Source organism: Myodes glareolus, chromosome 17 (assembly GCF_982192425.1).
Source record: "Myodes glareolus chromosome 17, mMyoGla1.1, whole genome shotgun sequence".
Lineage (NCBI taxonomy): Eukaryota > Metazoa > Chordata > Mammalia > Rodentia > Cricetidae > Myodes > Myodes glareolus.
The window spans coordinates 40,548,311-40,666,961 of record NC_142042.1 but is presented as its reverse complement, the minus strand read 5'-3'; the positions used below and the strand labels follow the sequence as shown (position 1 = coordinate 40,666,961).

The 118,651-nt window shown below is 40.9% G+C and overlaps 1 protein-coding gene and 1 pseudogene across 4 annotated transcripts; one reads left to right on the top strand and one right to left on the bottom strand.

Annotated features, from left to right (window-relative positions):
* Window positions 1-21,367: 21,367 nt before the first annotated feature.
* On the bottom strand, window positions 21,368-105,493 carry Agl (amylo-alpha-1,6-glucosidase and 4-alpha-glucanotransferase). Of its 4 annotated transcripts, none has more exons than XM_087897617.1 (34): window positions 105,096-105,493; window positions 79,486-79,635; window positions 67,109-67,319; window positions 65,634-65,800; window positions 64,375-64,578; window positions 62,762-62,943; window positions 62,513-62,624; window positions 61,567-61,690; window positions 60,997-61,099; window positions 60,811-60,908; window positions 59,436-59,575; window positions 57,450-57,637; window positions 55,170-55,293; window positions 54,149-54,312; window positions 53,783-53,884; window positions 53,530-53,685; window positions 53,265-53,415; window positions 51,692-51,816; window positions 51,490-51,602; window positions 51,029-51,163; window positions 49,910-50,040; window positions 45,533-45,669; window positions 45,160-45,293; window positions 44,227-44,402; window positions 39,934-40,036; window positions 37,100-37,325; window positions 36,636-36,747; window positions 32,893-33,028; window positions 30,804-30,916; window positions 29,946-30,157; window positions 28,251-28,348; window positions 24,870-24,957; window positions 24,632-24,765; window positions 21,368-23,162 (listed from the first exon to the last, which is right to left on the bottom strand). In XM_087897617.1, the coding sequence occupies exons 2-34, from the start codon at window positions 79,565-79,567 to the stop codon at window positions 23,045-23,047; spliced, it is 4,599 nt and encodes a 1,532-aa protein (XP_087753743.1). In that variant the 5' UTR covers window positions 79,568-79,635; window positions 105,096-105,493; the 3' UTR covers window positions 21,368-23,044. The 4 variants fall into 4 exon arrangements, with proteins under 4 accessions (XP_087753743.1, XP_048312677.3, XP_085533907.2 ...); XM_048456720.3 differs by lacking the exon at window positions 105,096-105,493 and adding an exon at window positions 80,178-80,326; XM_085677781.2 differs by lacking the exon at window positions 105,096-105,493 and adding an exon at window positions 79,842-80,023.
* LOC148119370 (uncharacterized) lies at window positions 79,828-113,742 on the top strand (annotated as a pseudogene).
* The last annotated feature ends 4,909 nt before the right edge of the window (window positions 113,743-118,651 follow it).

Sequence of the window (118,651 nt, the reverse complement as noted above, 5' to 3'; positions counted from 1 at the left end):
CTGAAAGCCTGGGACCATTGCTCCTGGATAGGAGCTACAGAGGTCTCAGATGGACTGGACTGACACCTGGGCTTGGGATTGCCAGGCTCTTATCACTATCAAGCGAGGACCAGAGATGAGACAGTGGAAGGAAGTGGGAGGAACTTTATTTCAGAGTGAAAATGCATACTTACTGGGTCAGCAGAACTTTGCCTAGGATTCCTGGGCAGCATGCATAGTCATTCTTGTATATGAGGCTGACCTAAAACATCAGTAACCTCCGCTCACCTTCTGTACAATATTTCTTTTCTTTACCCATGAATAGTCAATGACTGCACCCAATTGCTTTCTTATAAGGCAGCTGAAGTTCTAGCCCCTCTTTCAGTTTATTTAAAAAAAAAAGTAATGGATTTATTTAGTCTACGTAGAAGAGTTTTGACTGTGTCTTAGTTAGGATTGTTAGGGTTTCTATTGTTGTGAAGAGACACCATGATCACGACAACTCTTCTTTTTTTTTTTTTGGTCTTTCAAGATAGGGTTTCTCTGTAGCTTTGGAACCTGTCCTGTAACTCCCTCTGTAGACCAGGTTGGCCTAAAACTCACAGAGATTCACCAGTCTCTGCCTCCCCGTTACCGGGATTAAAGGTGTGCACCACCACTGCCTGCACAATGAAAACTCTTATAAAAGAAAACATTTAATTGGGGTGACTCACGTACAGTTCATAAGTTCAGTTCATTATCATCACGGTAGGACATGGTAGCATGCAGGCAGACATGATGCTAGAGAAGTAGCTGAGAGTCCCACATCTTATAGGCAACAAGAAGTGGACTGAGTGTCACATTGAGGTGTTAAATTGGGAGCGTAGCCCCAGCTGGTGGCCTAGGAGTTGCTCTGCTCTGGAATCAAATCCCAGCATGTCAGGCCCTGACTCCTCCCTGGGGCGGGGGGTGGTGTCCAGGATCAGTCCCACAAGGTATTTAAGGGGTCTCCTAGGGAAAGAACACATGATTTTTGGGTCTGCATGGGCTCCCCTGCTATCCTGTTTCACCCACCAGAGAGCGTCATCCTTAATAAAACAATGGGCATTTTGATTTGGTTTGATTCAACCTAATTGGATTTCTGCGCTGGCAGAGCTGCTCTGATTCTTATCGTGAGGGAAGCTTGAACGCAAGAGATCTCAAAGCCCACCCCTACAGTGACGCACTTCCTCCAACAAGGCCACACCTCCTAATAGTGCCACTCCCTTTGGAGGCCATTTTCTTTCAAACCACCACAGACTGCATGTGCGTGTGCATACCATATATTCACCTGGAGCCTGAGCATGTCAGAAAAGAACATCAGATCCCCCAGAACTGGAGTTATGAATGGTTGTGAGCCACCATGCTGGTGCTAGGAACTAAACCCAGGTCCTCTGAAAGAGCAACCAGTGCTCTTAACTGATGAACCATCTCTCCAACCTCTATTTTAAAATTCTTTTAAGGTTTACTTTTAGTGTGCGTGTGCATGTGCGTGTGCGTGTGTGTGTGTGTGTGTGTGTGCAAGTACAGAGGAATGCTGGCTTTTGTCTAACTGCCAGAATTTGGAGAAATGGGTTTCCTTTGGATCTGACACATACAACGAAGAAGGCTGTTGTTGGAAACCTTTCTACACCAGATGCCCACACAAGGAAAGGGATCAGCCTCAGGAACTTGTGAAGCTGGTTTACCTCTGCTGAAGGAGCCATTTCCGTTATCACTGTCAGAAGGGACAAATGGTTATCTATGACATGCTTATTAGCATACCTTACATACTTGTTATACATTTCAGAGTCCATCTGATATCCTGGCTCTTCTCACCTCTCCTACACCCTACACTTCCATAACTCACAGGCTTTCCTCCTCCAAGTGTTATGTGATATTTTGATCATATTCTGACAATAAAACTTTCTTGGAGTCAGAGGGTGGAGCTAGCCACTAGCTGACCAAAACTAACCATAAATGTTTTGGAGGACTAAGGGCAGATAGGAGACAGGAAGTAGTAAGATGGGGCTCTCTCAGTCTTTTGGTGGAGGAATGGAAGAGATAGGAAATCACTGGTGGTTGGTTGCTTCAGTGCTTCTCTGATCTTTCAGTTTCTTACACTGATAACTGACACCTGATTTTTTTTATTGATAAAGAATAATTAGATAAATGCATTACCTGGCACCCCATGTTGGGTACCACTTGAAGGCGGACTTTTCTTTCCCGTCTGTCAGTTCACAGATAACCTATGGAGACCTAATATTAATTACAAATGCTCAACCAATAGCTCAGGCTTGTTACTAGCTAACTCCTACATTTTAAACTAATCCATTTATATTAATCTGCATTCTGTCATGTGGTGCTACCTCTCTTTCATCTTGCACTTCCTGTTTCCTTCCATGTCAGACTAGTGACTCCTCTGATTCCACCCTTCTTTTCCCCAGTGTCCGTAGTCTGTTTTTTCTGCCTAATCTTATCCTGTTCAGCTATTGATCAGTCAGCTTCATTATTAAACCAATCAGTATAATTTACACAATATATAGAAGAATTATTCCACAACACCCAAGCTATTCATTTCAACCCTGCTATTTCAGCTATGGTCTCCCTTGACTTCTCTCTCTGTCTCTGTCTCTGTCTGTCTTTCTTCCTCTCTTGGTCCTCTCTCTGTCATCTCTTGTCATCCCCATACATCAAACACCTACAGTCCTACTGTTATCTCTCAGGTCGAGGCGAGGCTGCAGGCCATGTTCAGTCAACTACTTTCCTTCTCTGCTCAGGACTCTTCCAGACACTTCTGGCTGCTCTCTACATCATATCCACAGAAGCCCTTCCTTTTAGCCATACCTTGGAGAGGTCATGTCATCATTTTATATATCTGGGAATTCCAAACCTTGCCAGTATTAGGGAGGTAAAGTACAAGAGGATCAAGAGTTTAAGGTGAAGTTGAATTCTTAGGAGAATATATGAGAGAAATGTTAGTTTATGATAAAGTTTGCAGTGGTATCAAGTCAACCTTCCCTGTTAACGAAGTTTCAGGCTATAATATAAACCTGGGCTATATGAGACCCTGTCTCAAAAAAAGAATAAAAAGAAGATATATGTTATAAAACCTGTTATTAGTTTGTGGCCCTGCAGCAGCCAGGGTCCATGCTGATGTCCATGGCTTCAGCTGCCAATGAATTCTGAACAGATGCCCAGGGTCAAGTAAGTCACCTGAGTCCATGTTGGTGTCATAGAGCTATGCTGCCACTGCAGTCATGTTGAACTGAGTGGCCTGTACTGCTACCAGGGGCCATGGTGAGACTTGGACCTGAGCTTCAATTGAGGTCCATATCTGGGTTCATGGCCTTGCTATGGCCAGGGTCTGCATTGGTGCCTATGGCTTCTGTCATCACTGAGTATTGTGCCGATTCCAGGGTGTGGACTGCCACCTGAGGCCATGTTGGTGTCTGAGGGTTATGGTGCCACTGAGTTTATACCAATCTGAGTAGCCTGTGCTGCTACCCAGGGTCATGGTGTTATCCAGGCCTGAGTTGCTGCCACGGGCCATGTCTGGGTCTGTGTCATACAGCAGCCAGAATCTAAGTTGACATCCATGGCATCTGTTATCACCAACAGCCATGCAGATACCTGGGGTGTGGTCAAGCAACCACCTAAGACCATGTTGGAGTCTGAGATCCATGCTGCTGCAGGGGCCATACTGATCTGGGTGACCTGAGCGGGTACAGGATCCAAGGTGATGTTTGGGCTAAGGGCTATGTCTGAATCTATGGTACTGTGAAGCTGGGGCCTGTGTTGATGTCTATGACCACAGAGGGTCATAATAACCATGGGTGATAAAATCCAAGGGCCAGTGAGTTGGCCCTGCCTTTTGGTGGCCCTGGGAAAGCTGGCCCTGGTCCTCACTGGACACTGCAGTGAGAAAGTTGGCCCCAACCCTCACAGGAGGACCGGCTCCCTGCACTCAGGAGAGAAGGTCCAACCCTCACCAGGGGCATGGGAGAGCTGACTCTGCACTGTGCCTGATGGGGGCAGCCCCAGTGGCCAGGTCTGACCAGCTCAACAATAGTCCGTGCCCAAATTCAGGACCTTGGGTTGTCCTTCCTAACATGGACCAGACTTTTTGGCTACCAACCAGTTCCCAAATCATGTCACAGAGACTTATTATTAGTTGTGAGTGCTTAGCCTTATCTTAGCTCTTATTTTAATATTCTTTTCTTTATCTACATTTAGTCTCAGGGCCTTTTCTTTTCTTTCTTTCTTTCTGTATATCTTACTTTTCTACTTCTCATGTCTGGTTGGCAGTTGCCTGTCTTCTGGCCCTGGATGTGATCCTCCTCCCTCTTCTCTCTCCTTCTCCTCTCTTCTTTTTGAGGCTAGATTTCTCCTTTTATTTATTCTCTCTGTCCACCAGCCTCACCTATCTCTGCCTAACTAATGGTCATTCAGCTCTTTATTAGACCAATTAAGTATCTTAGGCAGGCAAGGTGAAGCAAATGCAATACATAGTTTCATAATTAAAGAAATGCAACATAAACAAAAGTAACATATCTTTACATCACTAACAAAAGCAGCGGAATGTTACACACCTTTACACAGTTTAATGTTTGGTACACCATAAACGAATGCAACACACTTTTACATAGTTAAATATTCCACAACACTAACGTCTGCCCCATCTATGACCTACTGGAGCGTATGAAGGAGCTGGTCATGTAAAATGATACCTGCAGGATTTGAATGATTTGGTGAAGTCCCAGGTGAGAGGAGTTTCAGTGAGGATACAGGGACGATGGAGTACTAGAAGCCAGAAGCCTTGAAGCAGATCAGACTCCCTGCAATCAACATTTGCAAGTAAAGCTGATTGGCCCAAAGGGCAAGCTGAGTGACACATCAAGGCTCCCAATGCCACTAAGATGAGCGAAGAGGAGTTGGAGAGGTGGGAAAGATGGAGGAGCAAAGTGGCTTTGTTTTGTTTTTAATTTTTAAAAATTTTCTTTTGGGGGCGGATGTTGCAAGGGTAGATATGGAGGGACTGGGAAATGAGAAGAACTGGAGTGCATGATCTGAAATTTCAAAAGAATCAATAAAGAAAGAAAGAAAGGAAGGAAGGAAGGAAGGAAGGAAGGAAGGAAGGAAGGAAGGAAGGAAGATAGATGTAATGAGATCTGGTGTCCTCTTCGGCAGGCAGGCAGGCAGGCAGGCATGCAGGCAGAATACTGCATACATAATAAATAAACAAAGAAAAAGAATTTAGCACTCTTGCAGAGTTTAATTCCCAGCACATGGGTGGAGCAGTTCAAACTTGCATGAAACTTTCTTTAAAGACCTGACAATCCCACTTCTAGGTATTTACTCAAGAGAACTGAAACCTCATAGTTACACAAATCTTGTACTGGAAAGTTTGTGACGATGTTATTCACAACGGCCAACATCTGGAAACAACCTATGATGGTTTGAATAAGAATGTCCCACATAGTTTCACATATTTGAAGGTGTAGTTAGTTAGCAAGGAGTGGAACTGTTTGAAAACAACTGGGATGTAAAGCCCTCAGCTGCTGCACCTGTGCCATGCCTGTTTGCTTCCTGCCATGATAATGGACTAATCCCCTAAAACTGTAAGCAAGTCCCCAGTGAACTATTGCTTTTGAAAGCATTGACTTGGTCATGGTGTCTTTTCATAGCGATAGAGCGGTAACTAAGACACACCCCAAAGGGTGTTCAGAATGTAAATAGATAAGTGAACTGTGATACAACTGTGCAGTGGAATGCTTCATGATTTTATTTAAACAAACCTGAAAAGGGCAAATTTATAGGGGCAAATTGGGGCATGAGTAGTTGTCAAGGGCTATATAATTTTCTGGCTCTTGACTGTAGTAGTGGCTATATAAGCTATGCAGGCATTGAAACTATTAAGGCTGAACTTTGGGTGAATTTCAGTGTGTGTGTGTGTGTGTGTGTGTGTGTGTGTGTGTGTGTGTGTGTGTGTGATAACGTCACTACCAAAACCAATTAACTCATCTTTGTTATTAAAAAATGGATTTTTGTTGTGGCTAACTGTTATTTTGGAGAGTAAAATGAAACAAGTAAGTACAGGACTAGAGTTGTGGTTGACTTTTATTCCAGCCTGGACTACAGAGCTAGTTCTGGGATAGCCAAGGCTATACAAAGAAACTCTGTCTCAAAAAAACCAACCAAACAAACAAAAACAGATGAATAGATAGATAGATAGATAGATAGATAGATAGATAGATAGATAGATAGATGTTACTGCCTTTATGCAGATGAACTCAACAGTTTAAAAGCGAGGATGCCCAGTTTGAGGATACCTTAGGCTGTACAGTACCATCCTCTGCTATATATTGAGGTCCTTTTAAAAAAGGTTCAAGTTTATATTTTTCAAGTAAATCTTTGGTAATTGAGATGTTTAATATTGTTGACTTAGTGAAAACTATGTCTTCTGGCCAACTATGGTGGCTACACTTTAATCCCAACATTCAAGAGGCAGAGACAGGCTGATCTCTATGAGTTTAAGGCCAGCTTGGTCTACAGAGTGAGTTCCAGGCCAACCAAGACTGCAAGTGTGAAACTTTGTTTAAAAAAAATAGAGATAAAAATAAAACAGAAGAAAACTCACTGTTTTCTAAGGTACCCGTTTTAAGTAGAATTTAATCACACATTCAAATTCACTTTTAATATGTTTTAATTTTAATGGGCTGTTTTTCCTCCTAAACTTACATAGACTATGAGTAAAATAAACTAGTACAAGATATTTAAGATTATAGAAATGTAAATTTGTTATTAACAAAAATTGAGTCATTATGCTAGCAATTCCATTGAAGATGTATTTATTTGCTGGGTGGTGGTGGCACACACCTTTAATCCCAGCATTCAGGAGGCAGAGGCAGCAGATCTCTGTGAGTTCGGCCAGCCTGGTCTACAAGAATGAGTTCCAGGACAGGCTCCAAAGCTACAGAGAAATCTCATCTCAAACAACAACAACAACAACAACAAAAGATGTATTTATTTTTATTTTGTGAATACGGTATTTTGCCTGCATGTATGTCTGTGTAGATACCTGATACCTGTGGAAGTGAAAAGAAGGTGTCAGATTCCCTGGAATTGGAGTTACAGATGGTTGTGAGTTACTATGTGGGTGCTGGGAATCGAAACTAGGTCTTCTGTAAGAATACCCTGGGTTGGGGCTGGAGAGATGGCTCAGTGGTTAAGAGCATTGCCTGCTCTTCCAAAGGTCCTGAGTTCAATTCCTGGCAAAATCCTAGCAAAGGATCGTGAAACATGAATTGAAAATTGTAATTTAGAGATGTTCATGGTGACATGTGCCTTTAATCCTAGTACTCAGGAGGCAGAGGCAGGAGGATCTCTGTGAGTTCAAGGCCACCCTGGTCAACAAAGCAAGTTCCAGGAAAAACAAGGGCTGCTACACAGGGAAACCCTGTCTGGGATGTGGGGGAATAATTTAAGTGAGTGTAAACATGTATGTGTGTTGTGGGATACTTAACCACTGTGAAGAGATGTATGGCTGTTATTGGTGTAATAAAAAGCTGAACAGCCAATAGTTCATCATGAGAGATGGGGGGAATTACAGGCAGAGAAACTATTGGGAAGAAAAACATGGAGTCATCAGCCAGACTTGGAGGAAACAGGATGGACAGTATGGACACAAGAGATAGCGAGTCACATGCTAGAACAAACTTATAAAGTTAACAGATGCCTTTTAACCTGCTCAAACATAAAAAAAGCACCTTTAATTGATTTATGGACACTTCACATTCCATACTTCTGCTAAAGTAGATATATATGTCATCTTTAAAAGTTGATGTGTTTTCAGAAAAAAAAAGGAACAAATACCAGTAAAGACAAGCAACTCAAGTGATCCCGCCTCTCAGACTGCCTCTGTTGCAGTTTTCTCAAAATTCTGCATCCAGAGCAACTTCAAAGCTGCTAGCCAAGACGGTCCAGCTTCACAGACTATCCAACCAAGACTTCAGATAAGCTCTACAATTTCCCATCAAACAGAAACTAAACAAAAAACAATACAGCTAGCTCTCCCAGGACTTGACCATCATCCCTATTTTCTTAGGGTCCTCTAAAGACACTATCATCCCCAGACACCAGAAAGCAGTCTAGAAAGCATGACACATACAGTCCAAAGAGGTATGGTGGATGGTTTTTGGTAATTCAGTGGGTTATGAATGTTTGTCATTGTTTAGGGAAGTTGGCTATAAGTTGTTATTGGCTATGGTAAAGAAAAAGGTTGAACAAAGGAAAATAGATTCAGGGATCTCTTTCTGAAGGGAAAAAGGGAGATACAGAAATAATGGGATAAAATAGTGGATTGTTGAGTCTATTTTTGAACTAAAAACAAGTACTAGTTTCAAATATTTTACATTGGCATGGATTTTTGAATATTGATACAAATTTAAGGTTAGTTTTGTTATACTGTTTATACGTTTCTGCTCTTGTTTAAGGCATTGTACATATGCATCTCACTTAACAATGCAATATAAATTTCTTATCCTTAAAAGCTATTTTAGATAATAAAGAAATACAGGCTAGTAGTTAATCATCTAATCATCTATAATAATCAAACTTAGTCATGTTAGGTATGTTTCCAAGGTTAAACAGAGACATATTTTTTATTGTTTTATTATGCTATACATTTTTCTCTGTTCCCCTCTTTTCCTCCCCTTCAACCCTCTCCTGTGATCCATATGCTCCCAATTTACTCAAGAGATCTTGCTTTTTTCCCCATTTTATGTAGAACCATGTATGTCACAGACATATTTTAAATAAATAGATGGTCTTCAAACACTTCAGAGACCTATAGAATATGACATTTAAGATATTTTAATAACATAAGACTTTTCATGGCAGTGAGATATGTCTGCTCCTAGAAGCACCCATTTATTTTAAAAAGGGGTGGGCATCAAAAAATCTCTTTATTAAGCTTGATTTCTTTGTGACAAAGTTAACCACTGGGCGAGAAACTTCCCTTACCTCTCCTGCTGACAGTATGCTATCCAAATTTGACAAGCTGGACACAAAAGAAGCAACTTTGTCAAGAGAAGCTAGAACAGTCCTTCAAAATTCCTGCTTCACAGAAAAGTCTGTCAGATATTCTAGGCCTATAGGCTGACAATAGATAACCCAAAATTTTAGAGGAATCTTAGGTGACTTCCCAGGCAGTCAAATGTCTGTCGTTTATATTTGTTTTGGAAGTTGCTTGCTCTGCACTTCCTGTTTACTCAGGTAATACTATAACCTTCTTAGATCTTTGATGGGGTTAAAGATTAGATAGTTCTAGTTTTCCTTGTTTCCAAATTCAGAAATAAAACTCACAAAAGAAATGTAAGATACATAAAATTGAGAGACATAAAAGCAATTAAGAAAATGTTTTGTTGTGGTCTAAAAGATAGTTTTGGATTGGTAACACAAGTTAGGATAGAAAGTAAAATAGGTACAAAACTTTTGATTCACCAAGACTTTAACTTTTAAAAAAAAACAATTTACCTCTTTTTATAACTCTCTATACTCTTTTCCTTCTCTTTCCCAAGTCAAGTACATTTATCCAACACTGTGACCCTTTTAGAGGTTTTTTGTTTTTTTTGTTTTTTCATCTGGATTTGTCTTTATTGCATCTCTGTAATCCTTTTCTGACCAGGACTACTTCTTAAAATGCTAAGCGTATCTTAAAAACCTAAGCGGCAGCATTGCTAGGGTAAACAAGGACCTGCCTGCTTGTTCTGCCCAGTCCAGCATGGCGGAGTTGTTCGCTGCCTCCAAGAGCCATGTACATTGTCCCATTTTTAGGCACTTAGCAGGTCTATGTTGCCATTAAGCAAGCTGTTGCACTCTGCTCACAGAACCCATCTAAATGCTCCATAGCCAGATCTCCCAAAAAAGTCAGAGTTTGTGCTGGTAACATGGCCCAGAAAGCCACCATTTCAAAAGCACATGGCTTTTTTTTCTGTTACCCACTGAATCAGCAAGACCTCTCTTAAAGGAACCACAGCATGCTACCAGCAAGCAAAGCCCATTTGTGAAAAAAATGCGGCTAAACTTTGGGTTTTTTATTGTCTAGAATCCCTTTCCAAGCCCTCTCAGGTTTTATGTGGATTTAGCTAACACATGTTGGAGTGCCAATTTGTTGCAGAGGCTGCTTGTTTGTTTCCAACTGCTCAGTCCCAAAATTATCACACAGAAATCATATTAGTGGTATATTGTTTTGCCAATAGTTTAAGAGTATTTCTGGCTAACTCATATCTTAAATTAGGCCATCTCCATTAATCTGTGTATCACCACAAGGCTGTGGCTTACTGGGTGAAGTTCCGGCATCTTTCTCTGGCTGAGCTACATGGCTTCTCTCTGACTCTGCCTTCTTTCTCCCAGTATTCAGTTTTCTTTTCCTCTACTCTACCCTATCAGAGGCCAAGGCAGATTCTTTATTCATTAACCAGTGGTATTCACAGCATACAGAGGGGAATCCCACATCACTTATGCAACTCTATAACAAAAAATTTAAATTAGTCTTTTATACATACTTTATTTTTGTGTTCACTGGTATTTTGCCTGTATGTATGTGTGAGAATGTTAAAAACTCTGGAAATAGAGAGACAGACAGGTTTGAGCTGCCATGTGGGTTTTGGAAATTGAACCCCGGCCCTCTGGAAGAGCAACCAGTGCTCTTAAGCATTGGGCCACCTCTTCAGCACCCTAATTTTTTTTAAAAAAATTAATGTTGGAGATTTACCACCATATTAGAGTACTTGCCTAGCATATATAGGGCCTAGATTCAATCCACATCCTTACATATGTACAGTATTTTTCTTTGGGTCACCAGCTCACAAATAGCAGCAGGGAGACTTATTAATTATTAAAGCTCAACCTTAGCTTAGGTTTGTTCCTAATTAATTCTTATAGCTTAAATCAACTCATCCATTTAATCTATCTTCTGTCCCATAACTCATTACCTCATCTCTCTGTACTACCCATCCTGTTTCCTCCGCATCTGGCTAGCTACTCTACTTTTCTTCTTCACAGCATTCTCTCTCTGTCCAGAAATCCTACCTGTCTCTCCTGTCCGGCTAGTGACTGTCTGCTTTTTATTATACCAATCACAGCAATACATTTTTACAGTGCACAAATATCCCACAACATTTCCCCCTTTTGTCTAAGTAAAGAGGGAAAGTTTTAACTCTAACATAGTAAAACTGTATATAATAAAAACAATTATAACGTAAAAATTATATTTACAATGTCAGTTTATCTTATTTAGCAAATTCAGAGAAAAGTCTGCTGGATGCTATGGGCCTGTAGGCTGAAGATGGATGATCCAACAATATAGAAGGACTTTGGGTAACTGTCCAGGCAGCGAGAGGTCTCTGTCAATTCTAGAGTTTTAGAGGTTGCTTACAATGCACTTCCTGTTTACTTAGGTAATATATCCTTCTTGAGTCTTTGACGGAGTTAAAGAATAGATAGTTAAAGTTATAGTTTTTCTTAGTTATAATAAAAGATAAAGTAGATATAAATATTATAACTGTAATTCTTGCTTGATACCTGTTTTGCTATAATTAATTTTAATATGCTAAAGTTAAAACCTTTCTTTTTTATTTGAACAGAAAAGGGGAGGTGATGTGGGAGTCCCCTCTGTATGCTGTGACTACCAATGGTTAATGAATAAAGAATCTGCCTTGGCCTCTGATAGGGTAGAGTTGAGCTAGGCAGGAAAAAGAAAACTGAATGCTGGGAGGAAGAAGGCGGAGTCAGAGAAAAGCCATGTAGCTCAGCCAGAGACAGACACTGGAACTTTACCCAGTAAGCCACAGCCTTGTGGCGATACACAGATTAATAGAGATGGCTTAATTTAAGATATGAGTTAGCCAGAAATACGCTTAAGCTATTGGCCAAACAGTATTGCAAATGATATGGTTTCTGTGTGATTATTTCGGGGCCAAGCAGTTGGGAACAAACAAGGGGCCTCCTACTACACATAAGAACTGTTAGGATTCTAGCATTATACTGACCCCAGACTCCATCAGCTGGCAGCCTACCCGCATTCAGGCAAATACCTAGCCAGCCCAGGGCCCTGCAACCAAACGTCACTACATCAACTATTGCGTGGATGCATATGGCTCTGCTCAAGCTACCCCACTTTTTGGGGGGGGGGGTTCCAGACAGTTTCTCTGAATTCCTGTTTAACCAGGCTGTTCTGGAACTCACAAAGATCCGCCTGCCTCTGATCTCCCAGTGCTGGGATTAAAAGGTTGTACCACCACCGCCCAGCTAAGCTTTTCCGTTTAAGTAAGCTTACACCTGCCTGTTGGGCCCTTCACTTTCTCCTCCCGGTCAAACCAGTCAAACTTCTATGTGGGTTTATTGAGCTCTGTGATTCATTGCTCTGCAGTCAAACTTCAATGACATTTTCATACAAGTATTTAATGTCCTTTGAGCATATTCCCCTATACTCAGTTTCCCTTTCCCATTATTTCCCTGTAATTCGCAGACTGTTTCGTTTCTATTTTCATGCCATCACTATATATAAAATATCTTAAAATTTGTTCTTAAATTTTGAGATAGAGTTTCTCTAAGTTGCCTGAGCTGGTCTTGAACTTGCCATGTGACTCAGGCAGACCTTGGACCGTGAACCCTTTAATGTGATACAGAGAGGTTATACACTTGGGTCTGCTAATGAATGTTGCCATTTTTGTGACTTTGGGGTGCATATTACTGTAGAAGTTATGAGATATATATCTATATGCTCTGTTAGTTAGCTAAAGACACTTTGTATTATAGTCACATTATATACTGCCTCATTGTCTCTGGATACAAATCACAATATATTTGAGTAAGACCCTTATAAGAAAAACATAGTAGAACATTTTTAAACAAGATATACAAGAGAATAATACTGAGCTAAAGTAAAACGTATCTTAGTTTCATAATGAAGAGGAAGATATAGGAAAAGCCCTGCGTGGACTTAGACAGCTGCAGAAGGTTCATAGAAAAGGAATTTCTTTTTAAAGTTGACTCTAGTTGGATGGTTTTATTCATAATGTGAGGAGTTTTGACATCCACTATTATACCAATGCAAAACTAGGATTGATTTTTCTATTTGTTTAAAGTATAAAACCTTATTTTGGCCAGGTATGGTGGTGGAAACCTTTAATCCTAGAACCTAAGAGAGAGAGGGTGGGTCTCTATGAGTTTGAGGCCAGCCTGGACTGGACTAGGGAATTCCAGACCAACCTGGACTACATAGTGAGAGGGTGTCTACAAAGAATAGTAAATACATAAATCATTTTAAAATCCCTTTAGAGTCTTTGCCTGCATTAAGAAGAAGTTGCAGGAAATGTTTATGACCTGAATAATCTCTCTGCAGGACAAAGTTCCTGTGTATAGACAGCTTCCTGGACTAATGTTGACTTTATCATGCCCTTGATTATTTAAAAAGAAAACGCCTTCCCACTTTGGAAAGAACAAAGGTTCTTTACAGTCATGCTGCCCTCTGTGTACTTTCTAAATCTTTTATTATCATTTGGTTGAACAGGTAGCCAAGTATTTTTTCCTAGTAGCCCATTGCTGACTTATTCATGGGTTCAGGCTGCCTGGTGGCTTCTGGCATCTGGCTCTCCTTCCCAACAGCAAATCTTGTATCACACAAGGTTGGCAATTAAAACTGATTTTTCAGAAGGCATCTGAAAATCCCAAAGACATTCTTTCTTATTAAAAGAAAGTTACTAAAATCATTAGCTTTATTCAGTATGCTACTATTGGTTGCATGCATGTCAAGTCAGGAAAGGGACTTGATTTAGGCTATTACAATGCTACTAATATAAAAAAATTCAGACACTTTATGCTCTACAAGTTATTAGAGATTTGTTAATATCTTGTCCATCCCTGAAATATTTCTGTTTTTCAGAATCCCAGTATCACCTTTGCTTGATAGAAAAACAAAATGGGGGAGAGGTGGGAGCAGAGAAATGTCTCAGCAGTTAAGAGCACTTACTACTCTTGCAAAACCCCTGGGATTTGGCCTTTAACTTCCACACTAAATGGCTTACAACTACCTACAACTCTAACTTAAGTCTAGGGGGGACTCAATACTCTCTTCTGGCCTCTTTGACTAGTATGTATATATATATGTGGCACAAATAAACTCATGTGGGTACACATAGATATAAGTGAAAAAAATAAAGAAAACAAAACAGTGATATGGGCCAAATTTCAGTATCCTTCCTTTAGTTCTGAGAAACAAATCAGGGTTCCACATGCTGGGTAAGTACTTTACCACTGAGATCTGTCTGTCTGTCTGCTCATCCACCTACTTATCCATCCATTCACCTATCAGTCATTTTAAGGGGCCTGATTTTGTACGAAGAACACGCTCTAGTATGAGCTACACTCCAACCCCAGTAATTTTTTTAAACTGGCCTCAACTTTCTTTAATTTAAATCAATCAAACACTTACCTGATATTTAAGTTAGCTTCCTTCCTTCCTTTCTTTTCTCCTCCTCCTCCTCAGTATCCCTGCACCCACAAAACAGCAACTCACTGTTCAATTGTAGGCAAAATAAGCTACCGTATAATATCCCCTGCAATGATTAGCAAACATCCGGGAAGAGAGGACAGAAATCATCCAGGAGTCAGGGAAAGGGGTGGAGTGTTGCAGCAGGCTGCCATTTAGCTTTTCTACATGACAGACCTCAGCAAAACAATCTTCCTACCGTCACACAGTGTTTACTAAGACCAGAAGAATCCTAATAAGGGCAAGGACAGAGAACATATATACTACTTTTATGGAATCTAGTTTTGTCTGTCTATTTTTTTTTTTTTTGAGATAGAGTTTCTCTGTGTAGCTCTGGCTGTCATGAATCACTCCGTAAACCAGGCTGGCCTCGAACTCAGAGATCGCATACCTCTGCCTCCCAAGTACTGGAACTAAAGATGTGTGCCACCACCACCTGACCTGTGTGTGACTTATACTGAGCCCATAGTCATGTTTGTTTTGACACTAAGTGGTACACTGAGTCCAAATTTATATTAATTCTGTACTATATTTAGAATCTAAAATAGCACCCATATGGGTGAGATTTTAGTAAATTCGAATGAATGCAACCTTCTGCAATCATCCACAGCTCCATAAGTATCCCATAACCAACTAATTTCCTCAGCAATCTGGACCTGTATGAGTCATCCTTGATCTGCTGGCACTATCATGGATGTGTCTTCTACATTTCTCTGGGAAAGTCACACATCAGATCCTGCTTCATGTATCTCCCTGGCCAGCTGGAAGCAGCCATATTGTTTGGTTTGGTTCCTCCCATTTTCTCATAGCACATAAAATGATATGATGGGACAGACGGGCAGTGAAGAACGAAAGCTGGCTAGCTAGGCTAACTTGTTCTGGGACAATCCATTATTTGGACTTCACTATGTTGTTGAGGATGACCACAAAATCCTGGGCTTACATGGTCCACATGCTTTAGACTACCAAGTAGCTGGGACTATAGGAGAGTTTCTCTACACCTAACTGAACAAAGTATTTTGAACTCAGAATAACTTTAAGATTTTCTGAAAGTTTCCCTGGAAAATCTCAAAGAATTTGTTTGCTCTCCTCATCATGATGTTATTTAGGTTCATTTGATAAGTTTCAGAGAAAAGATTGTCAAATGAATGATGTTTATCAGTCTTTATATAATTTTTGGGTGTATGTTATTTATAGAAACGTGACAAAGAGTGTAAAAAGTTCCCAAAAATCTGACATCTGAGTCTAACATTACTGATCATAGTGTTAATGATCTTAAAACACCAGGTAGCAGACATAAGCGGGTCCCCTCATCAATCTATTATGATGGACTCTCGTCAGGTTTTTACCCATCATTGTTTTAAGTCTTTGGTCACCTGCACACAGTGAATCTGTTTTGCAATTTTTGTCCCCCAAAGCTCCTGCAAGCACCTATAACCCCAAGGGCTTCCTTTGCAAGCGATTCCTGGAAAAGTTTCTGGGAAGGACAGTCTCCAGACTCTAAGGACCAGACCTTCCAAAATTCCAGTGGAGGTAAGTGATGTGGGACTCCCCTCTGTATGCTGTGAATACTATTGGTTAATAAAGAATCTGCTTTGGGCCTAATGGAGCACAGAATAGGGAAAGGTGGAAATTCCAAGCAGATAGAGGAGGAAAGAAGGCAGAGTCAAGGAGACACCATGTAGTTGCTGCAGAAGACAGACCCCCGGAACCTTGCCAGTAAACCACGAGCCTTGTGATAAAACATAAAATAATAGAAATGGGTTAATTTAACATGCAAGAGCTAGCCAGGAATATGCTAGAGTCATTGGCCAAACAGTATTGCAAATAATATAGTTTCTATGTGATTATTTCAGGTCTGGGCAGCCAGGAAACAACAAGCAGTAACCACCTACAGGTAAGAATTGTGTCAGAACCATTAAACCAGGAGCAAGCAGAGCAAGAACACGAGAACCCGTGATGTGAGGAAAAGGATGGTGTTTTAGGTTTGCAGTGTCACTATCCTTGTTTCTAGATGTAATGAAATCCTTTCCTCTCTTTTCCCTATCAGTTTCTCAGTTTATTTTCTGCTGGTATGCCAGAACACCTGAGGTTCAGTAAATTATTATTATTATTTATTATTATTTTGGTTTCTTTTGAGACAGGATTTCTTTGATATAGTCCTGCTGTCCTGGACCTTACTCTGTAGATGAAGCTGACCCAGAACCCAGACATTAACTGCCCTTTTCTGCCTCCCGAGTGCCTGGATTAAATGCATGCACCACCCTTGAGGTTCAAGATTCGGCTCTAGGCTGAGTAAATGATAAACAACAGAGATTTAACATAGCTCACTCTTCCAGAGGTTGGAAAGTCCAAGATAGATGGGATGCCATGGTGACAACCTTCTCCAATTAGGGTTCTTTAAGAAAAACAGAAGCAACTGGACTTGATGGCAAATGGCTTCAATCCCAGCACTTGGGAGGTAGAGACAGAGGATCTCTGTGTTTGAGGTCAGCCTGGTCTAAAGAGTGAGTTCCAGGACAGCCAGGGCTGTCTCAAAAGAGAGAGAGAGAGAGAGAGAGAGAGAGAGAGAGAGAGAGAGAGAGAGAGAGAGAGAGAAGTAATGGTCTCATGGGAGGGGGTTTATTGTGTGAATTGGCTCACATGATCATGCAGGGTGAGAAGCCCCCCAACATGTTATTTGCAAACTGGAGAGGCACAGAAGTGAAAGTGACTGACCTGGCTGAGCCTAAGTCTGCGAGCCTCAGAAGGAGGGAAGTTGCTGCTGCTGTGTATCACTGCAGTCCTGAAACTTACTCTTTAGACCAGGCTGGCCGCAAACCTCTGTATATCTGCCTGCTATAGATCTGCTCTGTAATCCGATTACTGTGATTAAAGGCATGCGCCGCCACAGTCCTGTTTACAAATGTGTTATTGGTAAATCCTGATATGAACACACACACACACACACACACACACACACATCCTTGATGTGAATCTGCTTTTACAGTTTTTAGAAAAAATACATTTTCCTAGAAAAGACATGGCAGCCATTTGTGACTGTTAGATTCTTTTGTTTTGTTTTTCTGTTTTTTTTGTTTTTTTTTTTTGGTTTTGTTTTGTTTTTCAAGACAAGATTTTTCTGCAGCTTTGAAGCCTGTCGTGGAACTTGCTCTTGTAGACCAGGCTGGTCTTGAACTCATAGAGATCCTCCTGCCTCTGTTTCCCAGGTGCTGGGATTAAAGGTATGTGCCATCACTACCCAGCCTTATATCTTGTTTTATAAAGCTTGATACCATAATTCTTCCAGGAAAGAAGGACCATGCTTACAGACCTCTCTTTGACAGTGATGCTAAGCATTAAAAACAGGACCTCGGGACTGGAAAAATGGCTCCAGAGTTCAGTTCCCCTGCATCCAAGTAGGTGGTTTACAATGATCTCTAACTCCAGCTCTAGGCGATCCAACGCCCTCTTCTGTCCTTCATTGGCTACTGCATTTACACAAACAAATCCATACTCAGACACAATTTAAAAAAATAAAAGTAAAGACTGGAGACATGGCTCAGCAGTTAAAAGCACTGGCTGCTCTTCCAGAGGACCCGGGTTCAATTTTCAGCACTCACATGGCAGTTCACAACTGTCTGTAACTCCAGGTCCAGGGGATCTGATGCCTTCTTCTGGCCTCTGTGAGTACTGACATGCACTTGGTGCAGAGACATCCAGGGAAGGCAAAACACTTATACATAGAATAGAATAATACTTTTTTTTTAGAAAGAAGTTTTTAAAAAGAACATTTTAAACACACACAGGGCTTTTCACATGCTAGGCAAGAGTTCTACCAGTGAGCTACATCCTTTGTCCAAGTCACAGTCTTGAAAAATTCTGTAGCACATGTGCCTGACTACCTGAGTGATTGCGAGATTGGTCAGAAATAAAATGTAAACAATTGCACTCCTTTTCAGCTAGAGGGAGGAGATGAAGCAGGCACGATCCATCAAAATGCTTATGCATCTTACAGTCCTGAGAGCAGAGCTGGCCTTTCCGCATCTCCGATGTAAACATTTTGCAAGCAGGGCAGTACCTCCTTTCTGTTTACTCGGGTTCCTACTCCATAAATTTGAAGGCAATTGTAGTCTTGTCTTTGTGACAAGAATTCTGTTCTCAAGTACTTTTTAACAGACATCCTTATCCAAAGAGACCTAAACAAGCTTAGAAAAACTTCCTATATACTATTGCTACATTTAATAATCTACTGGTTTAAAGAAAACTATTTTTTTTTCATTGTCAGAATTTCAGCATTATCTTTTGTTGAAATACAGGTAGTTTTATTTTGGGTCTTTTTTCTTTCTCGTTTACGTGTGTGCATGTGTGTGTGCTTGTGTGTGTGTTAGGGTTCATGTCGACAGTTCCTGTAGTGAGAAAATACTGCTAGAGATAAGGGTGGGAGGAAGTGGAGAAAGGGAGTCAGGGAAGCAAAGAATAAATCAATGAGAGAAAAGCACAAACCCCAACAGATACCTTTATACCGTATTATCACAGCCAGGGTAGAGGAAGTGAGGTAACCCTTGCCCTGCATAAAGAAGCCGAGATGAATCAGACAGGCTAATTTCAACTACGTTCAAATTGTTTTAAAACAAACCATTTTGGAGCACTCTTTTCACATTATGTCTATTAGAACTAAGCAGCATCTGGGCATAGCAGCGCATGCCCACAATCCCAGCACTTGGAAGGCTAGGGTAGGAGTATCATCATAGGTCTGAAGCCAGATTGGGCTACACAGTGAGTTCCAGAGTTTAACCTTGTCCCCAAATAACAACAGGACAGTTACTTACTTTCAAAGTATGTTAACTTCCATAAATGACTTACCCTGAACATTTGCAGAATTAAGTGCTATATTTGCTAGTGAATTTCCACAGAAAGAACTTGTTTTTTTTTAATTTTTTTTATTTAAGCACACAACCATGCGATCTAACTCCTGGCTGAAATTGTCTAGTGCCAACTCTGAGCAGTGTGCTACCTCTTGGCTATTATGTTTCTTGTTGCCTCTGACTTTCCTGTCAACTTCTATTTGTAAAGTTATCCTAGTGGTTTAACTTCAGACTCCATCAGAATAGGATCTAATGCTTCCCACAACCAGGGGCTGCTGATAACCCATGCGTGCACGGTGGGAGGAAGCCAGAAGGCAAGCCACGGCTGGATCCATGAGCACACGGAGGGAGGAAGCCTGCAGGCACATATTACCATACTGCAATCTTAAGGATCCATGAAAGAGTAATAATTCTGGTTTGTACATCAGGAACTGAATTTTGCCCCAATAATTCGCTAGTTGTGTGACTTAGGGTAGTATTTTCATTTAGAAAGTATATTTAATACCTGTAATACAAACAGTCAGTCACGTAGTAGGAACTTTATATGTTTGTTAAATCTTAATTTCTTTTTCTGATCAACCAGTTTAGTATTAAGATGAACAAAAACTATCACAGAAGTCTTTAACATAAACACTTGGAAGAACCAGGAAGTATAGGAGAAAAAGAGCACAGACAGTCAAGTCCTTAGGTTAGAAGATTAATTACTGTAAATGTTAGTTACTTATGCAATTTGTTTATGGGAGGCACACAATTTTATTAAAAATGTTAATAATTTTGGGGCTGGAAAAACACTTCAGAAAAACTGCTACAAGTATGGAACAAAGAGGAGGGAGTTGGCGAGAGAGGGTGGTGGGAAAAGGTTTTAGCAAATACTAAAATACAGAAAGGAAAACCTAGAGGGTGAGCATTTAGTTCAGTGGTGGAGCACTTTCCAGCAAGCGCAAGGCCCAGGGTTCCATCGCCAGAATGCGGTGGGAGGAGGGCAGAGGCTGGGAGTGAGTGGACAAGGATGGCTACACAGGAGAGTGTAGGTGGGTAACTCCAACAAGCATGATCTAGAGGCGGATGCTATGATTAAAGAGAAACTGAATGTCTGTAGAAGAGATCATCACAAATCACATTCAACACGTGATTTTGGAATACAGTAATTCGGGGGAGACTGAGCACCACACTTGATGCAGTGGTACCGGATGTGGCTTCGGGACACGCAGAGGCCTAAGAGGAAACAGAAGCAAACTTGCTGACTTACTGAGACACTAAACTTGCAAGGGATAGATGGGATCACATGAGACCTGATTCAAGAAATGTAAAAGCTTTGTAAGTTAGACACCCATCCCACCCAAAATAACGAAACCAAATATATTAGAAAAAAGCATTATAATGGCAACGTACCAATATTCCCTTATCATCCAGGATCGACAGAAACAGAAAATAGCGGCAAAAACCAACTATGAGAACTCTGAATTCACTAAACGGGTGCACGGAGGATTTCAGTAAGTAAATGCAGCAAGGTTGACTGATCCATTTAGGATGACTTGAGAATTATAGATTCTTAGGTTAGCACTTTTAATTTAAAAATAAAGATACACAACCTGTAGTTTAGAAAAATGAAGAAACACTAAGCAAGGCAAAGCCAGGATGGGGAAGCTTTGGTTACTAGATATTATTCTATGTGTTTATATTGCTATATAACTGAAAGTGGAAAATGGCTTTGGATTTTTCAGAAAGTAAGTGTTCACGTCATATCCATAAGCTACTGTATTGGTAAAATGTAGATAAACTCACCATATTCAAGACCTATGAAAGGAGTAGTGCTGACAGACTCACGGATACATGGAAAGCTGACTTCACTCCTAATCTTGACAGGACTATGCTACTAAATCTCCCAAGGCTCCAACTCCCTCTCTTCTCTCTGTTCCTCTCACATCCTGGGTATCACCCACTGCTGACAGGGAGAAGTAATTGGTAAATGATGGAGGAGCAAAGAGAGTCATTTATAAAAGACTTTTATTTTGTCACACAGACATAAACACTTGCTCACAGACAGAGTATTTAAGACACAGTAGTAATCATTACCACAGGTGACAACACTCATTAAGATGACAGGCCTCACGTCTCCTCAGTCATCTCTGAAGACTCACTAAGATGTCACAGCGTACTGGTTAAACTGAGACGTTTACTTTTCATTGAGGAGAGTAAGATTGATTTGGATTAAGTGAAAACCCAAGGCACAGACTGTTTGTGAAATGTAAGATAAAAACAACACTTTGAAGCATCCTGCAGGGATGAAGTGCTGTACCTTCTACAGTTACCCTTCTACAGTCTAAAAGCAGCTTTTGAAATCCTGTGGCTGGGATAACGCAGAAGACACATTCAGGGACTTTCAGATGGACCATGCCAAACACAATCATGTTCTTTCATTAATAATCCTCAATAGGAGCACTGTACCCTAAACATTTTCTGAGGTGGGTTGTGACCCTATTGTAGATAACCTAATATGGCTATATTTTAAAACCTTCCTCTTTTTCCTCTCCCTCTCTCCCCTCCCTTTTCCCTGATGGTTTTGAGGATCTCAGGGCTTTAACACATGCTAGGCAGGCACTCTGCCACTAAGCTTCATCTCTAGGCAATTTTCCCCTGTAAAATTTTCATAAATATGCCCAGTAATTTCCATTTTGAAAATGTAAACTATCTCATAATGGGAAACTGGAACCAGTTATGACTATAACTTTACAGAACTGTTTATGTCCTAATGCTCTTTCATATATCCAATTAATCTTTAATTAATTTAATACAAATAGGTTATGTTAATGATAGTTAACTTTAATTTTATTATGTTAAAAACATAACTTATCAATGAAAAATAAAGCACATTTTGATGCTCTGTGCTCTATTTATGAACACATACTGTAGGTGAAAACTCCTATCATTCCATATGCATAAAGCATTTACTAATGTGCACTGATTACATTATGCAAGCATTAAGGATGCTGTCACGAATGCCAGGCCATTAGTGAAGCACCACCTATGGAGTGCCAATACACAGCAGGACAGGAGAGCCTCTCTCCATGTGTGCACTTCCACACTCGTACAAACTGCAGATGGCGCTCTTCTCATTTCCTCGTCCACTCTGAAGCACACTTTCTGAATGCAACAGAAGCCACCCTCTATGGGAAATGATCATTTTTTTTCCTTTGATTCAAATCAAAGGAATGTAAAAAAAAAAAAATAGTCTGGGGTGTAGCCCAGTTGGCAGAGTACTTATTAAAATAGCATAAGGCCCTGGGTGTTGTCTCCAGTATTGCATACACTAGGGGTGATGGCATACATGGTACTCTTTAAGAAAATGGTCAAAAAAAAAAACCCCAAAAACCAAAACCACAAACAAAAAGGAAAACCACTAAGTTTTTGTTTGGTTTGGTTTTTGGTTTTTCAAGACAGGGTTTCTCTATGTAGCCCTAGCTATCCTGGAACTTGCTGTACAGACCAGGCTGGCCTTGAACTCACAGAGACCTGCCTGCCTCTGCCTCCCAAGTGCTGGGATTAAAGGCGTGCGCCACCACTGCCTGGCTATGAATGAGATTTTTAAAATGAGTGGCACTTACATTTCATTATGACTTTGCATTCAATGATGTCAGTGCTCACACACTTAGTGTCTATGAGACACCTAGAGATCATAGATGGTCTCAAGAACAGCAGCCATTGACCACGCTTGTGTCTCACAACTGAAAGGACAGTACTGGCCATTCTCATTGGTGAGTTCTGGAAGTCCTTTCCATGGGGATCTGAAAAAGAAAAAAAAAGAAAAGCATTTTATGAGGCATAATTTAATGCGTATGAGCAAAGTAGGCAAAGTCCTGATGATTTTTGCTTTTTTCTTTAAAAGCAATCATTTCATCATTTGTTACAAAATAAAGCAATATTCTAAGGGTATATATATACAAAGAATTTAGATTAAAAACTATCCTTTGATATATTCTATTTTGTGATTTAATACTAGCAAATATAAATGAATATTTCATCATTGCTATTTGTTTTTGTTTGTTCGTTTGTTTGTTTGTTTGTTTGAGCTAGGGTCTTGCTGTGTGACCCTTGTTGGCTGGGAACTTGTTATGTAGCGAGGCTGGCCTTGAAATTGCTCCTCTCTGCCTTCCAAGTGCTGGAAACAAAGATGTGTTTCACTAGGCTCAGCTGCATGATTAAAATTTAAAAAAACTGCCATTCCAGAAAATCTATAAATACATATGTAATATCCTCTCAAGCATAATTTTAATCTCGTTTGTGCTCTGAGACACGGTCTTATTAGCTCATGTGGCTCTGAACTCATGCTCTCCCTGTGTTGTTTTGCCATGTGCTGAGATCACAGGCTGATGCCTCCAGGCTGGCAGTAATTTCAGTCTTTCAGAGTAAGTTCATGACTCACACTGTAAATATATAAGTGTATTATGTGTGAATTTGATAGAACTAGAAAACTAAAGGAAGTAATACAGAGACAGCAAGAGTTATAATTAGGAAAATACCAATTAGTTCCATATTCTATGATAACAAGCCAACTGATTACATATTTACCCTAATACTGTACTTTATGCAGTATCTCAACACTGACAGCAACCCCACGAGATAAATGCTATCCCTACATGTACAGAGAGAAGACGGACGTGACGTGACTAGTGACAATTCCCAGTAGCACTACATGGGCTGCTAGTGCATCTCATGATGCTCATGTGAGAGGCAGTGTAGGCCACTTACACATTTAGTCTAAGCATGCAGAAGGAGACACACATATGTCTAGACGTAGAGAAATGCAGGTAGACTTTGGCTGAGTGTATGCCATCTCAGAAAAATACACAGCACTGACACTGTTTAATTCACTAATCATCAGGATAAAGAATATAAGAAATATCACTTGAAATAACAGTAAGATACAAACTGATATTTTAAGGATAATGAAAACTATGACTTGGTAAATGAAACATCTGAAAAGGTCCAACCTGGATACTTAAGTACTTTATGTATCCTAATCACATCCAAATTATCAGTTTTCTTGATAATAATAATAATAATAATACTATTCCACAAGTACAGACCATAAAACATAATATCCTCAAGTTAAAACCAAAATAGTTAAGGGAGTAAAAATTACATGGTTGAATTAAGATGCAGATGCACACAGCATGCAGAAGTGAATTCTGAGAAAGCCTTGTTTACCTGATATCTGATACACTATCTGGACATTAGTCATGCAATAACTTACCTCTCAAGATGAACATAATGTCTGGAAAGGACATTTTTAACCAAAACTACAGTCTTCGCAGCAGTCTCTGGGCCCATCAGTTTGGAAAAATACAACTTTGCACGAAGAAAATACCCAATAGGCCATAGCCACTCCTAAATTATGATTTAAAAAGAAAGAAAAAAAGAATTGTGATATCGAAATTTATTTCAAAACCAACTTAAATTGAAAACTTTGAAAAGAGAAACGAAATTCTTACAGGTCCTTGGTGGTAATTGAAACCTCTAGCAAGATTGTAGTTGTCATTGTCTAAGGCATTATCATAAACTCCACAGTAAACCATATCACTGCAAAATGATTGGAGTTTGAGGTCAGTAAAAGGTCAGGCATCATAGAGGAGCATCAGAATTTCAACAGTAAAGGCAAGAAAAATAATCATTTTCTCTCCCAATCTATAGCGTGAGTTTGCTCAGCATCAGTACATTACTTAACACAAAATTAGTATATGTGAGTACAGAGGACTTTATAATGTGCTCAGGAAAGATTAACAGAGAAGTCAGGTGTCCTTAAGCTTTCTTTCATATTTAGAGCCCAGATAATAACTTACTTACAGTTGAAGGTCATGACACTAGAGAAGGGAGCATAGAAAGGGAGGAAGGAAAGAAAAAGGAAGATAACAGCATATATGTGATGTGGGAGCAGAAGGAGGGCCATAAAGTGGGAGGAAGAACAGGTGGCCAGGAAATGGGAGAGGGGTGTCACAGAATTATGTATGAAAAATGTCACAGTCACAGCTATTACTTTGTATGCTAATTTTAGAAAATTAATAAAAAATATTAAAGTGGCTTGTCTTCAAGGAGATAGTCTATAGTTTAACCATTTCACTAGGCTTTTAATATGTGTAACACTGGGCAGTGGTGGCCTTTAATCCCAGCACTTGGAGGCAGAAACAGGTGATCTCTGTGAGTTCAAGGCCAGTCTGGTCTACAGAGCAAGTTCCAGGATAGCCAGGGTTGTTACACAGAGAAACCCTGTCTCGAACCCCCCCCAAAAAAAGTGTATAACAATTAAAATACCCATACAGTTATTTGAATCAGTAAAACATCATTAAAGACAACGTTTCACTGATTGTAGAGCAGAAAGCCACTTATTTATTTATGTAAACTATTTATCTTGTGGTGCCTATTGATCAACCCTAAGGCCTTATCTATGCTAGGCAAACATCCCACCACTTAGCTACATCCTTAGTCCACATAAGGTTATATTTTAAACTTCTCTATGAAGCTATTTTAAAACTTAAATTAGCATACTGTCAAGTTATAAATAACAATTGAATATACATACTGCTAAAATATATAGAATTTATAACACAGTTATACACTTAACAGTGTTACAAACATTGCCAACAAATGAGCTATGCATATTGAAATTTAATTAAATTGTAATTTTAAAATCCTGTTTAGTGATACAAAATGGCCACAAGTGCTTTTAACCTAACTTTTAGTTCTGATCAGAAGGTTTTCTGTTTGTTTTTCGGGAACAGGAGTTTGAAACAGGGTCTCACTGTGTGGTCCTGGCTGACCTGGAACTTTCTCAATAGACCAGGCTAGCTTTGAATTCACAGCGATCTTCCTGTATATGTACACCTGGCAAGTTTTTAATCTGCTCTGAATATGTAAGCATGCGGAAAATGGCAAATATTAGCATATAAAATGTTGCACCTATCAAAATGAAATGAAGCCACGCATGGTGGCATGTCTCTAACTCTGGGACTTGGGAGTTGAGACAGGAAAATCAGTAATTCAAGGTTGGCTTCAGCTGTGTATGATTCTATCTCAAAAAAAAAAAAAACAACCAAAAAGAGCCTGGCGTGGTGGTGCACACCTTTAATTCCAGCACTCGGTATGCAGAGGCAGGCAGATCTCTAAGTTCCAGGTCAGCCAGGAATACACAGTAGAAATCAGTATACAGTAAAGTAGAAACCCCAGGACCAGCTGTTGAGTGCTCTGGCTTGTGCATGCGTGTGTACATGAATGTGTGTGTGTGTGTGTGTGTGTGTGCACATGCAAGACTCATATACAAAAAAAACCCCCAGCAAAACACCAAACCCCCAAAACTAAGGTCACTAGAAATTTAATTTATAAAAGTAAATACATTTGCATATACAAATTGGAAAATAAAAACAAAATTATTTACTAATTTAAGTAAAAAGAACGGTGTAATTATACAGAAAGATTGCTGGTAAAGAACACAATTAAGCTCTCTCCTACCATCACTGCAAATGAACAGATAGTGCACAGTATCTGAAATAGCACAAACAGTTCCAGTTCAGCAGGATGGAGGAGCTGTTGGCAAAGAAACACAGAGACGTCTCTGAGGGCCTGGGTTCACATGGTGGTCACAACTGTCTGTAACTCCAGTTCCAGGGGATTCCACGCCCTCATACCAGACATGAATGTGGCATAGGCACACAGACATATATAAAGGCAAAACACTCATACACATTAAAAAAAAAAAGATGGCCTTTAGTTGTGGGGCGTGGTACTGGGGACACAGCCCAGGGTCTTGCTGGGGCAAGCGTGTGCTCTACCACTGAGCTACAAACTCCCAGCAGCTCTTCCCTGCCCCGGTACAGGCTCTCCTGTAGCCAGGCTGGTCTCAACTGGTCAGACAGTAGAAGATGATGGTGAACTCCCAATTCTCCTGTTTCAGCTTTCTAGGTGCCGGGTACAGGATGTGCCATCTTGCTGGCTATTTATAAAATTATTTATTTTTGTCATCCTGAGAATTGAACTTGTGGAACTCTTTTGTGAGAGTGGGTGCTGGGGACTGAATCCAGGCCCCTCCTACATGCCAGGTTAATGTCTGCCAGTGACCTACATCCCTATGAAGTTGGTTTTTTTTGGTTTTTTCTTTTTCTCATTGTTTCTTCTTTCTAGACAAACTTGCTTTTATTCCCTTTTAGACAAACGTAGGTAGCTTGAACTCATGTGCCAAACTGGCAGGGAATAATCAGCAATTTTCCTGGTAAAGTACCATGGTGTCATGGTACTGAGCTTCCATCCTCAGGTTTCATTCTGTTGCTGTTTTGTTTCTGAGACAGGGCTTGGCTAGCGGTCCAGACTGCCTTTGAACTTGTGATCACCCTGCTTCAGATTCCCCAGTGCTAGGACTCAGACGTGAGGCACCAAGTCTTAGTCTTTCACACAAATTCTCCTAGATTTGTGACTATATGGATACAAAATGTACAAAAATAAGTAGAAATGACCTGAGTAATAGATAAGATGAGAACATTGCTTGATTCTTGGACAAAGGGATTTAAAGTAACTTCTTTTTCTTTATACACTGTTGGTACTTTTCAACATCCACAATAATCATGTAGTACTTTTATAGTCAGAAAAGAAATAAAAACTATTCATGATATTACTTTAATATTTTTAAATCTTTTAAGTTAATTGGTGAATATAGGAGAAACCAGAGGCACATTTAACACCCACACACAATAAAGTGGCACATGTTTTCAGATGTTTGAATGCGATTTTGAGAAGTTATTTATAAACAAGTACAGAATGGCTAATGCTAATCTATGTGGATTAAAGACGATATCAACAACTTTCTTAATACTTATGTTCCAACTTACTCTGGATCTAAAGTTTTCATGCCAAGGGGACCAAGCAATTTTTTTTCTGCAATTTCCAAGGCTTTCCAAGCTTTTTCTGCAGTAAACAGTTCAGGGGCCTAATGAAGAAGGTAAAACAAGCAAAGAAAAAACCAAGCATTTTAATATCACAGAAAAATGAGCTCTTACCTATATACATTAAGTATAAACTTTGAAAAGAAAGAAAAAAGTTTAAGGCTATGGTGTGGTCAGAATTTGAGGGTGGATACCAAGCAAATCTAACCTGAGGAGGCTGAGCCCAAATTGCCTTTGTCAGCCTGAGAAGCTGGGAAAGCTCAGAGTGACCATTCCCTCGGAGCATCGCAAGAAGGAGTAACCAGATCATAAAGTAACCAGAGCTCCCATAAAGGCAGAGCTCACCTTGGCCCATCACTTTATTTATAGACCTGCAGAAGCACCCTGCAGAAGCACCCTGTAAGAGTACTTGAACTGCCGGGCAGTGGAGGTGCACGCCTTTAATCCCAGCACTTGGGAGGCAGAGGCAGGCGGATCTCTGTGAGTTTGAGGCCAGCTTGGTCTACAGAGTGAGTTCCAGGACAACCAAGCTGTTACATAGAGAAACCTTGTCTTGAAAAACTGAGGGAAAAAAGAAAAAAGGAAAGAAAAAGAAAAAAACCTTAAACCTTTTCCCTCTCTTGGCCATAATGAATTTAGAACTTGTACTCCAACAGTGTAAGCACTTTCTTGTGTTATGCGGAAGGGAAAAACATTTTGCATCCACTTTAATAGTGAAATGAACTGAAAAATGAACCAAACCAAAGCTACCTCTGTGCAAGCTTGCACTTCTGTACCACTATACTTAGTACTATTCTGCTTAGCAATCTTTTTGACAAAGTTACACAGCTAGGGAAGCATGGATAAACACAAAGCTTTCCTGGTCTGCTGATCTTAAGGGTTCAGCTTTAGACTGAGATTTAACATCAAAACAGTCAAGAATTCTTAGCTAGGTGGATGGAGAGATGGCTCAGTAGTTAAGAGCCCTTCTAAAGGACACAAGTTTGATTACCAGCACCCACATAGTAATTCAAAATAGTCTATTATGCCAGGCTTGGGGATCTGATGCCCTCTTCTGGCCTCTGGGGGTACTGCATGTACATGGTGCACAGATATACAGTGGGCAAAACACCTCCTACACAAAATAATAAAATAATTAAACAAATTACTATAATAATTTATAATAACAATAATATATAATACCAAATACATAAATAAAATAAATAATTTAAAACAGTCTTATCTAATAGAACTAATTAGAGAAGAATGCAAAGGAGACCAAAAGTGAACATAAGCTGCCTGTGCACAGCTTTCTGCCTGGTGCACCAGCTTGTGTAACACAAATGCCCACAGCCTTCAGGGGTGAGGGCTGAGGCTAACGGAAGCAGCCTAAGTCATTCAGTGTGTGGCACAGGACCAAGTACTGTAGTATACACAAACTAGCAAACATTTTGTTTCTCATCATCCATTGTTTTCTATTTTTGACACTAAATGTTATAGATTAGAGATAATATGCCTACTTAATTCCTGAAACTATATAAAATTATCCAGAAAGCAATAACTTTTCATGGCTAAGTGGAGCTGAAAACCAAACAGGAAAAAAAAATCCCACAGTATAGGTATGATAACATTTTTGAAATTTGAAAGTAACACATCGCTTACCACAACCATTGCTATGGTAAAATTAGGCCTGAGTTGATAGTCACACCAAGGACTTGACGCTCCATAGCTATCCTTGTAGATGCCGCGCTTGTGAACCAGATTCGGATGCTTCTCATTAGGATCTGAAGGGTCTTCAGAAACATGAAACAGCTTTTCAAAGTTGTTCTGTATTTTTCTGTTCCACTCATCATATGAAACTGTTACAACTTTTCCTGAAAAGCAATAAGACATGGCAATTGTAGACATTAAAGTATTTCAAATATTATTGCTAAAAACCTCATATTTAGCTTACTTGTGAAACAAATTATCTATGTTTTGGAAAATGTGGCTATTTTGGATGAAAGTATGTTATAAGTTCAAAGACCAGGTACCTCTCCTAAAAAGAATGTAAAGGGCTCAGGAATAACTTCATATTCATCACACGTTGAACATTTCATATGCATTGAATTAAAAATACAATTGACTTTACCTAATTCTTTTTACTTTTTAGAAAGTTTAAAGTTGTGTGAGTAGCTCAAACGTTATTTCTATTGTAGACTGTTCAGAGAACGTAACTTGCTCACAAAGTTAGGGCAGAGAGAAGTGCAATGAGGCCAGCACGATGCTGCCTTCCTCTGTCAGTTTAGGGGTGCTGTGGGAATGGCGTTAGTAACCAACTTCATCATAATTTCCATATCGGTAAATTAATGACTTTTCTTGCTTCTTAAAATTTTGGGTCTTCAGTCCGATGATGGAAACAAAGGTTAGTACCTTGTGTGCTCCTTGTAAAACAGGCCACCTTACCATGCCTGCTCACACTGATTTCACGGTAACAAAGGTTACTACCTTGTGTGGTTCTTGTAAAATAGGCCATCTTACCATGCCTTCTCACGCTGACTTCATGGTAAGGGAAGATATTTTTCTTGGACAATTCCAGCAACCAACGAACAGCAGATTTACACATGCCAACGATTTCTACAGCAGATCCATCTCTAAAATTAAAAAGAATTTATTCTATGTTAAACTTATTTAACTATTATTTAAAGGGGCATTCAGTAAGTAATTTTGGGTTGGGGATGTAACTCAGTGGTAGAAGGTTTGTCTAGCATTAAGGAAGTCTCTGGGGGTAACACAGAACTAAACCAAACCACCATGAACAAATGTTGGTGAACAATGCATCATATAAGCAACTATCTGTCCCCACCTCTTCACTTTATAAGTAATACATATTACATCATATAAGAAACCTCTTCCCTTACTATTTTCGCACTGATTATGTTCCTAACATTAAAAACATTTATATTTTTATTTTGTGTATACACGTGTGTCTCTATGGGTATGTGCACATATGCAGATGCCCACAGAGTCTGTAAGTTTGTTGGATCTCATGGAACTGCTGTTACATTAGGTTGTAAGCCTCCTGCCCTGAGTGCTGGGAAATGAACTTGAGGAACCGCAGGCAGCTCTCTTCCCAGCTTAGCTGTCTCACCAGTCCCTCCCTCCTAACATTTATTTATTAGTTTTGAGACAGGGTCTTTCTATTTAGTCTGGCTGATCTGTCTGAAGACAAATCTTTTATATAAAAATGGCTTATGGGCTGGAGAGATGGCTCATTAATTAAAAGCAAATATTTCTCTTTTGCCCAACCCTGGTTCGGTTCCCAGCACCCACAGTGAGCAGCTCTAAAGTGCCTGTAACTCCAGTTCTGGAGAATCAGATGCCCTCTTCTGGCTTCCAAGGGCACCTGCACACACATGCACCTTCCCACACAGACACATCAGTTTTTATTTTAAAAAAGTAGAAAATAGCTTCTGAGCTTCACTCAGTATGGAAAAAAAACTTCTGATATTCGTTAACAACTTTTGAAACCATAAGTGAAAACCCCCTTAAATAACAAAGTTAGAGATAAAAGGTTCAGAAAATAAAAAAGCTTTTTTTTTTTTTTTTTAAGACAGCCCTAACTGTCCTAGAACTAGTTATATAGACCAGGCTGGCCTTGAATTCACAGAGGTCTGCTTGCCTCTGCCTCCTGAGTACAGGACTACAGGCATGTGACACCACCATCTGGTAATAAAAGACACGTTTTTGCTTTTTGAGACATGTTTTCTCTATGTAGCCATGGCTGTCCTAGACCTCACTCTGTAGACCAGGCTGGCCTCAAATCCACAGAGATCTGCCTGCTTCTCCCTCCCAAGTGCCGGGATTTAAAAGTATGAGCCACCATTGCCCATCTAAAAAAACATTTTTAAAAGATCAATTTCAACTAGTTGTTTTTCATACTTGTAAAGATAGGCATAATAAAATCTTAACATTGTATGAAGTTCAGATTAAGAAATGTCTTAGCCAGGACTAGTGAGACAGCTCAGCAGGTCAAGGCCCTTGCTGCCAAGTCTGATGATGAGAACCACATGGTGGGGAGAGCAAACCGACTCCCAAAAGTTGTCCTCTGACCTCCACGCGTGTGCTGTGGCGTGAACAGACACACACGTGCCCCCTTCACTCCACAAATAATTGTAACAATTTCTTTAAAGAATTATTTTTGTGATTTATTTAACTTTATTTTATGTGCATTGGTGTAAAGGTGTCAGATTCCCTGAAACTGGATTTACAGATAGTCAGGAGCTGCCATGTAGGTGCTGGGAATTGAACCCGGGTCCTCTGGAAGAGCCATCTCTCCAGTCTCCAGCCCTGTAACTTTTTTTTTTAATTTAAAGAAAATATCTTAACCAATAGGATGATGAATTATAAAATGTTTGAGATTCTTGTAGAGGTGCAAAAATCCTGAGATCTCCTGGAGGAGAGACCAAGAGGGCTGCTAATCTGTACGATGGGGAAAGGAAGGGAGGCTCTGGAATGATTTAACGCGGACACCATGGTGAGTAACAAAAGATTCCGTGAGTAAGGGTGTGTGCAAAAGGAACTGGAATCACAAGAGCATCACTGCAGAAGCATCCAAAATGAGCTCTACCTTGGGGTGGCTGGGATTCCTCTGTTCCTAGCCTGGTCGCTCTCTCCCATCTTATCCATCCATGTGCCACAGTTGAAGCGATTCCCTCCATAGACAAATCCCGTTTCTTCATCAACCCCTATAGTTATATTGAAACCTAAAAAATAAAAATAAACACGTATTAAACAGTCATGATGGCAGAGGTTTGTAACCTGGGCACTCAGGAGGCAGAGGCAGGCGTGTCTGAACACGGCCATGACATGTGGGGAGCTGTGACAGAGGCTCCAAGAGAAAGGCGGAGCCTGTTACCTCAGTGTATCTTGTTCTCTGGGTTGTTCTGGATGTGATTTTGTGCCTCCCATGACAAACATGTACATTCAGTGTATGAGACATGTTTATTCTTGTTGGATGTCAGAACACAGCTACAGAACCCTGGTGAAAGGACGTGCTGAGTGCTGTACCGGTGTGCCTGATTCTGCACATGGCCTCTGCCTTGCTGTCATGCTTTCCCAGACATAATCTATGGAATGCACCGGGAAATTGTGTTTAAACTGGTCTGTCCTGAGAACGTTCTGAAAAGGGGCAGTTCTGCTCATCTTAGTAGGAGCTTACTGATGGTTGTTTACATGTTTTTCTGAACTCAAGCCTTCTCGGGTCATTGCTTTCTTTGTTACATTTGCGTATAAAAACACACTGAAACTGAAATACGGTGTCTACAGCATTACACTGTAGTCCACCCCATTCTTTCAGGTCCTCAGATCCCTGGTTAAATAGAAGAGTTTTGTACAGGTCAACGGAAGTCAACACAGGAGGATCACATAAGTTTGAAGTTGGCTTATACAGTGAGCTTGAGGCTAGGTGAGCCTACACAATGAGACTCTTTAAAAAACAAAACAAGCAAAAAAAAAACCCAAAGAAACTAAAAATCATTAAGTTTTATAATAATAAATACATATAAATTTTATTTCTCCTTCAAGAAAACACACGTGTACATGATGTTCATTCTAAAGCACTGCTTACATTAGCAAAATCATAAGTCATCACTCAGTGGAGGGATGGCTTAGCGTGTGCACACTAGGAAATCATAAGTCATCACTCGATGGAGGGATGGTTTAGTGTGTGTGCACTAGGAAATGCTCTGTCCTTTAAATAACAAACAGGATATATATGGAACAAACAGATGAGTTCCTAAGACAAAATGGTTTAGGGAAGAAGTTACAAAAGGTTACACATAAAAAACCTTTTTAAAATTAGGTATAGTGGCACATGCCTTTAATCTCAGCACTCGGGAGATAGGGACAGACAGATCTCTGTGAGTTTCAAGACCATCCTGGTCTACACAGTGAGTTCCAGGACAGTCAGGACTACACAGAGAACTTATCTGAAAAAGAAACAATCAATCAACCAAACAAACAAAACCCAAAACTAAAACAATTAAACAAACAAACAAAACAAAAAAGGCAATATAGTAAAATATTAATATATTTCATTTCAATGCCCAATGCAAAGGAAAAAATATTTTGTTTACTTAAAGTTGAAATGTTTCACAACAACAACAACAAAACCCTAAAACGTCTTAGACATAACTATAAAAACATTCTTTGGAAACTAATCTTGTTTCCATTGACTTCTCTTAGAGAAGGATAAAAATGTATCAGGGACTGCTACCAAATAACTTGGATAAATATATATTACTACTATACATAATAAATCACCATGAGTGAGGTTAGTCTGGTCTACATAGCAACTTTTAGCTAAGGCTTCATAAAAGATCCTATCTTGATCAGTCAAAAAAAGTTACATACTGAGTATTCAATTTTATATAATATTTTCAAAGCTAGGAATATGGCAGAGACTCTTAATCCCAGCACTCAGGAGGTTGAGGCAGATAATCACTGTGAGTTCAAGACTAGCCTGGTCTACATGTAAGTCCCAGGACACCCAGTCTTAAAACAATAAACAAACAATGAATTTATAAATATGGTCAAAACACTGACAGTGTAGGGAGGCAGAGATTAATTATAAGACCTAGGTGGAGGGGAACCATGTGGAATAGGGAAAAATGTTAGTGATGATGGACTAGGTCTACATCTTTATATGGTAGTGGTTTCAGGAACCCACAGCCCAACATGAGTTAATATGAGAACTGGTGGAAATTAATGAGGTCTACAATCTAGTTAGTAGCATCATACCACATTTCTTGATTCTGATAGATTACTTCAGTTATACTAAGATGGGGGAAGGGTTTGCTGTACCCTATCTATCATTTTCACAACTTTTTTTTATCAATCTGCAATTCTTTTAAAATTACAATTAAAAACACAGAAATCATACTTAGAAGACTAAAGTAAATATACACCAAAATCATCAAAACCATTCCCAAAGTGAGTAGGGACGAAGGGAAATGAGATAATCAGCCTCGTGCCGGCTGGCCTTAGGGCAAATGAGTTAAGAAAGTGTAACTACTTTAAGATACTACACAAATGCAGCACTGGAGAGGTGCTGGGGCCAGCCTGGTCTACACAGAGGCAACCATGGGTGACATCCTTCCTTTGCCACCCAGAAGCTCTGAGAAGCCAACTTTCCAGTCCTCTCATTTTGTAAAAATTAAGAGTAATGTAATATATTCTTTTACTTAAAAAATTAATTCAGGCATTTGTATCTGTAGAGTGTATGTCTCCCCATGTGTATGCTAGTGCATACACACATACGCAAGTGTGTGCAGGCCCAAGGTTGATGTCAAATCTTCCTTGCTTCCTCTTCTAAACATTTGCAAGTCAGGGTCTCTCAATCAGACCGAGCTCCCCAGTGTGATGCTGGTCTCACTAGCTGCCTTACTTGTTCAGAGATACCGTCCCTCTGCCTTCGGAGGCTGGAATACCATCAAGCTCACCTGGCATTTACATAGGTTCTAGAGATCTGAACTCCAATTTTTTCACTTGTTCTCCATGCATTTTAACTGGTGAACTTTCTCTCAAGTCCAATGTAATTCATTACGAATGTTTTCAGGAGTTAAGTAGGAATAATATTGGTAAAGACATCATTATAGTGACTGGCATATAACAATTCACAGAACTATAATTTTTTTCTTCCTTCTTCTGTTTATTATTTATTTATTTTGCTTTGCAAGGGGGTTCCTCTCTATAGCCCTGGTTGATCTGAAACTTACTCTGTAGCTCAGCCTTCTGAGGGCTGAGACAGGCATGCCTCACCACACTGGACTTCCTGTTTACATTTTTGAGATAAGGTTTCACTATGGAGCCCAGGATAGCCTTGAACTCACGACAGACAAGCCTCTACCTCTTGTGCTGGATGACAGGCGTAAGCCTGTATACCTGGCAGAAAAAGTAATACTAACATTGTGATTATAAACTATAACACCAGGAGCTGGAGAGATGGCCCAGCAGTTACAAATACTTGTTGCTCTTGTGGAGGACCCCGATTCCATGGCCAGTGGTTCCCTACCATTCCTAGCTCCAGTTCCAGGGGCTCTGATGCTCTCTTCTGACCCTGAAGGCAACAGACATGTACATGGCACATACACTTGCAGGTAAAAAGCTCACATACACATACATAAAATAAATTATAAAAGCCAATATTATCTTGAAAATTGACTGACAAAAGATATAAACTTTTTTCTTTAGCTTGGAGAGATCAGAAAGAGTGTTTGACTTTCTCAGGCAAAACTTCAGGAATTTGTAAAGCAACTGCAAGGTTTAATTCGACAGCATCGGTAAGTCTTAACTATGGAGTGGACTACATACCCTCGTCCTTCATGTTCCGATCTATCTGGGGGCCGGCATTCCTCTCTCGGAACTGAAGGCCCTGCATATGCCTTTGCATAGCTTCCTGTATTACTTCAAACAATGGCTGATCCTGTTGGAGACAGCAAGAATGCGCCCTCTGTTAGAAATGGATTCTACTCTTATTTTCCCCTAAGTCCCTCAAGTCTAGTACTATGTATGTATTACTAGATAAATACTCCCCCTTGAGGAGGAGGTAAGGATCAGGTGGGGCTGGGAAAGCAGCAGCCCCTGTGCTCCCAGGCTGCCTGTGTTTAAGCAGGGAGCAAGTCTTATCTCTGTGACTTCTCACAGTGTCAACATTAAATAAAGAGTCATATTCAGCTTTTCTTGATTTCTGAATTCTCATGACTTGGATTCTTAATATTTTACGTTAAAAATAAAGTCACATTTCATTAAAAATTATTTTAAGAAATGCTCTTTACCAGTGTACCAGCAGGCAAAGGTGCAGAATCGTCCGTGGGATACATTCTAGAAACTGGACATTTGAGGATGTCTAGACCATTTGGAACCATCTTACAATAGTCCTGAATACACTGCAGCCACCACCATACGGCATCCCGACAGTTGTACCTGGCGTAAGTTCCTTCACCCAGGAGGTTAGGAATGAGGCCATGCCTCAGGGTACCAGCAAATGCTAAAATAATATTCCTAAAACAACAGAAATAAATGGATCATTCGAGATGAAAACACTCATAAAATTGAAGGGAAAAACAGTCACTTTTCCAGGGGTCTGGGGGATGCCCGAGCTCCCGGCGTATCTTTTCTCTCAGTTTTTCATCTTTGGAGTCAGTGCCCAGTTGGGAGTTTATAAGGGCTGCCATAGCTTTAGCTTCTATTTTTTAAAAAAAGATGTACTTATTTTTGTTACCTTTGTATGAGTGTTTATCTGTGTGTGCATATGTGTACTATGTGTATGGAGCCCGTGGAGGTGAGAAGTGTGATGGATCCCTGGAACTGGAGTTACAGATGGTTGTGAGCTGCTATGTGGGTACTGGAAACTGAATTCTTCGAGAGCACTGAGTGCCATTAGTCACTGAGCCATGTCTCTAGCCCCCAATTTCTGTGTTTGAAGTCTGTTATTTTCATATAAAAGTAATTCTCTAATATGCAGTTTATTACTTTAAATAGTAGGTATCAAGAACAGAGTAAATACATAAGAAAACAAATGGACAGAAACTGGCCTTAAATCTATAATTCATCCCAATACACAGCAAGTACAAGTCAGAAGAGCTCTGTGAGCCCCAGGCCATCTGGTCTACACACTGAGTTATAGGCTATTTAGGGCTACATGGTAAGGGCCTGCTTTAAAACAAAACAAAACAAACAAACAAAAAAAACCCAAATCAAACAAAACCCCAAACAACAACAGCAAAAGCCAACTATAACCCACATTAATAACTGATAGATGGCAGTTTATCTTCCATGGTATTATTCCAGTACAAATATGAAGTTGGCTTGTGAGATGGAGTGCACCTAGGAACACCTTGTATCTAGCATGTGAGGTCTAACTAGCAAAGGTCACTGAATAAGGTTAGGCCTTATTGTGTCTCAGTTTAATACTTATCTCCCTCCCCACCTCTTGTTTTGTTTTTTGAGACAGTGTTTCTCTGTGTAGCCCTGGTTGTCCTGGAACTCACTCTGTAGACCAGGATGGCCTCCAATTCAGAGATCCACCTTCCTCTGTCTCCCCAGTGCTGGGATTAAAGGCTTGTGCTACCACTACATGGCTAACACTTATCTTTCAATAGTGCCTTAGGAAGCTTTTATTCTAGTTTTGTTTATAGGCCACAGAAAAAGTGGTGGACCATAGTATGACGATGTATGACTAGATAGCAGAATGCAAAACGAAGAGACAGAAATCTGTAACAGCACACAGTGATGCCTGAGGATGGGGCAGCTACAGCAATGATTAAAAAGCCCCCAACTGTCATGGAGCGTTTGCCATGTGGCAGAGAGATTTTTGGGTCCTTTAACTGCATCCATCATCTAGCAGAGCACGGTGAATATGCTGACTATTCCACAGAAAGGACAAAGGGAGGATTGCATTTGTCAGCGGGCGATATGAACAGCATCAGAAGTTCTCCACGCCACAGGCAAAGGTCTTTGCCACTGTGTTTTGCTGAATTCTGGTTCTTTATACCTAACTCCTAAGCCATTTACTTAGGGGATCTAATAGGTAATCAAACAGCCCTCCAAATTAAATTTACAGAAATTTTACTAATTTATGTGTATGGTATTTTGTTTGCATGTATGTCAGCCTTCCTGGTGCAATGCTAGCTGAGGCCAGAGGTGTCAGATCCCCTGGAAATGGAGTTACAGATGGTTGTAAGCTGCCATGTGCTTGCTAAGAATCAAACACAGATCCTCTTAAGTACTGAACCATCTCTCCAGTTTCCCCAATTTTTAATATTATTATTATTATTATTAGTGTGTGTGTGTGTGCGCGCACGCGCGCATGTGTGTGTGTGCATGTTTGTGTGCATATTTGTGCCGCAGTATATGTGCTGAGGTCTGAGGACAACTTTGTGAAGTCATTTATTTACCTTTATGTGGGTTCCGGGAATTGAAGTCAGGTCACCAAGTTTGCATGGCCACCACCTTTACATATCAAGCACCTTGACCCACTAAGCCATCTTGCTAGCTCCCCAATTTATTGTTTGTTTGTCTTGAGACAGCATCTCATTAAGTATTTCTGGCTGACCTGAAACTTTCTATGAATACTACTAGGCTGGCTTTGAACTTATAAGAGATCTACCTGCCTCTGCCTCCCTTGTGCTGGTATTAAAGGTGTGTGCCACCATATCCAGCTAACATTACTCTTTTATGAAGGAAGAAAACGGTTCTATTTTTTTTTAGATAAATTCACAAATACTGAAGAAGATCTGACCTATCATGGAATCTAGTGACCTTAAAGTTGTTTTTCCCTTTGAAATTCGCTAAACTTATTAAACAAGAATATGAACTAGGACTTTCAAATTGGGAGCCTGTGAGATGGCTCAGTGGGTAAAGGTGCTTGCTGCCAAACCTAACGCTGAATTGGGTTTCTGGAACCCACATGGTAGAAGGAGAGAAAAACTCCAGCAAGCTGTCTTCTGAACTCCACATGTGCACCTTGGCATGCCTGTGATTGCACACATATAAATGTACACAAAATAAAAAAAACACCTAAGGAAAACATACTTCTCAAATGTTGACAGTAGATGGGTAAGAGGGAACATGGAGCGGCAAACAGCATGCGGTTTGCAGAGGCTCTTACCGGGCTTCTAAGTAGCGTCCAGTGACCAGCAGCATCCCCCGGAGTGCAATGAAAGTATCCCTCCCCCAGCAGCGGAATAGACCAGAAGAGAAGTGGGGCAAGCCTGGCAAAAGACAACAGAGTGATGTGCCAATCAGAACATTATGTTTGATCCCATGAACTCCATCAACACACACTTTAGGTTTACAGAAAAGGGCAAATTAGAAGGAGCCTGTGAACCTTCGAAAATCCTCTACAGTGAAATATATGTCTGCACTTAACGTCAGCTTTATGGGATGAGATTTTATGATCATATCAGAATCTGAAGGGCACCTGTGACCCAAGGGGGATTAAAGGCACTGTTTAGCAGGAGTTCTACAGTTCAGTGACATCCAAGCCCTGAGAACCAGAAGTACAGGTGGGCTGTTAGCTGAACAGATTTTAATTTGTCTTTTAAATTATAAGCTTAAAATTAGAGATTAAATATTTAACATATAAAATGACACAGTATAATTAAACACATACTTTAAAAGATTCTGCCCTGATTCTAAGGGCAATAAATAAATATTAACGAATCAATCCCACACCAGTTATGTTTTAAGGGGTTATTTATTTGGCGGGGGGGTAAAACTTACATACACCATAAACCGTCAGGAAGGGAGCCTAGTAGCTGGAGCAGGAGCCGGGAGCAGCAGCCGAGACCGAGCACCGGAACCAAGAGCCGGAACCAAGAAAGACCTTATCCGGAACTGCTTCTCTTTTTAAAAGAGAAATATACCACGCCCCAGTGGGCTGGTATTTCAGCAGCTATTGGCTGACGGAGCGGAAGTCGCTCCCCGCTGCACTGTGGGCTCCTGCTTCAGTGATTATTGGTTGAGGCAGCGGAAGTTACTCCCACAACACCTCCCCCTTTTGTTTAAGTAAGAGAGTTCTAAGCCTACTACGAAATTATATACAGTAAGTACAAACCTACACAATTATATACAATAAATACAAATATCCTATTTTAACTAGCTTAAGTCTTATATAAGAAATAACTTGGCCACGTCATAAAAGGAAAGTAATTACGTTTATATAATCTTTAATCCCATCAAAGATCTGAGAAGGGAAATAATGTTACCTAAGTAATTAGGAAGTGCAATCAAACTTCCAGAACATGTAACAAATCACAGAGACAACTGGCTACCTGGGCAAACACCCAAAATCACGTTTGCAGCGTTGAAGCAACCAACTTTGGCTAAGGCCTAACGTAACTGACATACCATTTTCAAAGGCAAGGAACTTTTTAAAACTATCTTATCCTGTCTTGGCAGGATATGACAGTCCTGTTTTATCCATTTACGGATACTCTGTAACTCTGTTAGTAGTTGAGGCATGGGCATTTCTTTACCCAAAGGCCAGTTCTACCAAGAAGAAAGGCTCCAGGTGGAGTGTCTTTGGTGCTCAACATTCTCTCGGGAATAGATCAGTGTTGCCAGGAAGGATTGTGTCTCCCTACCACAGAACTCTGAGTTAGATTAAAGGCCGTTTTCTGTAGCTCTTTGAAGAGGTTGAAGATTATCTATCTATACTGAATATAATCTCTATGTATCTAAAGAACCTGATTAGTCTAATTATAAATGACAAACTTAGATGACTATTGATCTATATTATTCTCAATATCTATCTAACTTAAAGACTGAAATAGTAAACAACTGTGCAATAAATGGGGACAATATGACCTCCAAATATAAACAATGTGCAAGTATACATTGTAATATGGTAAATATATATATCAATACATAAACAATATATAAGTATCTTAATCAAAGGTAGAAGTGTACAATGCAATATGGTAAAATATACATATATCAATACAATATATATATATGTCAATACATAAAAATGTTTTAAACAGAGGTAGAAGCATGTATGTATAAAATAGTCAACATAATTTAACTTTGTATCAATATATAAGAATCAATACCAATACATTTGTCAAAAACAATAACTCACAAGTACAAAGCTATTATCCCATAATCCAATTATCCTTTTTTTTAGTTCAATGATATTTAATTAAATGTTTATTAATTTATTTACAGTGAAAGTTTATCACCAAATTTCACATTATTTTATAACAGATTGATAGTGCTATACTTATCTCACACAATATATATGTATATAGCTATATATAACTAGATATATAAGCTAGATATATAGCATACATGCCATATAACTATATATAGGTATACACACAATATATAGCATATGGTTATATAATAGTTATATAAATATATAGCATTGTTATATAGCTATATACAGCTATATATAACATATAACATATACTATATGACTATATAAATATAGTTAATGTATTTATATAGTATATGACATATAAGGTATATACAATAATTATACATAAAGAAATAATTTTAAGTTTTGTGCTTTCATATAAACAATTACTTAAGATAGAATCAAGGACCTTACATATTACTAACTTGAATATTTCAAGTAAGATAAAACAATTAAAGGCACCATTAGACATATTTTTTATGTTGTCTCCAAAATGATGTACAAAATGTCTTCAAATACACTAAGAATTATTTAATGGACACAGAGTTGCAATTCTGTCACTTATTACAATGTCAGAAGCTAGGACATCAGCACAGCAGACTTCCTGTGGCGCAAATGTGTGCAAACTCAAGAGTGAGTCTGGATTAAAACGTCTTAAAATACCAGCACTCCACTGATGTTTAAAGTTAAAAGTGAGCGGGGCATCATGGTGCAAGCGTCTAATCCTAAACCTTAGGAGGGGCAGAGAGGCGTATCCCCAGTTTGAGGACAGTCTGGGCTACACAGTAAAATTCTGTCTCAACAAGAACTATAAAAAGAACTATAAAAGTGTTTCAACAAGAAAATCTTAGCACTTATATGGAGAAATGTTTGCTACTTTTTGGTCCTCTGTGAGTATACAATTTATAGATCAAGTATTTGGGGGGTTATATCTATGTTGTCAATTACCATAAATGTTAATTACATTTTTTCTGCAATACTCTTATAAAAGAAGGTGTTCCCATTGTAGAATGAATGTCACCAAAACCTACTGGCAAATCTGCATATCATTTTACTTTTTTTTTTTATAAATTAGGCAAAATACTCCCTTAAAATATTAGAATGCTAGGATCTATATTTATACGTTATACAGACTACATATAAGTGTTATAAGTTTTACCAATACATGCTTTATAAGTAAATAAATAAATTCTGGGGATATTTAATAGTAGCAGTGCACAATCAAAAAAGTTGAGGTATTATTTTATGTAATAAGCTTTTAAAAAATGGGTTTTAGCTCTGGAGTTTTCCCCATCAGTGTGTTTTTCCCACACTGTTCCAGTTCAATCTCCTGAGCACCTGCTTGAACTCAGGGAATGACAGCTACCAGAACCATCAATCAAATGAAAACCTGAAGCACAATTAGAGAATTAAAATTGACTCTTCATTTTATTTTTAATTAAAAAATATTTTGTGTGATGCTGAGGAAATGAATTTATTAGGGCCTTGGACTTATTGGGTACTACTCTACCCTCTAGCCCTAAAATAGGGTTTTATGATTTTATGATCATGTGAAGGAGACGGTAACTCTGGATACAACAAAGTCTGAGCCAATGAAAAGCCTGAGCCAATGACAATGAAAACTTAAATTTAGCCGAAGGAATCATGTAGACGATATTACTACTTCGCTATATTTTATATATTTCAGTTTAATTTCAAAAGCTGTAAACTTTACACTTCACTTTATCAAAACCCCAAGGAGCAATGAGAGTTCCAAACTTTAATGGCCTCAACTACCTGATACTTTTTAAAACATACTGGAAGTTTATTACAAGAAAAGCCTTTCTTTGGGAATATCTTATTTCTGTGAATGTTTTAAATCTAGCTGCAGGAGATGGTGTCAGTAGATATGGCTAAAAGTACTTGACAAACAAGGAAGATGTAATTTAAAAAAATCATTTAATGTGTTTTGTAATCACAATGTTGGTTTACTTTTAAGAATTAGGAAAGGAACACACAGAAACAGTACTTAATTAAAGATATTTAAAATGACAAGAACCGGAATTTAACAGATACCTGGAGAAGAAAGGATTACTCAACCACCACAAAAACACATGTGAGTTCTTACTACCTAGTTATAACTAAATAGTAAGAATCATTATCGTGAGCGAGCAGCTATTAAGTGAGCAATTTACTAGACAGTGGCATGAAAACCATTGTCCATGCATTCTCCTTGTTGAGCACTACGGGCTTTTACCATTTAGCTGCTTCCAGCGTCCTTACCTGCAGCCAAGGAGACACAGCACTGCTCCTTCTCCTTTGTGATCTCATTTAGCCTGTAGGGCACATCCAGGAGCGAGGGAGAAAGAAGAGGCAGACTAGAGCACTTTCCCACTCCGCACATCTGGACGGAGCCCAGTGAAAGGTGTTTCACGAAGGTTGAACCGTTCTGGACGAAGCTGCGAGCAAGTGGCAAGCGGCAAGCAGAGAGGTCATCTCAGAAACACTACCTTTTAAGCAATCTTTTATACATCCTTTCGCCCACTGATCTTTTTATAGAAATGTGTAAAAGGGTAAAAATACTTTTATGTATATCATTTAACAAGTTAATGAACACATAATATAATTTTGTTTTTTACATATTTTCTCTTACAGGCTCTGTAGACCAGAATTAAATTCCACCCCTGTCCTCCCACCCCCAGCTGGGGACTAGACCCAAGGCCTTATGCTTGCTAGGCAAATGATGCTCTTCTGAGCTAGACACCCAAACATCCCCACCAATTTTTAAAACTGTATTACTGTGTTTGTGTCCATGGTGTATGTGTTTGTGTGTAGGGTGCTTATCTTGTGTGCATGAAGCCCCGAGTTTGATCCTAAGTGCCTTATACACTGGAAGCAGACCCATAATCCCAACATTTGGGAGTAGAGGCTGGAGGATCAGAAGTGTAAGATCATCCTTGCCTCCACAGTGTGTTTCAAGTCTTCAACACATGAGACCCTGTCTCAAAACAAAACAAACCCTACCCAGACTTTACATTTGGTTTTGCATGTTCTGGACTAAAGTATGCTAACACACAGTCCAGCTAAAAAGTTTCTCAGCTCTGAGTCTGTGATAAAGCTCCTTAGCTTTTAGTCTTTTAAAATCAAGTACAAAATACTCTCTCTGTATAGTTTCCACAGAAACACGCCCATTTACTCAAGCTTTGTTGGGTATACCTTGACATCTGCTTCCATGCTACATCCAGCAGAGTGGTGTATGCGCCAATTAATATAGCATCAAAGTAACAGGGGATAAGGTATCGTGGGATCTGCTTCAGGTAGAAGAACATAGCCTGCAACCATTTACCAACCTGTTAGAGAAATAACGTTAAAGGTTAATTTGTTGTGTTTACAGACTAGGTATATTTTAAGAGCTGAATCTACACATGCAACTTTGCCAGTCAGTAACCTATTGATGACCACTCTTTAAAACTGAAAGAGGATCAAGAAAGGAAAATGGTTCAAAGAAACTTAATATTATCTATAGCCGGGTAGTATATAATTCTTAATGGTCCCTCACTTGTTTGGACTAGAATATCATTCTACTTACTTCAGCAATATGTCCTGATCGTGAAATAAGCCGGCCACTAACATAGTCAATCATCCAATCTCCAGACCTCAAATTTTCACAGAATGGATGCCCCAAGTCATTCTTTGGTCTTATTTCTGCCAACACGGACATTAATCCTGAAAATTCAGACATTATTACACTGTTGGCAAAGTCAAAATGTTCCCATTGCTTACTTGTGGTCAGTCTCTGATGATTTGGGGTGAACACAGGCAGACATAACAGCTACGCCCACAATGACACGTGGTATGGCTGGAGATAAGGATGAGGGTCTCTACTGAAGGGTCTACTGCTGCAAGAGCAGCAAAGAGCTTCCCGAGAGTGAGGGCTTCTAGGACAGCACTTATCTATTTATATTCAATAGTAAAACATTCAAAAGCAGTTGGCATGGCTGCTCTACCCTAGAGCATCAAATGAATAAGCCTGGGTATTTCTGTGTTAGCAAGCGATAGACCAATATTTAGGAAAGAATTACAGAAATCACAAAACTGGTTTAAGAGGAAGCAAGACCACCAATGGAGGATGACAATGAAAGAGCTTCAGAAGCAGCTTCTGAAACGTAGCAGGAAGTACTTACAACTAAATAAAATCACCACGTGAGCTATAGACGTGTAATGATTACTAGGAAGACTTCTCCGCTGAGTCTTGGCATCCCTATGAACACTCACAGTAGACTCTGTAACTCTGCTATGGATCAATTATACTTCCATCTACCGTAAAGCTGGACTTGTCTTCAATGACTTCATTTTAACTAAGTTCATTTGGTTAGAATTTATTGAATTTTATAAGATGTGTGGCATATTTTGAAAAATTAAAAACAATAAATTTAAGACGTAGGATTTTTTACACTCAAGGAGTTTGTAGTTCTTCTTGGGAAATGTAACTTTCAAAACAGGGTGGACAATATGGCAGCACAAATACTGTATTATAGACTCTGTTCTTGTCCCAGTACTTTCAGGGAAAAGAATCATTGCTCAGCATTTTCTACTGCTGAGTTTCAGAATGACAATGAAAACTCAGAAAACAGAGCTGACAGAAACCAGTGGGACGCAATGACTTATTTAGGAAGTAACAAGAAGGTAGAAAACTGGCTAGCTGGTTTATAGAAAGCACTCTGTCTTGGAATAGATGGTTAACTATGGAGATTAAAAGGACATGTTATGTCAAAGTGAACACAAGAATCCAAAAATAACTAACTGGCTGTTGAGAATCTGGAGCAGAACCATAAGCAAGATTCCTAGATTCCAAAATAACAGGACACAGAATACTGTAAGCATTGGGGAATGGAATCTTGGTCAAGGCAGAAAAAGGGCAAGACAGTGGCTGGATCTGATTAAACTTATGGCTGTCATTAGCAGTCTGCTAGGAAAATGCTCTGGGCTGCCCAAACTGTTAGCTTATGACAGGAAAAAAATGACTGAGATAAAGTAAAAATAAATCAGATAAGGGCATTTTATTTAAAAAAAATGAGCTGAGTCACTTCATGAGACATATACAATTAGCCAAGAACCAGAAAAAGAACAGGGAAAGCTATTTTTGCCTAAACTGGTAAAATATTTTTTTTAAAAAAATCTACTTTTATTTATGTGTATATGTGCTTCTCTGTGTGTTATGGGATATATGAATGTAATGCCCAGGGAAGCCAGAAAAGGGCATAGGTCACCTGAACTGGAGTTAGAGGTAACCAGGAGCCACCACTGGGTGCTAAGGACTGGATGCTGCTCACAGATCCTCCAGAGGAACAGCAGGAAATGTTCTTCACCTGAGCCATCTCTCCAGCCCTGGCAAATGATTCCCGAGTGCTTTACTTTGAATGAATAGGAGCTGCTTTAATCCTAATCACGACCCCTTACTGTACACGATTATGGTGATAAAACTGAACGTGGAGTTTCTCTACTGCAAGGCTATACAGCCGGTCAGTGTACCAGAGTCTGGCTTTAAAGTCTGGTTGCTTGATTGTTTTTTCTTTTTTTCCCCAAGACAAGGTCTCACTATGCAGCTTTGTCTGTCCTGAAACTCAGCAAGTACACCAGGCTAGCCTTGAATTCACAGAGATCCACCTGCTGGAATTTGTTTAAATTACAGTGAATATATTCATATACACAAAATATACTAACTTCTAGCATAAGATAATATTTTCCAAAGATCAAATAAGAAATACAATAAATAAATGTAAGTGTCAGCCTGAGGACAAAGAAATAACTATGATAAACAATAACTAAGAAAGTCTTTATGATGCTGGGTGTAGTCATAAATGCATGTAATTCCAGCATTTAAGAGTAGAGGTAGGCTCAGGAGTTTAAGGTTATCCTTAAGAAAATAGTGTCTTTGAGGCCAGCCTGGGCTACATGAGACCCTCTCTCCTAAAATAAAACCGAAAAAGGGCTTTATAAAAGACAAAAGAAATGAGGTGAGCTTAAAAATATTTTGGACTTTATTTATTTTTATATTATGTGTATATTTTCCTGAATATAAATATGTACGCAATACATATGCTGTGTGTGTGGAGGCCAGAGGTGGCATCCAATCCTCTGAGACTGGAGTTACAGATAGTTGTAAGCTACCATGTGGGTGCTGGGACTGAATTCAGGTCTACTGGAAGAATAGCCAGTGCTCTTAACCATTGCCTGGGCCCATAAGGAGGTCTTTAAAGAAAGCTCAGTCTTAGTCATGATGGAAATGCAAACTAAAATTACAGTGAAATTCCATCTGATCCCAGTCAGAATGGCTGTCATCATGACAGGGTCAAGGAAATGAACTAGGCAGTAAAAGGCATGCTTGTGCCCATATTTACACAACAATAACAATAAAATTAATTTAAAATAGAAAATAAACAGCAAATGCTGGCAAGGATGTGGGGAGAGGGAATGCTTCACTTACTATTATCAATGGGACTGTAAACTGATAGAGAGTTAATATGAGTATCAGTGTGGAGCCTCCTCAAAACACTAAAGCCAAAACTACTGTATGATCCAAATACATGCTGCTCTTGGGTTCATACTGGAAGGAATCTTAAGTCAGCACGCCACAGAGACGGTATATCCACATGCACTGGAGCACTATGTATAGGAGTCAAGACAGGAAAAGTGGTAGACACAGACAATGGAACTTTGTTCAGCTGTACAGAATGAAATTATGACATTTGAAGAAAAATAGATGGAACCAGAAAGCATCATATTAGGTGAAATAAGTTAAACTCGCACAGAATAGTGCATGCTTCCTCTCACATATAGGTTCTAAGTTAAATTCTCTCTCATTTCTGGATCAGGCTCATCTGGTAGTTCCATAAGCACTCTAGATATTTTAACTATATAGGAAGAACCAAAGATGCAGCAAAAACTTTCCAATTAAATGTTTTATTTACAACGTAGTCTCACGTGACTTTTCTAAAGTAACACAACATGTCTAAAACTCAGTGTCAGGGATACCAATCTAGTTACACAATAAACCAAGATAAGACATATTTATTAAGGTTAATATTTAAGAGACATAATTGTCCTTAAGCAAGGCAGAACTAGCAGTTTTAGTTTACTGACTGAATACTTTGACACATTCTATTTTTAGTATTTTATATGAATGACATCATTATTCATAGTTTTTTTCATCTCTTGAAAACAAGGTCCTCCTTATTGTCCAGGTGGCCTCAAATTCTCAACCATCCTGTTTCAGTCTTCTGAGTAGCTGGGATTACGGTCATGTTCCACCTGGTTTGGCTATTATTAACACTTTTTTGTTTTGTTTTGTTTGAGACAGGGTTTCACTGTATAGCTCTGGTTTGGGACTCACTATGTAGACCAAGCAGGCACTGAATACACAGAGATCCACCTACTTCTGCCTCCCAAGTACAAAAACTATAACCATGCACTAAAGGCAGCTCAGTAGTTAACACCACTTGATGCTCTTGCAGAAGATCTGAGTTCAGTTCCTAGCATCCATGTGACAAAAATCCACTGTGAATCCAATTTTAGGGGATTGAACACCTAGCACCTACATGGCCACATGGCAAAAATTCATTTCTGGGGGATCTAATACCTTCTTCTGCCTTTTGCAGGCAACAGACTTGCACATGTACGCATACACAGACGCAAGCAAAACACTCACACTCTTAAACTAATCTAAAAATTAAATCTAAAATTTTAATCTAAAAATTAAAACATTATTACATGACTGGTTCTATTATTCATATTTTATTGAGGCAGAAATTGGGGTTCAGAAATGTTATGCTACTCACTAGTGGCCGAACAACCAGGAGTCAAGAGTTATAATTTGGACTGAGGTGTCGATATTCTAGGTGTACACTCTTACTTCTATAAAGACGACCACTACAGAAAAACAGCAAAGCTTTATCCTTACACCTACCTTGAAGACCTGCATACTTAAGGGATGACCAGTTTGGTATGTCATAACAACCTCCACCATCTTCTTGTTCTTCTGATTCACATCGGTAAAGTACCTGATTTAGCTCAGCCAAAGTCAATTTAGAGGCAATGCTAAGAATTAGGAAATAAAGGAGATTAATAAATATACGGATTATTTCATTTACTATAAAATAAAAGCAAAAGAAAATCTGTACTATAAATATTAAATGTCTTAGAAATACATCATTCTAGTTCCTATTCTGCTGATATAATAAAACATTCTGACCAAAATCAACTAGGAATAATGTGGTGATTTGAGTAAGAAGGGCCTCATTAGGTATTTGAATACCTAAGTCATCAAGAAGTGGCACGACTTAGAAGGAGAGGGGCTGTGGCCTTGTTGGGGAGGTAGAACCTTGTTGGAGGAAGTATGTCACTGGGGGTGGGCTTTAGGGTTTCAGAAGCTGAAGCCAGGCCCAGTGGTTCTCTCTCTTTCTGCTACCTGTGGATCAACACGTAGAGCTCACAGTTACTTCTACAGCACCATGTCTGCCCGTGTGCTGCCACATTCACCACCATAATGACAATGAGCTAAACTTCTGAAACCTTAAGCAAACCCCCAAATAAATGCTTTCCTTTATAAGAGCTGCTATGGTCATGGTGTCTCTTCACAGCAATAGAACATTGACTAAGGCAATAGTTGAAATTGCATTTTTTAAGTTGCCCAGGTAATTTCATTTACACAACCAGCATTTTCTGTGAATACATATCTTCTTGAATGTACTCCCTCTTCTCTTGTTTTGTTCTATCTCAAGTGAGAAAACTGTCGTGCCCTTGTCTCAGCCTCTTTCCAGAGGTTACTTTGCAGAATGGATTAAACCTTCAAATCCAGAGGAAAGACATATAAGCATGGAAGGTACATGTGTGCACACACACACACACACACATACATGATAAAGTCAGAGACCAAGATGCTAACAGTGGCCGAGGCTGGCATTAACGAGCTGCAGACCACACTTTGAATAGCAAGGAGAAAGCACGTTTAAATCTGCCCAGATCGGGACAGGAGTAGCTCACCATTCTGTTAAAGTGGTAAATCTACAAAATAAGGAATACTTACGAAGCGAAGGGGATTTTTAATATAGGATCTGAGTTGCCAACAGCAAGGCTTCCAGATTTAAAGTGAGGGCTGAACTGGGTCAGGTGATTTCGAAGAATTCCAACAGCGACTTGAGCATGTGGATCAAGACTTACTCTGAATAAAGTTGATAAGAAACAGATAACTTTCAGTTTATTCAAACTTAACAAGGTAAGATAATTTCTCTAGATTATTAAAAAAATGTGTATGTGCCTCTGTGTGTACAAATTGCATGTGTGCAGGTGCCCAGAGAGAGCAGAACACATCGACTCCTCTGGACCTGGAGTTATGGGTGGTTGTGAGCCACCTGACATGGGGGCTGGAAATGAACATGGGTCCCCTACAGTATCAACAGCTCTCTGAACCACTGAGCCATCTCTCTAGGCCCCCAAAACTATTTCCAATATAAGTAGAGTCAACAGTTTGAACTCTAATGAACATACCTGAATATGATAACACTTCCTGGAGACAGATTTTCAAATTCTATTTCCTGAATATATTCATTGGGACCCTTTGTGGCAACGCCAGCTTGTTTGACAATTTTACTTTCATGAAGCTTGGAAAAAAATACAGGAAACACTCTTACTAACTAATTTAAATTTTTTAAAAATATTAACCACAGTAAAAAACCAGAATCCCAAATACCTGGATATGCTCTTTAAGTTCCACTGTCATATTTGGCATTCCATTGATTGAATTCTCATCTTTTTTATAAGGTTTTGTATTCCTCTCAATAGTTCTAGCTTCAAGAACTACTTCTTCAATTTTGCCTAGGAAAATGTAAACAATTTAATGAAAACTATTATAATGCACATGCAAAATTTAATATTAGAGACTTTTCAAAGATCAAATACTCACAGAACAAAAGATGAAATTACAATTTAGTGAACTGAAAAATGGAAATGTTTTGAGAATGCCCAGGATAAACACAAAACCTGAGGTAGCCCTGAATAGCGCCTATGGAGCTGGGAGTATAGGTCAGTGGGACAGTGTATGCTCGGCACAAAGGATACCCTGGGTTTAGCACCCAATACCCAAAAATACTAAATAGACAAAACAAAAACCAAGCACATTAGTAAAGACCTGACCAAATCACTAAACATAAATTTATGAGAATAAAGTAGGTAATGAATATTTAACCCTAAAATTCTTTAGATTGATAACTTTTGTTTTGTTTTTGTTTATTGAGACAGGGTTTCACTTTGTAGCCCAAGCTGTCCTGGAACTCACTCTGTAGACCAGGCTGGCCGATAACTCACAGAGATCCATCTGCCTCTGCCTCCTGAGTGCTGGGATTGAAGGCAATGCACCACCACCACCCGAATAGGCTGAAAAGCCATGGATATTTAGAAACTAGCAAGAAATAAAGAATATGGGCTGGACATGGATGAGTAGATCTGTAATCCTAGCAATTTGGGAGGCTGAGACAGAACAGCACCTGTAAGTCCAGGGCTAGCCTGGTAGGCTTTAGACTATCCTGTATGACTATGGTCTCACACACACACACAGACATGCACACACACAATGTTTTTTTTGAGACTCTTCAATTAACAAGCAGTTGCTACTTATGTAGGAGTATGCTGTGTAATACTATACTATCTAAAATAGTAAGGAGCGAAATGTAGACATTTAGCAAAAAAAAAAAAATCAACCAACAATAAAGGAGGATCTCAGGACCATATAACTGTCAAAGAGAGACAGACTGTATTCTTAGAGGAAGGACTATAGTCCTTGAAGGTTATAAATAATCCTATGTAGGCGGGTAAGAAGACTGCATGGAGAATAGGGAAAATATATACTTGGTTGAATGCCAGATAGATAAAAGGTTAGGATGATAGATGAGGTTGTGAGCAGACTTAATATTTGCCTTTTAAACACGCACACGTGTATATATGCGCATGTAGTACATGTGTATAAGTTATACATACATAAAAATGGAAACACAGACACATGTTACCCACAGTATAAGGAAACGTGTGTGTGTGTGCATATATGAGAAAAAGGAATATATTAAAAAGCAAACAAAAGTATTTCACAACTCAAACAATGTAAATGTTTGGGAATATTTTTCTCCAGGTTTTGTTCCATGCAGTGAAAGTGTCCCCATCTAAGTTCTTTTCTCAACCAGGTTTATGTCAGTGTGTCATATATGACACATAAAGACAATGTGCTAGTGGAACTTGATGCTATAACTCCATCAGTGCTTGGGTTAGGTTACCAGGGATGCACATCTGGGGCACTTCTTTGCTGTAAAACGAAGTCTTGGGGTTCCTGAAAGCAGTCCTGGACACAGCTACGACCGACTGATGGCTGCTCGGCGAGTGCCTTGTCACCGCCACGATGTCTTCATCCACCTGGTCCACGTACACCTACGCGTGGGAGGGAAGCTGGCTCAGAGCCCATCGGGACACAAGGGCTCAGTCAGAAGGTCTTCCTTTGAAACGGAATGTCCAGGGAGAAAGCTCGAAAATCCCACTTCTTACTTGAATGAAACCCTTGGCTCCCAGCTCCTGATGGAGTCTATTGATGGCACATCGGGCTGCAATAATCCCACTCTGGACATTAACGTCTCCTGTATTTGATGGTGACGCCCCAGGATTCCACTTAGTGTAAAATCTCTCTTCTGCGACCACTGAAATCTGAAGAGAGGCCAAGCTCGGTTACACACACATCTTGGTTCCAATGTACGCGTGGATAAAAAGGACCAGTGTTGCTGGCCATGTGGATTAAACACACCTGATGAGGCACCAGCTCATCATAGCCTCTTGTGCTGCCACTAGCACAACATGCCATGGAGACAATCGTGGTACTTGGAAGAGCATCGTAGGCTGACCGGTGCTAGAAAAGAAGAAAGCAAAAGTTCATGTTCTGCCAAATGCACAGTGACACACATTCTCCATTAGCACAGCGAAGCAAAAGAACAAGGACAGATACATTCTGTAAGACACATTTTTTTTTGTTTCAAAACAACAAAACGCTTTAAAATCAAGGTATTTCAATCACTTAAAAAGTATGTGGATATTACTGTCATCAAGCATCAGACAGCTAAATATTGAAACATTTAGCAAAACAAATCAGCATAAGAAACAGGTTGATGCTTACCACAATCGGGCACTCATTATCGTGGGTGATGTCCATGAACAGGGCATGCGCAATAGCTGGCATCAAAGGCCTCAGACAGGGCTGAACAAAGGATCCAACAGGCTCCCCTCCGTATCGGTAAACTAATCTGCCCTCTTCATGGCTGTTATATGCACTCATTGCCTCTGCAGAGCAGCACAAAGCAGTTTAACAATCCCAGTCACTCATAAATGTCCAAGAGGAGGTAAGACTTCTGATCATGACTGATGTTCAAGGCATATCAACACTATCAAAAGTGAGAGCTGAAGAGTTAAGCAAATGTTACCAAGTCCAAGTGACCAATACTTAACTACAATTTAACTGGAGAATCAAGAGTAGAAAAAAATGGGATGCTGATTATATTAAATCTATGGAAAAATATCTAAAAAATGCATCATATAGTAGTTAAAACAGATATGTGTATTTTCAAAATATATAAATATGGTTCTGGTTTTGAGTCAGTAATTATCACCTCTCTCTCTCTCTCTCTCTCTCTCTCTCTCTCTGGCTCACCTTTTCAAATTGATAAATTAATTTTGTGGACATGCTGTGTGTGCACAGGTACCAGCATGTGTACAAGTTGCAGAGGAACTTTCAGGAGCCTGTTCTCTCTCCTGCAGGTCACCTGGCTTGGGGGCAAGCACCTTTACTCACTGAGTCATCTCACCAGCTTCCTTTCCTTTATTTTTTGAGACAGGATCTCAAAAAACATATCCTACACTAGCCTGGAACTTATGTAGCCCAGGCTGGCCTTAAACATGTGGTCCTCTTGCCTCAGCCTCTTAAGTGGTGAGACAATAGGTGTTAAGCCATCACACCTGGCCTCACTGGTCTTTCTATTTGAAATGAAGTATCTCTAGATACTAGACAATTTAACTGTTAAAGGAGACTCAGTTATATTAGGTATTGCATATAAAGCTGTTACACTAAACAAAATGTAATCCTGATCCACTTAAACAAAAGCAAAGCATCTCAGGCCAGAAATGGACTTCGGTGGGCCTACCTCTTATTAAGGAGCTGATGCCCAGTCTAGTCACAAAGATATTGTCCAGCTCTTCGCTTCCTGTGAACAGCTCAGCCACTACATAAAGATTGGGTTGTAATTTTCTAGCAGCATCCAGCATGTACTGTAAAAAGCACAGCCACAAATGTAAAAGAAAGAAGAGAGCAAGACGGAGAGGGAAGGAGGAGACAAGACTAGGTGTGCATTTGACATAAGACAGGTACAAAGCCAAAGAAATGCAGAAGGACGTTCCAAATATAGTTTGATGCACACAGGTGAGGAAGCAAGAGAGCAATCAGCACACGTGGGGACAGGGTTTACAGAGAACAACAGTAAAAAGGAGGATTAGGTTTTGCAGACATAGAGACAGGGGAAGGAAAAAGAAAAAGGAAGATGTTAGTGTCAATAAAAATACAGGTACTGCAATTCTGCCAGTCTTCCCATTTTTTAATTTGTTTTTAATATTTTTAATAAGATTATTAATCTCTGGGTGGCTAAATAAGTCAGAACTGATTATTCTATCTGCTGGTGAATTATTCAGAAAAGGTTAAATTAAACTATCCTGTAGATGACAACAAAGGCCAGCAACTTACCACTTCTACATGAGTGTGTGTGTGTGTAATGCATATGTAACATTATTGCAGGAAACAGATAATAATAGTGGCTAATAAGTAGACTGTTACCAATTTCTTCTTGAAGGTAAAATACCTGCAATTTTATCAGCTAAGAAGTAGAATCCTAGAGGACTTCGCCATTTAAAATTAAATTTGCTATAACATTATAGCAATGTTACAAATATGGTTTTGTTTTGTTTTGTTTTTTCTGTTGCTAAAAGCACAGCTGAAAAAAGTTCTCTGCTTAATTTTCAGAAGTAAATAATGTTCCACCAGCCTGGCTAATGTTTCTTATCAAATTCCTCCAAATTAAAACCATATGAAATTTCTCTTTCTCTCTCTCTCTCTCTCTTTCTCTCTCTCTCTTTCTCTCTCTCTCTTTCTCTCTCTCTCTCTCTCTCTCTCTCTCTCTCTCTCTCCTCTCTCTCTCTCTCTCTCTGTCACACACACACACACACACACACAGAGCATGTGAACTATATAAGTTATTTTTCCTTTTTTGGTTTTTGGAGATAGGACTTCTCTGTGGCTTTGGAACCTGTTCTGGAACTTACTCTGTAGACCAGGCTGGCCTTGAATTCATAGACAGCTCCCTGTCTCTGCCTCCTGAGTGCTGGGATTAAAGGCGCCACTACTGCCTTGCAGTTAATGTTTTTTTATATAAGCATTTTATTTTTATTTTTTTGAGACAGGGTCTCTCTATGCAGCCCTGGCTGTCCTGAAACTCATTCTGTAAATGAGTTTGGGCCTCAGAATCACAGAGATTACCTGCCTCTGCCTTCAAGTACTGGGACTAAAGGCACTAGACACTAAATCGGGTTTATAAGCACATATTTTTATGAACCGTCACTTTAAAAACTATCAAAGAAAAAGATGCATGCAATTAAGCAAATACTGGCATTGCTCAAAAGTCCAAAAAACAGATTATAGTTAGCTCACATTTATGTTTCTTAGGGTGACTGACTAAAATTGAATCAGTGAGGCTCAAAATAGCTTTAATATGCCAAAGTGTTAGTGTTTAAATTCAATTATAAAGGCTAGAGGTATAGCTCAGAATAGAACAGAGCACAGTTCTAAAATGTGCAACGCCCCAAGTACCCCAAAATTAAAAAACAAGCCAAAGTTGAATAATCACTCTAATGTGCAATATGCTATTCAGCTTTACAGTGGCTAATAATATATATTAGATATATAATAATATTGGAACAACCCAAAAGACATCTTAACATTTTACATATTGCCAATAAACAGTTATTATGCATATTATTATATAAAATTATGATCTTTTTTAAATTTAAAAGCTAACTTATTAAACATTTTATAGTCTAGTATTCTATAACAGCTATATCAAAAGATTGTTAGAGGTTGGGCAAGGTGTGCACATCTTCAGTCTCAGCACTAGGGAGGCAGAAGCAGGTGGCTCTCTGAGTTCGAGGCCAGCCTGGTCTACAGAATGAGTTCCAGGACAACCAGGGCTACACAGTGAAATCCTGTCTCAAAAATCAAAACCAAAGTCAGGTTGTTAGAATTAGATAAGCTGTCACTGTGCCAAATATTACCACCAAGTAAAGCAGTGTACCACCAGCAGACTAGACCTATGTGGCAGAACTCCAGGAAGCTAGTAGACGTCACTGCATTTCTTTCAGGGCAAAGGAGTTGTTCGTACCTCAGCCACGTGAAGAGGAGTGGAGTGGCAGTTGTCAAGACGCACTCCCTGGAAATACGTAGCAGTTATCTCAGTGTATTTCTTCATGTGCGCCCACAGATAGGGACAGTCCTCTGGTTTATTCCCATAGCGCAATTTAACACTGTCACCCCAGCAAATAAGTTCTCTCCTTAAATAGACGTCTGAACCTGTTAGAGGAGAACAATTGCCTTCAGTGATGCAAGAAACTGGATGATAACAATTACCTCCAGAAAAAAAAATGCTGTTTTCAAACCGTTATTTCTTCCATAAATAATATTATGGCTAATTTTAAACTTTAATTATGATTTTATCTTATGTGCATAGGTGTTTCACCTGCATGTATGTCTGTGTACCATGTATGTGCTTGGTGCTCTCAGAGGCCAGAGGAGGGTGATTGATTCCCTGGAAGTGGAGTTACAGGTGGTTGTGAGTCTCCAGGGAAATGCTGGGAATTGAACCCAGGTCCTCTGGAAGAGCAGCCAGTGCTCGAAATGCTGAGTCAGTTCTCCAGCCTCCTGGATAAAGTTACATCTAAGACGAGGCTACAGCGCAGAAACAGCACTGACATGTGTAAAAGCCACTGGGTTGAACTCCCAACACTTTGGGGGGAAAAAAGTAAAATGGCCTAGGAGGAAGTTTTAAAATATCAATTTTAACATAACTACTTTGTACAGAATTGCAGCTTCAGAGTCTCCTCTTAAAATGTCAGCTCAGGATGAAAAGCTCGAGTTCTTTGGTTTTGTTTTGTTTTTTGAGACAGGGTTTCTCTGTATTTTTTAAAGCTTGCCCCAGAACTAGCTCTTGTAGACCAGGCTGGCCTTGAACTCCCAGAGATCCACCTGCCTCTGCCTCCTGAGTGCTGGGATTAAAGGCGTGCGCCACCACCACTCGAGTTCTTCTTAAGGAGAAAACAGTAACATCATCCTGCTTTTAAAACTTACTTCTTGTTTTGAGAGAAGATGTTGAGCAAGTTTCTGGAACTCACTCTGTAGACCAGGCTGGCCTTGAACTCACAAAGATCTGCCTGCCTGTCTCCCTAGAACTGGGATTAAAGGTGTACGCTACCACATCCCAAAGTTTCACCCAAATTTTTAAAGCTCCATCTCTACCCTTAAATTATCCTCCCCACTCCCTTATAGCAACAAGCATATTAAAACCATGGTATATAGGAGAATGGCTTTTTCCACTTAGAATTCCCAGAAAAGGGAGAACAGAAAAACCTTAACTCAAAAACTATATCCTATAAAAATAAACACAATTTTTAAATTAACTGCAATGTTACTGAAATACATTTTTAGCCCTGAAATTCTGGGGCATAAAAATACAGCGATGGGTTTCCTGCCAGTGAAGAAGGGAAAGAAAAGCCTCTAAGGGCAAGGAGGATTCTGGGAATAACTGTCCGTCGCTTGCCTTTCCAGTTAACTTAAAGCATCCCTGGCCAATAAGTGAAAACATCTGACAACAATGTAATCTAACAACAGTGTTTTAAACATGCAATGGAGGGGCTGGAGCAATTACTCAGTAGTTAGGAGTCCTGGTCACTATTCCAGAGGACCTAGTTCAACTCCCAGCACCCATATGGAGGCTCACAACGATCTATAAATTCAATCCCAGGGTACCTGATGGCCTCTGTGGGTACTGCACGCATGTAGTACACATACATACCTGTAGGTAAGACATCCATACATATTTTAAAAAACCAATAGAATATTCTGCTCAAATTGAAGCCTATGTAGACTAACATTATATGAAATAGGTACAGAATAGATACTTAGTTTGAGAGGTGGGGGTGAAGGAGGCAGGTTCTCTTTCAATCTGATGCATTTCTGATACCTCTAGCTAAACAGTTTATAAACCATGAACCTATTGTTAAAAACAAACAAACAAAAGCAATAAAACAGACCCCAGTCTGAGCCTTCCACGAGCTCTTGTTTCTTATCTATAGAGAAGTTAAAAGTCAGGGACCTGGCTCAGCAAAATTGCGAAGGGGATCATCGCCCATGACCCATCCATTGTGCGCCATCAGGAAACAAGCTTTATCTGGGTGGTGGATCATGGACTCTTCTGCGGATAAGACCATTTCTTCAAAGGGGAAGGTAAAATACCTAGGAAGACAGAATTTAAAGAAGGTCTACAAGAACAAACTCTCTGAAGAGGATGAGAAGTAACAACATTAAAAATTTAAAGAATTAAAAATAAAAGTTTAAGAAATAACTAACATTAACCTTCACAACTTCATAGACTTATAGGGAAACCATTGAGGTTTTCCTACCCTCTAGCTGTCCAACATATGCTGTGTGTTACTAATGTTATTTTGCCTGAATGCACTAAGTACACTGTGCCTATATTTGATGTCCCATGGAGGACAGAGGAGGACAATGCACCCTCTGGAACTGGAGTTATGGATGCTTCTGCTGTGCAGAAGCTGGGAATTGAACCCAGGTTCTCTGCAAGAGCAGCAAGTTCTCTTTACCTGCTGGGCCATCTCTCTAGCCCGATGCTACATGTTTTTATGTAAGGAGCAGGCACTTGCTCTCTCCAGCTAACACTGAACTGACTGCTGCTAAGTGCTATTCGTAGAGTGCATCTCCAAAAGTTCATGCACGGAATCTTACCTCCTGCCCCTGTTCTTTTGACACAGTTTCACTTTGCAGCACAGGCTGACCCTGAGCTTGGACTTCTATCTCTGCTTCCACACCGCTGGGATTACAGACATGTGCCACCACAGCAGGTGTGGAGCCTTAACTCCTTAAAGTAGTGGTGCTGGGAGATGGAGCTGAGAGACAGGTGTCCTGGTTATGGGCAGGACTCCCTCGTGAGTGGATTAATAGCTTTCTCTTCTGGGTGAGCTCTTCCTCCTGGGGAATTTGCGTGTTTATCATGATGGTGGACCTTCAGAAGCCACCTTACATGTCTGTCTTCTATTTGCACTCACTTGCCAGGCATTTTCCTGACATGAACTGAGAGATCCCAAAGCCCTGGCCAGAAGATGAGCAGATACTGGTTCCATGTTCTCAGACTTTCTGGTCTGTGGACCCTTATCCAAATTAAACTCTATTTCTTTATAAATTACCCAATCTTGGGCATTATGTTTTAGCAACAGAAAACAGACTGACAATAAATATGCAGTACTCTAGAAATATTAGTGTAAATGAATGTAATCTGGTTCAAACTGGTGATAGGTTTTCTAACTAAAGAAAAACAATATGAATGAGTATTAAGCCTATTTCTGAATCAGAACTTGTATTTTAATATAATGTATTGAAGAAAAAGAAACATTTAAGTTGAAAAGTTAAATGTTCTCAGTTTTTAATTATCATTTTAAGAAATAGAGAAATACCTGGTAACTAAAGGATGTTTCCTAGTGATGGGTCCTAGTTTAGGGCCATGGCCAGCCAGTCGTTCATAAAACACGTTTCCCAAAAGACAATTAACTGCCTAGAAAACATTGGATTATGTTACAATGCCAATGAAAACAGCAGGGACTCAGACTCAAAGAAAAGCAGCGACCCAAAACTAGGCGAACCTGCTCCTGATGACAGTTGATGAGGCGGTGCTTCTCGGAGTTCAACTCCTCCAGTCTCCTTCGGAACCAACCGCAGCACTCTTCGACGGCCGCCGGCCCATTGCTAGCACAGAGAGAGCAAAACAAATGTTAGTGCTTTCGGAAAGCTAGTGTCACAGAAATCTTAAATACCCTCATCAGGATCTGAGCCATGACTGAGGAGCTTTGCCAACTGTAAGAGGTCTGACTTACACAGAGAACAGAGGAAAAGGTCAGGTGTTGAGATTGTCACAACACGGCAGGTTACTTCATTTCATTTTTAAAAAATTTTCACATTTGTCTATTTAATATGTAGGGGCTGTGTGCGTGTGTGGGGGTGCACATGCCATAGCATGTTTGTTGTGTGGTCAAAGGACAACTTTCCAGAGCGGTTTTCTTCTATTATGTGGGTGCTGAGGAACAATTTCAAGTCATTAGCAAGCGCCCTTACCTACTGAGTCGTCTCATCAATCCCTGACTTTATTTCATTTTATATGATGGCTTTAATAATCAAGTATTTGTGAGTACCATGACAGGGCAAATACAACATACTCATGTGGTATAAAAGTCGCCAGTGCGATGTTCATATCAACAGCACAGCCCAGCCGTCTGTATTCAGGGTCCTGAATAATCTTAAGATGTTCCTTTGGATCAGACTTAGCTACTCTCCTGTTTTCTGAAATAAATAAATAATGGTATTTTAAAAGTAAACAATGATAGAATGTCACTTTTTCAATTTTTCAGAATATAACTATTCCACAGAAAATAAAACAAAAAGTTAACAAGCACCTTTCCTCCCTCCTTTCTCCTCCTCCTTACATACTCCCCCCATACACAGTGAAGGAACATAAAAGGAACAACTTTTCGAAGAGAGAAACGGAACTCCTTAGTTCAGCTTCACTGTTCACTACCAAAGCCTTATGCCTTTAAAAGTCTCTAGCACACGCTGGCTCAATGAATGTTCTAATGGATGAATGATAAAAACCCTGCAAGTAATCTATCAAAAGCACTAGCAAACAAAATATGTTCAAAACCACGCACTGCCTAGCAGGCGCTAAAAGAAGCAGTTAAACAAAATAATAAATTCATACTGTCAATGAAAAAATAAAACATATAGTTTAGTTTATAGTCTTATTTGTATGTACTAAATAGTAACACAAGACATGTATACACGTTATATAGAAAGTTATAAACTACAGATAAATTCTGTTTTTTCTTGAAAAATAATTAGGAAGAAACTACTAGTTAGTAATTTTAAGATTTGAGAAAGAGAAAATTGGTATCTATCTATGTAATGTGCTTCTCCCTTCCTAGTGCTAAGATTAAAGGCATGCACCACTATGCCAAGAAAAATTGGAGTTTTGTAGTATAAAGAAGCCACAAATACTATATATAAAGATTTAATGATTATGCTAACCAGAGAGAAAGAATCATCCCTTTAAGAGTAACCTTAAATGTCCTAAGAAGCGACAGGGACAATCTAGTTTAAAGCCTTTACCTTGAGTGAGAAGTCTCCTAAACTGCTCAACTGCTTTGTGAACGTCTACCTGGAAAAACTCCCAGAGCTGAATCCTTGGGAAAATGTCCTCCCAGACTATTTTCCGAATGCACTGAAAAATTTCAATGTTAAGAACAACATAAAATGTATCTGACCACATTTCTTTCTCCATATTAAACCAAATTTGACACATGTTCACTTATAATTTGCTCTTTGGAAGTTGGTGGGGGGTCTTCTCCATGCACTTACATCCATGTGTTGATCATTCTCAATCACAGCAGGGACTCCCTTTTCTCTGTACTTCCCATCTGCCACAGCACAGGAGAAATGCCAAAATGCTCGGTCTAGGACCCAGGCAGGTTTCAAGTGTGGAGAATTCACAAGATTATAAGCAGCTTCTGGATGTTCCTGGATCCACTTACTATTAGTAGCTTAAAGAAAAGGGAAGAACACATCTCGTAGTCAGATTGGACTTTACAATCACGATTAGTTATTTTATAAATAATAAATTATCATTTATTTAGAAAGTAACTAATTTACTCAGTGTTTATTTGTACCTATAAAGAATAAACACTTGGATGAAGACAGGACACCTTAGGAACACAGATCTGATAATAAAACTTAAACTAAGCAAGGCCTGGTGGCTTATATTTATTCATTTAGTGAGTTTTTGAGACAGGGTTCCTCTGTGTCATCCTGCCTGGAACTTGCTCTGCAGACCAGGCTGGACTTGAACTCAGAGATCCACCTGCCTTTGATTTCGCAAGCTGGGGTTAAAGGCATGTGCCACCACTGTCTAGCATGAATGATTTTTTAAAATCCAACTGTTTGCCATTACTACTGGAGACTATTACCAATAGTGATGAAATACATATGTCTTCATACTTTCTATAGCTACTTAGGAAAGACTTTATGGAACAGCTACGCCTTAAAACTACACTATCCAGAATTTCCATTGTTGACATATGTAAATCAGTGGTTTCCAGACTTTGCATCCTGCTGAGTGCACAGTAGATCCTTGTAAGGCACATGGGGTTCAAGCGGAAGGCCATGGCAAGTCAAGCTGCCCTGACAGGCACGGGGACAAATATCTCCTTAGAGGACTGCTGTCAGGAAAACAACACATCTATTTGGGAACCCAAACAGTCTAAGTTTACTCTTTTTCATACTTTAGATGTCCAAGGGCACTCTTTAATCATGTAAAAGATTTAACTTTGAGTATCTATCCATATTTTTCTCTTCAATAGTGAAGAATGCTGTTGGTATATTGGGCTTCTGGGAATAGCCTCATAATACAGCCCTTCCGGGCTGCAACTCAATTTGTAGCCCAGGCTTGTCTTGAACTCACAGTAACCCCCGACCTCCACCTCCCAAGAGCTGGGACTACTGGCACACCCTCCACGTTCAGCATTATATTTTTAAGTGTGTGGTAGAGAACAAGGGCTCCTGCTGTACTGAATCCCCTTGTCCGTCTGAAGAGTATTTATATTCAGGTGGAAACATGTCCCATGTCACTCATGCTCACTCTCCTACTTTTACAAGCATCATATGCAAAGTACTTCCATGTTGAATATATGCTCACCTAACACTGCTTTCTTCGAAAGTAAAAAGGCCTTATTCCATAAAGTAGTTTTTAAAATCGAAGGCCTTTCAACTGTCTTTTTAATCTTTAGAATGAACGTTACATAAGGTCTGGGGACATGCCTAAAGTAGCAGATAGCTTGTTTTGTTTAGTGTTTATAAGGTCCAGAGTTGAATTCCTCACATGCAAAATGCTACTACTAACAATAATAATGTAAAATGAAAACATTAATAAATAAAATAAGAATTTAATGTTCACGCCAAAACACTGAATCTCATACCTGTATGATTGTAGACAACATCTGTAATACACAGAATATTCCACTCCCTTTTCAGTTTATCTACTAGCTGCCCGACATCATTCCAGGAGTATCTTTTGTGAGGCCTTGAAAAGTCAGGATTTAATTCCAACTGGTCAGCAAGGGAGTAGCATGACCTAGAAAGTCCAAGAGTCTGCAGCGGGGTGAAGTGAATCATGTTGTAGCCTACAAGTAAGAAAACGGAGACCACTGCATGAGAAGGCAAACACATCAACCTGGAGCTAAGCATGGTGCACACAGGAGCTTTCTTGGCTACTTATCGTCAGTGAGACAAATGTGCCAGTAGAAAAGGAACCAATGACTTGGGACCACAAAAGACTGTCAGCAAATCTACCCAAGGCTTTCAGGCGATCACTGTCCCCATCTACGAGAAGTGGGTTATGACACGGTCTGCTTGGTAACCATCACCACACTGCTAAGCTCTTATCAGAGTCAACAGTAATTGCTGGCAGGACAGAGCTGCATGAACAAAATACCCTACACAAGTGTAACACTTTAAGTGTTCTGTGGGACTTGCGTTCGTAATAGTTACGCCACTGAAACTTTCAGTCCCTTCTTTATAGTAAATTTAGTTCGAAACTAGAATGTTGGTACTATCTTACTTTACTCAAAAGGAAAATTCATTTTATTCTTGGCATGACCAGAAGCATATCCCTTTTATATGGAAAAGGATAACTCCAATTGGCTAATTAAAATTATATATAATAACTAATTTTCCTTCATCTTAACAGCCTTATTACTAGCATTCACGTGCCCCATAAAAATCTTAAAAATGATAATCATTTCACTTCATGACCAAGTGCCACCCTTTGCTAACCTGACCTGAAGCTGCAGGGCGATTGGTAAAGAAAAGTCCCCAGACTATCTTGATACAAAATATATAGCTTTAATAAACAGAAGTAAGACTTACAACAGCTTATACCAGAATCCAACCGATCTGTCCGGACACAAAAGTCAGGCGAAAAGAGAGCTAGCGGAGCGCGTTTGCAAGGTTTATAGGCAGGTTTTTGCCTGAGGGCGGCACGCCCTGAAAACAGAATATGATTGGCTGAACTCCCCTACCACTGACCCACAGAACCTGGCATCTGGAGAAGCTGTGGATTTTAATTTTCTCACTACATCAGTAAGCAAGATTAGAAGGAGAAGGAAAGCCTTTGAGACCTGCATCATAGCAACTATGTCTAGTTTTAAAAAGACAAAGAAAGCAAACTGAACACTACCTGACTCCTTTGCAACCCTTAGTCTGCTTTCCCACTCATCAAAGGGTCCTAAACACTTCGCTAAAAATGTCTGGAGAGTAACACAGTCCAAGGGTAACACGTGATTGTCAGCTCCAACACGTAAAACAGGATCCACGACTATGTAACCTCCGCCACTTTTCTCATTTCTAAGGGAAAATAAACCACAACAGTTTTAATTAGTTGGAGGGAAAAATCATTAATTCAGTTTGACTTTATCTGGAAGGTTAATTGCCCATTTAACCCCCTTCCTCCCTCTCTCCCTCTCTCCCTCTCTCCCTCTCTCCCTCTATCCCTCTCTCCCTCCCTCCCTCTCTCCCTCTCTCTCTTCCTCCCTTCCTTTCATCCCGGGTCCCATGTAGCCCAGGCTGCCTCAAACTTACGATGCAGTGGAGGAAGACCCTGAACTCCAGATCTTCCTGGAGTTTACTTTTAAGTATATAAAGGTATTTTTCCAGGGGCTGGAGAGATGGCTCAGTGGTTAAGAGCACTGCACTGGCTGCTCTTCCAGAGGACTTGAGTTCAATTCCCAGCACCCACAGGGCAGCTCATAGCTGTCTGTTATCCCAGTTCTGGTATACCATAAGCCTTCACACAGACATGCATGTAAGCAAAACACCACTGCACATGAAATAAAAATAAATGGATCGTTTTTTAAAAGTCATTGACAAGTTTGCAATAAAACATATATAATAGGCCTTTTCTTTTCTTTCATTTTTGATTACGTATTCGTGTCTGACAGTGTGACCACTTGAAAGAAGATGCCTATAGAGGCCAGAAGAGGATGATGGATCTCCTGGAGCTGGAGTTACAGAAGGTTGTGAGCCATCTGATGTGAAGGTTGGAAACAAAACTTGGGTTCTCAATGAGAGCAGTTCAAGCTCTTGACCACTGAGCCATCTTTCCAGCCCCAGAACAGGTATTTTCTCTTTCTCAACTACTACTGATATCCACAGAATAGAATATGACATCCAGTAACACTGACTTATCAGAAAATAAATACACTAATGTCTATCAACAACAATATCATTCAAATAAATAGTATCCTCTAGACCGATGGCAGGAAGAGCTTGGAGTTTAACTACAAACAACCTGAATCTGCAATAAGCTACACAGTCACCTCATCAAAACTGAAGAATCACAGCCTAATAGTATCTTAAGAAAGCACTGTAGTTAGGCAGGTGACATACGCTTTTAATCCAAGCACTTGGGGCCGGCAAATCTCTGAGTTTGAGGCCAGCCTGGTCTACAAGAGCGAGTTCCAGGACAACCTGGGAAATACAAAAAACCCTATCTTGAAAAAACAAAAAAGTTAAAAAAAAAATAAAAAAAAGAAAAAACAAAAAAGTAAAGCAATCAAACAAAAAACCCTGTAAAAACTGCACCACCATGGCTTCTCACAGTAACACTTACAGTCAGATGACTTAAGTTGTAGAATACATCAACTCCTGGCTTACCCTTGAAGAAAGTAGTACTGAAAAGAGCCAGACTGCAGCAGGTGAAGTTTACAGTATTTATCGGAATCATCTTCTCTTTCTGTTGGGTTTTCCCAGTCCAACGAACGGAATTTTTCTCGATTAAATGGTTCTCCAGGAAATGGGTAATTCGTATACACAGTAACAGCTTTCCCCTGTAAAGTCGGGCCTAATCGGAACTGTAGTTCAAACCCTAAACAAAAGCATGTGAATAAACCACTTTAATCAACTCACTGAAGGACTCAGTATTCAAACAGGTTTTTTACTTAAAACATTTTATAAAAACTCATAAATTTTCAAGTATTCTTAAGATAAGCTGTCATACCTAATTTATTTTGGAGTGCTTAGCATTTGATTTAGCTGAACTTTGTATTTTAGCACATAGAATATGCACCCAGAGCCATCTCCTTCACAGTGTCCTCTCTTCCGTTCCTCACAATCTGATTTCTAGTCATACATTGAGTACACAGGTTCTTACCTGGCATGTGACCCTAATCCCTCCACCATTCCACTTTGAACCCTAAACTGTCACCCCTCAATCAATACCTACAGGTGGGTATCAGAGATCTCTGCTATTTCACAGACCACAATGAAAAAAAGTCAGTATCTATGCCAGAGAATGAGATTGTATGCAAAACTTGGGAGATGTCATAGGACAGCTGTCCTGCTGCACAGACTGTAGTCTCAGCAAGTACCTGGAAGCATTGCAATGAGTCTCTAAGACCTGCTCAAACAAGTAGTGTGCCAAGGAAGGTCTAACAACAGTCCTTAGGAATGGGAAGTACTAGCTTGTAGTATTTGTTGACTTCCTTACAGAATAACCCCACCATGGATGATCTAAAATTACCAAACACATCAGGGAGCTCAGATTTGGGAAGAGACGTGTGCAGTTGGTTCTTATGAGCCAGCATATTTGCCAGCAATGCACGGCAGCCTATATCCATATATCTCATGATTATTAAAACTTTGTGAATCCCAGAAGCCAAGATATGCCCATGTTTACCAAAGTAAGGCTGTTTCAAGACTTTCATTTTGTGTCACAGATATTTTGTTATAAGGGGGAAAATCACATACATTATAGTTAAAATTACACTTAACTCAAGAAAAAGTTTAGGTTGGTTTATAGTAGGCTTTAAAAATTATTTCTTTTATTTTTGAGATTATAATTATATAATTTAGTCCTTTCTTTCCTCCCTTCAATATACCCCTTCTGGCTCTCTTTCAAATGAATGACTTTTTTCATTGTTGTTACATATGTATACATACAATACATATATACATATTCCTAAAAACATAAACACAGCCTGTCCAGTGTTGGGAGCATAGCACAAAGGTCCTTGAGCCTAAAGATCTCCAGAAAAACCATCAATGTTAAGCATACACATTGTCTTTCCAATGGAAAAGATTAAAAACCTGTTCTTCCATTCAGGAAACTGAGAGTTGGAAGTAATTAACAGTCTAGTGATCTGTGTTATCTGTTGAGTCAGGTCATATCAAGCCCCTACAACTAGGACTGGAGGCGGCTATTAATCCAAATAGCCCTTGTAGCCAGAGGCTCCCCCAAACTCCCACAACCAGGACCAGAGGTGGCTAATAGCCCAAATGACCTCTACATTATCTACTGAGACCAGGCCAGACCCTTGGGCTTTAAGCTAGTACAGGTAGCCTATCTCTAGAATCCATCTTCTTGGAGGAAATGACATGTACCCCAAGTTGAATTTCAATGTAATTATGCTCCTTTGTGCATTGAGGATTGTATTACACCAGGAAGCCTTTTTTTTTTTAAATTGTACTGGGCTAAAATATATTGGGAGTAAATTGTCTGCTACTAGACTCCCCAAAGTCTGATCTAGGTTGATGAAGTCAATCCCCACTGGGTTTTCTCTTATCTCTTCGCATGGTTTGTTTTCATGTCTGACACTTTAACTGGCCGATGCCCAGTTTGCTATTCAGATATACCTAATAGACAGTCCTTAAATGGTTCAGAGATTTGTGGAATACGACATTTAAAGTGTTTAAGCTCCCCATAATAGACAGAATTCCTAGTGGAACCCTTAAGATATCCAAAGAAGATAGATGGGGCATGAGAACTCCACCTGGATTGTGGTGATGCTAACCACTGGGCAAAACTGCCCCAGGCCTCCCTTGTTGCCAGGGCTCTGCTCAAATTGTGGTCATTTTGGGTTGATTGCCCTACTTTGCCTTGTCAAAGTATGGTCAGTCCTCCAAGTTGCTCCTCTACAGAAAAATCTGAGACCTGGGTCTGGCAACCAAAGGCCTATGCTGCTCTGTAGACAGCCAAAGACCTACAACTACTGCCCCCAACAAAACTATGGAGACCACTGGAGCCTAAAGTAACCCATTCAGGTAATGGGTCTCTGTCAATTTAATTGATACCTAGACCACTTCTGAACAGAAACAGAGGAGGAGTGGATGGAGGGTGTGGAGGCAGAAGAGGGAATGAAAGGAGAGGAGGGAGGGGAAACTTAAGTTGGGATGCAAAATAAATAAATAAATAAATAAATAAATAAATAAGTAACCTGAGCATGGGAATGCATGTCTGTAATCCCAGCAATGGAGACAAAGGGCTCCTTGGGGTTTCCTGGCAACCTGGCCTAGCCTTAATGGCAACCCCAGTGCCACCCTAAGTAACAACACCCAAGACTAATCTTGGCTTTCATGTGAACATAAACACCTGCACATAAATGTGCACCTGCACACATGTGGACATGCATACACATATACATACATATACATACACATACAAATATTCTGAATAAAAGTAGTGCAAGTTCATAAGTCTCTGTGCCCCATTTAGGCCACAATTTCAATATCTTCTATTATATCTGGTTTTCTGGAGCAGTGACCTTTGATGCTAATTTGCTTTGGGCTACTATTAACTGGGCTCGCTTAAGATGGAGCAGTTAGCTGCTAAACCTGTTGCTCTGACTGCTCCTACAGCTAATCCCCACCCTTCAATGATTCCCCAGGCTGCCTTATTTCCAGAGATATAACAGTACTGATACTAGGATGATCAATAACCTTAACTTACTAAGAGAAAGACAAAGCTGCCTGTTTGTCACTTTAAATCGGGCTATAAATGATCAATGCTAGCAGAGAAGGTGTGCTGAAAGTGGAGATAGTGAAGATCAGCACATGGCTTGTCAAGCTGTAAGCACAAAGACGTTCTGGAAGGAAATCAGAAGGGCTTTCCCTGTGTAAACACACTGCTGGCTTTCCCTGTAAACACACTGCTGGTGGTCTGCATGAACAACCAACACAGTCACAAAGGCTACTTAAGAGCAAGGCCTTAGCTAGCCCCAATTCTGATAGCCAAGGGGAGCGAGGAAGCTGCAGAGGGTAGTAAAACCTGTCTCATAAGCTTAAAAAAAGGAGTCGCCTCTCTAATATAAAATTCCAAACTGAAACAGCAAATGCCAACGTAGAAGCTGTAGATCTGGTTCAGGTAACTTCTAGAAGTGGTCACTACACGAGATTCAGCACAGCTGAGATAGTCTCCCGTTAGAGCACAATGGCAGCTAGGTCTTCCACAGCTCCACACACAATGCCTAGCTCCAAAATCACAGAGACAGGCTGAATCCTCAACAGTGGGAGTGCAGCTAGCGACTCTCAGGCTCTACGGGACTGAAGTAAATCTACTTTGCCTATGCTCTATCAATAGAACAAGCCTTGGATGACAGTTTATAGTTTTTTTCTCAGAATATTTTATGACCATTTTTGATATCTAAGCACAGAAAAATGAGTCCTTTTAAACTATCATTGCCTATTGACAATGAGCTAGGCCATTCCTCCAAGAGCACTGGAGGGAATATAAAATGAGATTAATGTCATGCTTGTTAATATAACATGCTGTAACATCTACAGCCTGAGGATGAAGGAGTAAAACTGACTTTCACATATTTCTTATTTAAGGAATATAGTTTGTTAGGCTACAGTGACATCAGTAGTGCCATGTCTTTAGATTCTAGATGCCATTAACAGTATTTGTGACTCGTGGGTGATTATAAAAATAAGACCAACGGGAAGATGTTGAGTTTATTCTTACAGGCAACTGTGAGGGAGTTAAGACTTTGCTGGAAAAATTAGATACAGAATTGGAAGTAGTGTCTGGTGATATGACTGAATTGTTACAATTTTAGGATGAAAGTTTAGTGAATGATTCGTTTTAGTTTGGTTTTTGGAGCCAAGGTCTCCCTCTGCAGCCCTGGCTGCCCAAGAACTCCGACCCAGGTCAGGCCGGCCTGAGTGCAGTGATCCTTACTTCTGCTGCTCACTGCTGCCATCACAGCTCTGCCACGGAAACAAAGCAGTCAGCTGATGACGGCGCAGTATGTCGAGAAGATTGATGCCTGTTTTAAAAGGAATTCTACTACGGATAACATGCTATCAAACAGCACCTTTTGAAATCCTTCTGGAAAAAACAGGTCTGGCTGAAATACAGAGTACACAGACAAACGTAAAATACACAGCATAATACTAGGACAAGTGGGGTAAACAAACAGACTGCAAAATGGTTCTGACAGTTTTTACATGTTCCTAGAATTTTACTTGAAAAATAACTAAAATTAAAGTTGTATTAACACTGAGATTTAAAAATAACTGCATGAAGGATTAAAATATAGCTGGATTAAAATATAGCTCACACACCTGTAATCCTAGAACTCAGAGGCTGAGGCAAGAAGATCACAACCTCAAGACCAACCTGGGTACATACGGAATTCAAACCTAGCCTGGGCCACACTGTGAGATCCTTTCTCAAAAACAAAACAAAAGCTCTGTGTGTGCGCGCGCACCTATGAGCCCAGCGTTCAGCAGGCAAAAGGAGAATGATCACCAGAAAGGCAAGGCCTGCCTAGTCAATGTAGTAGGTTCCAGGCTGGCCAGGGCTAAAAATGTCATTAGAAAAACAAAACAAAACGGAATAAAAACTCCATCTCATAGCATGACCCATCTCAATCAATAAATGAAGTAATACTTTCTGATGTTCAAAATTAGAAATATCTACATTTTCTAAGACTAATTAAATTAACCATCAGGAAAAGTAGCAACATCTGGAAGATGTACAAATATCAGAGGTATTGCTGATATTTAAACAACTTGTCTTTTAAGTTTATACAAATATTGCTTTAGTAATTACACAATGATACAGAGAAACTGTAGTACAAAGGTTAAAACTCACCTAAACTCTCTCAAACAGTATTTGGAGCAATGGATTATCAAGAAACTTGAGAAAGAAAAGAAGCATTCTTCAAATACAAATGTTTATCTGTATGTAGTAGACATGTATATTGTCCTTACAGATTATGTAAATTATGAAACACTAAAATAAAGTTCGGTTGCTGGAGCATTTCCAGTCCCCAGTACCAACATGGTGGTTATAACATCCTTTACTCCAGTTCTAGGGGGTCTGGCACCTCTTTTGGCCTCACTGGGGACCAGGCAAGAACAAAGTACACATACACACATGCAGGCAAAACACTCACACATATAGAGACACTATCAAGAAAACAGTATGGCTGAATATTTATTACTTTTTAAAAGTTCACTATTTTTTTAAAGATTTATTTTTAATTATCTTATGAAGTTCTCCTACATATATATTTGTACATTATATGCATTTTTAGTGCCCTCAGAGGTCAGAAGAAGGCATTGGATTCTTGGAACTGGGATTATAGGTGGCTATAATCATGTGTGTGCTGGGAATTGAACCTGGATCTTCTGAAAGAGCACCAAGTGCTCTTAACCTCCGAGACACCACTCCAGCCCCTTTTTGTTTTTCTTTCTTTTTCTTTTTGGATTTTCAAGACAGGGTTTCTCTGTGTAGCCCTGGCTGCCCTGGAACTCACTTTGCAGACCAGGTTGGCCTTGAACTCAGAGATCCACCTGCCTCTGGTAAAGGCATGTGCCACCATGACCAGCTGCCCCCATTTTGAACATAAGTATACATGTATGCGGATATATGCACGTATGAGTACAGGGGTCGCTGGAGTTACAGGCAGTTGTAAGCCACCACCAAAGGTGGGTGCTGGGGACCAAAGTTGGGTCTTTTGTGTGATCACCTCAGTCATTCTCTTCAGCCCCCCAAAGTTCACTAATTTTTAAAGTCTTAATTTAATATTTTGTAACAAGGTAATTAAATATTAAAAATTCTGTTTACTATGGCAATTGGTTTTAATAGCCTCAAATACTTAAAAGAAAAATACATATAAAGGTATCCAAACATAAATTTAAAAGAGAGTTCTTTTGGTTATATATACTAAACTGTGACCTTAATCTTGAATCCCATTCATCTATCATGTAGACTTTTGCTGAAATCTGGGTAGTAAATCTCTATTTTTCTTGACATTTAGCAATTATTTTTACAAGCTGATCTATATTTACACATTAATTGGAAAACCAACTGAAATTTTATTTAGAATAGTAGAAACAGATTAGAAAACTTGTAAAGGTGACAGGTATTCGCGTATACAGATAAAATCATGTAATAACAAAAGGATTTCTAAAGTAAAAAACAGAACACATTGCAATAATAAGGAAAACTGCACCTAGCACAACATGTTCCTACAAATAAAGTTTTATTGGAACATAAGCAGCTATGGCTGCTTTCCTGCTGCAGCACCAGAGTTGATTAGCTACAACAGAAAGTGGAGAGCCACAAAGCACTAAAGCTTCCACACTCCCAACTGTCTGCTCCACAGCTTCAGTTTTATTCAAAAATGAAAGAATGAGTTCTCATGTACGTTTACCTCAGAGGGTCAAACAAAGATTTGTTTTGTTTTTCGGATGATATTTTCTAAGTTTCACATGATGGAAGGATGATCACAACTTCTAAAAAGGACAAATCTCAAATTTCAAACATTTACACTTCATCTACAAGTCAGTCAATTTCGGTCTCCCCTTGTGCCCCCCACCCCGACTTCCCTCTATGTCTTACTACACAGGCCAGGGCAGACCTAGAACTCATTGAGATCCACCTGCCTTTTCCTCCTAAGTGCTGGGACTAAAGGTGCATGCCACCATACCTGGCTAGGTTTGGCAATTTCTAAGAAGTAAAAGATGTCTGTGGCTATTTTTACTCCTGTTATAAAATTTTGGAAAGAGAAATTTCTGATTTTTAATTTAATTTACTTTTTTGTGGGGTTAAGAATGGCATCTAAGGTCTCATGCAGTTGCTCTACTATGAAACCACAACCTAATCTGTATGATTTAAGGCAATATGGCTTGTTTACCTAGTTCAGATAAAGGTGGATTTCAAGGCAAAACACAACAACCAATAACGGAGGCTGGGCTGTGAGCCTCCATTAGACTACAACCTCTCTCCCTTTTCCAAGGATGTCTTTTTGTTTTTTGATTTATCTGATGAATTTAGAACATCAGTGCCAATTCATATGTTACCAAACTGAATTAGTCTTCAAAGAAAGAAAGATGCTATATTTTCTTTCTTTATCCCAGTAAAGGATTAGTAAATATTCCCAAAGCACAAAGCCACTCTAAACTGCTAAGTCAAATCACTGAAACAAAACCGGTTCCTGACAGTACATGAAATACCTCTGCTAAAATTAGCTTAGGTCACAGCAGTACATGGTGTGGCTATCTTGTTCATGTTAATACTAAGAACACTTGGATCAGCCATAGCCCTCTGGTAAGTAGCTAGCTAGGAAGACAAGTGATTAAATTACTACTGTAAACAAAAATTCCCATTAGGGGCTGGGTAGATTTCAATCAAGAAACCTTTGGGGACTGGAAAGCTGACTCAGCAGGTAAAAGCATTTGTTGCATTTGCAGGTGGTCTGGATTCGGCTTCCAGCACCTGTATCAGGCAGCTCACAATTGCCTCTAATTCCAGTTCTAGGGGATCCAATACCCTCTGGTCTTTGGGGGTACGTGAATGCATATGGTAAACATAGACTCAGGCTGGCAAGCAAATATACTTATATAAAGTAAACAATAAATAAATATTTTTAAGGAAATCCTTGTAAATGAACATTGTATTTTATTTGATATTTATTGTTATTGTTTTTGAGACATTGTTTCTCTGTGTGGCCCTGGCTGAGCTGTAACTTAACTCTGTAGATCAGGCTGACCTCGAACTCAGAGATGCACCTGGTTCTGCCTCCTAAGTGCTAGGATTAAAGGTGTACACCACCATGCTCAGCTGAACATTTATTTAAAATCAAACAAAAAATAGTAACAATTAGGTTCACAGGTTGGCCCTGTAAGAGTACTTGACACCCAGGCTTGACAAACCCGAGTTCCCTCATGGAGTACTACTGTGGAAGGTAAGAACCAATTCCTGGAAACCTTCTTCTGACCTCCACACATTTTCATGGCATGAGCAAAAGATGGAAGAAGTAATTTCAGGTCTGAGGAATACCAATTTTGTTCATTTTCTGATACACTATGAGACAAGGAAATCGAAGACTATAATTTGATTAGAATAGACAATTTACTTGACTTTTACTTGAATTTGAAGAATCTATAGAGATGTCAGTATTGAAAATTATAACTGATGCTTAGGATGAAAAAATAAATACAGAGAAGGGTTTGGGGACCAGTCAAGAATGAAAGACCAAATATTGCCAGGTTTTTCCTTTACCCTTGTCACCAACTTCTGTGAGTTTGAACTTTTCTTATCCTGTCTCCGTTTTCAACTCTGATATCATTAAATTCTTATCTTTAATCTTGTTTCCTTTCTTTCTCTTTCTTCCTTTTTGTGTGCAATGTATGTGCAGGCCTATGCACCTGTGAGTGTTGCTGATATAAACTTATGCCATAAATTGATGCTGGGTATCTTCATTTATTCTTCTTTGCCTTATTTTTTAAGATTAAAAAAATTAGGGCTGGAGAGATGGCTCAGAGGTTAAGAGCACTGACTGCTCTTCCAGAGGTCCTGAGTTCAATTCCCAGCAACCACATGGTGGCTCACAACCATCTGTAGTGAGATCTGGTGCCCTCTTCTGGCCAGCAAGTATACAGACAGACAGAATACTGTATATATAATAAATAAATTAATCTTTTTTTAAAAAAAATTAAAGATTATTTTTATTTTGTGTTTATATTATGAGTGCCCAATGCATGTGTGTGCACCATGTGCGGTGCCCACTGAAGCTAGGAGAGGGTGTCAGATACTCTGGCACTAGAGTTATAGGAGGTTGTAAGCCACCATGTGAGTGTAAAAGCAGCAACTGCTGAGATATCTCTCAAGTCATAGCCATCTTATTTTTTGAGAAGGGTCTCTCACTGAACATGGAGCTCACTGATTGGTCAGATTGGCTGGCCAGGAAGTCCCTAGATCACCTGTCTCAGTACCCCTAGTGCTGGGATTACAGGTGCACTAAAGCCAGCTTTTATGGAGCACGGAGATCTTCCTTGTGCTTGTCCAGCAGGCACTCTATCCACTGAGCCACAGCCCAGTTACAATTCTTTAAGGAGGAGAAGGGACAGAGTTTCACTGTGCAGCTCTGGCTGGCCTGGAAATCTATATAGACCAGCCTGGCCTAGACCTTAGAGAGGTCCCCTCACCTCTGTCTCAGCATGTAGACAGGATAGACAGGATTTTTTAAAAAGGGTCTTCTCTGACAATGAGGACCCCGAGAGAAACATACATAGATCTAATCTACATGGGAAGTAGAAAAAGACAAGATCTCCTGAGTAAATTGGGAGCATGGGGACCTTGGGAGAGGGTTGAAGGGGAGGGGAGAAGCAAGGAGGAGAGCAGAGAAAAATGTAGAGCTCAATAAAAATCAATAAAAAAAAATGAATAGAAAGTCTTCTCAATTATTTCTTTTCCCAGTGTTCTCTCTAATCAATACTTCTTTCACATTATAAATTGCCTTCTAAAACAATATGATCACACCGCTATGACAAAAAATGGATGGATTTATTGGTTTTACCTAGTGTTACAGAGTGACATTAGTCTTAATAAACCCTTCACTTTGTCTCTTCAAGCAGCTTAGTTGAATTTCCAGCTTGGGCTAGTTTTCATTGGGGTTTATGAATTAGTCAGCAAGCATTTATTAAATGTTGCACATAGTGCTCAGTCTGTGAGACTGCACCAGCCTCACAAAGCTCAGCCTCCAGCTGGGTACTGCACCACCACCAAGCTTCAGATGCTGCTTCATTGGTCAGCACTTAGTTTGATCAGTGATCAAACCACAGAGAAAGCAAAAATTTAGAGAAAGCCTTTGCTAAGGTAGTATTTTAACTGAACGCTAAACACACAGAATGTGTGAACACACAGTAAAAAGGACAACATATACAGAGGGATCCAGCAGGAGTAAACATGCAAACACTGGTATGAGGAAGGCCAGTCGAGATGGATGAAGAGGAAAGTTAGAAAGATTCAGACACTAAGGGCAGGGAACAGCGAGATTCAGTCTTGGCAAGAGAAAAGCGCTGAACCATTCAGAATGCCTTGGAAGTCAGGCAGGGATTTTAGAATCCGGTACACATAAGTCAAAAGGGAAGAGCCTGGATAAAAAGATGACTTGGGCTCTCTCTCATTTGGTTAGATGGAAGAGACAAACGGAGAGATATCAGAAAGGAATTACAGACTTTAAAGAGAGATAACAGTTAAAGAGGAGACATCAGTAAGATGCTTGGCAGTCTAGCTTGGGAAAAGCTGAAAAGCGACATCACTGGGGTTTGCTAAAGGGGGTGACTTAGGACACATGAGAGGAAACTGACAGAACCACGCCATGACAAGTCTACTGGATAGTCAGAACAAAGCTAAACTCCAGGGAGTGGACTGCTAAGCAGAAAGACCAATACCTTGTTGCTGAGGGCTCTATGACTACAAAGCTAGATATTACTAATTTACAGTCTTAAAACTGAATGCCAGAGGAGAGCAACAGCAACATATCTTTATAAGGATATTAAGGTAATTTGCCCAACATCCATTTGTTAGCAGCCGAGCAAAGGCAAAGCTGCTTCTCAACCCTTGTCATTATACTTGATTCAAAAGCTTCCGGGAAGAAAGGGACACTCCAGGCCTTTGTTTCAAAGAGAGTCCTCATCAGAGAGGCAGGAGATGAGGCCATGAGAATGCGTAACTGTTTGATGGTAGAAGAAGAGAAAAAGAGGGAAACCTAGTAGACACTGGCAATTAATTGGAATGTGGAAGGAAGAGAGCCTAATGAGAGATACCAAACTGATGGGAATGCTGAAGATGGAGGAGAAAAGTCAAAAGTGCAGACTCAGGAGAGCCAAAGTTGAAGCCAGGACTCGGTGACCTAAAACTCCAAACAAATTTGGAAGAAAAGGGCCATTCGGCATCAAGGAAACACAGCAGATGGTTGAAGTTTTCAAAAAAAATCTAAACTTTTAAAACATTAAAGAAAAAAATTCTTCCAGATGTTTGTCAATGTTTGTTTAATACATCCAGTGGAGGGCTGATTTTGTCTTGATACATTAAAAACTTTCTACTTGCATCTTACAAGTTATACTTATAAATTATAAGTGAGATGTATTCAGTACTGAAAGTAAAGTTATCTGTCAGTTTGTTTTACAGAACAGTAATTGGATCTTTGATCTTACTGTTATTTGTATCTTTTGGTCATGCTGGTGTTCGAACCCAAAGATTTGCTTGTATTAGGCAAGCACTTTACCACTGAGCTCTGTCCCTGGTTCAAACACAGTTCAACATCACCTGGTCAGATTTCCCACTTTTTTATTTGGCCTTATCTTCTACTTGCTTGAGAGGCTTCTGATAATGCAAGCAATAGCTACTGTACTATACTGATTATACTATACAGTACTATACTGTACTCTGTTTTATCATTGCTTAGGTTCAATAAAGGAGAAAAGTGCACTCTAAAAAGCAACACTACAGATTATATGCAAACCTGAATTATATATGATTGAATAAGCTGTATCTGTAAATGCTATTACAAATAGCATGTTCAATCTTCTGATTGCATCTGTAGTTTCTTCCACTTCTTTCTCTCCTGGGACTGAATCCAGTTCTCGCAGACTAGGGAAAGGTTCTCCCCCAAGTGATTTTCCATGCTCTGTAGTTTCTGCATTAGGTCGTGGCTTGCAACAAAGTGGACTGAGCTATCATTGTTCTAACAAGAAATATCTATTCTTAAACACCATAAACCTTTATTAGTCACTAGTAATGTGGAACACGGTATCTTGGCACAAATCAAGCTAAATCTAGGAAATTTAAGTTGTGTGTGTGTGTTCATACAGAGGATTTAATCTGAGCCTCATCTATGTTAAGCATTCATTAACTATACCCATGGCCCCCAGTCCCTAACTTTAAGTTAAAAAAAAATTAATAGACCGTCATTGCAATAAAGGATAGAAAAGAGCTGATCAAACAACTTGTGACTGACCTTGTTCAAGTCTGAAGAGGGTCTTCTCTAGTCTTTCCATTTCGTTCATTAGTAAAATTCGAATCTGTCTACTGTGTTCCATTTTGGCTGCCGGAGGATCTGAAGTCTTTCCGTAGAATTAAAAGGACCCCAAAGTGGAATGAGTTACCCCTACAAAACAAAAGGTAATTATGAAAAGAAAATATGAGCTAAAACTCTCTAGAGTTGACAGTGGCACTTACATGTCCTAGATAGATTAAAAGCCTAGAAGAGCAATGAGAAAGAATGAAATCTTGAAGGTTAAATCAAAGAAGGGAGAAGTTTCTTCACTCTTGGAGCAGAGTAAGAAAGCCTGAAGCAAAAATGTCGATTCTTACAGTCAAAACAGGACAGACCACAAAGAAGCTAAAACATTCTCAGGGAAAAGCAACCCATCCGGGCAAGTCTGGAGTTCAGGAGCAAAAATTCCGTCCCGAGTCCAAGGGCCCAGAAAGCTCCAAATGGCACTGCAGCCTCCAAGAGATCAGGCTGCTCAGGGAACAGGTGGAAGGGCAAAGGGTTCCCAAATTCGGGTCTGAAGCCACCAATGGGGACGTGATTAGAGAGGGAAGCAGTTGCTGCCCCGGGAATAGCTGTGACGGCATTCGATGTACAGAGGGGGCTATAGATAGAAAGAATGTGCGTCCCCAGCCGGACGCATTCCAGGCACTTACGAGAGGGACAGACGTGCGGCGTCGGGAGCGGGAGTCGGGCACAGTGGGAACGCCGGACCGAGCGGCAGCCCGGGGAGGGCAGGGAGCCTTGAAGGGCACGGGGAGGGACCCCGGGACCCGGGCCAGGTGACAGTGACAGGCCGGGGACAGCCGAGACTCCGCCCAGCGCGGCCGGAGGACGCTCCTACTCCGCTCGGCCCGTGGACAAGCTCAGGGGGGCGTGGCCCTGCCCCCCCACTTCCGGGAGTCTTCACTCCCGCTAGCGCAGACCGCTGGTCTCGCGAGAGGTGGGCGCGGCGGGGGGGTCTGGAGGGGTCTGAATTTAGGGGACAGGGGTCCTTGTATGGTCTTCAAAGCCCATGTTGCATCATCACTGTTCCTTTCCAGAAAAAGTGAATTAAAGAGCAAAGATAAGCGGGGACAATGTTTAGGGAAGTTCTCTCTGTAAAGAAACTGCAAATTAGAAAAAAACAATTTCTTAAGATATTGTACAAATCATCTAACTTCTTTGCAAGCCTAATCCCTAAAATGTCATTGACAACCACCGCTCCCCCACCACGCACATCCCACAAAAATAAAATATGTGAAATGTTTCGGAAAATAATGTATGTCCTGTAACTGTAAGTATCAACTGCAATACTGAAGAGATAGCTGATACTCTTCTAAGTCCTTCGAATGCGTGAAGTTCGCTGGGATGGTTGGTTTTAATGTTAATTTGCCACAGACTAGTCACTGGGAAGAGGGAGGCTCAACTAAGGAGCTGCCTCCATCAGATTGGCCTGTGGGCGTGTCTGTGGAGGTTTTTCCTTGTTCTAGGATTGCTGCTGCAGGTAAATGGGCAATGCCACCCCTGGGCAAATGGTCCTGGGTTCTATGAGAAAACAGGCTGAGCAAACCACGAGGAGCAAGCCAGTAAGCTGCATTTCTCCATGGCCTCATTTTCAGCTCTTGAGTTCCCCCAATAAAGGACTGTGTGGTCAGGAAGTCTAAACCAGATAAATGCTTTCTTCCCCCAACTTGCTTTTGGTCAGGGTTTAATCACACAAACATACCTTTTCGCTACCATTGATTTAAAGGTAAGGAAACCGAGGCTCCAAAGGTTAAATAACTTGGTTAAGGTCACTTAATGGAGCAAATGTGATTTTAAGTGCATTCTTGGTGATTTCTGTCCAGCAAATCTTTTATCCGATGGCGCTGACATTATTTCCGTTGCTTAAAGACCTGACAAGTTGAAAGAGGGAGTTTGCTTTCTAGCTTGTAAGGACATTCGTTTTTTTCTAGGAGTCATCTCAGGATTTCCGCTGCAGGAAATCTGCCTGTGCTATCCCTCTCTCGTGTGCGGGTTTGATGATCCGTTAGGTCTCTTCTCTCCCAGGGTCTTAGGAAGAGTGGAGGTCAGAACACACCTCTGTGAACAGACTGCAAACTCTTGCTTGACTCTAAAATTTCCCAGACCAAGGCTGCCAACTAGGCTGAGGAACACAGTGGCTCTTTTTATGGGGAGGGTTGACTGGTGAGAACACATGACCCAGCTACCATGGTGCTGTATGTTGGGATATATATATCTGAAAAAAATAATATATATAGAGATCAACCTAAGTTTTCATATCCCCATCTTCCCCATCTGAAATAAGGAATGGACCTACATTCTCTGACTTTTCATCCGGTACAAATTTATCAGACTGTCCTATGACCAGCTCGTTTTGCCCCCCCCCCCCCCCCCCGTCGACTGGTCTTCTCCAGGACTCTAAAACTAGCCTTTCCCATTGCCTTGCCTCCAACAAAACTCTCACAGTAGTGCCCAAATCTCAAATAAATGAAAGAAGTAGAGTAGATCGAGGACATAATTTTTTAAAGAAGTTAGTTCTTCTGATGAAAATGCTAGATTTTTTTTTCTCAAGATTTGGGAACTCAAGTTTTGGAGACTTCATAATGTGAAATAAAGTAAGTGATAACTGACAGACAGGCAGATGATTTGGTAGGATACGCCTCAAAGGGTACTCTTACAAGTCACACAGAAGTCACAGAAATGTGCTGTCTGTAAAGGTCTTGAGATGTTGATGATTGTAGTCCAGGCTGTGTGCATGCCAGTGAGCATCCGTCACATTTGGGCTGTCCTGTGCATGCAGGATCTATAGACATACAACAGTCTCATGCTATAGCTGTCGGGAGAAAGTCCTTGAGGACCTTCCAATAGATAACCTCAGTTACTTTTAAGGTTACTGGTATTTCCTCAAACAGCGATGTTTTCAGAGGGAGAGAGAGTCAGTGGTCAGAAGAGGTTCTGTCTAGGTTTGTGCATATGTGTCTGTGTTTCCTGAGAAGAAACAGTGTTAGGGGACTGTGCAGGCTAGCGTTAAGCCAACTTGACACAAGCTCTGAAGTCACCTGAGAGAACGGAGTTTCAGTTGACAAAATCCTTCATGAAGATCGGGTTATAGGCAGGCCTAGAGAGCAATTTTGTAATTAGTGCCCAATCAATTGTGGGCAGTGCCATTCTTGAACAGTTGGTCCTGGGTTCTATAAGAAAGCAGGCTAAGCAAGCTATGGGAAGCAAGCCAGTAAGCAGCACCCCTCCATTACCCCTGCATCAGCTCCTGTCTCCAGGTTCTAACCCTGTTTGAGTTCCTGTCCTGACTTCCTTTGATGATGAACAGTGATATGGAGGTATAAGTGAAACAAACCCATCCCTCCCCAAATTGCTTTGGTCATGGTGTTTCATCACCATAGTAACCCTAACTAAGACAGGGACATTAGGTATAATTTGGTTCTAGTTCTGTGATTATCTGTATCTGAAAATGCATGGCCTGCCTTATTCACTTTATATGATTGTCAATAGTTTAATAGTATATAATGTCATCTCTTTTAAAAATACAACTTTTTGAATTTTGTTACTTTTTTTTTTTTAGCTTTTTACAATACCCAGGTGCAACCAGTAAAGAGAAAAGGGGAATATAGGAAAAGGAAGCAGGTTTGATGTCTGCGAAACAGAAGAACCTGGATATTAAACTAAGAGATGACGAAAACCACACAGATGGCTTTGAAAACGGAGAGTACGCAACTGAATGAAAATGGACTTTGGAGACAAACAAACCTTGGACTGGTTTTAATGCCTCTGAATTGTAAATGTGCCTATAAAATTGAGAGAACATTTCATTTTCAGGATCAGATCTGAAATTAGATAGAATTCAGAATACAAATGAAATTAAGTTTGATGATTCTTGTCGACATATTACTGAGGTACCAGAATTGTGCCATGAGTTCCAGGCCACCCTGGGTTCTGTAGTTAATCAAGGCTGCAGAGAGATAGATACTCTGTCTCAAGAAAACAAAAGCAGAAATAAAAAAAAACCAAGTTGGTTTCTAAGTTACATTTAACTGCATGGTAAGTTTTTAATAAATGATAGCTTTGAGGGGGTGAGTGGTGATTAGCTGTCCCTGTTGGGCTGGTGATACTGTCAAACAAAGCGAATTGAGGCATAACAAACGCAAAGGGGTTCAAAAGGAATCTTACTCTGTGAAGAAGGAGTATTAGGGTACATTTCTCAGTGTTTGAACCTAAACCATTGAAATCAGGAAGGACAGAACCTAAGAACAAAATAAAGATTATTCAGCAATAAATATGTTTTTTTTAAAAAAAAATCAAATAGATGGGTTTGGGAATGACGTGGTGGTTAAGAGTACTAATTGTTCTTCCAGAGGATTTGAGGCCCATTCCCTGCAGCCACATGAAGGCTGACAACTGTCTGTAACTTAAGTTTCAAGGGATCTGACACCCTCTTCTGGCCTCAGTGGGTACCAGGCATGCCACATGATGCACATATAAACATGGAGGCAAACATACACATTAAAAAGTCTAAAAAAAGAAAAGAAAAAGAAAAATCATTTTAAAATTCCCAAACACTGATATAACAAATTAGCTAAAGAGTCTATGGAATACTTGCAAACACCAGGATTTAGAGTTTTAGGTTTTCTTTTTTTCTCCCCTACGAATTAAAGATATTTTAGGTGTTCCTCAATTTCAGACCAAGCAATTTAATTCTTTCAAACAATTTTAACTTTTCTGTTAAAACCATGGACTTCATTTTGATTGAGAAGAAAGGATCAGGGAGAGGAGGGTGTTGAACCTGGTTGTTTATATCTGTAATGATTATTTCAGCTGTATTTCAGATAGAAAGAATAGCAGGAGCTTGATGTGGAAAGTCCTTATGTACATGTGTTGCTTTTATTGGTTAACGAATAAAGAAACTGCTTTGGGCCTATAGCAAGGCAGAATGGGAAAAACTAAACTGAATGCTGAGAGAAAGAAGAATTCATGAGAAGCCATGTAGCCACTGCCGCAGACATACATGCTGAAACCTTGCCAGTAAGCCACAGTCACATGGCGATACACAGATTAATGGAAATGGGTTAGTTTAGGATATAAGAGTTAGCCAGGAATACACTCAAGCTATTGGCCAAACAGTATTGCAAGTAACAAAGTTTCTGTGTGATTATTTCAGGTCTGAGTGGCTGGGAAAAGAATGAGCGGCCTCCCCCCACAGTAGCTTAAATAAGAGATCAGTTTATTCCGATCTTGCTTAACAGTAGAGATAATGAGATCAATGGTGGTGGAGCACCAGTCAATGGTGGTGGAGCACCAATCGATGCTGGTGGAGCACCTCTGTGATACCCAGAACTTAGAGTCCACCTTCACAGTCCTTCTTTTGACTGGGTCAACCTCATTTAATTGTGCATACATCTCCTGGGGCTGTGACTATCACAGCCAAGTTCATGCAGTAGAATGAGGAAAGGTAAGAGAACCAAGTTCTTTTTAAAGAAAATTCCTTTAAAAAAAAAATGACATCTCTGACTGTAACTCCTCTGAACCTTCAAGACGTCAGAACCTCTAAGATTTACAGGGTCTTTAGGCAGTCTGGGTTTTGTCAAGGAAAGAGACAATGGACTTCCTCAAACAACTAATAATGTGTCCCAGCTTATGCTATGTTTTAAATTTTGGTACCAAAAAGATTCACTTTGCAACAGTAGGATGCCCGATAGGGAATGTTTTTTTTTTTTGAAAAAAGAAAGAAGGAGGCTGGAGAGATGGCTCAGTGGTTAAGATCACTAACTGCTCTTCCAGAGGTCCCAGGTTCAATTCCCAGCACTCACATGACAGCCTACAACTGTCTGTATTTCCAGTTCCAGGGGACTGACACCCTTAGCAAAGCACCAATGGACAGAAAATAAAAATAAACAAAAAATTTAAAAACCACAATTTAAAAAAAATGATAAAGAAAGAAAAAAGAAAGAAGAAGAAGAAGAAACATTGTTTAGTTTTGGATCAGTGTTTGACATTGAAATCAAACAGGCATGAATTCACCCATGTCCTGCGGGTGATCTGAAGGCAGCTTCAGATCTGTTAGTCGAAAGAGTTTTTTGAAACTAACCCCTGACTGGGCCAGCTTACTGCCCAGGCACCGCCGGACTGGTGGAGACGTGCTTGCTGCATGCTGATTCCCAGAGGGCTGGACAGAGCTGAGCCGGCTCTGCTATCCTTCAAAAACCACACCAACCAGAGTCACTCTGCCTTCCAGGAAGAGTGGATTAAAGAGCAAAGAGGAGCCGGGATGATGTTTGGGGAAGTTTCCTCTGCAAAGCTACGTCAGGAAAAAGCCGCTTCCTCAAACACAAGTCATATCAGCTCTTTGAGCCCTCATTTCTAAACTATTAATGACTTCCAAGGTCTGCAAAAACAAAAACGTGAAACGTTCTAAAAAATAATACATGGCCCGTAACTAGTAATGACAGTTATTATTTAATAAGCAAAAGAGGTACCAGGTACTCTTCTAAGTCCATCATATGAATGAACTAAACCCCCCCCCTCCCCCGCCAACACACAGTTTTGTCACCCTTGATTGAAAGAAAGATGAGGAAGTGAAGTCCCTTGCTTAAGGCCACCTAGTGAACAAGGGGACAAGTGTGACTTCAACAGCATTCCTGGTGACTCTAGTTCAGTAAACCCATCATTTGAGGGTGCTGACAGGATCCCCATGACCTGTTATCAATAAAGACTTCATAAATTGAAACAGGAATCTTTGACTTTATATATAGTTGTGTCAAGAGTGAATTTGCTTTCTTGCTTCTAGAGACATTCTGGTTTTTCCGTGACAGACATCTCAGAATGTCCCCTTGAGGAAGTCCATCTGCCTTGCTCTCCTCCTCCCATGGGTGGATTTGATCTTCTAGCTCCTTTGCTGTGTGCTATGTTCTGTGAAAACTGTCTAGCTGTATCCATTTCTGCAAGAGGCTTTGAGGCAGGTATTGTCTGGATGCCAAAATTATACAAATATTTAAAATGCTTAGGTATAAGTATAAGTAAATATCCTATTCTCTCTCTCTCTCTCTCTCTCTCTCTCTCTCTCTCTCTCTGTGTGTGTATGTGTGTGTGTGTGTGTGTGTGTGTGTGTGTGGTTGTATTGGTAAGTGTTCTATTGCTGTAAAGAGACAGGATAACATGGCAACTCCTTGTTTGTTTGTTTCTTTGGTTGCTTGGTTTTTTGAGATAGGATTCTTTGTAGCTTTTGGAGCCTCTTCTGGAACTAGCTCTCGTAGACCAGGATGGCCTCAAACTCACAAAGATCCCCCTGCCTCTGCCTCCAGAGTTCTGGGATTAAAGGCATGAGCCACCGTCCGGCCCATAGCAACTCTTATACAGAAAAATATTTATTGGGACTGACTTACAGTTTCAGAGGTTTAGTCCATTGTCTTTATGACAGGGAGCATGGCAGAGTGTTGGCAGGCACAGTGCTGCACAAGGAGAGAGCCACTGAGCCTGACTTGGGTTACTGAAACCCTCAAAGCCCCCTAGTTACACAGTTCCTCCAATAAGGTCACACCATTCTAACAGGACTAACCAATCTCTCTCAGGTAGTGCCACTTTCTGATGACCAAACATTCAAATACCTGAGTCTATGGGGGCCATTCTTATTCAAGCTACCACAATAGTATATTTTGTGATGTATATGTTTGGATGTGTATATTCTATCGCTATCTAACTTATTCCCTCAAGACAGGGTCTCTCACCAAAACTGGAGCTAGGTTAGCAGCCAAAACTCCTCTGTCTCTACGACCCACAGCACTGGGATTACAAGTATATGACTGACCTCACCTAACTTCTAATGGGGCTGCTGGGGATTTGAACTCAGGACTTCATACTTGTACAGCAAACACTGGTACTACTGGGCCATCTCTGCAGCCCTGAGATGTGTGTTTTATTCTTAAAAACATCTCTTAAGGTCTGGAAGGCGGCACAGTTGGTAAACTGCTTGCTACATAAGCATGAAGACCACAGTGCTTGTCTCCATGGCTAAGGAGACAGAAAGAAGACCACTCGGGCTTGCTGGCTAAGTAGCCAAGCTTAATCAGTGAGCCCTAGGTTCTGTAAGTCCCTGTCGCAAAACAGAAGATAGAAGTTCCCAGGCTAGGCATGGCGGCAGGCAGATCTCTGTGAGCTCAACGCCAGCCTGATCTACACAGTGAGTTTCAGGCCAGTCAGGCTACACAGTGAGAGACTTTCTAAAAGAAAAAAAAAAGCCAGAAAGCTCCCAAGGAATGAGACCTGAGGTGATGGCTGGTATCACATGCATGTATGTTTACCCGCATACACACACAAGAACTTCTGATTGCCTTTATTTTTCCCATCTACAGATCAGAAAACAAGTCATTTGAGCCTTATCGTCTTTGAAGCTAATTCTCATCATACTTAAATGATCTCTTTATCCCTTCCTCTTTGAAACAATTGCTCTTCTCTTTCTATGACCCCAACTCCCAAAAAAGGTGTCTGGCACACAGAGCGGAAGCGGAGTCTCCTACGAACATGAATGTGCTGGGCCTGCAGGGTTTGCATCACAGGGAGATGCCTGTCTAGCCCTGCTTCTTAGCTGTGCAGTTGGCACAAGCTGCTGATGTCTGCAGCTGATAACTTCCTTATTTCTCTTTCTTGACTTCAGCAGAGCATAAAGTTGACCACCCAGCGTGTGCCTCAGCCTTCTCCGATATCCTGGTTTCACTGTGAGCTCTCTGTGCATCTATGTCTTCTCTGTTTCATAAGTTTGTGCTGGAATCAGCTCCCTGGTGCCATGGTAGAGTGGGATGGTTAGTTTTAAACTGTCGACTTGATGGAATCTATAGTCACCTGGGAAAGAATTCTCAATGAGGAATGGTCTGAGATAGGTTGACCTGTGGGCGGGTCTGTTGGGGTACCGGTTGTGTTATGCTAACTGGTGTAGGGAGACCCAGACTAAAAGTGGGAGGTACCATTCCTTGGGTGTGGCTGCTGGGCTGTGTAAAAAAGGAGAGAGTGAACTGAGCCCACACTCGCATTCCTTCCTTCTCTGCCTGCTCTTGACTGTGGACGTGACCAACTGACTCAAGTTCCTGCAGCCTCGGTTTCCCAGTTGTGATGGACTGTAATTGTGAACCAGAACAAAGCCTTTATTCCCCCAAGGTGTTTTTGTATTTTAATTTTGTATTTTAATCACAGCATCAGAAAAGCAACTAAGACACAGCTCCCTAAATCGTGCGTGGGAGATGAAAAACTGGTCCTCCCTGTAACTGATCTCTGTGATTTATCTCTTTAAATTGCTTATTTTCTTTTTTAAAACAATCTTTTTTTAATTTTTACCTATTTTCCCAATTTTCCCTCCCTTCTTCCTGCTACCTCCACTTTCCTTGTACCCCACCCCACCCCATGTGCTCCTCAGAGAGAGTAGGGCCTCCCATGGGGAGTCAACAAAGTTTGTCATATCATATTGAGTCAGGACGAAGGCCCACCCCTCCTAGACAGAGCAAGGTATCCCTCCATAGGGAATGGGCTCCAAAATGCTAGTTTATGCATTAGGGATAAATTCTGGTCCTACTGCCAGTGGCCTCACAAATTGCCCAAGCCACACAGCTGTCACCCACATCCAGAGGGATCCTTTATTTCGGACCCACCACCTCCATTGTTTTGTTTGCGATTGCACACTACCCAAGTGCACTAAGTTTGCAACACACAGCAGAAACAAAGACCTGAAATTCTATTCCATAAACAATAACGTTTAGTCTCCTTCTGTTAAACACCTGGTAAAGTTGTGGCTAGCATGATGCTAACCATAAGCCTTTACTAAGTGTTCCAAAGCAGCACCTTTCCTAACTATCTTGCTTAGTTTTAAATTAATCTTCCTAACTATGATTTGGAGATGAATTAATAACTAATTATACTCGTTCTTTGCCAAGGTTAGAAGGACGAAAACATGTCACCAAACAAAGCGACGGCAGTGGCAGAATTTGTACATCAGGTTTCCTGACATAAACCTTTGTCTCTTATTCAGATTGAGTCTGAGAGGAGAAAGTATCTTCTCATGACAGGCTACTGTGTAGCAAGCACTCAGTCTCCTGGGAATGAATCCAACAGCACCATCAGTGTCTTCTCTGACCCTTCCTCCCCTCTCTTCATCCCAAGAGAGTGCATGCATCAAACTCAGTAAGCTTCATGGTTAACTTACTGGGAACTATAAATATGAAATTGAGTTCTATGAATAATGCAAAAATGAGCAGTTATATCACGTGGCTTCAGAGAGTTGAAAGATTTACAATTGATTATAAGAGGACTGTACTTTTTCTTTTCACTGTATCATTATTGATTGCTTACTCCTTTCAAAGCAATATAGACTTCTGAATTATTCAAATCTTAACAGCCATGTTGATAAACTGTGAGTAGATGGGAAATAGAGTATAAAACCAGAGCTAGCATAAAGGTATTTTGATTATCTTCCCAAAATAGGTGTTTGTTTTATACGGCTCACCATCTACTATAGTATATGAAAATAAAATTATATGAAATATAATCTATTAGTGATACACCTGCTATGTGATTTGATGGCCAGAATAAGCTAGCTCACCAGAACATTTGTCAGGGATTCTCACTGCCTGTCAAGTAAACTCAGGAAAGGTCAGTGGTGTGACCACAAAGGCCAATCTATTTTAACTGCTGGAGGTTTAAAAAAAGCCCTCGTCTCAATTTACTGTGCCGGTGAGAGTCACTTTCCTGCTTACACAGTGCAAAGAGGTGGTAGATGCTGAATGCAACAGAGTAGAAAATCAGCAAAACGTGAAATTAGGTTAATCAATGCCTGGGATAGTTTATTCCATGAACCTGGGTTACACACTCTGTCCGGGCTATTACTGCTCATTGGCTACATGGAAAAAAAAAAAAACTAGGAAGGTTTTGCTTTCTTTTTTAAGTGTTTTATTGGCAAGATTGTAGAGTTCCAAGCACATTGAAGTTATGTTTGTGCATATATGTATGTGCATATTTTTATGCTTATATCCATAGATTTGTGCTGCTCCCAAACTTGGTTCAGAGAAGATTCTTTATTTTTTTCCAGTGTGTTCAAGCAGAGATGCGTGACTGTTGAAAGTGCTGAGAATAAATGAGTCTGAGTGCCCCAGTGTAGATAGAACGTCTGTATCAACCATCACCTGAAAACCCAGAGAAAATGATGGAAGAGGAGATAGAAAGGACGCAGGAGGCAGAGTGCTGTGAAATCCTGTCCTCTGAACATGATGCGCTGTTACACACCTAGACTCACAGCCTGTGGGTACTATACAAGACCCGAATGATACCAAATCAGTTTAAAATTCTAGCATGGAAAGGCAAGCTCAGCTGAGGAGATAATGGCAGCTGATAGCTGCTAAAGGAGAGAAAAATCACTTCTTCTCAGGAATGTGGCCACTTGTAGGTTCTGCATTCCTGATGGATGACCTCACACACATGCCCATATGGGCAGCACCAATTGGACTTAGTGGGCTAAAAATATTCAAAAGGTGTTGGAGATATGGTTCAGTGGCTAAGAGCATTTGTTGTTCTTACAGAGGAGCCGAGTTCCCAGCACCCACATGGTGGCTCACAACCATGCTAACCTTAGCCCTGGGGGAACCCAGTGCCCTCTTCTGGTCTCCTTGGACACCATGCATGCACATGGTGCACATACATACATACACACAAGCAAAAACACTCATTCATAGGATAGACAAATCTAGATATAAAGAAATGTAGGCAGAGGACATGAAGTGAGGAAAATGAGGTGGGGGATTCCTAGGAGCAGATGAAGGGGAATAGTGGGGGGATGATATGATCAAGATATGTTATATACATGTATAAAGAATTTCAAAGAATAAATAAAAGTAGAAAACATTTTTGGAGAAAAAGTAGAATAAAACCTAAAAAGTAATAAAAATTAGAGGCATGCTATAGTTCTTTTGTGTTATGTCTTCAAATTTTTTATTTCTTTATTTTTTTAAATGTATCAGCGTTTTGCTTGTATGTATGTATATGTGGCATGTGTATGCCAAGCACCCACAGAAGTCAGAAGAGGGCATCAAATACCCTAGCACTGGAGTTACAAAAGGTTGTGAATGACCATACAGGTTCTGGAAACCAAACCCAGGTCTGCAAGAACAACGTATGTTCTTAATCACTGAGCCATCTCTCCACCCCTCCTTGGGTTATGTCTTAACGGGAGCATTAAAATCATAGTGCCAGAGAACTTTGTCGTATTCTTAGTTCTATCTTTAAAAGGAGGAATGGAGTAAATAGAACACCGGAGTACAAAAAGACAAGGCCCAAACCCACCAGGACACTAGGTGTATCGATAAGCCCTCGGATAGCCCCAATTTTGTATCAACACCATGATTTCTTTGTTTTGAAGATGGAGTCTCACTGTGTAGCCTCAGCTGGGCTGGAATTCACAATGTCGACCAGGCTGGCCTCCTGAGTGAGTGCTGATACTGCAGATGTACACCACCCAAGACGAATGACTTCAAATATAGAATGCAGAAACAGAAGCTCAGCACCAGGGGCAGGATGCACAGAACTTACTCCTATTTCAAAAATCGAAGGCATTTCTGCTACACATAGAAGGGATAATACTACATTTCAGAAAGATTGGGGTGGGAGGTGGGGCTTTTGGGCAACTTAAGTCATGAAATACCTAACTAAGGGACAGAAACAAACAAACAAAACAAAAAGAAAAGAAAGAAAATTCTGGCATGCCTCCACTCATCAAGACAAGGAGGCATGGGGAAGGCCTTCTGGCCGACGAGACTTCTAGTCCCCCTTTCCTGTAGAATTTACAGAAGTCCCGGAGCCTTGGGTGACAGCTCTGAGCCCCAATTGAGAGTGGGCACTGCGTCTTCTATCCCATAACCCTCCCATGAGGAGAACATCTTCTACTATGAAACGGGCAGTGTGAGAAGCTTCAGGATGCTCATTACATGGCAACAAGGACCCTACTCTTTACTGTTAAAGCAGTAACCCGAAAGACTGGTGCTGGTGTATACTTGTAACTCCAGGACCTGAAAATATGTGTGCGTGGGTGTGTGCACATGAGAGCAGTTGCTCATGGGTGCTGGAGGATGGCATCAGATTCCCTGAAGGTGGGGTTACAGGCAGTTGTGAGCCACCTAATCTGAGTGCTGGGCATTGAACTTGGAACCTCTGGAAGACACATATGCTCTTAGTCACTGAACCAGCTCTCTCGGGACCCACAAATACCTTATGCTTAATTTGGTGTCCTTATTAGATATCAAGTAGTTACCCTAGTTCTTGGGGTTTAAAAGATATAATGGGGTGCTGACAGTTATTTGATTTCTCTTGACTGGGAGATGTTGCTATTTAAGTAGTTTATTCATCTGCTAAATTAGAGCTGTGATCTTAGTGATCATATTTGATACTTGAACAGAAATTTAGAGATTTCCCAAGTTTTGTGATATCTATGGTTTAATTATCACTACAATCTTTTAAAAAGAGACAAAATATTTCTCTATTGCATGTTAAGGTCTAGAATACAAAGGGGAACTAGAAATCAGAGTTCTTAAACTTTTGGCATGCTCACAAAGGTATTATGGAAATACATAGACCAGAGGGTAATTTGTGGACTAAACCAGCATAGCGTCAGAGACAGTACAGACTCCACCAAGGCTGTCACACACAGGAAAGGCTTCCCTCTGGTATGGTGATTCTAGCCCTAAGTTTCATTTGTAGGCAATGCTGTCCTCTTTGCTTTCAGGTTCGCCATTAGACTACAGGTAGCAGATACAATTAGCATTTAGAGCGAAGAGACTGGGAAAGGGATACATTACTGGCTATCCTGCCAAGAGCTCAGAAGTCAGGGGTTCTTTGCTACTCTGTAAACTTTAGTTGCAGAGTTGGAATACAAATTAGGACTGAAGTACTTGCTCAGTTTACAAGATGGGGAAATGTGAGAACACAGGCACCGAGTCTGGGGAGAAGACTTGTTACTTGATAGGCCTATGCTACCCAAGCATGATGCACGGGGGAAACAAGCTTGCTCTAGATTTCTTAATGTATTCAAAGCTCTTACTGGCAGGGTTCTGTGCTGATATTTCATTTGTATTTTAATAAGTAAAGCTTGCCTGAAGACCAGAATGCAAAACAGTCATGCTTGTCAGCCATACAGGCCAGGCAGTGGTGGCATACACCTTTAATCCCAGCAGCCACACTAATTAGCCATAGAGGCCAGGCAGTGGTGGTGCACGCCTTTAATCCCAGCACTAGCGAGGGATATAAGGTGGGGTGAGACAGGAACTTGCTCTCTTTCAGTCTGAAGATTTCATAGAGGTAAGAGCTTGGCTGCTTTGCTTTTCTGATCTCCAGGTTGAACCCTAGGATCTGTCTCTGGGGTTTTATTATTTGTGCTACAGGGCTCAGGATGTTGATCAAATGTCTCTGGTCTTCCTCGACGGACAGGCCACAAGTGGGCAGAGAGCAAGAAACACCCTTTTGGTGCCTAGGTACGTGGCTTCCAAAGCCTGAGCTTTATCTGAGCCTTTAGCAGTTCTGCTCATGTAAACCCACAGATTTACCGCTGTGGAATTCCTGTGTTAAACACGTACCACTGAACTTTCTGATAATCCCGCATGTGTTTTCATGGCATGTTACCAGGCGAGCACACACTGGGATTATGTAAGAAATCAGTACAGGCATTCTCGTGGCTGGCTTACGTTAATGGCCATTAGCTAAATGTGGCAATCGGTTTAATGACTGACGAGTAACGCTTTATTTCCCCCACTTCCTCACCTTGGCGCATCTACACAGTTCATAGTGGAACGCAGAGAGTTTTCACCGGGTTCTCAGGTGCTTCGGTAAATTAGGAGTTACCAGGTCTTTGCTACCTGAAAGGGTCACCCGGGGCCCAGCAGCACTGGCACTACTTGGAAGCTTGATAAGAAAGCAGAGTCCCAGGGCTGGAGAGATGGCTCAGTGGTTATGCTCTTCCAGAGGGCCTGGCTTCCATTCCTAGCACCCACAGGGCTGCTCACAGCTTCACAGCTGTCTGTAACCCCACCCCACCCCGTTCCAGAGGACCCAACACCCTCACACAGACATCCATGCAGACAAAATACGAATATACATTAAAAAAAAAAAGAATGCAGAATCCCAGGCCTGGTGCTGCACTAGCCGAGTCAAAATCCATTTTAACATCTTCAGCCTGGTGTTGTGGTGCACACCTTCAAACCCAGCACTGGGGGACAGAGGTGGGCGATCTCTGTGAGTTTGAGGCCAGCCTGGTCTACAGAGTGAGTTCCAGGACAGCGAGGGTTGTTCCACAAAGCTAGAAAAAGAAAACAAGCAAACAAGACAAAAACAAACAAACAAAAAATATCTTCAGATGATTTATAAAAGGTTCCCGTGTGAGTGACACTAGGCATGCCTGTATGCCTTCAACCTATGTGTCTCCTCACACCTTCATTTATTAAAATTGCACCTATTTGCTTACTTATTCGTGTGTATGTGAGGGTGTTCATGTATGTGAGGGTGTTCATGTACGTGAGGGTGTTCATGTATGTGAGGGTGTTCATGTACGTGAGGGTGTTCATGCATGTGAGGGTGTTCATGCATGTGAGGGTGTTCATGTTTGTGAAGGTGTTCATGTATGTGAGGGTATTCATGTGGTACGGCCTATGTGTGGAGATCAGAGGACGATTTGCACAAGTCTGTTCTTTTCTGCCATGTGTGTACCAAGTATCAAATTCCTGTTTCCATGCTTGGCGGCAAGACTGCCACCTGCAGAGTCACCTGGCTGAGCCTCCTCTTTTCATATTTAGGGAACTCAACTTCCTACTTCTCTGACACATGCTGACCGTTTTACAAGTTGAATGACTTTTTAAAAAATTCTAAAACTTATCACTTTATGTACTTTACGCCATCCCTCCCTTATTTTGCCAGAGTAATATGCCTCTTCCTTTTAAACCCCTCACATTTCCCTTGCTTCTCTTCAAGGAATTTTGCTTTATTTGTTTTTGGAGACAGGGTCTCACTCTATATCCCGGGCTGGCCTGGAAATCGCTATGTAGGTTACATTGCCAAACTTGCAGCCAGAATGTTTTATTCATGGAAATACAGCCTGACCTTAGCTTTCAGGGGCAACACTTGCTCCCTGGCCATCCTGGAGGCTTTTTCCCGCCCACCCTACCTCCTTCAATAGCACTTGTCTGTCAAGATTCTGCCGACTGCTGAATTCCATCAGAAAAAAAAATCTGCTGTTCCTAATTTCAATATTTTGTTTTTTTGGTAGAATCATGGTACTTTGTACATGAAGAAAATAGCTAGTTTATGGCTGCCACTGTTGAGCTCAGTATTTGTTGTTCAATGTTTCACACACATAAAAATTCTGAACCTTAGACATGTCCTCCCGGTGGCTGTGTTTCTGGGCTTTCCCATTTTATTCTCTAAATGCAAACCACTTAAACCAAAACTCTTCCTTTGCTCCTTCCTCTTGTGTTCTTTGTTTCTTGAGACACAGACTTGAGTCCAGACTGGTCTGAAAACCCCTACTTAGCTCAGGCTGGTCTCGAACTTGCCATCCTTTGTCTTCTTCCTCAAAGTGTTGGGACTATAGGCTGCACTTGGCAAGGGAAAGAAAATAGTTTTTAAAAAGCATTTGTCAATCTGCTTTATTATTTTAAATTTTTCATCTATTATTTTTAATGCGTTGGGGTACACATAATTCTGTATATGTAGGGGACAGAGGGTAACACTGTGGAATTGGTTCTCTTCTTTCATTTCAACTTTTTTCCCCCTACTTTTATCATCTCTGTTATATATGGGACTTAAAAAAAAAGAAACCATATGGAACATATTGCCATCTTGGAATTTAGGTATTTCTGTATGCATTGTTTTGGTTTATACAACCAAAATCTCACTGAGAAATATGCTCTAGGAATTAAGCCTAAGTTCCTTGGGACGATAAGCACCAACAACACCTTGGCTTGTTTCTTAAGACCCTTCCACTCTGAAACCATATCCTCTGTTTCTTCATTTGCTCTACAGACCACACAGGATGGGTGAAGCAATAGAGGAATTTGCTGAAATACACTTGGAACAAGTTAGCTGCCTGCTGAAGCAGAATGAGGTAGAAAAGACAAATTATTAGATACCGATTTATTGATCTACTTAGAAATTTACTTAAGACACTGCCTGTACTGCCTATTTGCCAGGCATGACTTGCTACCTGGAACAGGCTGACCTAGAAAACTAGCTAAAACAATGGCCCGTTGCCCTTAACAACCTGCTGAGTGCTCTGTGAGCCTCTACAATCTTGCTCACCTACCCCAGATGGTTTGAAGTATAAAACTGTGGGAATAAAAGCTTCCCACAATACCATTCACTGAATGTCCTGTGGGATCTTACAACACATCCAGCTCCCTCTCTCAAAGGGATCCCAGGGGCTAATTCTTGGCTATGGGAGCCATGCGGCCATCTGGAGCCGAGAATCACCAAGCAACCGCTGGGAGGAGCTGCCGCTGAGCTCAGCTTCCTGTGAAAGTGATGACGTCATTTCTCTCTTACAGGAACTGCGATGGTTCCTAGGTTACCAGCTAGCTTCCAGCCACCTCCTCTAAGTAACTAGACAAAAATCCAGCCAAAGATTCAAGCCCTTACGATTGCTGTCACACTGCCCTGTCAGAAAGTCGTGGCAAGGGCTGTTTTCTACGTCATAAACTAGAACGACAATCTGTCAGACAGCCCTGCCCTCTGGATACCTTTCACAGAAATAGAAAAGATCTTGTGATTTTTGTTTTCTTGTTCCAGACACTTTAAGCTTGTGGACTTGCCCTTTTGTTGTCTGTTTGTTGTTTTGAGGTTGTCGTGTCCCCTAGAGCTAGAGTCGGAGGTGGTCGTGAGCTGCCTGACATGAATGCTGGGAAGTGAACTTAAGTCCTCTGGAGAGCTGTTTCTCCAGGCCCTTGCTTGTTCTTGTTTTTGTATTTCAGACGAGATTGTTATAGAACCTGGCCTTCCATTTCTAATCCTCCTGCCTTCGCCTCCCAAATACTGAGATTACAGGCATGTGCTACTGCACTTGGCCCGTGATACCTTTTTAAAAACACTTCGTTTTGTCCTAAGAATATAATTAGTTCCTGTGATGATACTTTATGATCTAACAAATAAAGCCTGCCTGAAGATCAGAATATGGAGGTAAGCCACTGGTTAGCCTTAGAGGCCAGGCAGTGATGGCGCATTCCTTTAATCCCAGGACTCGGGAGGCAGAGGCAGATGGGTCTCTGAATTCAAGGTCACCTTTGGCTACACAAGATTGATCCAGTCTAAAAGAGAAACAAGAGGCGATGGCTCACACCTTTAATCCCAATACTTGGGATCATATACCTTTAATCCCAGCACTAGGGAGGTGGTGACAGGAGGGATGTGGCTGAGAGGAGAGAGGAATATAAGGTGGGAGGAGACAGGAGCTCTGGGCATTCAGTCTGAGGATCCCTAGAGATAGGATCATTTGATCTGAGGATTCGATAAGAACTAGTGTCTGATGCTTCTCTGCTCTTTCAGCATTTACCCCATATCTGACTCGGGTTTTTATTATTAAGGTTTATTATTATTATTATTATTATTATTATTATTATAATTCGTGCTACAAGTTCTAAATTTGTAGTCCATTCAAAATCACAACAAAACTATCTTGAATACACTGCTTCTGATTTAATATTACTTTGACATCAGTTACATTTTATTGAGGCAACAAAGTGTTTCCATGTCAACAAAAACAATTAAATTTTTGGGCAGCGGTAGTGCATGGACTTTAATCTGAGCACTCGGGAGGCAGAGGCAGGCAGATCTCTATGAGTTTGAGGCCAGCCTGGTCTACACAGAGAAAACCTGTCTCAAAAACACAAAGAAAACAAGAAAACAAATTTTTTAAAAAAGAGGAGCAATTAAATTAATAAAAATTTGATAAACCTAGGTAAAACCTACCTCATGTATTTTTTAGAAATTCTGAAAATGAGTTATCTATATGGAAGAGTAATATATATATTTAAATCAGGTGGTTCACAGTTCATTGTTCTTATTAAAATTTACATTGTATCTAAGTAATTTGTCTTTAATATTTTATTTTTTATGTGCATTGAAGTTTTGCCATGGGTCTCCTGAAACTAGAGTTGCAGCCAGGTATGAGCTGCCATGTGGGTGCTGGGAATTGAACCTGGATCCTCAAAAAAAGCAGTTAATACTCATAACCACTGAGTCATCTTTCCAGCCCCATACTTTTTTACTTAAGTAGATCATTAAAAATCCATTTTTGATGGGTTTAAAGGAATGGGAGGCTACTTCTAACAATGCTTTCATTCTTTTTTTTTCCTTATTTATTTATTTAAAGAATTTCCACTTCCTCCCCTCCTCCCAATACCCTCCCGCTCCCCCCACTCCCTCTCCTCCTCCCTCACCATTCCCAAGAGCAGTCAGGGTTTCCTGCCCTGTGGGAAATCCAAGTTCCTCCCCCCTTCCTCCAGGTCCAGGAAGGTGAGCATCCAAACAGACCAGGATCCCAAAAAGCCAGTACATGCAGACGAAACCAGACCCAGTGCCATTGTCAGTGACTTCTCAGTCAGCCCCCATGTCAGTCACATTCAGAGAATCCGGTTTGATCACATGCTAGTTCAGTCCCAGTCCAGCTGGCCTTGGTGAGCTCTCATTCGATCAGTCCCCTTGTATCAGTGGGTGAACGCACCCTTCGCGGTCATGACTTCCTTTTTCATTCTTGTCTCCCATTGTAAGAACAAAGATTTACTTTTGATACTGAAAATAAGACTGGAAAACAGATATAAATAAATCCTACCTCATTCTTGTTGTAATGTAATAGTGACCCGTGGGCAAATAAACTTTTCAATCATCTAAGCATAAAAAAATATTAAGTGGCCAACCTGAAGAATATGAAGGGCATATACCTGTTCAAATTTTTCTTAAGGGAACACAAGGATAGTTGGAGGTAACTAATATAGACGAATAGATATAGAACTCTGTACAAATCTGTCATGCAGCACCCTTACTGGGGAGACTAGCCATCTATTTTTAACCATCCCGTTGGCAGACTTCGGCAGACAGCTGTATTAGGTGGACAGGGGCTGCCTGTGCATACGGAAGAACACCGTGTTAATGCCGTTATTTTTAGTTGTGAAATCTTCCTTTTAGCCCTAATATTAGACACACACATATACACAGAAAGACAGACAGACAGACAGACACAGATACACACACATTGAGAAAGGGGGAGAGAGAGAGAGAGAGAGAGAGAGAGAGAGAGAGAGAGAGAGAGAGAGACTGTGTGCAAGGTCCTAGATTTAATCCCCGGCACCCAACACTAGAGTTTGAAGAACACGCTCTTAAAGCTTGGGTGGAAGCAGCTGCTGCTCATGCTCCGCAGCACCCAGCCCTGCGATCTACAAGTTTACACGGGCAGCAAGTCTGCCACTTTCCCAGAAAGCCTCCTTGTACTTGCCCAGGAATGCTGTTTTGTCTTTTACTCTTAACACTCCCGAGCAAGTGGAGAGTGGGTGGGTGAATGGTCAGCCTGCTTTCAGTCTGTCTTGTTTAAAAGTGCTCACCAATGGAAAGTATATTGCATATCTATCTATGTATCTAAATCTGTGTCTGTATATGTATGTATGTATGTATGTATGCGTGTGTATGTGTGTGTACGTATGTATGTATCTATCTAACCCCCCTCGGTGTGTTTCTCTCTCTCCCTCACCTATGTCTATAGTCTATTTGTGGGTAAGTCCTGCCTGAAGTCTTCCACGGCAGCTGCCATACCAGCAGTGGTTGCACCTGAGTACACACACTCTGTCTTCCCTGGTGTTACTCTTGGTGAAGAGTACTCTTCACCAAGAGTACTCTTGTTGACGCTGAGCCCAGCTTCAAGCCCGTTGCTTGTCTCATTTCTCCCTCAGTCACTTTTCCTAGAGTGAAAAGTCTACCAAATCTCTCCAGGAGGGCAGGCTCTGTTTAGACTCTGCAGTCTGTTAGTTCATCAACTTTTTGTTGCCAGCCCCTAACTCATATGGATCGGATTCCAGTAGCCAAAGCCTCCATGGCCCTGACTTCTCCTGAGTGCATGTTTGTGCCTAGGTGGGCCAGGTTGAGCCAGATGCCTTTAAATAGTGCTTTACCATTGCAGTTTTCTTGGCTCAGTCTGGGCCTCAGTGCCAGGACTGGTCCTGTCTTCATGTTTCCCTGATGACTTTATCTAAGAAAACGGAAGACTTTTACTGAGTCTAACCAAAACCCCTCCAAGTGCCCTATCTCCAGATCTGAGAAGAAAAGGGAAGCAAGCGTGTCTGCACTTTTGACACCGAAAAAGGATGCTATTACCCTCAAAGGTCGAGTTGGATAGCCTCACAACTGAGTTACAAAAGAAATTGCGGCGGTTGGGGAAGGGGGGAGAGGGTACAGCTATCTATAGTCAGTAGTAGTAGCTCATAGGCCCTGGGCCAGACTTCCAGGTAGGGTATTAGTTTTCTCTTCCATCAGTCTCAAGTTTCCTAAGCAAACTTCTTCCTCCATCTATATGAAGAGGACAGGCTGACCTTGTGAAGGGAACAGCAAATCCTCCCAAGTTCCTCACGGGCAAGGCTGTGCTGATCTTACTCGATTGATTTTGCCAAACAACATCAAAAATCCAAGAACGAAACTGGCCATGGTGGCCCATGCCTTTAATCCCAGCACCTGGGAGGCAGAGGCAGGGGGATCTCTGTGAGTTTGAAGCCAGCCTAAACTACATAGTGAGTTTTAGGACAGCCAGATCTGCAATGAGACCCTGTCTCAACAAACAGAAACAAAAACAAATCAAAGAAGATTGTCTGCTGTTTCCCCTTATTCTGGAATCCCAGAATGGTCCAAAGAATAACACTAACAAGAGTAAAATGAGGTAACCACAAGGTTAGCCGGGTAAAGCTAAAACCAGTTTGGCAGGGGACTGAGTGACCTGGATACCCTTGCTGTCCCCAGATGATAACCTGTTTGGTTTTAAAGATCTGTACTGTCAGTTTTTAAAATATAATCTGTTCAAAACTTTCTTCCCAAATCCATGTTCAGCAAATTTACCCTTAAATAATTCCAGTACTTTCTTAGAGTTCTTTTTCTGCTGCTGAAGATGAACTTTTCTATGGTGCCCCTCCCCTGCCCCCATAGAGGTCAGGGAGATACAGCTGGTTGATCTTTTAGGTAAGTTCAGTATAACAGGATTCCAGGTATCATAGGATGGCTAGTGAGGTTTTTATTTTCTTTCTTATTGTCCCGTAATTATGTATAAAGTTCAGAAGAATTCAGTTTTTTATATACTAAAGAAAGATACTGTCTAGGCCTCTTCCCTGCTTGCTAGTATTTGGGGGAAGCTCAGAGAGTCATGGGTTTTATCAAAATCAAGTCATTGGTGGTACGGGAGAATTATCTGTATTCTGTCAATCATGTATTTTAATAAAACGCTGATTGGCCAGGCAGAAAGTATAGGTGGGTCAACCAGACAGGAAGTAGAGGCGGGCTGATGAGAACAGGAATATTCTGGGAAGCAGGAAGCTTCCTCTGCCATTCCTGCCCAGACCACCGAAGAGGCAGCATGTAACCCGCCCAGCTGAGAAAGGTACTGAGCCGTGTGGCTAACGTAGATAAGGATAATGGGGTAACAAGAGTTATAAGAGCTAATAAGTAGCCTGACCTAATGGGCCAATCAGTTTATAACCTAATGTAGACTCTGTGTTATTTTCTTTGGGAATTGCCGGTTGTGGGGTACCGGGCGGAACAGAAACCCCAACAAGCCGGCCCTCATGCTACACATTGGGGAACATAATTTGCTTTGGGAGGTGTGCCGAATTGTGTGTGTGTGTGTGTGTGTGTGTGTGTGTGTGTGTGTGTGTGTGTATGTGAGTAGGAGAGGACTGTGTTGTTTTCAGATGGTTGCTGGTGCAGCTTCAGGACACATAGGTTCCCTTGGGGCTGTCAAGGCAGCATGACAATAGAATTTGAGGGAGAGAGGTGCCATGTGCCCCTTGGAGTTTGGACCAAACCTAGAAACCAGTGCCTATTTGGGAACTAGAAATTTCTGAAGAAAATTTAACCCAGGGTATCAACCAGATGAGGTCCCTCTGACCTCTGTGGAGCAGTCTAGAAAATGACCAGTCTCCAGTTCAGCAGCAGCAAGGGGGATTTGAAGAGAGAAGTCTCTGGAAGCAAAATGGTTACCAAGAAAAGGGTTGGAATCACTGAAGCACAGATTTGGTGAAAACGTGTTTAGGAAGGAGGATTTGAAGACAACGCAGCTACCCATGTTCAACATCTACTTCAAGACATTTTTTCTCATTTCTTCATTCCCTACTCTCTTCCACGCTATTCTTTTTGTTTGTTTGTTTTGCATTGCACTCTATCTTGCAGTGAATTTACTTTCTAATTACTTTCTATTGTTATTGAGCTCGAACCTTGACTGGATGGTCATCTACAGCAGGAATTTTTTTTTTTGGTCATTCTCCCACAGTGATGAATGACAGCCTTACAACAATCTCATCAAATGATATATCATTTGATATATATATATATCAAATATATTCAACAGCCATTTAGAGTCCACGGTGATTATAGTCCCATATATGCACAATGGTTTTAGTGCATTTTTAAAAAGATTTACTTATGTAAGTATATGGGTGCTTTAATCTGCACGCACATCTGCACACCAGAAAACGGCATTATAATTCATGAAGCTACAGTTACAGATGGTTGTAAGCCGCCATGTGGGTGCTATTGAACCCAGGTCCTTTCCTCTGCAAGAGCGGCCAGTGCACTTAACCCCTGAGCCACCTCTCTGACCTTTTAAATGCATTTTTAATCAGCTACATACTCCAAAGGAAATTGTGCCTACCATTGGAGAAGAAGAAAAGAATCTTCTCCAATGGCCCGAAGATTCAATTAAGTTAACCAGCACACGACAAACCAAAGCATCTAATACATTACAATTACTATAGAGAAATCCTGAGTTTGTCAGAATCTGATAAACATGATATTTGGGGACTGGTACTGGCAATCAGTTGATAGAATGCTTTCCTGGAAGGTAAAAAGTCCTGAGTTTACTCTCCTGATACTGCATGAACTGTGTGTGGGGGCACATGCCTATAACCGCAGTATGTAGAAGGTGGAAGCCGGAGGCCCCTGAGCTGCACAGTGAGTTCGAGGCCGGCCTGGGTTAAAAATGGCATGGAAATAAATAATTAAATAAATAAACAAAACTCCAAATATTTTCAGCCTTAATTTTACCACAATTTTAATATAGTTATTACAGTTATAATCAACCTGATGAAATGGGAAGGTTTTGGGAACTGGTCCCACAGGAAGCTGAGGGGACATTTCATCAAATACTGTTTCTCTCTAATCTGATCAGTTGTCAGGCTCCGGGGTTCTGTATCTAAAATGATTCTAATAATCTGGTCACCTCAAATTTCTCATTTATAGAACTTGGGTGGCAGGCTCCTTTACACGCTCCCGCCTCCCTTCATTTCCTTCACCTGCTAATGCAGTAAAGATAACCGCAGGGCACCACAGGCGGGGCACCGTGTGGTCACATTCAGGAATGAAAACAGGTGACTTTCCCTTCACTGACCTAGAGCAAGCTCAACTTTAAATTCGTCTCTTCTCTCCCTGCAGCTTCGATCTGCCCGCCATTTGTACGTACAGGTCTTTAGCCTGTTGTTGGTCGCTCACAAAGGGCGTTGTTCTGCCTTTACTGAACAATACAGAGCACATAACATGAGAAAGGCATGAAGCTTCCTTGCAGACGTCTTTGACAGAGTTTTGCAAGAGAAGAGGTCACCTTACTGACGAAACCAACCCAGAAGCTCTCAGCACTGCAAGCACACACTGTCAAGCTGCATCCATGTTGTTCGCAAAATTTATGGTGGATATTTGTTGTAAGGTTGCTTTCAACTTATTTGCTGTTTTTAGCAAGTGATTACCACAGTGCATATATATGCATCTCCACACATACATGCATAATTTTGGATCAGGGACATGGAAGAATATATAACTTAAGACTAAAGCTGTAAAAGGCTAGAGAGATACCTAGGCAGTTAAAAGTGCTTTTTTTTTTTTTTTTTTCTGAAGAGACCTAGGTTCAATTTCCAGCACCCACATGACAGCAACCATCTGTAACTCCAGTTCCGTGGGACCTGGCACTCTCTGTGGGTCTACATGGGCCCCAGACACATGCTGTACACACACACACAAAATATTCATGCATGTGACATAAAAACAAAAATTTAAAAATATATTAAAGCTATCATTTAACTTAGACTGTAAAAGTTGATTGCATGCACAATCCAAGGTGGGTATTTTGTTCTCTCAAAGGCAGGTTAAACTTAAATAGGCCAAGTACAGCAGGTTCAAGTATGCAGTCTTGAATGATCTCAAGGCATCTTATTAACTTTGGTGGCAAGATCTGGAAAACACCTTCTTATTTTTAATGCAAGAGATACTTTCACAAAAATATATCACTACAGTTTCCCTTGTTTCTGTTCATGCCATTATAACAAAATGCCATGTACCTTGTAGTTCCGAGGCCTGGCAAGTCCACGATCAACGTTCCTGGAGATTCGATGTCTAATGAGGGTATTTTAGACGATGCCTTTCTCACTGAGTCTTCACATGGTGGAAGGCAGCAAGTTTCTGAAGCTTCTTGTATAAGGGCACTAATATAGGACCACCTCTGAACGACGTGGGCTTTCCACCACGCCTGTGAGACAGGCAAGACTTACCGCCTGGGGCTGTTAGTACAGTAGCATTCAAGTCTTAAGTCCCTGTTTCAGGGGGCTCATTGCTCCTCTCCAGGACCTCTACTGTCGCTCTAGGAGTAGTGAAGGATACAGCCCTTGTTCTTTGTAGGTAACATACCAGGAACAGTGCTTTGGGAGTGGAGGAGGAGAAACACCTCCTTCCCCATTCAAGGATCAGAAAGAGGAAACGCTGAGTCGCCATAAAAGGAAACAAAGTTGTTCTCACTTAGAGGAAGGCGCTGGAAATGCCAGAAATTTCCTGGTATCTGCTGCCACCATGTGGCCATTTATACTTATTGACTTCAAATTCGGGGTTTCGTTATAAGGCTGGTCTTGTGCCCAAAGAAAGTCTAGAACAAGTACAAAGAATCGAAAGCTCGTTTTTAGCGCCCGTCGGCCTCAGTTTGTCTCCTCAATCCCCCTAGGTTCCTCGTGGTTTCGGGCTCACAAGTTTCCTCCCCACGGAGCAAGTCCTGAAGCAGGACTAAACCCATGCTTTGAGTATTTGAAGAACCAGCTTGAGGCACAGAAACCCCCCAGATAGCCCCCAATAACCCTGACCTCTAATGTTCATAGCTTATGCAATCCCCTTTTCTCTTTACTTAGAATGTAGATGGCACCTATGACCTGTTTGCCATCAGTAGAATTGGGCAGAGAGGATGGGTTGTCATTTCTATAATTGTATTATGTGGTATATGTGGTCTTTCTTTCTTTCTTTCTTTCTTTCTTTCTTTCTTTCTTTCTTTCTTTCTTTCTTTCTTTCTTTCTTTCTTTCATCCTTTCTTTCTTTCGTCCTTTCTTCCTTCCTTCCTTCCTTCCTTCCTTCCTTCCTTCCTTCCTTCCTTCCTTCCTTCCTTCCTTCCTTTTTTCTCCCCCAACTTTTTGGTTTTTCGAGACAGGGTTTCTCTGTAACTTTGGAGCCTGTCCTGGAACTAACTCATGTACACCAGGCTGGCCTCAAACTCACAGAAATCCGTCTGCCTCTGCCTCCCGAGTGCTGGGATTAAAGGTGTGTGCCACCACCGCCCGACTCTCAGCCTGCTTTCTTATACACTGCAGGATCTTTGCCCACGAGTGATACTGCCCACAGGGATCTGGGTCCTCCCACATCAGTTATTAATCAAGAAAATGCCCTATAGATATGTGTTCAGGACAGTCTGGTGGAGGCAGTTTCTCAGCTGAGGTTCCCTCTTCCCAAATGATCCCAGTTTGTGTCAAGTTGACCAAAAACTAACCAGCACGGGATGTTTTTGAAAATAAATATGATCAACAAATCGCTGTTTGGTCTAGAGCTGTTCCTGGTTTCCCATTCTGGTACTGAATCAGCTTGCTGGGCTGGCTCCTTTAGGACAAGTCCTCTGTCAGGAAGTCCCCTGCTCCTTCTAAAGTCCTGAGGGGTCTGCATACGTGATTTACCAGCTAAGTTTAGACAAGCTGAAGTCTAGTCCACAGGTTGGCTAGACTTAACTTCAGACCTCCTCAGATTTTTGTTAGCAGCTTGCCAGATGTGCTATATCGTTGCAGCTGTCACTACCATGACTGACAGATGTGCTCTATCATTGCAGCTGTCACTACCATGACCGACAGATGTGCTCTATCATTGCAGCTGTCACTACCATGACTGACAGATGTGCTCTGTCATTGCAGCTGTCACTACCATGACCGACAGATGTGCTCTGTCATTGCAGCTGTCACTACCATGGCCGACAGATGTGCTCTGTCATTGCAACTGTGACTACCATGGCCGACAGATGTGCTCTATCATTGCAGCTGTCACTACCATGACCGACAGATGTGCTCTATCATTGCAGCTGTCACTACCATGGCCGACAGATGTGCTCTGTCATTGCAACTGTGACTACCATGGCTGACAGATGTGCTCTATCATTGCAGTTGTCACTACCATGGCCGACAGATGTGCTCTGTCATTGCAACTGTGACTACCATGGCTGACAGATGTGCTGTATCATTGTAGCTGTCACTACCATGACCGACAGATGTGCTGTATCATTGCAGCTGTCACTACCATGGCTGACAGATGTGCTCTGTCATTGCAGCTGTCACTACCATGACCGACAGATGTGCTCTATCATTGCAGCTGTCACTACCATGACCGACAGATGTGCTCTATCATTGCAGCTGTCACTACCATGACTGACAGATGTGCTCTGTCATTGCAGCTGTCACTACCATGACTGACAGATGTGCTCTGTCATTGCAGCTGTCACTACCATGACCGACAGATGTGCTATATCACTGCAGCTGTCACTACCGTGACCGACAGATGTGCTCTGTCATTGCAGCTGTCACTACCATGACCGACAGATGTGCTATATCATTGCAGCTGTCATCATGACTGACAGTGGACTGCATTCTTCATTTTCAAAAGATGCTTCAGGCTTGGGAAGGGATTAGTGGTAGAGTGTTTGTACAGTATATGAAAGGCCCCGAGTTCACGCTCCAGCACCACAAAGGAAAAAATAAATAAATTAAAAGGTGCTCTGTTCTGATGGAACACTTGGGTGACAACATCCAAGTGGTGCCCAAAGGCAAAGCTGGGGAGAGGAGTGTCATAGACAGTCTGCTGAAGCTCAGAAGCAACCAGGAGCTTGAAAAACAAAACTGTTACCAAACTTAGTACATGCCATTGGAGAGTCAGTCGGTTATTTCAATAGTTTGCTTCTGACATATCGTCCTAATAAATGTAAGGAAATTAACCTAGAATGATTAGTTAATTATGAATTAGCTTCTAGTCAAAAACCTTTGCTGGGGCTGGCAGATGATTCTGTGGGTAAAGGAAATGAGCTCCATGCCTAAAGCCTGAGGCCCACACAGTGAGAGGAAGCAATTCCAGCACCTTGCCCTCTGACCTTCACATGTGCCCCTGAGACATGTATGTTCACAGATGTATACATACTAAATAAATGTTAAAATTTTTGCTTTTGTTCTAAGATCTTTTGATTGATTCTAGAGTTTATAAGGGGTCGTCACCAAGCTCTTCAGTTTTTTTTTTAAGATTTATTTATTTAGTTATGGATACAACATTCTGCCTGCATATATGCTTGCATGCCAGAAGAGGACGCCATATCTCATTACAGATGGTTGTGAGTTCAGTATGTGGTTGCTGGGAATTGAACTCAGGACCTCTGGAAGAGCAGCCAGTGCTCTTAGCCATTGAGCCATCTCTCCAGCCCCAGTTCTTCAGTTTTTAGAACTTAATTTTACTCTTTTTTTTTAAGTGTAGTCTCATAGTCTCACTTGTCTGAGGCTGGTCTTGAACTGTGTATCTGATCCTCTTGCCTCTGGGGTCAGATTTATGCTGTGCCAGTAACTGGACCCAGGGTTTTATGCATATGAGGCAAGCCCTCTACCAGCTGAGCAAATCCTAGCCTTAATTTCTTCCTTTTTCTGAAAATCAGAGCTGCATTGACTTGGTTCTGGTCCTGAAGCTAAGCTGTGTGTCAACCTGATACGTAACTGCAGTCTGTTTTTTTGTTTTTTTGTTTTTTTTTTTGGTGGGGGGTAATAGTTGAAATAAACTTAGCTATAAAGCACACTTGGATTCAATCAGAGAGGTGGTCCTTAATGGAGGCAGATTGTTGTGTGAAGTCCCCTGCAGACTGGTCACTCTATAGAAGCAGCCCTTCCTGGGTAACTGGTTGTCCAAGTCCAGTGTGTTCCAATGTCCTGCCTAAAGTGAGACTGTGTCTGGACACAGGCCTGCCACATCCCAATACTTCAGTCTTCACTCCTTGTTCCTCTCGATATAAAGCCGCCTCCCTCTATCGTCCAGAGAGGTATAGAAGATGTAGTTGGTAGGTATTACAGGAATTTAGGCGAGGTGTCTTGGTTCAAAAGCAAAACAAAACAAGCAAACAAACTAAAACAATTGAAGATCTGGGAGATCATTTCCATCCTAGATATAGAGTTTCCCAAACTCTCATGGCAGATGCTTACTATATCTGTGGGACATAAAGGAAAGACAACTGAACTAAAGCCCAGATGTGCCAATTGGATCAACAAGGACAGAATATTCATAGTAACACATATATATGCCCAGGGCATGTTGGATATTTAGCCCAAACCCAGATCCTCATGATACTGAGCATCCCAAACAACCCTGATGTCTTTCAGTTTACAGCAAAGTGGGGCTACACAAGGTGGAACTCAGGTAGCGCTTTAGAGCCCGAAGACCCATGTGTTAAGCCAAAATTGTGGGAATGAGGGGACAAAATTGGAGCCACCAGAAGACCCAAGGTATACAAGTTTAAGGGGAAGACTTGATGGGTCTGAAACTGGAGAAGGGAAGAGGTGAGCATCTGCTCAGCTGGAAAAGGCGAAGAGACTCTGTAGCCCAAGGAGAATGCTCACTTCTAGAAACACGGAAAGATCTACACCACAGACTCAACTTCCGGGTTTCCATGAAATCACATTTGATTATGTCTTTAGAATTTGGCCCGGGGGAGGCTCCCGAATGACATTTATAAGCAGTAATTGTGCATCAGGCACTGTTCAGAGAGCACAGCAGAGAGTATGATGATAAACTAGGAAGAAGTTGTAACCCATTCTTCTTGGGACAGATCTAGGATCTTGGCTCTCTCCTCACCTGAGGTCCTGCTGTCGGTTCTAGGATCCCAACACTGATGGGGAACTCTAGGCTGGCGCTGCCAATGAGAACATCCTCTATGTGCCTGGTTGTGTCCAGGACTTGACTGCAGCTTGGGGGTTCTGTTAAGGGCTCACCCACGTACCTGTTGTTTGCATATTTCAGTCTGTCCTAGTGGTACACCTAAAATTCTCTGCCTATCGTGTGCTTTCAGGATGCTTCCCCCACTGTTCTTGTGAAAAAAAAGTCATTGATTGACTTATGGGTATTTGGGAGCTAGCAGGAGGCAGGGCTGTTTTTCTTCTTGTTCTTTTTTTTTTTTTTTTAAAAAAAACAGTTATCTGCTCAAGGTAAGGCTGGTTTAATGATAAACTTTGTTCTTTCACAATATGACCTGTTAGACTTTCCATGGCCTCATTCTTAAGTTGCAACAGGCTCCTTAATCCTTCCAGAGTCACAGGACACTTATAAAACAAAGAAGGAAATCAAGAGAAAATGAAACAATGGTTCCTGAGGAAATAGATAATTCACAGAGCAGAAAAATATAAAACCTCCTTAAACTCACAAAAATTAAAGAAACTAAGCCAGTGGTGGTGGCACAACCTTTAATCCCAGCACTCAGGAGGCAGAGACAGGCAGATCTCTGTGAGTTTGAAGCCAGCCTGGTCTACAAGAGCTAGTTCGAGGACAGGCTCCAAAGCTACAGAAGAACCCTGTCTTGAAAACCCAAAATAAAGAAAGAACTGATTGAATTCATAAACAAAGATATTAAGGAGCAGACTATGATGGAAGTCACATTTTATAGATGGAAGTCTATAAAATGAGGACAGGCAACTAAAATCTTCAGAAATAACTGTTCAAAAAACACATCCTAAATTGATCTGATATATAGCATAAAATCATCAGACAAAAAAACCTAAATAGATTCTAAGCTATTTATAGAAACAGCTGTCTGTTGTCTGGGTAATTGGGTTAAGTGTGCATTTCTTCATTTACAAAAATGTCCAGTGAGATCATAGAAGAAAATAGTTAGAGAGTATAGCAAGAACCTTTAAAATATGTTCAAAGGTTATATATACACATACATATATACATAGATACCTTATTATATATATAATCTATAATATATATATATTATCAAAAAAAAGCACAGTATTAAGAGAAGTGGAGCTGAGTGGTGGTGGCGCACACCTTAATCCCAGCACTTGGGAGGCAGAAGCAGGTGGATCTCTGTGAGTTCAAGAACAACCTAGTCTACAGAGTTAGTTCCAAGATAGCCAGAACTACACAGAGAAACCTTGTCTTGAGAAACAAACAAACAAACTAGAGAGATGAAAGTCATCATCAGAAGAACCAAAGAAGCCAGGAATGTTGGTGCACCCTTTTAATCATAGCACTCTGGAGGTAGAAGCAGGCCATTCTCTTTGAGTTCAAGGCCAGCCTGGTCCATATGTGGAGTTCCAGGACTGCCAGAGCTACACAGGGCAGTAGCTGGATTGTATGTATAAGATGCAAACTTCAGGGGCTGGAGAGGTGGCTCTGGGTTTAAGGGTGCCTACTGTAGGCAGGAGGTGCATAGGCAGGAAGTATGTCAGATGTATGTTTGTCCCTTATTGCATAAAAGTGGGAGTGATGTAGCTTGTGAGTTTTGCCTTTACAAGCACCTAACTAGTGAAATCATAGCATTTCTTTGGGAATCCTGGGTAGGGACCTGGCTAGTGTCCATCATTCTGGCCAGTACTCAATAAAGTTTGGTTCAAATTTGGCCCAAAAGTTGTGGTGGTGGTCTTATTCTCGACTGGTTGGATTAACAGTTGGAGAACAACTGTGCCAAAGATTTTTGGAATGTATCCTTTAGAATAGAATGAAAGTATATCTGACTGAGAAGAGTGTCTTTGGCTGGTTTTGGTAGTGCATCCTTTTAATCTGGCACTCAGGAGGCTGGTGGAGATAGATCTGCTTCACACCGAGTTCCAGGTCAGCCAGAACCACAAAATGAGACCCCATTGCCTCGGACCACAGAATTGTGTAACAGGAGCCCTGCGAGTACTTCAGAGGTCAACCCCTCAGAGATGCGAATCTCGTGGAGAACACAGGGCATTTATCAAGGCGATAAGGAATATTGTCACCAGAGATGCACATCTCATCAACTTATCTGCAATATGATAAGAAAGAGCTCCCTCTCCTGTCCCCGTGGCAGATTCCTCGCTCTTTCCCTTCACACCACAGCTTGGAGATTCCTTCCGCAGCACTACAGTGTGGTAATTGTTTGCTGGGCACAGTTTCCCCAATGCATTGGTATATTGGGTGACTTTTCCCAGCAATGCATGATTCTGGCAAGAAAGTAACCACAGTCAATACCCTTCCTCTCTCAGCCAGGTCTTTGTATAGCCTTAGATGTCTGCGCTCCTACAATTATCTTCCTCAGCAGACAGTTGGTCAGTGTTGGTGTCTAGGCAAAACAGACCTCTATTGAGACATTCACAGATGCCCAAGGACAGGAATTACAGCCGGCCCGTCTGAAGCTGTTGAGCCACAGCTCTCAGAGAGATAGAGAGCAAGAGCAAGATAGGATTCACTCTGCCAGCAGGGAGGAAAGCGCCCTCCCAAGCTAATCTCACATTAGCCTTAAAGCATGCCCATCCTTTGCTTGCCAGTCTGCCAACTAATGACCTGCGTCTCAAAGATTATCTCACTGCAGCCCCTGCCGTCTGGTCACAGACTTTCTTCTGTAACCTTGGACCTTATGTTGCCATGGCAATGGCTCTGCCTTTATTGCTCAGCCTTAGCCTAGGTATGTGCTTCTGACCAATGAGAGCTATTCTTGTAACTCCTTCTTTTGCTTCAAGCCTCCAGAGGAAGAGAGATTTTGGAGAAAACTAGAAGAAGAAGCTGGAAGAAGAAGTATGGAGGAGTTGGAAGCAGGACAGGATTATTAGAGTAGAAAGAGAACAGTGAAGAGCACATGAATAAGAAGAACATGTGTGCGAGAAGATTCGTTTTCTTGAGTCCTCAGACTCTAGTTCACGCACTTATTGGAGCGTCATCTTCTGAACCCCAAGCGACGACTTTTAAGACTGAACCTTGTAAGCTTTAATGCCCTGTATTTTTAAAAAATGGATCTTTGGGTTGTTTGTGGTAGTACACACGTAAAGTTCTACCATTTGAGAGATAGAGGTAAGAGGATCACAGCAAGTTCAAGGCTAGCCTGGTCTACGTATCAAGTTATTGGCAAGCCAGGGCTCCTGGTGAGACTGCTTCAAAATAAATAAGAGAAAACAAAACAAAACAAAACAAAACAAAACAAAACAAAACAAAACAAAAAACCAGCAGTACCTAACAGGATTGCCATCTAAGCATTCCTTCTTAAGGAGAAAGTGCTGGCTGTCAAGAACAATGTCCGTATGCCCAGATAACCTAATCTGGCAGACAAGAAATACCCAACCTTTTTGTAGTGAAGCCTACCGTCTATCACATCTCATACTTCATGAAGGGATAGTTTTTCTGGAGACATTTCTACTGGTACCTTCCCAAGGAGGGCATCCAGGATCTCAGAGATTATGTCCACCTCCCTCCTGAGACCACACACCTGTTACCCTGCACATCAGCCGTCCTGAGACTGTAGGCCCTAGTACAAAGGTCGAGAGGGTGAGCAACCTGCAAGGTTTAAAAGAGGGGAGATGGACGAACACCCACAGAAGGAGCGCTGTGCCCCTGGGTGCTGACAGAGAAGCTGAGGCTGCGGCTGACTCAGCCGTGGAATTCTAGTTCAGAGGCACTTGTGGTCCTAGCCGTGGTCGGCCCCCACAGTGAAGATGGAGAAGATTGTTTTATGTTGAATAAGCTTAAAAGAAAAGCAAGAAAATGTAAACACCATAACAAGGTGTTGAGCAAAACACTGTTTCTGAGTTTCTGAGAATCCATCACATCTTCCTGTTGACCAGGATGGTGGTTTGAATGATCTGCCACCCACAGTATCTAGGCATTTGTGTATTTATCTCCAGTTGGTGGCCCTGCTTGAGCAGGGTTAGGATGTGTGGTCTCGCTGGCAGAAGTGTGTCACTGAAGGTAGGCTTTGAGGTCTTAAAGCCTTGGACTATTCCCAAGGGCCCCTCTCTGCTTCATGCTTGCAATTGAAGATGTGAGCTGTTCCCATCTGCTGCTGCCCCCTGCCTGAGTGCTTCCATACCTCCCTTGTGTGGTTTTAACATTTTATCCCTCTCAAATTGAAGCCCAAATAAACACTTTCTACCATGAGCTGTCTTTGCCATGGTATTTAACAACAGCAAAAAAAAAAAAAGTAACTAAGAAATGCAGGATTAAGAGAGATAGCTTTGGTTAATGTTGCTTTCTTTGCTCTTAGATAGGTAAAGTTGTCAGTAAGTCAGATACAAAATTTATTCAGTGATCTCTTCTAGGGTGTCATCGTCAAGATATTTTATCTTTTAAATTATGATGATTTTAATAATAATCCTAAACCAGGTGGTGGTGGCACTCACCTTTAATCCCAGGACTCTGGAGGCAGAGGTGGATGGATCTCTGTGAGTTTGAGGCCAGCCTGGTCTACAGAACAAGTTCCAGTACAGGCTTCAAAGTTACACAAAGAAACCTTGTTTCAAAAAAAAAAAATCATAAAGGCCCCCAAATCTCTGGGCAATACTATAAAACACAGTAAAGGTGACCAAGAGTGTTAATTGCACAAGTTCTGGGCAAGCAGTGTCTCCTTCAGTGAGAACAAAGGTCTCCAAAAGTTTCCACATAGTTATACATTGTGGCCTCCTTGTCTTTACTGAAGGGTGACATTGAAGCAGCAAAGTAAAGGAACTGGCATGAATTCAGATTACAGGATGCACATAGGAAGGACCCAGAAATATGTCGTTCCTTCTTGCCCATATCTGGACCAACATCTCATTGGTCCGGAGATGACAGGCAGCCGGTCACCCAGTTACTGTGCATCTTTCCAAACCCTAGATAACTGGTGTGGCCAGTCATCAGCTCTACTATTGCCTGATGGGAGGTAAAAGACTGGAACAAAGGGTGAGTGACGAAAGGATCGGAACAGGGAACTAGAGAACAAAACCTGTTGGTTTTTGGCATGGTAGAAGTCAAAGTAGATTTGCCAAGATATCATAAAACGAGACCAGTAGGCGTCCAAGATAAAACCGGGGGGCAGAGCGGCAGAGCGAAGAAGGATCAAGCTGGAATTGTCAGGCTAAGGAACCCTTCTACCTCCTTATTCTGTGAGTCACGTGTGCTGATGCGGCCACTGTGTCAGAGTCTCGTGTTGCTTTTGTGATTCCTACTGGGAGTGTTCCGTACCTGTCTTACTGGCCCGTCAACAACCAGGACGTCACTCACCCATCTTTCTGCTTTCTCTTATCCTCTGTGACGCGCTCTTCATCATGCTTCCAAACTTGGGGTGAAGGAGGTGGTGGTGTAAAATACAAGGCTTGTATGAGTCATCACAGTGCTTCTGCATCTGTCTGGTTGTTTGTCTATCTACGTATCCATCAATGTATGTATTTGTATATATGTTTGGTAAGGGATATTTTGTTTTATCATTCATTTTAACAAATAAGTATTTATTCATTAAATAATACTTATAATTTAAATAAGTATTTATTTTTATTTTTCTTGCTGCTGATTAAGAGCAAGACATAGGGTTTCTTTAGTACATATCTTTTCATTTGCACATTTATGAAATATTTGTTACAACAAATATTTAAAAGTTTACTGTACACTGACTTTGCTGTCAATATAAAAAAAGAAGGCAAAATAAAAGTTTTAGGGAATAGCAGGCAGGCATATAAAACAAAGAGCAAACGATATTTTAAATTACTTAGTTATTTTTCATGTGCTCCACAGCACACAGATAGAGATCTGAGGACAGCTTTCAGGAGTTGGCCTCTCCTTCTGCAATGTGGGTCTCCAGAGTCAAATTTAGGTTGTGAGGCCTAGCAGCAAATGTCCTTGCTCTCTGAGTCGTCTCACAGGGCCAAGGAGAGGTCTTCCCTTCAAGACCTCTGAAGGGAAATCTGACTCATGGGTTTGGCAGTTTTCAGTGTGGGAGTCGGGAATGGAGAGGTCATTCCAAGAAGGGGGAGCAGTGCGGACATAGGTATGCATTCTTGGTGAGCTTATACATTTCAATTTCAAGCAGTTTAGTTTGCCTAAAGATAGACAGAAGAGGGAGGGAGAACAACTAAATAAATGACCGTGGAGAAAAGACAGGTCTAAAAACGAGCATTGAACGACTACAGGGAGGCCCATCGGTTTGAAACCCACTAGATGTACATTTAAATAGCGGCAAAGGAAGGGCATCCAAGCACCTGACCCTGGTGAACCCTAGTTTTAGCTAACTTATTTATGTGGTGTGAAGCTGTGCGCGCTCCTCGATTTCTATGTGGATTATGTATATGAGGGATGGAGTGTGGGGTTTAGGTTAGACGGAGTCAAGTCCAGGTGACTTGAGTTACAGTACCTTTGTACCTTCCTTGACTGGGCCGGGCTTTTACACCCCACCCTGCCCCAGTAAGGATGATGATCTCTGGCAGAAGATTCGTTATTTTTCTTGAAGAGATTATAAAATTTGATAGATGAAATGAAAAATGGAAAATAAATAAGAAAGAATATATTATAAAATTTGATGGATGAAATGGAAAAGGAAGAATAAAGTGTCATAATGACTTCAGTGGGAGCGGGAGAAGAAAACCAAGTAATGAATAGATGGAGAGACAAAGAAAGCATGAACCCATGAGCCTGGCTGATGAGTCGTTTTCATATGAAAGTCAGCGGAGGTGAATCAGCTGTACCTCAAAGCCAGACACGGGAAAGGGGCAGTGGATAGGAGCAAATGATTCATGTGAGTCTTGATTACGCAAATCAAGAGTACAAGGATATGTGTAGCTTTGCTGCTAAAGCAACACGTGGACACTTTGATGGGTTTTAGTCTCTAAGACAGCAGGTATGAAACCCTATGAATGTCCTGCAGTGTCTGGAAGTGTTGCAGGCATCATTAAAAAAAAAAAAAGACAATGATCTTAATTCTAGCTAATGCTGAGGCACACTCATGTAGCCCAGACTACGGTGTGGTGCAAATTCTAATTGGTCTTAATAATAAAAACCCGGAGTCATATATGAGGGTGTGAAAGCTGAAAGAGCAGAGAGGCAGAGCAGCCAGACACTAGAGTTCTTCCCTCTATGAACTCCTCAGACTGAAAGATGAACTCCTGTCTCCTCCCACCTTATATTCCTTTCTCCGCCCAGCCTTATCACTTCCTATCTCCATATCCCCAGTGCTGGGATTAAAGGTATGTTCCTCCCAAGTGCTGGGATCAAAGATGTGTGCCACCATTGCCTGGTCTCTATGGTTAACTAGTGGCTAGCTCCACCCTCTGATCTTCAGACAAGCTTTATTTGTTAGAGCACAAAACAAACCATCACTACACTATGGCATTTCGTTTAGGCTAGTATTCAGTTAGTGCCTCAAATGAGCAAATTGGATTGCTCTCTCTCTCTCTCTCTCTCTCTCTCTCTCTCTCTCTCTCTCTCTCTCTCTCTCCCCTTTTCTCATACTTTTCTACTCTACTATTTGCATGATTCTACACTGAAAGCTAATTCCATTTGGCGACTCTGCAAGATTGAACTTGAGAGCATTGATCTTGACATTGATTTTCTTCCAGTCTTCCCTGCCGTGGATAGAGGACGTGAAATGACAACCTATCTTTCAGTGGGAGCTCCAGGATTCAAAGGTTCACGGAGCGAAGCTGAGGCTTGGTACCATGTGGTATCATCAGAGTTCCAGAAAGGGGCCCAGGAGAGGCTATGGGTGAAGGTGCAGCCCAGGTCTAGTTGAGACACCAGCATATTGGAGATGCCAGGACTGAAGGATGACCACAAAGACACTGTGGAGCAGAGCTGGTCTGAGCATAGGAGCCACACTAACGATGGCTTGTAAGGTCCAACCTTAAGCGTCGTCTCGGGGTTCAAAAGAGAAGCTACAATAAGCAGAGGAATTAAAACCCGAGAGCTACAGAAAAAGAATCTACTCACAACGCGTTCTTTCTATCTATGTCTATTGTTGTACTAAAAGTTCTCGAGGGGACCGGTAGATATACATTTACAACAGTGATTCTTTTGGCAATGTAATGTGAGGCTGGAGTTTCTCAGAGTCACCAAGGCAGATAAGATTTACACGCAGAGCAATAACTGTCAGTTATCAATTATGGCACCAGCTAGTAGCGTGGTAGTGAAGGCTCCTCAATGAGGTCAATTAGGGATTAAATCAATAAGGGAGCCTAAAAGGGAGACATCGTGTGTGTATCTACATTCTTTTTTTTTTTATTCAAGTATCCGAAAACACTCTTTCCACTTCCTCCTCTCCTCCCAATACCCTCCCGCTCCCCCCACTCCCTCTCCTCCTCCCTCACCATTCCCAAGAGCAGTCAGGGTTTCCCGTCCTGTGGGGAATCCAAGTTCCTCCCCCCTCCCTCCGGGTCCAGGAAGGTGAGCATCCAAACAGACCAGGATCCCAAAAAGCCAGTCCATGCAGACGAAACAAGACCCAGTGCCATTGTCAACGGCTTCTTAGTCTTCATTTGGACCTCGGGGGCTCAGTCAGCCCCCATGTCAGCCACATTCAGAGACTCCGGTTTGATCACGTGCTCGTTCAGTCCCAGTCCAGCTGGCCTTGGTGAGCTCTCATTAGATCAGTCCCCTTGTA

Excerpts from the sequence above, each read along its gene's own strand:
- Agl (XM_087897617.1), bottom strand. The coding sequence starts at position 79,567 with ATGGAACACAGTAGACAGATTCGAATTTTACTAATGAACGAAATGGAA. Across the intron at positions 45,670-49,909 it reads TAAGTATGCAGGTCTTCAAG|GATTAATGTCCGTGTTGGCA; the intron begins GTAGGTGTAAGG and ends CTGAATTTTCAG. Across the intron at positions 28,349-29,945 it reads TTACCATAGCAATGGTTGTG|GCCCCTGAACTGTTTACTGC; the intron begins GTAAGCGATGTG and ends CTTCTTCATTAG.